At 37.8% G+C, this 137110-nt stretch overlaps 10 protein-coding genes and 1 pseudogene across 11 annotated transcripts; 9 read left to right on the top strand and 2 right to left on the bottom strand.

Annotated features, from left to right (window-relative positions):
* Window positions 1-18523: 18523 nt before the first annotated feature.
* LOC114499039 (olfactory receptor 1052-like) lies at window positions 18524-19679 on the top strand. Its single transcript, XM_028514998.2, has one exon. The coding sequence runs from the start codon at window positions 18524-18526 to the stop codon at window positions 19460-19462; it is 939 nt and encodes a 312-aa protein (XP_028370799.1). The 3' UTR covers window positions 19463-19679.
* A 12988-nt stretch (window positions 19680-32667) lies between these two features.
* Window positions 32668-33697, top strand: LOC114499038 (olfactory receptor 8U9-like). The gene has a single exon (XM_028514997.2). It carries the CDS (start codon window positions 32693-32695, stop codon window positions 33695-33697), a length of 1005 nt encoding a protein of 334 aa, XP_028370798.1. The 5' UTR covers window positions 32668-32692.
* A 12469-nt stretch (window positions 33698-46166) lies between these two features.
* Window positions 46167-47228, top strand: LOC114499036 (olfactory receptor 1052-like). Its single transcript, XM_028514996.2, has one exon. It carries the CDS (start codon window positions 46248-46250, stop codon window positions 47184-47186), a length of 939 nt encoding a protein of 312 aa, XP_028370797.1. The 5' UTR covers window positions 46167-46247; the 3' UTR covers window positions 47187-47228.
* Window positions 47229-59759: 12531 nt separating this feature from the next.
* LOC114499035 (olfactory receptor 8U9-like) lies at window positions 59760-60764 on the top strand. The gene has a single exon (XM_028514995.1). The coding sequence runs from the start codon at window positions 59760-59762 to the stop codon at window positions 60762-60764; it is 1005 nt and encodes a 334-aa protein (XP_028370796.1).
* Window positions 60765-69923: 9159 nt separating this feature from the next.
* Window positions 69924-70940, top strand: LOC114499034 (olfactory receptor 1052-like). Its single transcript, XM_028514994.2, has one exon. It carries the CDS (start codon window positions 69924-69926, stop codon window positions 70860-70862), a length of 939 nt encoding a protein of 312 aa, XP_028370795.1. The 3' UTR covers window positions 70863-70940.
* A 12119-nt stretch (window positions 70941-83059) lies between these two features.
* On the top strand, window positions 83060-84112 carry LOC114499033 (olfactory receptor 8U9-like). Its single transcript, XM_028514993.2, is given in 2 exon segments — window positions 83060-83376; window positions 83378-84112. Coding segments are annotated over 2 exon segments (969 nt in total). The 5' UTR covers window positions 83060-83142.
* A 9669-nt stretch (window positions 84113-93781) lies between these two features.
* On the top strand, window positions 93782-97487 carry LOC114499032 (olfactory receptor 1020-like). Of its 2 annotated transcripts, none has more exons than XM_036029432.1 (2): window positions 93782-93955; window positions 95495-97487. In XM_036029432.1, the coding sequence occupies exon 2, from the start codon at window positions 95514-95516 to the stop codon at window positions 96441-96443; it is 930 nt and encodes a 309-aa protein (XP_035885325.1). In that variant the 5' UTR covers window positions 93782-93955; window positions 95495-95513; the 3' UTR covers window positions 96444-97487. The 2 variants fall into 2 exon arrangements, with proteins under 2 accessions (XP_035885325.1, XP_028370793.1); XM_028514992.2 differs by lacking the exon at window positions 93782-93955 and adding an exon at window positions 95092-95233.
* A 155-nt stretch (window positions 97488-97642) lies between these two features.
* LOC118501014 lies at window positions 97643-99705 on the top strand (annotated as a pseudogene).
* Window positions 99706-110572: 10867 nt separating this feature from the next.
* Window positions 110573-112350, top strand: LOC114499030 (olfactory receptor 5W2-like). The gene has a single exon (XM_028514991.2). It carries the CDS (start codon window positions 110865-110867, stop codon window positions 111801-111803), a length of 939 nt encoding a protein of 312 aa, XP_028370792.1. The 5' UTR covers window positions 110573-110864; the 3' UTR covers window positions 111804-112350.
* Window positions 112351-121995: 9645 nt separating this feature from the next.
* Window positions 121996-123194, bottom strand: LOC114499029 (olfactory receptor 5L1-like). The gene has a single exon (XM_036027589.1). The coding sequence runs from the start codon at window positions 123155-123157 to the stop codon at window positions 122198-122200; it is 960 nt and encodes a 319-aa protein (XP_035883482.1). The 5' UTR covers window positions 123158-123194; the 3' UTR covers window positions 121996-122197.
* Window positions 123195-132479: 9285 nt separating this feature from the next.
* Window positions 132480-133805, bottom strand: LOC114499028 (olfactory receptor 5L2-like). The gene is made up of 2 exons (XM_028514988.2): window positions 133702-133805; window positions 132480-133532 (listed from the first exon to the last, which is right to left on the bottom strand). The coding sequence occupies exon 2, from the start codon at window positions 133488-133490 to the stop codon at window positions 132546-132548; it is 945 nt and encodes a 314-aa protein (XP_028370789.1). The 5' UTR covers window positions 133491-133532; window positions 133702-133805; the 3' UTR covers window positions 132480-132545.
* Window positions 133806-137110: the final 3305 nt, after the last annotated feature.

Genomic DNA, 137110 nt, shown 5'->3' with positions numbered 1-137110 from the left:
TGCAAAAGTGATGGATCTGTAAAGACCTACATATGACTTACACTCTAAGTAAAGAGCATTCATATTTGAACATTCCTCAGATTTGTCTGTCTCACATATCTCTGCTACAGTTTCCACTGGAAATATTTTATGAGCAACAGTATAGTAGAATACATTTTATTTTTTAAAGCATTATGCAAAAACATATATTTTATAAAAGACCATACTCACAGGATGGGTGAAAGTGGATGAGAGTATAAGGGTGATAAATGGTAATGAAAAAATATAATGAAAATGAACTATTAAAAATATCCTCATACAAATGAACTACATTAGCAAAATCAGCTTTTAATGGCTGTAAATTTCTATACTCTGTTGAATATCCACTAGTCTATCAAGAGAAAAAAATTCAAAACACGCATTTACTGAGTCATTATTCATATACATTGTATGCTAAGGATTGTGAGGATGTAGAAAAATATATCTATACCCATATAGATTAAACAGATAGAATGATAGATTTCAAATGCATACATACATATATTTATAATATACACAAATTGTGTACCAGGGGAATTCAATGTTATACAATTAAAGAAGAAGTTATACTACCCCACAAAATGCCACTTTGACATACTGATTACTCTGATATAGAGTTACTCAAGAAAACTACTGTCTTATCATACATTGGAGGCAACATGAGTCCCTTGGTTCACATATCCTTTGCATTTATTCTGAAGCACTGTGATAAAAAAAATGTTGTGAATCATTTTGTCTGTAGTCCCCTCCCCTGTATAAGCCAGCCTGTACAGACACATCATTTAATGAGTGGCATCTCTCCATGTAGGGTAACTAATAGACATGGTTTCATCACATCATCATCTCCTAATTTTTCATGCTATTCTCAGTCTTAAATCCACTTTATTACTGGGAGGAGGAAAACATTCTCTTTATGGCTGTCTCACCTTACTTCTGTGTCCACCCGTAAGGAAAGTCCTCTCCTAGTTTTAGTAAATTTGTCTCAGTTCCACACCAAGGTCATCCTTGTGCTGAGTTGTTGATTTACAACTTGACAAACAAATGCGTAAATGACACCACTAAGAAAGCCTCAGGTGTGAAAGTGGATTTCTTGTGAGATACCACTTTCCAAGATGCATCTAATTCCCTACTCACAAGCCCTAACAGACAACCCACAACAGCCTTACCAGGACACACACACAGTCTCTCACAAGAATTTCACCAAACACTCATTTTTCACATGGTCCAATGCAGTTTATAGCCCCAAAGTATAAGAAAACATGTAAAATTCTTAAAATTGCTGCTTAAAGTCAATTTGGCAATGGATTATAGCTAGTTGTCTTAAAGGATATAGTATATACCTCAGAAAAGTGTGTGGATATGCATGTGTGTGAGATCATGTGTAGATTATCCATTGACAAGGGTAGACCACTGGGTGAGGGAAGAAGCCAGATTCCCTTTATTTATATGCCAGCTCTGTTCCCAGATACTGAGTGTCACTTTGAATAAGTTACTTAATTTGTCTATGCCTCAGTTAACTATCTGTGAAATGGGGAGAATATAGTACCTGTCATTATTACACAATTAACTAAGGTCGAGAAGACTACCTAAGCCATTTGATGCACTTCATCAATGTTCATCATATATATAGTCTATGACCCAAATAACAATCTTAGAATTATCCTCAAGGGAAACCAATGAATATGTTCAAACACATGCACAAAATATCACCACTGAATTATTTACAACAGTGTAAAAGAGAAAACAACACAGTTTTTCTCAACTCATTATATCAGGAGTTGACAAACTTTTCCTTAAAGCAACAAGTAGTGCATTTTTTAAAGATTTGTAGGCTATAAAATTTTTCCACAACCACTGAGATTTGCTTTTGTTTCATAAAAGAAAACATCAATGATATACAAAGAAATGGCGCATCCCAGCTTCAGTAAAGCTTTATGTGCTGTAGTTTGCTGACCCATGGTCCAGGTTTGGCACATTACCTCATGATGAGTTTCTACACTGGAAAACTACACAGCAATGAAAATGAATGAACTGCTTCCATGTAAAACAATACAGAGTAATTTTACAAACATAGTGTTGAGTGAAACAAGCCAGACAAAGATGTATAAAAAATTATATGCTTTGATTACTGTATACCTCAGAAACATACAAACTGATCTAGTATGCTTGACATCAATTTGTGATGAGTGTGGGGATAATTTCTGAGATGCTAGTGATGTTCTTTTTCTTTTGGCCTGGTTCTGGGTGTACACACCAATATATATTTTCCTCAGCCACCTCTCTTTCAGTGACTTCCACTACACAACAGCAACTGGACCGAGAATTCTGGTAGGTTTCTTTGCCAAGAAGTCAATTCCCCTCTGTGGCTGCTCTCTGCAGTTTTTCATCTTCTGCACCTTTGCAGAGTCTGAGTGTCTAAAGCTGGCAGTGATGGCCCTTGATGGACACAAGGCCAGTAGCAACCACTTCCTCTTTACATTCACCATGTCCAGTGGTGTGTGCACCATGTTCATGGCTGGGGAGCACATGATGGGGATTATAGATAATTCAGTAAATACAATGTTAATATGCTGCTTATGTTCCTGTGGGTCAAATGAGATTAACCATTTCCTCTGTGATGGCGCACCTCGCCTTCTGCTATGTTGATGATATTCTCACGTGAATGAGTTGGTGATATTCACAATTTTGGGCTTCATGAGGATGAAGGATGTTTTGTGCCAATTGTTATACATCCTAGCACTGATGAAGAGCAACTGTGCTGAGGGGAGGTTCAAACCTTATTCCACCTGCACCTTGTACTTAACTGTGGTGGTAATTTCCCAGGGGACTCGATCTTCATGTATTTTAGGCCAAGTTGTTCCTACTTCATAGATCAAAACAAAATGAACTCATGGTTTCACACCCTTGTGATGCCCATGCTAAACCATCAGACTTATGACCTGCAGACCAAGAATGTGAAAGAGGACCTGGAACAACTTAGAAACAAAAAATGGCTCCTTTGAAAAATTATGTACTGGTATATAGAGGTGTGTGTGTGTGTGTGTGTGTGTGTGTATACACACATATGTATGTATATATAATCTCTGAAAGTTACATACACTATGTTGCAAAAAGTTGAACTGTTTTTGATTCATTTCATATGAACCAATAACTATTTATACTATGTTTCAGACACAGCAAAATGTGTCATTTCCTACATACCCCATGCTCTCTTTTATGTTTTGAATGTATACGTGGTACTCTCTATTTGTACAAATGCTGTGGAATTCTACTTACCAATTTTTATTGCATTGATATTTTATTTGTACATTAAGTTAATTTTTTAAAACTTACTGACAATTTCCAAAGTGTCTGTTGCACTTCTATGTGATTTTACTCCACAGCAACTCCTGCACATTTTGCACTAATGAAACTTATCATCTAGTGGAAGTGACAAATTTTGATAAATGATCATTTGAATTACTTATAATAAACTAAAATTAAGCCATAAAGAAAAAAGCCTAGGCACTATATATCCAAAGCATATTGATCAAATAGAAGGAAGAATAAATATGCTTCCTCTTATGAACACAATTACCTGCAAACAAAGAGATAAGTGGGAATTGAGAGCTTTGAATAGAGAAGCATTCTAGACAGATGGATCAGCTAGTAGAGTGGTCTTGAGTTCGAAAAACTATCTCATTCCTCTGGAATTTAAGAGCTTAGCCACCAATGTGGCTAAGGTATGAAAATCAAAGGGGACTGGCCTCCTGAGTCAATCCTTGTGCTGAAAATCACAATTCATTGGCTTCCTCCAGGGGCTGTCCTTTCCTCCAGCACTCTCTAAATGGGTCCAGACACCATCACGTGTCTTAGGACATTGTGGAATCTATGACTCTTATTCCTAGTCATTGTCATCAAGGTGGAATTTCAAGCACTATGAGATTCTGGACTGTGCTTTCTGTTTCTTTATCCAAGCTCTCACACAGCAACTGAAAGTAAGATACCAAACATGTTCACTGTTATTGAATGTTTGTACATCTAAGGCTGAAAAAATTCCCTGACAGCCCAGTATGTGCCTTCAATTCATTTTTTGTTGCTTCTATGCAAAAACATAAAGTGGTTGTGGATGTTAAAATAAGAGAATGTTAAAGACATACAGATAAATTCTTTGAAAAATAAATAAACCAAACAGCATTTACCAAGCTATTTGACAATATCACAAGCCTCTGCTCTACTTTGTTGATCATCAAAACACTGGAAGTGGCTTGTTTAGCAAACTGGGACAAGGACATGAATTTGAAGAATGACACAGGAAGCAAGGACAATCTTAACTATTTACACAAACCAGAAGTCATTCAATTTCTAGATGCCATTACAAAATGCCTTTGAGTGAAAATGATAGGGGACTAAAGAGTTGGAAAATTTTAGTTTTAAGCAAATAGTTATAAGCCTAGTAAGTAATGCATATATTAAAGCTATTGTTTCAGAAACTACTGATAGATAAGGCCCATCCTCGTTCCTGGGAGGGACAGTCAACCTCCTGGGGCACCGTCAAAGACCACCAGCCAGGGGACAAGTAGAGGCATCTGCACCATTGTGTTCCAGCGGGAACAAACAACCACCCATCCCTGTGGGTAGCTAACTGCCCTACAAGAATGCTAACTTTTCTTTCACCTAATGCTTCCTGAATTTCAAAACCCCTCACTGCACCTTCTTCCTTCCCTGTTGAAAAAATGTTGGCTTGGAAAGAAAATGTAAGACAGTTTTGTTAGGGTGCCAACCCCCCTTCTAATCAGATTCCTGGATATCTAAATAAAGCACCCATAAGAATTCAATCCCTGTTTTTGCTTATTGGGTTTTCCACATGACAGGCAACAGGAACATGATGTATTTTCCCATTTAAAAACACTTCAGATTTCTAGGGAAACCCAAGGAGAGCAATGAGACTACTTTGTTGTCCAAGGAGCTATTGTTTCTGAGATTCTGAAATACAGTGCAGTAGAAAAACAATAGGAGATGCTTCCTGTGGTAATAATGAGTCCATTTTAACCCATGGCTTTGGAAATTTTACCTCTGGATGGGTCCTGTCTTGAACAGCAACATGGCAGGAGTGCAACTGGACTAGACTAAGGCCCAAGCAGAGATGGGTGTCTACCATACAAGCACAAAGATAATAGCATTGAAGTAGCACACCAGCCCCCTATAAGACAACCAAAATGTATTTAAATTTAGATTTCATATGCTTGTAACTACTATAAGCAGAGATGAGTCTAATGTGTGAACTAAAGAGAACTAAAAAGAAGGGAGAAAGTAGAAGATTTAAGTGATTCTAATGATGTTTCTTGTTGTGGATACTGATTCCTAGGATACTTTATTAAAACAAGTTGTAAACTCACCACTTAAGCATATTCTGTATATACATGCTATGCCATGACTCACCTAAATAGCAGCTACCATGAGAAAGATTCTCAATATTAATATCAAGTACCTGTTTGAATGTGGAATGCAGATAGCTCCCACTCACTGACAGGAGTCAGAATTGACTTTCCACTTTGGAAAACTATATGGCAGTTTTCTGTTGCAGCTGCCCCTAAAATCCCACCAGTAGTTTTGTACCCAGTAGAAATGTCACTGGAAAAGACACCAGCTACCTGTCACTACCAAATCCTATAAGCATTGACAGTGATTTAATCTTTATGAGCTCTTTTTTCAGATGGCCGTCAATCTGAGAAGATGATTGGTTCATACCCTAACGAACCTTCTTCCTTTCTCTTTCCTGGCCAGAATTTTTATGAAGTGGGGTTTAGTGGATACATAAGGAGAGGTGAGGGCTTTAAAATTCAGGGAGGATTAGATGAGCAAAGCTTCAGCATTCTTACTCTGGGCAGTTAGATGTTTCCAGGGCATGGTGGTCTTCTCTCCCTGGAACACAAAAGGTCCAGATGTCCCCAGGCAGTGATCTTCTATCAGTGTCCCAGGAGGCCAGCTGTTTTCCCAGGAGCCAGGATGGGCCTTATCTGCAGTTTCTGAAAGGAAAGCTTTAACTTAAACATTACTTGCTAGACTTATAACTTTTTACCTTAAGCTAAAATTTTCCATGTCTTGAGTCCCCTATCAGAAATACGAAAGTATGTACAAGCAAAGGTTGTACGGAAATGATCAATGTAGCATTGTTTGGGATGTGACAAAAATATGTAGTAGGATTACTCATTGGAATACTGCACAGCAAAGAGAATGAATGAACTGTCCTCACATGCCATGGCTTGGGGGAATCTCAGGTACGTAATAATGAACAAAAGGATACAGATATGAGAGAATAAAAGCAGAATGATTGTAATTCTGTACCCTTTATAAAAACATACTCAACTATTTACCATTTTGGCATCAATTGTGTTAGGATCCACAAACAGTCTATGAAAGGCTAGTTTTCTGATTTTTGCTCAGGGCTTCGATGCAGGGGCATTCACCTTCCAAAAATCGACATTTTAAAATAAACATATACATATCTTTAAAAAGTTTTTCAAAAAGCAAACACTATTTTTTATCAGATTACATAAGATTGTGGGATTTCATTATTGATTTTTTAATCTCTAATAGTTTTTTCTTTAAAAGATTTTATTTATTGATTTTTAGAGAGGGAAAGGAGGAAGAAAGAGAGAGAGAGAAACATCAATGTGCGGTTGCTGGAGACTATGGCCTATAAACAAGGCATGTGCCCTGACCTTGAATAGAACCTGCTGTGCTTTCTTCTGCAGCTCGTCTCAGTCCACTGAGCTATGCCAGCCAGGGCCTTTTAATAGTTTTTTTATATACTCACATTTTCAAAATACTATTGTAAAGTCAAGAAAGCATACAACTTCCATAAACTATTTCATTAAATGATTATCTTTTGTCAGCAGATACTGATACCCCTCTCATATATCACAGGTATTTTTAGCAGCCTTCACTCACCACTTTCCTTGTTCCTGCACCAGGAAGCCTCACTGAACTGGTTTTCCTTGGAGGCATTGTCCTGTGCTGCCCTTTGTGATAAGGACCCATGCCTCAGAGCCACACAGCCATTACAAGGGAGAAGGAGATTATGAGAAGACTGTTCTCTATGCCATACTCAGTGGGGAGTGCCTGTGATATCAGGAAAACCCTGTAGATATAGAATATTTTTCTCTCTTGTTTGGTCTAAAGTCTTAAATTGTGTTGTGAATCTTTCCCTCTCAACTCATACTTAAAGAAAGCCATTCTGTTAGAGAACAACCAAGGGGCACCTGGGACGATATACTATTATTTAAAAAAAAGCCCCCAGGTCCATCATGTCCGCTGCCAGAAGAAAGACGTCTCTCAATGTCAGAGATTTGTGAAAAGGAAAGGAAATGTTTATTTAATACTATACAGACTTAAAGTAGTGGCCTAATGTCTTCACCGAAAATCCTAAAGTCCCTTAAAAGACCCACAAACAGACACAGTCCTTCCTTCCTTCCCCCTTTGCCCAGTCCAGAGTACCGTATCTCAGGAAAGGAAATAGAAGTCCATGGCTCAGGCAGTCCTCTGGTTCTTCCCAGTCAGTACTCCATCTCAACTGGGAGACCTCCCTGGGTTCCCGGCACCCTCAGCTGAGTAGCTGGGGTCTCTGCTAAAACCAGGCAGTGGTTCCCCCTTCTAAAGCTGCAGGGGTCCCCACTCTGGCAAAGGCACCTGGTCCTCTCTCCCCAGGCCACAGGAGTCCCCACTCTGCCAGAGCTGCGTGGTTTTCCCTCTCAGGGCTGCGGGACTCTCCACTCTGTAAAGGCCACGGGAGTCTTCACTCTGTTAAAGCTGTGAGGTTCTCTCCCCTCAATAACTGTGATCTTCTCTGTACTTCCACAGCCACACAGTTCCCCCCTCAGGGGTGCACATGGTTCTCTCTCCAAGGACTGCTGGGCGGGAGTGTCCACCATGCTGCCAAAGCCGCGTGGTTCTCCCCCCTGCAATGGCTGCTGCATCTCAATTTAAATCCCCATGCCAATCTTCCTCTGCAGCCCCATTTCCGACTCCTCCCACACTTGGCTTCACATGCCAGAACTCATACCCTTCCAGCTTTACTGGACTGCCATCATGAGTCTGGGCAGGTGTGGCCCCATGTCCTGAAGCCAATCTTCTCCAAGCTCCCACGCAGGCACTGTGGGCACTGTAGCTCAGGGGACCTGCCCCCAGTCACATCTTGGTCGGGAAGTTACTTCCATTCTCCTGGCTCAGAGCATGGCCACAGCTATTTAACATATCTATGTAACCAGTTAAAGGCTATAGATATGTTAAATGACCACACCAGAGGTTAGCTGCCAGGCTGTTGCTATGCAAAACAGCTCTCAATGGCACTGCTCCAGTTGTCCCTTCCCCCAGCCCACACCTGGGGAATGGGAGTGAGGACATCCAAAAATCCCCTGGACACCTTGAGTTCTGGACCCCATTTTTAATGCCCATTTGGGGTCCCTCCTCTTGGTTGCACCCTGTAACATAAGGACATTTGGACAAAAATAAGGCAGGATGGAAACAGGGTGGAGGTGGGGAATGGCAGGGCTGGTAGGGAATGGTAGGAGGGAAGGCAGAAAACTGAACTTGAACAAGAATAAAATTCAAAAGGTTTTTCTTTTTTAAAGATAAGAAATGGAATTTGAAGTAACACACACCTGAATTCAAATCTGTCCAAATATATTCCTGTCCCCAGTAAATTCAATAAAAAAGAAAGGAGAACAAAAATTCTTTCCTTCTAAGCAGAGTAACCTTAGAGCACTTAATCCTTTTAAGTCTCAGTTTCCTGATCTCTTTATCACAAACTTAATATATATTATTAGGAGAATATATATATATATATATATATATATATATATATATATATATAAAATCAGCCATGTGTGATTCTTGAGGAAAGTTTCTAAGATCATACAGAGCCAACCATGCCCCTATCAGGAGCTAAGCCCCACTGCAGAGAGAAGAGACTGTGTCCTTGCTGGCCTCATGTCAAGGAGTGAAGTCTCCAAGACCCACCTTCATCTGCAGTAGAGCCTGCTCACCCTGCAGACAGATTCCTGTGAGCATCCTAACCTCAGAGGGTGTGGGGCTCTCTGTCATCCACCTCAGAACTTGTCTTTCCTGACTCTGCCTTCACTCTTAGAGCTGAGTGGAGATTTTCTCATGGCCACCTATGCTGACCACACCATTCCCATGTGCAGGCCAAATCCCAGGACCCACTCTATTAGTCTAACCCCAGACCCCATACTGCCAATAAATGAGTTCAGATCATTAATCCCAGAGTTCCTCATTGCATGGTATTCTGTTTGTCCCTATTCCAAGGACTGTGGCTATAATGGCATAGTTAGCTGCAAAGGAACTAATATTTATCTGTTACAGTGAAGTCTTGTACTCTGGACATTTTCTGCTCAGTATTTAGAAAAAAGCATTTGATTCCCCTCACTCATAGGTCACCATCCCATTGCTCTCTATTGAAACCCCACTTTGACCAGAGCCCTACCTCCCCACTGATCTACATAGACAAGTCCCTTTTTGAAAAGATAGCTTCCCTTGCAATAAAGGGTACTGTAATCTAGATTATAACCCAATATACATTTTCACTATCAGAAGGCTTCCCTCACTACTCCATCCCCTCTCCCTCTACTCAAACTCACCTGAGGTTACAATATCTGTACAGAAGGTATCCAGCCATGGAATGTGAAAAGGAGAGCCATTTACTGAAGAAGATCCAAGATACAAGAAACATTGCACACAGGACAATGATTTCACAGCAGGCAACATGGGACCTCTCACATTTCTCCCAGTAGCCATCATCTGCCCTGTCATATTTTCCTGGATCTCATCTCAGGTCTGAAATCTCATCCCTCTCAAAGCTAATTTTACTTTAATTTTACTGCAGAGTCACACGGCACCAATTCAGGGCTGGAGGGGACCTAGTCACCTGGGTGATCAGATGTTTAGTCAAATGACCCTGCAGGCCACATGATGCACTAGGGTGCACATTGTCCAGATGAAGCTGCCATTCACCAGTTGCCCATAGTTGTGGCCTTATGAACCATCCCAACCATTTACACAGGAATGTTCAACTTAACATAAAATCTGATGCAGATATTTGCTCTACTTGCTCAGTTATTTTCAACACAATGGCCACACAGCACACATACTCACTCCATGGCTTCTACCACACCAACTAATGCAAGGAAGTGGTCACTGTCCAGTCATGGGCGTTCCAGTCCACTCTCTTTGTCTGACAGGTTACAATAATTTGACACAAACCATTCTTATATTAACAATGGCTGGACTCTTTTCCCACATACTTGATATACTTTGTTTCAACTTACAGACCTAATGTCAGTAGGGTTCATTCCCCAGATGACAACCATACTGTCATCTCACCATCTGTTTTTCCCTTCCCATCTCTGGCCCCAGAGCATAGTCTTCTTCAGTAATTTTGTGTAATCAATCAGAGTTACATATTGTAACACTGTGTTTCACTGTAAGACTAGTAAGAGAACTATCATTCCTTATTTCTGCTCAGGCATTAATACCTCCAAACTCAAGCACTACTAGGGATGACAGTTACTGTCTATGTACAATCATCCAGCCAAATAGCACTGTGTGGTAAGAATCTGCTTAGAAAATTTGTTAAATCAAAACATAAAATTCTCATGAAATCTATAAGCCCGTGGCTCCATATGAAAGGGCAGCATACTCAACTGAGCTTGAAATCTTCTGTAGGACCAGGCTCTGAGCTGTGGAGGCAATGACAACAACATTCAGTCCAAGTGCCTCCTCCCATCTCACTCTATCTGTGGCCTTCAGCAAACTACTCTTGCTCTTTGGACCTCAGGTTCCACTCTGTCAAATGAGGGGCTGAAACTGAATCATCTTAATTCTTTATTCAAGTTACTGCATTCTGGATTATATTAACATGAGACTATCAGTGCACGTACCCGCTGGGCATGACTGACCAATAGCAGACGGCTGGGAATACACTCATACCAATGGGATACCTTACAGCTGTAGGCCAACTGGACCTGAACCAGAAGTGGCAGTGGTAGCAGACAGACAGAGAGTTTGGGATGCAGGAGTCCCACCACCATCAGGCTGGTCTACTTCAGAACAGGCCTTCAGTTCTGAAATTTTGCTGTGAGACACACTTTATAAAAGTGAATATTCTACTTTGTTAGTTCAGCAATATCAAACACTCCAAAAAATGGCTACAATTAGAGGAAAAGATCCTGTTAGTTACTGGTGAGGATGTTCAACAAAGCACTCACACAAGGGTAGTGTGTTACAGCCAGGTGGATTGGCAGACTTCATATAAAATGGTATGATGATATTTACTAAATCTAAATGTTAAATACACACCCACACACATTTTCAACTCCTGGGTTTATATGCAAGATACATGGGTGTTTGTGTCTACCAAAGGGTATTACAAGAGTTTTCACACTACAATTATCGGTAATAACAAGAGAGAAAACAACTCCGCTGCCTCCCATGCTGGTTAAAGTAGATCAACAAATAACAATTTAGTTGTACAAAAGAATGCTCTACACCAATGGGATCCATCTTTGCAACAGAATGCAACAATGTGAACAAGTGTGTAACTGCCTACAGCAGCACATGCCTTAGGTGTCTGCTTGTGCTTGGTTCAAAACTATTCTACCGTGATAACAATGAAGAATATAATTAATCTTTTGGATGAAGAGACTAGTGACTTAACAAGATTTCTGGTGCCCTGACCAGTGTGACTCAGTTTGTTGGGTGTCACACATGAAATGAAAAACCGCCAGTTTGATTCCCAGTTAGGGAACATGCCTGGGTTGCAGGTTCAGTCTCCTGTGGGGTAGTGTGCAAGAGGCAATGAACTGCTGTTTCCCTCTCACAACATGTTTCCCTCCCTCTTTTTCTTTCTCCTTTCCCTTCTCTCTAAAAACAAATCGATAAAATATTTTTAAGAAAGGATGTCCTTGAGTGGATGGCTTTGGTCATTCTGGTAGTGTTGTTCTATTTGTTGTTTTGTGTTGGTTACAAGGCTATTTATTTTAAATTTATTTAGCTATATACTTATCACTTAAGTAATCTCTTGTACATTACATATCAAAAAGTTTATCCTAAAAGCAAATCTATGTATGCACCATTCAATTCTAAGAAGCTTCAGAAATTTATTGTTGTAAAAGTTTTGGTTCCAGTGCTGCCTTATCTACAGTAAATTCCAGTATATTCTTTGGAAATAGTAGATCAACTTTTAAAGAGTATTTCTGTGTAATATGTCACTTTGCTGATAATTGATTACTGCATTTTTAAGCAAATATGTCGTATTCAAAATATGAGTACTTTCTTTTTTTACTGATGTTCAACTGCAGGTGTCTCCATTTCCCCCACGACTCCCGCCAACATCACCCATCCCCTCCTCCCATGCTCGATCTTACCATCATTTGACTTTGTCCATATGTCCTTTATGTATGTTCATTGATGACCCTTCCCCTATTTTACTGCATTATTACAGTCCACTCTCCCCTCTGGTTACTGACAGTTTGTTCTTTATTTCAATATCTCTGGTTATATTTTGTTGCTTGTTTGTTTGGTTGATTAGGTTCCACTTGTGGGTGAGATCATATGGTATTTGTCTTTCAACACCTGGCTTATTTCCCTGAGCTTAATGCTTCCAGACCCATCCATACTGCTGCAAAGAGTAAGACCTCCTTCTTTCTTTCTGCTGCATAGTATTCTATTGTGTAATTGTAACACAATTTTTTGATCCACTCATTTACTGATAAGCACTTAGGTTGCTTCCAGCACTTGGCTATTGTAAATTGTGCTTCTATGAACGTTGGGGTGCATAGGTTCTTTTGAATTAGTGTTTCAAGATTCTAAGTGCATAATCGAAGCAATAAATTGCTGGGTCCAAAGGCAGTTCCATTTTTAGTTTTCTGACGAAATCCCTAGTATTTTCCAGAGTGACTACAGCAGTTTGCAATCCCAAAACAGTGCACTAGGGTTTCCTTTTCTCCACAACCTCACCAGCAGTTGCTTGTTGATTGGTTATGTTGGCCATTCTGACCGGTGTGGAGTGGTATTTGATTATGGGTTTAATTTGCACTTCTCTAAGGGCTAACATCCTTTCATGTGTCTCTGAGTGCTCTCTATGTCCTCTTTGGAGAATTCTCAATTCATGTCTTTTTCCCATTTTTTTTGTCTGAATACATGACTTCAATTTTTTTTCATCTTATATTATTTTATTGATTATGTTATTACAGTGTTCCCATTTCCCCCCTTCACACCCCTCCACCCTGCACAACCCCTTCCACCCACATTCCCCCCTTTAGTTTATGTCCATGTGTCATAAGTTCTTTATCTTCTACATTTCCCGTACTATTCTTGCCCTCCCCCTGTCTATTTTCTACCTACCCTCTATGCTACTTATTCTCTGTACCTTTTCCCCTTCTCTCCTCCTCCCACTCCCCTGTTGATAACCTTCCATGTGATCTCCATTTCTGTGGTTCTGCTCCTGTTCTAGTTGTTTTCTTAGTTTGCTTTTGCTTTTGTTTTAGGTGTGGTTGTTATTAACTGTGAGTTTGCTGTCATTTTACCACTCATATTTTTTATCTTCTTTTTCTTAGATAAGCCCCTTTAACATTTCATAAAATAAGGGCTTGGTGATAATGTACTCCTTTAACTTGACCTTATCTGAGAAGTACTTTATCTGCCCTCCCACCCTAAATGAAAGCTTTTCTGGATAGAGGAATCTTGGATGGAGGTCATTGCCTTTCATGACTTGGAATACTTCTTTCCAGCCCCTTTTTGCCTGTAAGGCCTGTTTTGAGAAATCAGCTGACAGTCTGATGGGAACTCCTTTGTAGGTGACTGTCCCCTTATCTCTTGCTGCTTCTACAATTCTCTCCTTCATTTTAATCTTGGATAACCTCATTATAATGTGCCTGGTGTGTTCCTCCTTGGGTCCAGCTTCTTTGGTACTCTCTGGGCTTCTTAGACTTCCTGAATGTCTATTTCTTTTACCAGATTATGAAAGTTCTTCTTTATTATTTGTTCAGATAACTTTTCCACCTGTTGTTCTTCCTCTTCCTCTTCTGGTACCCCTATAATTCAGATGTTGAAACATTTAAAGATGACCTGGATGTTCCTAAGCCTCTCCTCTTTTTTTTTTTTTTGAATTCTTCTTTCTTCCTTCTTTTCTTTTTGATTGTTTCTTTCTGCCTTCTGGTCCACTCCATTGATTTGAGTCCCAGTTTTCTTCCCTTCACTATTGGTTCCCTGTATGTTTTCCTTCATTTCACTTAGCATAGCCTTCATGTTTTCATCTAATTTGCCACCAAAATCAACCAATTCTGTGAGCACGCTGATCACCAGTGCTTTGAACTGTGTATCTGATAGGTTGGTTATCTCTTCATCTCTTAAAAGTATTTTCTCTGAAGTTTGATCTGTTCTTCCATTTCGGCATTTTTTTTTTTTTTTTTTTTTTTGGTCTTGTCGCATCTGTTATGTGTGAGGGGCAGAGCCTTAGATGTTCACTAGGGCGGGTTAACCCAGTCGCAGGACCCTCACTGTTTGTGGGGGAGGGTTCCCGAGAGGGAACAATGGCGCTTGCTCCAATCTCTCTCAGATTTCAGTCCCTTCAGTCATTTTCCATAAGCAAATTGGTGCTGATCACCAATCTGCATCTGGTGCTGATTTCCATGTGGGTGGGCTTGTATACATTCTAGGACCCTGTTAGTCTTTCCAATGACTCTCCTGTGAGGTTGGGAATCTCTCCCTGCCCGTCAGCCCCCTCAGGTGTTTTCAATCAGTGTTTTTGGGGCTTTATTTTCCCACACGGGGGCTCTGGGTTGTGGGGTCTGTCTTGCTCCCCAGCTTCAGCTCATTTGTCTACACACAATATGGGACTGCCTGGTCAGTAACCCGCCCTGCGCACCTCACTGGGTCTGCCCACTGCCACCCTGATCCCAAGGTATGCCTGCTGCCATCTGCACCCAGGATCTGCAAGCCAACACATTCTTTTTTCTTTTTGCTGCCCCCTGTCCTCACCCTTGCCCAACTCACCTGGTCACCCAACTCCACCCCTCCTACCGAACTGGATGAATGTGTCTAACTCCTTGGTTGTCAAACTTGCATACAGTTCAATTTTCTGTCAGTTATGGTATTTTTTGTTTGATTATTTGTTTGTTTCCTTAATTTGGTTGTGTGATGAGGCTCAGTATATCTACTACACCCCCATATTGGCCGAAAGTCTCCTGCCCTTTTTTCAATTGGGTTGTTTTTCCTGCTGGAGTGGTGTTCTGCAAGTTCTTTGTATATTTTGGAGAACAAATCATTGTCTGAGGTATCATTTGCAAATATTTTTTCCCATACAGTTGGTTCTATTTTTATTTTAATACTGTTTTCTTTAGCTGTGCAAAAGCTTTTTATTTTGATGACGTCCAATTTGTTTATTCTTTCCTTTATGCCCCTTGCTCTAGGAGACATGTCAGTAAAAAAGTTTCTGCGTGAAATATCTGAAATTTTCCTGCCTATGTTCTCCTCTAGGACTTTTATGGTATTGCCACTTCTAATATTGTTTCCAGAAACAAGGAGATTAGTGAACCTCATTTCCTTTGGTGTCATTACTAAGCATAAACTCCCAGAAATGGAATTGCTTGGTCATAAAGCAGCTTCATTTTTAATTTAGTTAAGTCCATACTGCTTTCTATGTGGCTTCACCAATCTGCCAGCTCACCAACACTGCATGAGACATCCCTCTTCCCCTTACCAAAAAATACAAATGGTTGTAATAGTACAAACAACTATATGCTAAGAAACTGGATAATCAGGAGGAAATAGATAAATTCCTACAAACACAGTCTTCCAACCCTGAATCAGGAAGAATCAGAGAATCTGAATAAACAGAATACAACTAGGGAAATTGAAGCAGTAACCAAAAGACTTCCAACAAACAAAAGTCCTGGACCAGACATTTTCACAGGTGAATTTTACCAAACACTCAAAAATACCTATTTTGAGTAACTTTTATGAACTTAGTGAAAATCTCTAAAAGACTCCAGTTTACTTATTACCTCTAGGTTTCCATTTCTGTATCATATAATGAGTTTATTAGAAACAACTCAGGATGTATGTGTCATAACATATATGATAATATATGGTGATTATTAAACAACATAAAATATCTGACTCTGGAAAAAGGCCAAAATTGACTTTATTTGAAGTCAAATTTATATGCCCTTAAAGTTCATTTCTTAGAATTTATTTTAAGGAAGGACATGGCTATGATAAATTATGAATGTATAATTATACTCAAATCAAAATTTGATGGTATAAAGATTCTCTATAAACCTACAGGATACTAGCAAAAGAAGAATGAATAAATTAATGTAAGAAAGGCTGCATTGATATTATTCGTAATAACTATTTCCATATAAGCTATATTTATTCTGATGGAATTTTTCTTTGAATATTAAAAATCCCATAATAGACACCACAATCTAGTTTTCCCTAAGTTCTATGATTATAGTCAGCTTTTTTTTGTATTTACAAAAATCTTTTTTGTAAAACTGTTTAATGTGAGAGTGTTTGTATATGTGTGTCTTTGTGTGTAACTTGAATGGTTGTTTTTGCAAATTATGAAATGGAAACAATATACATGAGTAAGATTTGGTGAGCTGGAAGTAAAGAGTGCTCAGTATAGTCGTTGTACTATTGCTAAGTAAGTACAACATTAGGCCATAAGGTAGGTGGGGACAGAAGCAACATTTTAAAAAGGCCCATGTTTCTTTCTCAATTTTCCAGCCTGTAGGGAATAACAGATGATGAAACATCTTATTATACCTGTCCCATGTTCCTGAGAGACCAGCACCGGGTCCAGGCAAAGCCATGGTGATATAAGCCAGGTCACTGAGGGGACAGTGCTGAACCCTCTGGTAGACAGAATGCTGGCAACAAAAAAATCTGTGATCTGGAACAGGTACAGGTTTTAATTGTGGTTTTCTAATTTCTATTTTAGATTTCTTTAGCTTTTTATCTTTATTTGACCTAAAGCATGTTATGAAACTAATGGAGGGTAAGAAATATTATGCAAACTTTTCCTTACTTTTATCAATCTCATTATTCTAAAAACATTCATAAATGGCAAGGAAGAATAAAATGTGAGTATTACTCATAAAGGTGGTTGGACATTCTTTGTTTTTACTCTCTTACCTGTAGTTTTACATATTTTATAAATATTTTCTCTTTGAAATGAAGATTTTTTTTTAATGTCTCTACAAGCACTGGGAACCGAATGAGTTCAGACCAGGTTTTTTACAGACCTGCAGAAGGATTACTACATCATTATATACATGTAATTCTTTGTCCACTTTATATTTCTCATATTCCCAAAGAATAGATGAGGTCACATATTATATTATATACAAAATGCCTGGTTTGTGTGAAATATAACAGCAGAACATAGAATTTAATTGGCCTTCTAAGCACCAAGTTTTTTAACCAAAAGAAAGCAGATTTCAGAGATTCTCAAGAGGAAGGGGATCAGGAACACAGTCAAGCAATTTTACAATTTCTAGGGAATTGGGATGGGACCCAGGTCAGCTGTAAATCTCTCTGTGGTTATGGTTTGTGGGCACAGGATGACATTACCTTATATCCTGCACGTGTGATCTTTTGGTGAATAAATTAAGTGGATTCTAGCAGATTAGAGTAGGGTGTCTCACAGTAATCCACACTTGCCCCTGGGTCATCTGCAATACCAAGCATGCCTACTATGGGGTCCCAACATACCTCCCCCAAGCTGTTCTGTCTGAGGGCACGTGGTAAGCCTTACACAATCCAGTGTGTGTATTCTAACCTATCATACATGGGAACCCCTCCAACTTCTTCTCTAGTGACCCACCCCCCTGCTCTGGGAGTCCTGGATCACAGATTATCTTTATCCCTTGTTGACTGAGGCTGGATAGGACCAGGGGATAGTGGGGAAGTGGGGACACAACACATTAAGAAACAAAACAGTGATCTGCCTGCTTTACAGTATTGGATAATGAGGGAAGAATCAAGAAATATATTTGTTATCTGCATCTTTCACTTCACTGCGCTTTTTTATTACAGAATATAACAACACTTACACTACATCAAGAACAGAAACAACCTTGTAATTAGATATGGGTTATCTGAACCAAATCATTCTAAGAACTGGGTCAACTCTGAGTACATCAGTTTCTTAATCTATAAGATAAAAAATACTATGAAATTAGGTATGAATATTATTTATTTTTTATCAAAGTGAGCTACCTATTCTATATAAGCTGTACTATTATCATTTTATCAATTCATATTGAAATGAAAATATTGCACAGAGTGAGTTTACTTAAAGAGAATGCACATTGATGAGCTCATTTTCTAACTGCTGACAAATAGAAAGAACCAGCAGTGTAACTGCTATGACACTCACATGATTTGCCCTTCACTTGCATTTCCTTCCTTCACAACCAGGGATTTCCAGACCTGAGTGATGGCCATTGAGAACTGCACCATGTTTATAGACTTCATACTCTTAGGACTCTCTGACAGGCGGGATGTGCAGCAGGGGCTCTTTGTGCTCTTCCTGATGGTTTATGGCATCACTGTGATTGCCAACTTGGGGATGATCCTGCTGATCAGCACAGACCCCCGACTCCACACTCCCATGTATTGTTTCCTGAGCAATCTGTCTTTCTGTGATGTCTGCTACTCCTCCTCTGTCTCCCCCAAGATGCTGGCTGATTTCTTATCTCAGCAAAAGAAGATTGCATATAACTTATGCGTGCTACAGATGTTCTTTGTTGGAGTTTTTGCAGATGTAGACTGTGTCATGCTGTCTGTCATGGCTTATGACCGTTATGTAGCCATTTGTAATCCACTTCTGTATACTGTTACCATGTCCAGGAGAGTGTGCATCCAGCTGGTGGCCACTGCGTATACTGCAGGTTTTATCGATATCACCATCATTACTTATTGCACAACTCGATTGTCATTCTGCAATTCCAATATCATCAATCATTTTTTCTGTGATGTGCCACCCTTACTAGCCCTCTCCACCTCAGACACAACCACCATTGAAATAGCAATGACCATTTCCTGTAGTTGTATTGTGGGGTCCAGTGTCATCACTGTCTTCCTCTCCTACAGCTACATCATTGCTACCATCCTTCGCATGAAGTCAGCTGCAGGCAGACGCAAAGCCTTCTCTACCTGTGCCTCCCACTTAACCACTGTGGCTATATTTTATGGGACACTCTTTTTCATGTATTTCCGACCTAGTTCCAGTTACTCCATGGACAGTGACAAAGTGGCCTCTGTTTTCTACACAGTTGTCATCCCCATGTTAAACCCACTGATCTACAGTTTGAGGAATAAAGATGTGAAAGGTGCCCTGAAAAAAGCAGTTGGCACTAAATTGTGTACTGGGTGAAAGTGTGTTCAGTGAGAAAGGTTTTATTTGCAGATGTTGACAGCTAAATTTTATGGACATTGGTACAGTTTTCTGTAGTCTCACAAGCACAATTCTGGATATTTCCTTACCCACCTTTGTGCCTAAATTGAATGTGAAGAATAGTCATTATGAATCTTTATCTCTTTGAACCAAAGTAAAGAAGTAATAGGTTTACTTTACTGTTTTGCAAAGAAGATGTTTGAATACTACTTTGCTGCATTCATGAGTATATATATCCCAGAGTGATATGGGCCCAGTACCATCTTCCTCCATGTTTAAAGTTCCAGTTTTTTAAGCAATGATTTTAATAAACTTGCTGAGCCAGAACGGAGTTTTAATAATTTGAGTTAGATTTCATTTTCTTCTTCCTCTATGCTTGTATCATCCTATCAATTTCCCATCATAACAATGAGAAGTAATAAGTAGTAAATGAATGAATAAGAATAAGTTAAAATTATTCTGCTTTAGCTCAGAGTCCCATAAATGCAAGGCTCTTGTCTGTCTTGTTCACTAGTATTTCTACTTTGTCATTTACAATGCTCATTTTCAGGATGCTATTCGAAAACATTGATTGAATGAATGAAGGTGTTTCCCCTGCAACACACATGTAAAAAGCAGCCTTTGTGAATGGAAAAGAAAATAGCTTTGTTTGTTTTATTTTAGCATGCTAATTTTACACAGAATTCACCTCTACTTCTTCTTTGCCCAAGGCTGAGTAAGTACCAGAGACACAGATCATGTCATGTAGACAACTTCTCAGGCCCTCTATTTCTGATCATTCTACTTCAGGGGTCGGCAGCATCAGCAGCTCTAGATTTATGTGGCCCATCATAGCCTTCCCATCAGACTCTGGATTTGCCCTCTTGCCCTCACTCTGGGGAACAGATACATGCTCTTGACAACTCTACAGAAACTGTATGAACGATGCTTGGGGGTCTAGGACCTTGACCTTATCTAATAGCCACTATCTCCTTAATGTAGAAAGTGTGCTTAACATATGTTACTTTATCTCCCTTTACATGTTCATAGCATTATACTAATGAACATTTTTAAAAACATCAAACTCCCAATGGATATAGTTTAAGTTGAAGAGTTATTAACAAAAAAAATATGTTCCATGGAGAAACAAAAACAACCAAGTAGTATTTATATTACTATTCCAGTTGTAATACCTTAAATTGGTTCTTTGTCAACCTGTGAAATAAACTGAATCCTTAGTCTAAACACATTTTTATTGTGCTCATTGCTTAGTGGTTTGATGTTAAGTAATGCTAAGATCTATTTTAATAACTTAAGGAGGTTGTACTTTGTATTTACATTATTACTGAAAAACAATACTTTCATAAAAACATACAGTCTCAGGTTCTCAGAATCTTCATTTAATTTTAAGGTTGCCATTTTATTAAAAAATGGAGGCTCTCTCTTCTCATGGAAGACAGAATAATAGACTCCACAAGGCTTCTCATTTAGGTCCTTTTCTCTTTAAATACACACACTCACACAAGTCCCTTTAACATATAAAGTGTGCTATATGTATGTTCTTCAAAAATCGTAAGAATGGTACAACACACTTCTCAGCTTTGGTCAAATGTTCCATTCTTAAGTCACAGACAACTATCTCCTTTCAGCGTTGTACTCATATCATTCTGGTATTATATCACCATCTCCTATATGACATTGTGAGTGTTCTTCGCTGAAAAACTGAGTATTCCATGTCTATCATCCAAAGCAGCTGCATGGTGTCAGTGACACAATATGACAAAACAGACAAATGTATACAAAAAATGAAGTACTTGATTACATTTTACCTGTAGTTAGATGTCTCTAGAAAATGAATCTCAGGGCATGAGGCTTGGCAATGCATATTTCATCATTCTCCAGAAAGTACATAAATGGGTGTGGATGCTAAAGTGATGGATCTTTAAGACCTATGTATGACGTACACTCTAAGTAAAGAGCATTCATCTCTGAACATTCCTCAGATTTGTCTGTTTCATCCATCTCTGCTCTAGTTTCCACTGGAAATATATTATGAGCAACCAGTATAGTAGAATACGTTGTATTTTTTAAAGCATTACCCAATAACATATATTTTATAAAAGATTGTACTCATAGAATGGTGAAAGTGGATGAGAATATAAGGGTGATAAATGGTAATAAAAATACAATGAAAATGAACTATTAAAAATATTCTCGTGTGCCCTGCCTGCCGTAGCTCAGTTGATTGAGTGTGGGCTGCGAACCAAAGTGTCGCAAGTTCGATTCCCAGTCAGGGCACATGCCTGGGTTGCAGACCATGACCCCCAGCAACCGCACATTGATGTTTCTCTCTCTCTTTCTCCCTCCCTTCCCTCTAAAAATAAATAAATAAAATCTTTTAAAAAATCCTCTTGCAAATGAACTACATTAGCAGAATCATCTTTTAATGACTGTTAATTTCCATACTCTATTGAATATCCACCAGCCCAATGAGAGAAAAATATCAGAACACACATTTATTGAGTCATTGTTCATATGAATTGTATGCTAACAATTGTGAGAATGTAGAAAATCATATCTATAATCATATAGATTAGATAGACAAAGAGATAGATTTCAAATACATTCATACATATATATGTAAAATTTTAAAAAATGTGTACCAGGAGATTTCAATGTTATACAATTAAAGAAGAGAAGTTATACTAACCCACAAAAAGCCACTTTGGCATATTGATTACTTTGAAATACAGTTACTTAAGAAAGCTGCTGTCTTGTCATATATTAGGGGCAATATGAGTCCCTTGGTTCACAGATCCCTTGCATTTATTCTGAAATACTGGGATAAAAAATGGGAATCATTTATCCCCTCCCCTGGATATGCTAGCCTGCACAGACACATAATTTAATGAGTGGCATCTCTCCACATAGGGCAAGTAATAGATATGGTTTCATCACATCATCATTTATTTGTTCACCCTTTTCTCAGTCTTAAATCTGCTTTATTACTGGGAGGAGGAAAACTTTCTCCCTATGGGCCTCTCACCTGACTTCTGTGTCCACCCATTAGGGGAGCCTTCTCCTAATATTAGTAAATTTACCTCCCTTCTACACCATGGTCATCCTTCTGCTGAACCTGTTTATTTACAGCTTGATAAACAGATACACAAATGACACCACTAAGAAAGCCACAGGACTGGAGGTAGATTCCTTGTGAGATACAATTTTCCAAGATTCATCTAATTCCCTAATTACCAGCTCTAACTGGCAACCCACAACAGCCTTACCAGCAAACACACAACTTCTCTCGCAGAATTTCTCCAAACACTCATTTTTCACATAGTCCAATACAGTTTATAGTCCCAGATTTAAGAAAACATTTCAAAGTTTTTAAATTGATGCTTAAAGTTAATTTGGCAATGGACTGTAGCTGGTTGTCTTAAAGCATATAGTAAATAGCTCAGAAAAGTGTGTGTGTGTGCATGTGTGTGCAATCATGTATAGATTATCCATTGACAAGGGTAGATTACTGGTTGAAGGAAGAAGCCAGATTCCCTTGATTCATATGCCAGCTCTGTGCCCAGATATTGGGAAGCACTTTGATTAAATTACTTAATTCTTCTATGCCTCAGTTAACTATCTGTGAAATGCGGAAAATATAGTACCTGCCATTGATGTTTACATGATTAACTAAGTGAAGGTCAAGAAGACTGCCTAAGCCATTTAAAGTACTTCATCAATGTTGATGATATATATAGTCTATGACCAAAATAACAACCTTATAACTATACTCAGGAGAAACCAATAAATATGTTCACTCCAACACATGTCCAAAATATTCACCACTGAAATATTTACAACAGTATGAAAGTGAAAACAACTCAGGTTTTCCTCAACACATTAAATTAGTTGACAAAGTTTCCTTAAAGCAGCATGTACTGTATTTTTTTAAGATTTGTAGGCTATAAAGTTTTTCTATAACCACTGAGATTTTTTTTTGTCTCATAAAAGAAAATATCAACAATATATAAAGGAATGGCATATCCCAGCTTCAATAAAACTTTATGTGCTATAGTTTGCTGACCCAGGTCTAGGTTTGGCACATTATTTTATGATTAGTCTGTACACTGGAAAACTACATGGCAATAAAAATGAATGAACTGCTTCCACATACAACATACTGTTACAAACATAGTGTTGAGTGAACCAAGCCAGACAAAGATGTGTAAAATATTATATGACTTGATTACTGTATACCTCAGAAACATACAAACTGATCTAGCATACTGGACATCAATTTGTGATGGGTGTGGGGATAATTTCTGAGATGCTAGTGATGTTCTTTTTCTTTTGGCCTGGTTCTGGGTGCACACACCTATATATTTTTTCCTTGGCCACCTCACTTTCAGTGACTTCTGCTATACAACAGCAACTGGACCCAGAATGCTGGTAGGTTTCTTTGTCAAGAAGTCAATTCCTCTTTGTAGCTTCTCTCTGAAATTCTTCATCTTCTGCATCTTTGCAGAATCTGAGTGTCTAAAGCTGGCAGTGATGGCCCATGATGAACACAAGGACAGTATCAATCACTTCCTCTTTACATTCACCATGTCCAGTGGAGTGTGCACCCTGCTTGTGGCTGGGGAGCACATGATGGGAATTATAGATACTTCAATAAATACAATGATAATATGCTCCTCATGTTCTTGTGGGTCAAATGAGAATAACTATTTTCTCTGAGATGGCCCACCCCACTTTCAGCTATATTGATGAAATTCTCAGGTGAATGAGTTGGTGATATTCACAGTTTTGGGCTTCATTAACTAATTACTGTATCAGAATGTTTTGTGCCAATTGTTATATATTCTAGCACTAATGAAGACCAACTGTGCTGAGGGGAGATTCAAACCTCATTCCACCTGCACCTCCTACTTAACTGTGGTGGTAGTTTCCTAGGGAACTCAGTCTTCATGTATTTCAGGCCAAGTTGTTCCTACTTCATAGATCAAAACAAAATGAGCTCATGGTTTTACACCCTGTGATGCCCATGCTATACACTGGGACTTGTACCCTAGAAGCCGAAGATGTGAAAGAGGACCTGGAACAACTTAGAAAAAAATGCCTCTATTGAAAAATTATGCCCTTGGCTGGCATAGCTCAGTGGATTGAGTGCGGGCTGGGAACCAAAGTGTCCCAGGTTCGATCCCAGCCAAGGTACATGCCTGGGTTGCAGGCCATGACCCCCAGCAACCGCACATTGATGTTTTTCTCTCTCTCTCTCTCTGTCTCTCTCTCCCTCCCTTCCCTCTCTAAAAATAAATAAATAAAATCTTTAAAAAAAATTATGTATTGGGATATGGAGATGTGTGTGTCTGTGTGTGTACACACACACAGACACAAACACAATATATGTATATATAATCTCCAAATTTTATATATACTATGTTGCAAAAAGTTGAACTGTTTTTGATTCATTTCGTATGACCTAGTAACTATTTATATTGTTTCAGTCACAGCAAAACATGTCATTTCCTACATACTCCATGCTCTCTTTTATATCTTGAATGTATACGTGGTACTCTCTATTTGAAAAATGCTATGGAATTCTAGTTACCAAATTTTTATTGCATTGATCTTTTATTTGTACATTAATTTAATTTTCTAAAACTTACTGAGAATTTCCAAAGTGTCTATGGCACTTCTATGTTATTTTATTCCACAGCAACTCCTGCACATTTTGTACTAAGGAAGCTTATCATCTAGTGAAAGTGACAAAGTTTGATAAATGATCATTTAAATTATTTATAATAAACTATAATTCAGCCATAATGAAGAAAGACTAGGCACTATACATCCAAAGTATATTGATCAAATAGAAGGAAGAATAAATGTGCTTCCTCACATGAACACAATTACCTGCAAACAAAAGATAAGAGTCAATTAACTGAGAGCTTCGAGTAGTTATAGAAGCATTCTAAGCTGATAAATCAGCTAGTAGAGAAGCCTTGCGTTAGACAAAACCATGTCATTTCTCTGGGATTTAAAACCTTAACCACCAATGTGGCTAAGGTATGAAAAGCAAAGGGGACTGGCCTCATGAGTCAATCCCTGTGCTACAATTCACAATTCATTGGCTTCCTCCAGGGGCTGTCGATTCCTCCAGCACTCTCTAAATTGGTCCATACACCATCATGTGCCTTAGGACATTGTTGCACCTTTGACTCTGTTTCCTAATCATTGTCATCAGGGTGGGGTTTCAAGCACTCTGAGATTCAGGACTGTGCTTTCTCTTTCTTTACCAGAGCACTAGCACAGCATCTGAAAGTAAGATATCAAACATGTTCACCGTTATTGAATGTTTGTACATCTAAGGCAGAAAAAATTCCCTGACAACCTAGTACATGCCTTCAATTCATTTTTTTGTTGTTTCTATGCAAGAACATAAAGCAGGTGTGGATATTAAAATAAGGGAATGTTAAAGACATACAGATAAATTATTTGAAAAATGAATATACAAAACAGCATTGATCAAGATATTTGAACACTTGACATACCTCTGCTCAACTTTGTTGATGATCAAGTCACTGAAAGTGGTTTGTTTAGCAAAGAGGGACAAGGACATGAATTTGAAGGAAAACACAAGGAGCAAGGGTAATCTTAACTATTTACCAAACCAGAAGTCATTCAATTTCTAGATGCCCTTACAAAATGCCTTTGAGTGAAAATGCTAGGGGACCAAAGAGTTGGCAAATTTTAGTTTAAGGAAAATAGTTATAAATCTAGTAAGTGACACATATGTTAAAACTATTTTTTTCAGAAACTACAGATAGATAAGGCCCATTCTGATTCCTGGGAGGGACAGCCCACCTCCTGGGGCACTGCTAAAGACCATTGCCTGGGGACAAGTGGAGGCATCCATCCCCTTGTGTTCCAGGGAGAGACAGACAACCAACCTGGGAACAGCTAACTGCCCCATAAGAATGTCAATGTTTCCTTCACCTAATTCTCCCTGAATTGCAAAGCCCCTCACTGCACTTATTTATTCCCTGTTGAAAATATTTTGGCTTGTGAAGAAAATGGGAGACAGTTTTGTTAGGGTGTGAATCTGCCTTCCTCTCAGATTCCCAGCCATCTGAATAAACCACCCATAAAGATTCACACCCTATTCCTGTCAATTCCTAGAACAGTCAATTCCTGTTCTGCTTATTGAGTTTAGTGCATGACAGGCAGCATGAACATGGTGTCTTTTCCAGGTTCAAAAATGTAGCTTCCAGCACACGTGAGAACCAATATCGGAGACTTTCAGGGGTTCAAAGATGTTATTTTATTGGCCAAGTTTAACCTGTGCAGGGGCGAACTCTCAAAGTGTCCAGCGACACAGTGCCCACAAGGAGCTGCAAACGAGAGCTGCCCCGAGCGTGTACAACTACTTTCTTATATAGGGGCGGGCAAGCAAGCATTATACAGAAGCAGATGTGGCAGTTAGCAATTCGTTTACAGAGACCGCGCACGGGAATTTCAAACCAAGCATTTTTACATAAGACGGGAAGGCAGGCTGTTTGTTCATTAACCTAGTATCTCCTGGCTCTAGCTAGCTAGTTTTCTATTTTCTCATTAAAAACTACAAAGCATTGCTTATCTAGCCTATCCAGGGGAGAACGTCTGCTCGACACAGGATGTTTGCTTAACTGCCCTGTGTCTCCCTTATCATTTCCTTTTAGCTACAATGTGGTTCTTGTCTATTAGAGGAAATTTAGTTCTTAATTTCCTTATTCCGAACAAAAAACATTTCAGATTGCCAGGGAAACCCAAGGAGGACAATCAGACTGCTCTGTTGTATAAGGAGGTATTGTTTCTGACATTCTGAAACACAGTATGGTAGAAAAACAATAGGAGATAAAGATATGGTAATAATATGTCTATTTCTGGTGATCATATGTCTATTTCAACTCATGGCCTTGGGAATTTTACCTCTGGACTGGATCCTGACTTGAACTGCAACATGGCAGGAGTGCAACTGGACTAGACTAAAGCCCAAGCAGACATCGGTGTCACCCCAACAAGCACTAAGATAACAGCATTGAGATAGCACACTATTCCCCTATAAAACAACTGAAATGTATTTAAATTCCGATTGCATATGCTTCTAGCTACTATAAACAGAGATGAGTCTAATGTGTGAACTAAAAAGAACTAAAAAGAAGGGAGAAAGTAGAAGGTTTTAGCAATTCTAATTATCTATTTCTAGTCCTGGATACCAATTACTAGGATACTTTTTAAAACAAGTTGTATACTTACCACTTAAGCATTTTCTGTATATACATGCTGTGCCATGACTCACCTAAAGAGCAGCTGCCATGAGAAAGATTCTCAATATTAATATCAAGTACCTGTTTGAATGTGGAATGCAAATAGCTCCCACTCACTGACAGAAGTCAGAATTGACTTTCAACTTTGCAAAACTATATGGCAGTTTTCTGTTGCAGCTGCCCCTAAAATCCCACCAGTAGTTTTGTACCAAATAGAAATGTAACCAAAAAAGACACTGGCTACCTGTCAATACCAAATCCTACAAGCAATAACAGTGATTGAATCTTTATGGGCATTTATTCAGATGGCCGGCAATGTGAAAAAATCGTTGGTTCATACCCTAACAAACCTTCTTCCCTTCTCTTTCCTGGCCAGAATTTTATAAAGTGGGGGTGAGTGGATAAACAAGGAGAGGTGAGGGCTTTAAAATTCAAGTAGGATTAGATGATAAAAGCTTCTGCTTTGCTGTTCTGGGCAGTTAGCTGTTTCCAGGGCATGGTGGTCTCTCCCTGCACACAAAAGGTCCAGGTATCCCCAGGTAATAATCTTCTATCAGTGCCCTGGGAGGCCAGCTGTTTTCCCAGGAGCCCAGATGGGCCTTATCTGCAGTTTCTGAAAGGAAAGCTTTAACATACACATTACTTGCTAGACTTACAACTTTTTACCTTAAGCTAAAATCTTCCAAGACTTGAGTCCCCTATCAGAAATACGAAAGTATGTAAAAGCAAAGGTTGTACAAAAATGATCAATGTAGCATTGTTTGGGCTGTGACAAAAATATTTAGTATGATTACCCATTGGAATACTGCACAGCAAAAAGAATGAATAAACTGTCCTTACCTGCAATGGCTTGGGGGAATCTCAGGTACATAGTAATGAACAAAAGGATACAGATATGAGAGAATAAAAGCAGAATGATTGTAATTCTGCACACTTTATAAAAACATACTCGACTATTTACCATTTTGGCATCAATTGTGTTAGGGCCCACAAACAGTCTATGAAAGGCTAGTTTTCTGATTTTTGCTCAGGGCTTGGATGCAGGGGCATTTTAACTTTCAAAAATTGACATTTTATAATAAACATATACATATCCTTAAAAAGTTTTTCAAAAAGCAAATACTATTTCCTATCAGATTATGGAAGATGGTGAGATTTCATTATTGATTGTTTAATCTCTAATAGTTTTTTCTTTTAAAGATTATATTAATTGATTTTTAGAGAGGGAAGGGAGGGGGAAAGAGAGAGAGAGACATCAATGTGCGTTTGCTGGGGGCCCAGGCCTGCAACCCAGGCATGTGCCCTGACTGGGAATAAAACCTGCTATGCTTTGGTCCACAGCCAGAGCTCAATCCACGGAGCTACGCCAGCCAGGGCCTTCTAATAGTTTTTTATATACTCACATTTTCAAAATACTATTATAAAGTCAAGAAAGCATACAACTTCCTTAAACTGTTTCATTAAATGATTGTCTTTTGTCACTAGAAAGTGCTACCTCGTTTATATATCAGAGGTATTTTTAGCAGCCTTCACTCACCACTTTCCTTGTTCCTGCACCAGGAAGCCTCACTGAACTGGTTTTCCTTGGAGGCATTGTCAGGTGCTGCCCTTTGTGATAAGGACCCATGCCTCAGGGCCAAACAGCCATTACAAGGGAGAAGGAAATTATGAGAAGACTGTGCTGTATGCCATACTACGTCGGGAGTGCCTGTGATATCAGGAAAACCCTATAGATATAGAATATTTTTCTATCTTGTTTGGTCTGAAGTCTTAAATTGTGTTATGAATCTTCCTCTCTCAACTCATACTTAAAGAAAGCCATTCTATTAGAACATAAAACCTCTGGGAATGAATTTAAATTATCTACTTTTTGACAATATATTGCTCTCCATACTCTGGATGTCATGGGAAGTGGGAGTTACACTACAGGGCTCCCACATTTATGAAGATGACCTTTGGATCCCTCTTGAAGGGAGTCTTGCCTGAGGCAGCTGGCATCCCTGGACACAAGGAGCACCTGAGGGGAAAATGAGTGTGGGGAGGAACCTGAAGAAGGTGACCAAGGAGGGCTCTGCCTCCTCCACATATACACCAGAGAAATAAGACAGTGGTAAGAGCTCTTCAGTCCCACAGGTACAGCACGCTCTTGTGTTTAGCTGATGGAAACCTCTTGGGTGGTTTTTCAACACACCTAGTATTTTTTTTAAGTCTGTAGTTCTTTCTCAATGACCCTGCCTATAGAAAAATAACAAATGATAAAACATATAATTAATTATATCTGCCACATATTCCTGAGAGACCAGTTCCACACCCAGGGACCAGACACGGACATGGTGATAAAGTCCAGCTCTGTCGGGAGGCAGGGCTGAACCCTGCTGCAGACAGACTGGATGGAACACGGAAGTCAGTGCACTGGGATGGAGCATGGACTCGCAGTTTGTCTGGTTTCTAATTTTTATCTTCCTTGGACTGAATTGGTACTATGAAAGCTATAGAGGGTTTAACTGGTTACACAAAATTTTAAGTATTTCTATCAATCTAATTACTTTAAAGATGTATACAGAAATGGCAGGATATACAATAAAATGCAAGTATAAATTGAGGAGATGAGAGGATATTTTATTTTTAATCTCTTACCTGTGCTTTTCATTTTTAAATTATTTTCAGTATGGACATTTTATTTATTTATTTATTTTATTATGTTATTACATTGTTCCATTCCCCCCTTTTATTCCCCTGCTACATTCACACCCCTTCACACCCTTATTCCCCCTACATCCACCTTTAGTTCATGGCCAAGGGTCATATATATAATTTCTTTGACTTCTTCATTTCCTATACTTTGTATATTTTTTTAGGAAATATTCCCTTTTTTTTAAAGATGTGTCTACAGGAGGAGATATTCAAATCAGTTCATGCCAGGTGTTTGGGGAACTACATACTGATCACTACATCGTTACACAGATTTCCTTTTTCTGTTCTCCTAGCTTCAACTCCACTGTCACTATATTCTCACAGAACAGAAGGGGTCACATATGACATACATGATATATTGATTGGGTAAATTGTAACAGTGGGACATAGAAATCAATTGACCTCCAAAGACCAATTCTTTACAGCAAAGAGAGGCAGATTTCAGAGCTACTCAAGGAAAAGAGGAATCAAAGAAAAAAATAAGAAATTTCCTTAGAAATCTAACCTTGGAACTGCCTTTTAACCCAGCATTTCCATTGCTGGGATTATATCCTAAGAATCCTACAACACCAATTCAAAAGAACTTATATATGCCAGTGTTCACAGCAGCACAATTTACAATAGCCAAGTGATGGAAACACCTTATGCTCCCATCAGTAAATGAGTGAATCAAAAAGCTGTGGTACATTTACACAATGGAACACTGAACAGCATAAAGAAAGAAGGAACTCTTTCTTACCTTTTGCAACAGCATGGATGGAATTGGAGAATGTTATGCTAGGTGAAATAGGCAAAGCAGGGAAAGACGGTATGATCTCACCTATACACAGAACCTAATCAACAAAACAAAGAAACCAGCAAAATAGAACCAGAAACTTGGAAATAAAGAAGGATCTGCCAGTGACCAGATAGGCTGGGAGAGGGAGAAGGGGAATAACAGGGGGAAGAAGGGTCCGAGTCAAGTCAAGGGACAAGTATAAAGGACCCATGGAGAAAGACAACAGTGGGGAGGAAAGAAAGTGGAAGTTGGGAGGTGGGTAAATAGGGCACAGTAATGGGGGGGCGGGGATGGAGACAACTGTACTTGAAAGCAATGCAAAAAATAATCCAATGAACAGAACTCACCAGAATTTTCACTTGCAATCCCTTCTCAATTGTATATTCTACCTTTGAACTAAGCATAAATAGAAGGCTTTAAACAAAAAAGAAAACAATAAGCAGTATTTCGATTTCGGGGGAAATGGGGACAAACTTCAACATGATTTCTCTCTGAATTCACTGGACTGTAGACAGATGAGGACCTGTATCCTGCTACTGACACATCTGTTCTGTTGGTGAATGTGTCATGTGGATTCTAGTTGATTAAAGGAAAGTGACTCACACAGAAATACATCAACACTTTCTAACCTCTGTCACCCTTGAGACCAGCATGCCTGGAGTCAGGTCCCAAACATTCTGCAGAAGCTCTGCTGAACAGCACTCACTGTCAGAGGGAGCACAGTTAGCCCAGGCCTGTTCCAGTCTAACTATCACTCATGGGGACCCTCCAGCCTCTTCTCCAGCAACCACCACCCTCCTGTTACAGTGGGTCCTGGATCACAGACTATCTCTGTCCCTATCTATTGAGAATGGAAAGGACAGGAGGAGTTAATAAACAATGGGAGAACAGGGAAATGTTATATCCAGAAACGCACAATATGTCTGCCCATCCACAACAGTGTCAATGAAGGGAAATAAAACATCATGTTGATTATTTGCACCTCTCAACTAACTATGTTTCTCCATTACAGGGTATAATACACCCTCTGCAGTACTGAAAAACAGCAACAACCTTGTCACAAGATGTGGGTTCCTGAACCAATTAATTCAGAATTATCGCCTCAGCTATGAAAATATCCATCTTAATCTCTAACAAAGGAGTAACAAAAACTATCACAAATACTACAAAGGTTCGTATGGAAATACCATGATTTCATGTAAAAACTGTGCCACAAACTTGGTAGAATGCTATGTAAATGTAAGAGATATTTTCAGTAACATTTATTGATTTACATGACATAGCATGTATTTCCAGAGAGTCAGATTTCCTCATGGAGTTCTACCATTCTTCATAGCTTTTTCTAATTACAGAAAATTATTAAAAATCAGCAATTTAACTAATAAGACAGATGATGTTAACACTGCACATCCATTTCCTTCCTCCACAACCAGGTATTTCCAGACCTCAGTGATGGCCATTGAGAACTGCACCGTGTTTACAGATTTCATACTCTTAGGACTCTCTGGCAGGTGGGATGTGCAGCAGGGGCTCTTTGTGCTCTTCCTGCTGGTTTATGGCATCACTGTGATTGCCAACCTAGGGATGATCCTGCTCATCAGCATGGACCCACGGCTCCACACGCCCATGTATTATTTCCTAAGCAATCTCTCATTCAGTGATATCTGCTACTCCTCCTCTATCTCCCCCAAGATGCTGGCTGATTTCTTATGTAAGGAAAAGAAGATTGCATATAATTTATGTGCTGTTCAGATGTTCTTTTTTGCTACCTTTGCAGTTGTAGAATGTGTCATGCTGTCTGTGATGGCATATGATCGTTATGTAGCCATTTGTAATCCACTTCTGTATACAACAATCATGTCTGGAAGAGTCTGTACCCAGCTAGTGGCCATTGTATACATCCAAAGTCTGGTGTACTCTGCAATCGTTACTTATTGCACAATTCGATTGTCATTCTGCAATTCCAATATCATCAATCACTTTTTCTGTGACTTCGCAGCCTTACTAGCCCTCTCCACCTCAGACACAACCATCACTGAGATAGTGATGTTCACTTACAGTAGCTGTGCTCTTGGGTTCAGTATTGTCACTATCCTCCTTTCCTACAGCTATGTCATAAATACCATCCTTAGAATGAAATCAGCCAAGGGCAGACACAAAGCCTTCTCTACCTGTGCTTCCCATTTAACCGCTGTGGCTATGTTTTATGGGACACTCCTGTTCATGTATTTCCGACCCAGCTCAAGTCACTCCATGGACACAGATAAAGTGACCTCTGTTTTCTACACAGTTGTCATCCCCATGTTAAACCCACTGATCTACAGTTTGAGGAACAAGGATGTGAAAGATGCCCTGAAAAAATCAGTTGGCACTAAATTATGTTCTGATGGAAGCCATGTTTTCACCCAAAGTGTTTATTTGAAGATCATGAGAACTAAAGTTCGGGTATTTTTTTAACTGTTTTTCAGTTACAATTTTTTCACCTTTTTCCCTATTGCTCCCTGCTAGCCTGCCCTCGCATCTCCACAGTCCTTGCCTCACCATTCTCCATGGCCCTGAGTCCTCTATTTGTTTTCCTTTGCTTGTTCCTTTTCTTTCTTATCCTCTTTATACTCCTCCCTTCTCCCTTCTCCCTTCTGGGCACTATCAGTTTGTTCTTTATTTCCTATTCTCTGGTTCTATTTTGTTCATTTGTTTGTTTTGTTGGTTAGATTTTGTTTATGGATAAGATTATATGGTATTTGTCTTTCACCACCTGGCTTATATCACTTAGCATAATGTTCTCCAGATCCATCCATGCTGTTGCCATGTTAGGAGCTCCTTATTTCCTTCTGCTGTGTAGGGTTCCATTGTGTAAATGTCCCATAGTATTTTGATCCATTCATTTACTGATATGCACTTAGCTTGCTTCCAACACTTGGATCATGTATATTTTGCTGCTATGAACATTGGAGTACATCAGTTGTTTTGAATTGGTGTTTCAGTTATGTTAGTGTATAATCCCTGCAATGGAATTGTTGGGTCAAAATGCAGGTCCATTTTTAGGCATTTTGACATACATATCTATTGGCTCACCAGTGCCCATTTTAGATATTTTTCATTATTGATTACTGTGTCTAAATGAAATGTAGGGGGCAGTCATTATTGTTCATAATCTTTTCCTCCAGCTAAGGGAGACTAATAATATGTTCACTTTAATGTTTTTCAAAGAGGATTTTTTGTGCCTCTTTCTCTATTCACGGGTAAGTCCCAGTGAGACATCACAAGGAGAGCACCACTTCCACTCATGTCAGGTCAACTCACTCTCCCAAGGTTCCCATTTTTCTTGAACAGTGGATATAATGAACTTGCTCATTCAGAAGGAGTTTAAGTGTTAAAATATGTTTTGTCTTATTCCTATGCACTTGTATCACCCTATATATATTTCATCATAACACTTAGAATTATATGTAGTGAGTAAGTAAATAAGAATTTTTAAAAAGAGCTGTAGTCCAAACAGAATGTTGCATAAATGCATGAAGTTTTCCTGTCCTGTTCACAAATATTTCTGCCTTGCTATTGCCCATGCCCTGTTCCAGGATGTTATTCAAAACCTTTATTGAATGAATGAACACCTGTCCTCTGCAAAAGTGATGCAAATTTTTTTTGAAATACAGAACTCCATTTACTATATTTTATTCTATTCTAATATGTTCATCTAGACAAAATTTATGGGTGCTCCTTTTTTTCAGCCTAGTCTGAATGTGTTTTAGGGACAGAGATCACATACGGAGAACGTCCTGGATCCTCTATTCCTCATCGTTCTGCCCCATATTTATTAACAAATATCCAAAGGATCAGGAGCTGTAGATTCATACGGCACCTCAGAGTATTCACATCAGCCTATGGATTTCCCTTCTTCGGTCACTGCGGAGAACAGACATGACCCTACTGATAAATGTACAGAAAAGCATGAATGGGAATTAGGCTTAGTAACACGGGAACCTCCTCAAGGTCACTGGAAAGGGAAATTCCATCTGGATGTGCTCCTTGCTCCACACTACTGAAAACAAAACTATAAAAAAAATGAATTGTCCAATTGATACAGATTAAATTGTAAAGGCATAATTATAAACAAAAATGTGTTCAATTGAAAAATAAGGAAAAATAATATTTCATTTGTAACAATTTACATTTGTTTTCTGCCTGTGAAATAAACTGGAACCATGTTTTAGACACAACTTAAATAATGGTCATCTCTGAATATGTCAACCCTATTCCAGTAACACAATTAAATTAATTGCTTGTGTTGGTCTTCTGGCAGTCAATTAACAATTACTAGCTATGAAAAACAGAACACAATTTCAATTCCAATGAGTGCTTATTTTATTTTATGTTGTTGTCAGGAAGGAAACAAGGAGACATTCTTTTCTGGGTCCAGAAGGATAGAGTACTGGGTGATAGAAGGCTTTCCATTCAGTTCCTAAACCATAGTGTTATCTATGCCTTCAGCGTATGAAAAGTGCTGAGTGCCACATGCTTCCAAGCACTGAAGCATTTATAAGAATAAACCAGTACATTAAAAGCATGCAGTTTTCAACAGGTAACTTGCCTTCAATTACTGATTGGGGAGAGTTTAAACACAAAAATATTTTATTACTCTTACCTCTTTTCTTGTATAATATGTAAAAATTTTGCTATTGTTCACAGAATATTTAACACATCAGTACTTCTCAACCTTTGTCCAAACCTTTTCCGCTCTCAACTACTTTATTAAAAACATACTAAATGTATTCATATCTATTTATGTTGTGTAAAATTAGATTTGTTGGTCATAATTTGCATGTATGTTTAGGAGGAAAACATCCCATTCTTTTTAATTTATATTTTTCTTTAAAGATACTGAAATGATATCTTTTACACACTCAGGAAAGCTGAAGTTTTGTTTCCGTTTATGTCTTATTTTCATTTTAATGGAATGATGAAATGAGAGACAGATTAAAATAAGAAGTTACAAGCTGACAGTAACCAGAGGGGGGAGAGAAGGAGATAATGGGGGAAGGGGACGAAAGGTTTACAGGAACAACTATAAGGACATCTGGACAAAAACAAGGCAGGATGGAAACAGGGGAGGGAGGTGGGGATGGTTAGGGTGGTGGGAAGGGGCTGGGGGGGGTAGGCATAAAACTGAACTTTAACAACAGTAAAATTCAAAGGGTTTTTTCCAAAAATAAGAACTAAAATTTGAAGTGAAACACATCTGAATTCAAATCTGTCCAAATATTCCTGTTCCAGTAAACTCAATAAGAAAGAAAGGAGAAAAAAATCCTTTCCTGGGTAGCTGAGTAACCTTAGAGCACTTAATCCTTTTAAGTCTCAGTTTCCTGATCTCTTTATCACAAACTTAATATATACATTATTAGGAGAAATATATATATAATAAGCCATTTGTGATTCTTGAAGAAAGTTTCTAAGATCATACAGAGCCAACTATCCCCCACCCCCCAATCAGGAGCTAAGCCCCACTGCAGAGAGAAGAGACTGTGTGCTTCCTGGACTCATGTCAGGGAGTGAAATCTCCAGGATCCACCTTCATTTGCAGTAGAGCCGGCTCACCCAGCAGTCACATTGCTGTGTGCATCCTAGCCTCAGGGGGTGTGGGGCTCTCTGCCATCCACCTCAGAGCTTGTCTTTCCTGACCCTGCCTTCATTCTTAGAGCTGAGTAGAGGTTTTTTCATGGCCACCTATGCTGGCCACACCATTCCTATGTGCAGGTCAAATCCCCGGACCCAATCTATTAGTCTAACCCCGGACCCCACACTGCCAAGAAATGAGTTCCAATCATTAATCCCAGAGTTCCTCATTTCATGGTATTCTGTTTGTCCCTATTCCAAGGTCGGTGGCTGTAATGGCATAATTAGCTACAAAGGAAATAATATTTATCTGTTACAATGAAGTCCTGTACTCTGGACATTTTCTGCTCAGTATTTAGAAAAAAGCATTTGATTCCCCTCACTCATAGGTCACCATTCCATTCTTCTCTATTGAAACCCCACTTTGGACAAAGCCCTACCTCACCACTGATCTACATAGACAAGTCCCTTTTTGGAAAGATAGCCCCCCTTGGAATAAAGGGTACTGTAATCTAGATTATAACCCAACATACATTTTCACTATCAGAAGGCTTCCCTCACTACTCCATCCCCTCTCCCTCTACTCAAACTCACCTGAGTTGTATGAGGTCCGTCCAGAAGGTATCCAGCCATGAAATATGAAAAAATACAGACATCTACTGAAGAAGATCCAAGATAGAAGAAGCATTACACACAGGACAGTGATATCTCAGTCCCCTTCACAGTAGGCATCTTGGGACCTCCCACAGTTCTCCCAGTAGCCATCACCTACCCTGTCATATTTTCCTAGAACTCTTTGCAGGTCTGAAATCTCATTACTTTCAAAGGTGATTTTAGTTTGGGGAAAAGGCAGAGTCACAGGGTACCAATTCAGGGCTGGAGGGGTCTAAGTCACCTGGGTGATCAGATGTTCACTAATCTGGGTGATTAGTCAAACAACGGTGCAGGCCACATGGTGCACTAGGGTGCATACTGTCCAGATGAAGCTGCCGATCACCAGTTGCCCATCGCTGTGGCCTTATGAAACATCCCAACAGGTTACACAGGAATGTTCAACGTAATATAAAATCTGATGCAGATATTTGCTCTAGATGCTCAGTCATTTTCAATGTAATGCCCACACAGCACACATACTCACTCAGTGGCTTCTACCACTCCAACTAGTGCAGGGAAGTGGTCATTGTCCAATCATGGGCATTCCAGTCCACTCTTTTTAGTTAACAGCTTACAATGATGTGACACAAACTGTTCTTATGTTAACAATGGCTGGACTCTTTCCTGACACACTTGATATACTTTCTTTCAACTTACTGTCCTAACTTGGAAGGATTCATTCCCCAGAAGACAACCACACTGTCATTCCACCCTCTGTAGGTTTCCCTCCCCATTTCTGGCCCCAGAGCATAGTCTTCTTCAGTAAGTTTGTATAATCAATCAGTGTTACATATTGTAACACTGTGTTTCACTGTAAGACTAGTAAGAGAACTATCATTCCTTATTTCTGCTCAGGCATTAATACCTCCAAACACAAGGACTACCAGGGATGACAGTTACTGTCTATGTACAATCATCCAACCAAATAGTACTGTGTGGTAAGAATCTGGTTAGAAAATATGTTAAATCAAAACAGATATAATTCTTATGATATCTAAGCCCGTGGCTCCATATGAAGGGGCAGAATACTCAATTGACCTTGAAATCTTCTGTAGAAACACACTCTGAGCTGTGGAGGCAGTGAAAACAACATTCAGTCCAAGTGCCTCCTCCCATCTCACTCTACCTGTGGCCTTCAACAAACGACTCTTTCTCTTTGGGCCTCTGGTTCCGCTCTGTCAAATGAGGGGCTGAAACTGAATCATCTTAATTCTTTATTCAAGGTACTGCATCCTGGATTATATTAACATAAGTCTATCAATCAGTGCACATACCCACTGGGCATGATTGATCAATGGCAGATGGCTTGGAATACACTCATACCAATGGAATACAGTACAGCTGTAGGCCAACCAGACCTGACCTGGAACTTGCAGTGAGAGCAGACAGAGTTTGGGATGCAGGAGTCTCACCACCATCAAGCTGGTCTACTTCACAAGCCTTCAGTCCTGAATTTTTGCTGTGAAACACACTTTGTAAAAGTGAGTATTCAACTTTGTTAGTTGTCAGGAATATCAAACACTCCATATAAAGGCTACATTTAAAGGAAAAGATTCTATTAGTTATTGGTGAGGATGTTCAACAAGGCACTCCCACAAGGGTAGTGTGATGCGGCCAGATGAATTGGCAGACTTCATACAAAACTGTATGACAATATTTACTAAATCTAAATTTTAAATACACACCCACACACATTTTCAACTCCTGGTTTTATATGCAAGATAAATGAGTATTAGTGTCTACCAAAGGGCATTACCAGAGTGTTCACACAAAAATATTGGAAATAACAAGAGAGAAAACAACTCCACCACCTCCCATGCTGGTTAAACTAGATCAATAAATAATGACATAGTTGTACAAAAGAATGCTCTACACCAATGGGATTCATCTTTGCAACTGAATGCACAATGTGAACAAGTGTATAACTGCCTACAGCAGCACATGATTTAGGTGTCTGCTTGTGCTCAATTCAAAACTATTCTACTGTGATAATAATAAAGAATGTAATTACTCCTTTGGATGAGAGACTACTGACCTAAGAGGATTTCTGGTGCTCTGACCAGTGTGGCTCGGTTTGTTGGGTGGCATATACAAAATGAAAACTCACCAGTTTGATTCGCAATCAGGGCACAGGACTGGGGTGCAGATTCAGTCTCCTGTGGGTAGTGCACAAGAGGCAATGAACTGCTGTTTCCCTCTCACAACATGTTTCTCTCCATTTTTTCTCCCTCCCATCCCCTCTCTCTAAAAACAAATCAATTAAATATTTTTTAAAAAAGGATATCCTCAAGTAGACAGCTTTTGTCATTCTGGTAGTGTTCTATTTGTTGTTTTGTCTTGGCTACAAGGTTATTTATTTTAAAGTTATTTAGCTATATACTTACCACTTAAGTAATCTCTTGCACATTACATATCAAAAAGGTTATCCTGAAAGCAAATCTATGTATGTACTGTTGAATTCTAAGAAACTTCTGAAATTCATTGTCCTAAAAGGTTTAGTTCCACTGCTGCCTTATCTACAATAAATTCCAGTATATTCTTGAGAAATAATAGAGCAACTTTTAAGGAGTATTTCTGTGATAATGTCACTTCACTGATAAATGATTACTGCATTTTTAAGCAAATAGGTCGTATTCAAAATATGAGTACTTTCTTTTTTATTGATGTTCAACTACAGTTGTCTCCATTTTCCCCCACTACTCCCACCAATATCACCCATCCCCTCCTCCCATCCTGGATCTTACCATCCTTTGACTTTGTTCATGTGTCCTTTATGTGTGTTCATTGATAACCTTTTCCCCTATTTTACTGCATTATTATACTCTCCCCTCCCCTCTGGTTACTGACAGTTTGTTCTTTATTTTAATGTCTCTGGTTATATTTTGTTTGCTTGTTTGGTTGATTAGGTTCCACTTGTGGATGAGATCTTACGGTATTTGTCTTTCAACACCTGGCTTATTTCCCTTAGCTTAATGCTTCCAGACCCATCCATACTGCTGCAAAGAGTAAGACCTCCTTCTTTCTGTATACTGCATAGTATTCTATTGTATAATGGTACCATAATTTTTTGATCCACTCATTTACTGATAGGCACTTAGGTTGCTTCCAGCACTTGGCTATTGTAAATTGTGCTGTTATGAATGTTGGGTGCATAGTTTCTTTTGAATTAGTGTTTCAGGATTCTAAGTGCATAATCCCAGCAAGAAATTCCTAGGTCCAAAGGCAGTGCCATTTTTAGTTTTCTGAGGAAATCCCTAGTATTTTCCAGAGTGGCTACAGTGGTCTGCATTCCCACAAACAGTGCACTAGGGTTTCCTTTTCTCCACAGTCTCACCAGCACTTGTTTGTTAATTGGTTATCTTGGCCATTCTGACCAGTGTGGAGTGGTATCTCATTATGGGTTTAATTTGCCCCACTCTAAGGGTTAACATCCATTCATGTGTCTCTGAGTGCTCTCTATGTCCTCTTTGGAGAATTCTCTATTCATGTCTTTTGCCCATTTTCTTTTTGTTAAAACATGTTTTCAATTTTTAAAATTTTTTTTATTTTATTGATTATGCTATTACTGTAGTCCCATTTTCTCCCCTTCATTCGCCTCCACCCTGCACACCCCCTTCCACCCACATTTCCCCCTTTAGTTCATCTCCATTTGTCATAAGTTCTTTATCTTCTACATTTCCCGTACTATTCTCACCCTCCCCCTGTCTATTTTCTACCTACCATCTATGCTACTTATTCTCTGTACCTTTCTGGTCTCTCCTCCTCCCACTCCCCTGTTGCTATCCCTCCATGTGATCTCCATTTCTGTGGTTCTGCTCCTGTTCTAGTAGTTTTCTTAGTTTGCTTTTGCTTTTGTTTTAGGTGTGGTTGTTATTAACTGTGAGTTTGCTGTCATTTTACTTTCATACTTTAATCTTCTTTTCTTAGATAAGTCCCTTTCACATTTCATATAATAAGGGTTTGGTGATGATGAACTGCTTTAACTTGACCTTATCAGAGAAATGTTTTATCTGCCCTTCCATTCTAAATGAAAGCTTTGCTGGATAGAGTAATCTTGGATGGAGGTCATTGCCTTTTATGACTTGAAATACTTCTTTACAACCCCTCCTTGCCTATAAGGTCTCTTTTGATAAATCAGCTAACAGTCTGATGGGAACTCCTTTGTAGGTGACTGTCCCCTTATCTCTTACTCCTTCTAGAATTCTCTCCATCATTTTAATCTTGGGTAATGTAATTATGATGTGCCTTGGTGTGTTTCTCCTTGGGTACAATTTCTTTGGGTCTCTCTGAGCTTCCTAGACTTGCTGGAAGTCTATTTCCTTTACCAGATCATGGAAGTTCTCCTTTATTATTTGTTCAAATAACTCTTCCACTTATTGCTCTCCCTCTTCCTCTTTTGGTACTCCTATAATTTGGATGTTGGAACATTTAAAGAAGACCTGGATATACCTAAGCCTCTGCTCATTTTTTTCTGAATTCTTCTTTCTTCCTTCTTTTCTTTTTGATTGTTTCTTTCTTCCTTCTGGTCCACATTCCATTGATTTGAGTCCCAGTTTTCTTCCCTTCACTATTGATTCCCTGTGTGCTTTCCTTCATTTCACTTAGCATAGCCTTCAGGTTTTCATCTAATTTGCCACCAAAACCAACCAATTCTGTGAGCATCCTGATCACCAGTGCTTTGAACTATGCATCTGATAGGCTGGCTATTTCTTTGTCTCTTAAAAGTATTTTCTCTGAAGTTTGATCTGTTCTTCCATTTGGGCTTTTTTCTTTTTATTGGTCTTATTGTGCCTGTTATGTGTGAGGGGTGGAGCCTTAGGTGTTCATCAGGGCACTTGCTCAGCTCTCTCTCAGATTTCAGTCCCTTCAATCATTTCCCATAAATAAAATGGGCCTGTTTGGTGCTGATTTCCATGTGGGTGGGCTTATGTACATTTTAGAACCCTGTGGGTCTCTCCAACAAACTCTCCTGTGAGCCTGGGAGTATATCCCTGAGCCACAACCCCCTCAGGTGTTTTCAATCAGTGGTTTGCAGCTTTATTTCTCCACACTGGGGCCCTGGGTTGTGTGGTCTGTCTTGCTCCCCAGCTTCGTCTGGTTTGTCTACACACAATGTGGGACCTCCTGGTTAGCCACTCACCCTGCACACCTCACTGGGTCTGCCCAATGCCACCCTGAGCCCAGCGTCTGCTTGCTGCTGCCTGTGCACCCGGGATCTGCAACCAAACACATGATTTTTTTTCTTTTTGCTGAGACCTGTCCCTGCCCCTGCCCAACTCAACCAGTTGCCCAACTCCACCCCTCCTACTGGACTGGATGAATATGCCTAATTCCTTGGTTGTCAAACTTGTGTACAGTTCAATTTTCTGTCAGTTCTGGTTTTTATGGGTTTTTTTTGTTTCCCTGATTTGGTTATGTGATGAGGCACAGTGTGTCTACCTACGCCTCCATATTTGCCGGAAGTCTCCTGCCCATTTTTCGATTGGGTTGTTTTTCCTTCTGGAGTGGTGTCCTATAAGTTCTTTGTACATTTTGGAGATTAAACCCTTGTCTGAGATACCATTTGCAAATACATTTTCCCATGTGCTAAGTTCCCTTTTCATTTTGCTGTTTTCTTTAGCTGTGCAAAAGCTTTTTATTTGATGAGTTCTCATTTGTTTGCTCTTTTTTTTATGTCCCTTGCTCTAGGGGAGATATAGGTGAACATATTGCTGCTTGGGATGTCTGAGATTTTCCTGTCTATGTTCTCCTCTAGGACTTTTATGGTGTTGCCACCTCTAATATTGTTTCCAGAAAAAAGAAGACTAGTGAAGCTGGTTTCCTTTGGTGTCATTACCAAGCATAAACTCCCAGAAATGGAATTGCTTGGTCATAAAACAGTTTCATTTTAATTTTTTTAGTTAAGTCCATACTACTTTCTATGTGGCTGCACCAGTCTGCAAGCTCACCAACAGTGCATGAGACATCCCTCTTCCCCATACCAAAAAATACAAATGGTTGTAAGGAAATTGTACAAACAGCTATATGCTAACAAATTGGATAATCAGGAGGAAATAGATAAATTCCTACAAACACACAATCTTCTAACACTGAATCAGGAAGAATCAGAGAATCTGAATAGACAGAATACAACTAGGGAAATTGAAGCAGTAACCAAAAGACTTCCAACAAACAAAAGTCCTGGACCAGATGTCTTCACAGGTGAATTTTACCAAATACTCACGAACACCTATTTTGAGCAACTTTTATGAATTTGGTGAAAAATGTCTAAAAGACTCTAGTTTACTTATTACCTCTAGGTTTCCATTTCTGTATCCCATAATGAGTTTATTAGAAACAACTCAGGATGTATATGTCATAACATATATGATAATATATGGTAATTATTAAACAACATTAAACATCTCACTCTGGTAAAAAGGCCAAAATTGACTTTATTTACAGTCAAATTTATATGCTCTTAAAGTTCATTCTTATAATTTGTTTTAAAGAAGAACATAGTTATGATAAATTATGAATGTATAATTTTACTGATATGCAAATATGATGGTATAAAGATTCTCTATAAACCTACAGGATACTAGCAAAAGAAGAATGAATAAATTAATGTAAAAAAGGGCTACTTTAACATTATTCAGAATAACTATTTGCATATAAGCTATATTTATTCTGATGGAATTTTTGTTTGAATGTCAAAAATCCTATAAGAGACACCAAAATCTAGTTTTCCCTAAGCATTATGATTATAGTCAGTATTTTTGTATTTACAAAAATATTTATTTTGTAAAAATATTTAATGTGAGAGTGTATATGTGTGTCTTTGCATGTAATTTCAGTGGTTGTTTTTATAAATTATGAAATGGAAACAATATACCTGTATGAGATTTGGTGAGCTAGAAGTAAAGAGTGCTCATTATGGTCATTGCACTATTGCTAAGTACAACATTAGGCCATAAGGTAGGCGGGGACAGAAGCAACATTTGAAAAAGGCCCATGTTTCTTTCTCAATTATGCAGCCTGTAGGGAATAACAGATGATGAAACATCTTATTATACCTGTCCCTTGTTCCTGAGAGACCACCACCTAGGTCCAGGCACAGCCATGGTGATATAAACCAGGTCACTGAGGGGACAGTGCTGAACGCTCTGGAAGACTGAATGCAGACAACAAAAAAATCTGTGATCTGGAACAGGTACAGGTTAAAATTGTGGTTTTCTAATTTCCATTTTAGATTTCTTTAGCTTTTTACCTTTATTTGACCTAAAGCATGTTATGAAACTAATGGAGGGTGAGAAATATTATGCAAACTTTTACTTACTTTTATCAATCTCATTATTCTAAAGACATTCATTAAAGGCAATGAAGAATAAAATGTGAGTATTACTCATAAAGGTGGTTGGACATTTTTTGTTTTTACTCTCTTACCTGTAGTTTTACATATTTTATAAGTATTTTCTCTTTGAAATGAAGTTTTTTTTTAATGTCTCTACAAGCACACATAATTGCATGAGTTCAGACCAGGATTTTTACAAACCTGCCTAAGGATTATGACATCATTATATACATATAATTCATTGTCCAATTTGTATTTCTCATTTTCTCATATTCCTACAATATAGATGAGGTCATGTATTATATTATATATGATATGCCTGGTTTGTGTGAAATATAACAGAACATAGAATTTAATTGGCCTTCCAAGCACCAAGTTTTTTAACCAAAAGAAAGCAGATTTCAGAGATTCTCAAGAGGAAGGGGATCAGGAATGCAGTCAAGCAATTTTACAATTTCTAGGGAATTGAGATGGGGTCCAGTTCAGCTTTAAATCTCTCTGTGGTTATGGGACTGTGGACACATGAGGACATTACCTTGTATCCTGCACATTTGATCTTTTGGTAAGTAGATTAAGTGGATTCTAGCAGATTAGAGTAGAGGGTCTCAAACAGTAATCTACACTTGCCCCTGGGTCATCTGCAATACCAAGCATGCCTACTATGGGGTCCCAACACACCTCCCCCAAGCTGTTCTGTCTGAGGGCACAAGGTAAGCTCTACACGTCCCAGTGTGTGCACTCTAACCTACCATCCATGGTGATCCCTCCATCTTCTTCTCTAGAGAATACACCCCTGCTCTGGGAGTCCTGGATCACAGACTATCTTTATCCCTTGTTGACTGAGGCTGGATAGGACCAGGGGATAGTGGGGAAGAGAGGACACAACACATTAAGAAACAAAACAGTGATCTGCCTGCTTTACAGTATTGGATAATGAGGGAAGAATCAAGAAATATATTTGTTATCTGCATCTCTCACTTCACTATGCTTTTTTATTATAGAATATAATAACACTTACACTACATCAAGAACAGAAACAACCTTGTAATTAGATATGGTTAATCTGAATCAAAGCATTCTAAGAACAACTTGGCCGACTCTGAGAACATCAATTTCCTAATCTATAAGATAAAAAATACTACCTAGTTAGGTATGAAAATTATTTATTTTGTATCAAAGTGTGATACCTATTCTATATAAGCTGTATTATTATCATTTTATCAATTCACATTAAATTGGAAATATGTCAGAGAGTCTGTTTGCTTAAAGAGAATGTGCATTTTTGAGGTCTTTTTCTAACTGCTGACAAAGAGAAAGAACCAGCAGTGTAACTGTTAAGACACTCAGATGATTTGCCCTTCACTTGCATTTCCTTCCTCCACAACCAGGGATTTCCAGACCTGAGTGATGGCCATTGAGAACTGCACCGTGTTTACAGACTTCATACTCTTAGGACTCTCTAGCAGGTGGGATGTGCAGCAGGGGCTCTTTGTGCTCTTCCTGCTGGTTTATGGCATCACTGTGATTGCCAACCTAGGGATGATCCTGCTGATCAGCACAGAACCCCGGCTCCACACACCCATGTATTATTTCCTGAGCAATTTGTCTTTCTGTGATGTCTGCTATTCCTCCTCTGTCTCCCCCAAGATGCTGGCTGATTTCTTATCTCAGCAAAAGAAGATTGAATATAACTTATGCATGCTACAGATGTTCTTTTATGGTGTTTTTGCAGATGTAGACTGTGTCATGCTGTCTGTCATGGCGTATGACCGTTATGTAGCCATTTGTAATCCACTTCTGTATACAGTTACCATGTCCAGGGGAGTGTGCATCCAGCTGGTGGCCACTGCCTACATTGCAGGTTTTGTGGATATCATCATCTTTATATATTGCACAACTCGATTGTCATTCTGCAAGTCCAATATCATCAATCATTTTTTCTGTGATGTGCCACCCTTACTAGCCCTCTCCACCTCAGACACAACCACCATTGAAATAGCAATGACTGTTTCCTGTATTTGCATTGTGGGGTCCAGCCTCATCACTGTCCTCCTTTCCTACAGCTACATCATCACTACAATCTTTCGCATGAAGTCGGCTGCAGGCAAACGAAAAGCCTTCTCTACCTGTGCCTCCCACTTAACTGCTGTGGCTATATTTTACGGGACACTCTTTTTCATGTATTTCCAACCTAGTTCCAGTTATCCCATGGGCACTGACAAAGTGCCTTCTCTGTTCTACTCAGTTGTCATCCCCATGTTAAACCCACTAATCTACAGTTTAAGGAACAAGGATGTGAAAGGTGCCCTGAAAAAAGCAGTTGGCACTAAATCATGTACTGGGTGAAAGTGTGTTCAGTGAAAAAGGTTTTATTTGCAGATGTTGACAGCTAAATTTTATGGACATTGGTACAGTTTTCTGTAGTCTCACAAGCACAATTCTGGATATTTCCTTACCTACCTTTCTGCCTAAATTGAATGTGAAGAATAGTCATTATGAATATTTATCTCTTTTAACTAAAGGAAAGAAGTACTAGGTTTACTTTACTCTTTTGCAAAGAAGATCTTTGTGTACTACTCTCCTCTCTTCATCAGTGTACATATCCCAGAGTGATATGGGCATAGTACCATCTTCCTCCATGTTTAAAGTTCCAGTTTGTCAAGCAATGGTATTAATAAATTTGCTGATCCAGAAGAGAGTTTTAATAGTTTAAGTTAGCTTTCTTTTTTTTCTTCCTCTGTGCTTGTATCATCGTATAAATTCCCATCATAACACTGAGAAGTAATAAGTAGTAAATGAATGAATAGGAATAAGTTAAAATTCTTCTGCTTTAGTTCAGAGTCCCATAAATGCAAGGTTCTTGTCTGTCTTATTCACCAGTATTTCTACTTTGTCATTTACAATGCTCATTTTCAGGATGCCATTCAAAAACATTGATTGAATGAATGAAGGTGTTTCCCCTGCAACACACATGTAAAAAGCAACCTTTGTGAATGGAAAAGAAAATAGCTTTTTTTTTTATTTTAGCATGCTAATTTTACACAAAATTCACCTCTACTTCTTCTTTGCCCAAGGCTGAGTAAGTACCGGGGACACAGATCGTGTCATGTAGACAACTTCTCAGATCCTCTATTTCTGATCATTCTACCCCAGGGGTCAGCAGGATCAGCAGCTCTAGATTTATATGGCACATCATAGCCTTCCCATCAGACTCTGGATTTGCCCTCTTGCCCTCACTCTGGGGAATAGATCCATGCTCTTGACACCTCTACAGAAACTGTATGAATGATGCTTGGGGGTCGAAGACCTTGACCTTCTCTGATAGTCACTATCATCTTAATGTATAAAGTGTCCTTAATGTATGTTACTTTATCTTCTTTTATGACATGCTCATAGCATTATACTGATTAAAGTTTTTAAAAACATGGAATTCCCAATTGATATAGTTTAAGTTGAAGAGTTATTAACAAAAATTTATGTTTGATGGAGAAAAAGAACAATCAAGTAGTATTTATATTACTGTTCCAGTTGTAATGCCTTAAACTGGTTCTCTGTCAATCTATGAAATAAACTGAAACCTTAGTCTAAACACAATTTAATAGTGCTCACTTCTTAGTGGTTTGAGGTTCAGTAATGTTAAGATCTATTTTAATACCTTAAGGTGATTGTACTTGGTATTTATATTATTATTGAATAACTATTAACACTGTTATAAAAACATTATACAATCTCAGGTTCTCAGAATATTCATTTAATTTTAAGTTTGCCATTTTATTAAAAAAAAAACCTGGAGGATCTCTCTTCTTCATGGGAGACAGAAAAATAGACTTCACAGGACTTCTTAATTAGGTCCTTTTCCCTTTATATACATGCTCACACCCCTCCCTTTAACATATAAAGTGTGTTTCATGTACGTTCTTCAAACGTCATAAGAATAAAACAATACACTTCTAACCACTTGTTAAATGTCCCATTCTTAAGTCACAGGAAACTCTCTCCTTTCAGCATTGTACTCATATCATTCTGTTATTATATCACCATCTCCTATAAGAAATTGTGTGTGTTCTTAGTTCAAGGACTGAGCATTCCATGTCTATTATCCAAAGCACCTGCATGGTGTCAGTGATACAAAATGACAAAACAGACAAATATATACTAAAATGAAGTATTTGATAGTATTTTATCTCTTGTTAGATGTCACTAAAACAACCAATCTCAGGGTATGAGGCTTGGCAATACATATTTCATCATTCTTCAGAAAGTACATAACTGAATGTGGATACTAAAGTGATGAATCTCTAAAAACTGGCATTTGATGTACACTCTAAGTAAAGAGAAGTCATATTTTCACATTCCTCAGATTTGTCTGTTTCATCCATCTCTGCTCATTTCCACTGGAAATATATTTTGAGCAACAGTATAGTAGAATACATTGTATTTTAAAAAACATTATCCAAAAACGTATATTTTATAAAAGACCATACTCACAGAGTGGGTGAAAGTGGATGAGAGTATAAGGGTGATAAATGGTAATGAAAAAAAACAATGAAAATGAACTATTAAATATATCTTCATGCAGATGAACTACATTAGCAGAATCAGCTTTTAATGACTTCATTTCTATACTCTGTTGAATATCCACTAATCTAACAAGAGAAAAAAACAAAACACACATTTACTGAGTTATTATTCATATAAATTATATGCTAAAGTTTGTGAGAATGTAGAAAATCATATCTATACCCATATAGATTAAATAGATAGAGTGATAGATTTCAAATACATACATACATATATATGTAAAATAAAAAAAGATTGTGTACCAGGGTAATTCAATGTTATACAATCAAAGAAGAGAAGTTATACTACACCACAAAATGTCACTTTGGCAAACTGATTACTTTGAAATACAGTTACTCAAGAAAGCTGCTGTCCCCTGGCTGGCATAGCTCCAGGGGATTGAGTACGGGCTCTGAACCAAAGTGTTGCATGTTCGAATCCCAATCAGGGTACATGCCTGGGTTGCAGGCCATGACCCCCACCAACCGCACATTGATGTTTCTCTCACTTTATCTCTCCCTTCCCTCTCTAAAAATAAATAAATAAAATCTTTTAAAAAGAGCTGATGTCTTGTCATACATTGGAGAGAATATGAGTCCCCTGATTCACACATACTTTGCATTTATTCTGAAGTACTGTGATAAAAAATGTTCTGAATCATTTTGTCTATAATCCCCTCCCCTGGAAAAGCTAGCCTGTACAGACACATCATTTAATGAGTGGCATCTCTCCACATAGGGCAACTAATGGACATGGGTTCATCACATCATCATCTCCTACTTTTTCACACTTTTCTCAGTCTAAAATCCACTTTATTACTGGGAGGAGAAAAACTTTCTCTCTATGGGCCTCTCACCTGACTTCTGTGTCCACCCATCAGGGTAGTCTTCTCCCAGTATTGGTAAATTTATCTCAGTTCTACACCATGGTCTTCCTTGTGTTGAACCTGTTAACTGATGGTTTGACAAACAAATACATAACTGACACCACTAAGAAAGCCACAGGACTGGAGGTAGATTCCTGGTGAGATACAACTTTCCAACATGCATCTAATTCCCTAACCACAAGCTCTAACTGGAAACCCCCAACAACCTTACCAGCACACACAAAAAGTCTCTCACAAGAATTTCACTAAACATTCATTTTTTCACATAGTCCAATGCAGTTTATAGCCCCAAAGTATAATAAAACATTTAAAATTCTTAAAATTGCTGCTTAAAGTTAATTTGGCAATGGATTATAGTTATCTTAAAGGATATAGTAAATACCTCAGAAAAGCGTGTGGATGTGCATGTGTGTGTGATCATGTGTAGATTATCCATTGACAAGGGTAGATCACTGGGTGAGGGAAGAAGCCAGATTCCCTTGATTCATATGCCAGCTCTGTGCCCAGACACTGAGTGGCACTTTGAATAAGTTACTTAATTTTTCTATGCCTCAGTTAACTCTCTGTGAAATGGGGAGAATATAGAACTTGTCATTGATTGTTACATGATTAACTAAGTGAAGGTCGAGAAGACTACCTAAGCCATTGGATGCACTTCATCAATGTTCATTATATATAGTCTATGACCCAAATAACAATCTTATAACTATACTAAGAGAAACAAATAAATATGTTCACTCAAACACATGTACAAAATATTCAACATTGAATTATTTAGAACAGTATAAAAGCTAAAAGTTTTTCACAACATTAAATCAGGAGTTGACAAACTTTTTCTTAAAGAGACAAGTAGTGGATTTCTTTAAGATTTGTAGGCTATAAAAATTTTCCACAGCCACTGAGATTTGCTTTTGTTTCATAAAAGACAACATCAATAATATATAAGGAAATGGTGCATCCCAGCTTCAGTAAAGCTTTATGTGCTGTAGTTTGCTGACCCATGATCTAGGTTTGGCACATTACTTCATGATGCGTTTCTACACTGGAAAACTACACAGCAATGAAAATGAATGAACTGCTTCCACATACAACAGCATAGAGAAATTTTACAAACATAGTGTTGAGTGAAATAAGCCAGACAAAGATGTGCAAAAAATTATATGACTTGATTACTGTATACCTCAGAAACATACAAACTGATCTAGCATACTGGACATCAATTTATGATGTATGTGTGGAATATTTCTGAGATGTTAGTGATGTTCTTTTTCTTTTCGCCTGGTTCTGGGTGCACACACCAATGTATTCTTTCCTAGGCCACCTCTCTTTCAGTGACTTCTACTATAAACAGCAACTGGACCCAGAATGCTGGTTTCTTTGCTAAGAAGTCAATTCCCTTCTGTGTCTGTTCTCTGCAATTCTTCATCTTCTGCACCTTTGCAGAGTCTGAGTGTCTAAAGCTGGCAGTGATGGCCCTTGATGGACACAAGGCCAGTAGCATCCAATTCCTCTTTACATTCACCATGCCCAGTGCAGGGTGCATCCTGCTCATGGCTGGGGAGGACTTGATGGGAATTATAGATACTTCGATAAGTACAATGTTAATGTGCTGCTTATGTTCCTGTGGGTCAAATGAGATTAACCATTTCTTTTGTGATGGCCCGCCTCAGCTATATTGATGAGATTCTCAGGTGAATGAGTTGGTGATATTCACAATTTTGGGCTTCATTAGGATGAAGGATGTTTTGTGCCAATTGTTATATATCCTAGCACTAATGAAGAACAACTGTGCTGAGGGGAGAGTCAAACCTTTTCCACCTGCACCTTGTACTTAACTGTGGTGGTATTTCCCAGGGAACTCGATCTTCATGTATTTTAGGCCAAGTTGTTCCTACTTCATAGATCAAGACAAATTGAGCTCATTTTTTTTACATCCTTGTGATGCCCATGCTAAACCCTGGGACTTATGACCTGCAGACCAAGAATGTGAAAGAGGACCTGGAACAACTTAGAAACAAAAAATGGCTTCATTGAAAAATTATGAGTTGGGTGATAGAGATGTGTGTGTGTGTGTGTGTGTGTGTGTGTGTGTGTACATACATATGTATGTATATATAATCTCCAAATTTTATATATACTATGTTGCAAAAAGTTGAACTGTTTTTGATTCATTTCATATGAACCTGTAACTATTTATACTATGTTTCAGCCACAGCAAAATGTGTCATTTCCAACATACTCCATGCTCTCTTTTATGTCTTGAATGTGTATGTGGTACTCTCTATTTGTACAAATGCTGTGGAATTCTACTTACCAAATTTTATTGCTTTGATCTTTTACTTGTACATCAATTTAATTTTTTAAAACTTACTGACAGTTTCCAAAGTGTCTATTGCACTTCTATGTGATATTATTCCACAGCAACTCCTGCACATTTTGCAATGATGAAGCTTATCATCTAGTGGAAGTGACAAATTTTGATGAATGATCATTTGAATTATTTATAATAAACTATAACTATTCCAAGGCACCTCCTACATATACATCCAAAGCATATTGATCAAATAGAGGGAAGAATAAATGTACTTCCTCATATGAACACAATTACCTGCAAACAAAAAAATAAGTGGTAATTAACTGAGAGCTTCAAGTAGTTAGAGAAGCATTCTAGGTAGATGGATCAGCTATTAGAGAGGCCTTGAGTTGGACAAAACTACGCTATTTCTCTGGGATTTAAAAGCTTAGCCATTGCCCTGGCTGGTGTAGCTCAGTGGATTGAGCGCTGGCTGCGAACCAAAGTGTCGCAGGTTCAATTCCCAGTCAGGGCACATGCTTGGGTTATAGGCCATGGCCCCCAGCAGCCACACACTGATGTTTCCCTCTCTCTCTCTTTCTCCTCCCTTTCCTCTCTAAAAAACATAAGCAAATAAATAAAATCTTTAAAAAATACTATTGAGGCCCCATTCAAGATGAATTCATGAGAAAAATATTTTTAAAAAATAAAATAAAAGCTTAGCCACCAGTGTGGCTAAGGTATGAAAAGCAAAGGGGACTGGCCTCCTGAGTCAATCCCTGTGCTGCAATTCACAATTCATTGGCTTCCTCCAGGGGGTGTCCTTCCTGCCAGCACTCTCTAAACTGGTCCATACACCATCATGTGCCTTAGGACATTGTTGAATCTATGACTCTGTTTCCAATCACTGTCATCAGGGTGGGGTTTCCAGCACTCTGAGATTCAGGATGGTGCTTTCTATTTCTTTATCCAAGCTCTAACACAGCACCTGAAAGAAAGATATCAAACATGTTCACTGTTATTGAATGTTTGTACTTCTAAAACAGAAAAAAATCACAGGCAGCCTAGTGTGTGCCTTCAATTCATTTTTAGTTGTTTCTCTGCAAGAACAAAAGCAGGTGTGGATGTTAAAATAAGGAAATGTTAAAGACATACAGACAAATTATTTGAAAAATAAATATACCAAACAATATTTATCAAGATACCTGTCTACTTCACATGCCTCTGCTCTGCTTTGTTGGTGATCAAGTCACTGGAAGTGGCTTGTTTAGCAAAGAGGGACAAGGACATGAATTTGAAGAATCACACAAGAAGCAAGGGCAATCTATTTACACAAACCAGAAGTCATTCAATTTCTAGATGCCCTTACAAAATGCCTTTGAGTGAAAATGTTAGGGGACTAAAGAGTTGGAAAATTTTAGTTTAAGGAAAATAGTTATAAATCTAGTAAGCAACACATACGTTAAAGCTATTGTTTCAGAAACTACATATAGATAAGGCTCATCCTGGTTCCTGGGAGGGGCAGCTAACCTCCTGGGGCACTGTCAAAGGCCACCACCCAAGGGACAAGTAGAGGCATCTGCACCATTGTGTTTCAGGGAGGGACAGACAACCACTTGCCACTGTGAGCAGCTAACTGCCCCATAAGAATGCGAAAGTTTCTTTCACCTAAGGCTCCCTGAATTTCAAAACCCCTCACTGCACTGTGTTCCTTCCCTGTTGAAAAAATGTTGGCTTGGAAAGAAAATGTAAGACAGTTTTGTTAGGGTGCAAACCCCCCTTCTTCTCAGATTCCCGGCTATCTGAATAAAGTGCCCATAAGGATTCAATCTCTGTTTCTGCTTATTGGGTTTTCCACATGACAGGCAGCATGAACATGGTGTCTTTTCCAGTTTCAAAAACATTTGAGATTGGTAGGGAAACGCAAGGAAGGCAATGAGACTGCTTTGCTGCCAAAGGAGATATTGTTTCTGAGATTCTGAAACACAGTATGGTAGAAAAACAATTGGAGTTTCTTCTTGTGGTAATAATGAGTCCATTTTAACCCATGCCTTGGAAATTTTACCTCTTTACTGAGTCCTGTCTTGAACAGCAACATGGTAGGAGTGCAACTGGACTAGACTAAAGCCCAAGCAGAGATGGGTGTCAACCCTGCAAGCACACAGATAATAGCATTGAGGTAGCACACCAGTCCCCTATAAGACAACTAAAATGTACTTAAATTTAGATTTCATATGCTTCTAGCTACTATAAACAAAAATGAGTTTAATGTGTGAACTAAAGAGAACTAAAAAGAAGGGAGAACGTAGAAGGTTTTAGGGATTCTAGTGATCTGTTTATTGTCCTGGATACTGATTGTTAGGATGCTTTTTAAAACAAGTTGTATACTTACCACTTAAGCATTTTCTGTGTGTACACGCTGTGCCATGACTCACCTAAAGAGCAGCTGCCATGAGAAAGATTCTCAATATCAATATCAAGTACCTGTTTGAATGTGGAATGCAAATAGCTCCCACTCACTGATGGAAGTCAGAATTGACTTTCAACTTTGGAAAACTATATGGCAGTTTTCTGTTGTAGCTGCTCCTAAAATCCCACCAGTAGTTTTGTACCCAATAGAAATGTAACTGTAAAAGACACTGGCTACCTGTCAATACCAAATCCTATGAGCAATGACAGTGATTGAATCTTTATGGGGCTTTATTCATATGGCTGGAGATATGAGCAGGTGATGGGTTCATACCCTAACAAACCATCTTTCCTTCTCTTTCCTGGCCAGAATTTTTATACAGTGGGGGTGAGTAGATAAACAAGGAACAGTGAGGGCTTTGAAATTCAGGTAGGATTACATGAGGTAAACTTCAGCATTCCTGTTCTGGGCAGTTAGCTATTTCAGTGACAAGCTGGAGGTTTGCTCTCCCTGGAACACAAAAGGTCCAGATGTCCCCAGGCAGTAATCTTCTATCAGTGCCCCAGGAGGCCAGCTGTTTACCCAAGAGCCAGGATGGGCCTTATCTGCAGTTTCTGAAAGGAAAGCTTTAACATACACATTACTTGCTAGACTTATAACTTTTTACCTCAAGCTAAAATCTTCCAAGTCTTGAAGAAATAAGAAAGTATGTACATGGAAAGGTTGTAAAAAAATGAATGATTTAGAATTATTTAGCACTTGACAAAAATATGTAGTATGATTATTTATTAGAATACTATACAGCAAAGAGAATGAATAAACTCCTCACATATAATGACTTGCAGGAATCTCCTGTACATAGTACTGAACAAAAGGATGAAGACATGAAAGAATAAAAACAGAATGATTGTAAATCTGTGTGCTTTATAAAAGCATACTCAACTATTTACCATTTTGGCATCGATTGTATTACGGTACACAAACACTCTTTAAACGGCTAGTTTTCTGATTTTTGTTCAGGGCTTGGATGCAGGGAAATTTTAACTTTCAAAAATCTACATTTTAAAGATATTTATATATATATCTTTAAAAAGTTTTCAAAATGCAAAAACTATTTACTGTGAGATTGTAGGCAATTGTCTGATTTCTGTTTTAGATTTCTCTAATTTTTATCTTTTTTGGACTGAAAGTATGCTATGAAACTCATTAGATATTCCAAATCTCTTAACAGGTTCTTATATACACACATTTTCAAAACATTATTGTCAAGTTAACAAAGGATACAACTTCCAAAAACTATTTCATTAAGTGATTGTCTTTGACACCAGAAAGTACTAGCTTGCTCATATATCGGAGGTATTTTTAGCAGCCTTCACTCACTACTTGCCTTGTTCCTGAACCAGGAAGCCTCACTGAACTGGTTTTCCTTGGAGGCATGGTCCTGTGCTGCCCTTTGTGATACAGACCCATGCCTCGGGGCCACACAGCCATTATCTGGGAGAAGGAGATTATGAGTTGACTGTTCTCTATGCAGTACTGTGTGGGGGGCACCTGTGATATCAGGAAAACCTTGTAAATATTTTTCTTTCTTGTTTGCTCTGAAGTCTTAAATTGTGCTGTGAATCTTCTACCCTCAACTCACACTTAAAGAACATATTCTATTAGAACATAAAACCTTTGGGAATCAATTAAATTATCTACTTTTTGATAATATATTTCTCTCCATACTCTGGATGTCATGGGGAGTGGGAGTTATACTACAGGGGTTCCCACGTTTATGAAGGTGACCTTTGAATCCTGTTTGAAGGGAGTGTTGCTTGAGGCAGCTGTCATCCTTGGAGACAGGGAAAGCCTGAGGGGAAAATGATTGTGGGGAGGAATCTGAAGGAGGTGACCAAGGAGGCTCTGCCTCCTCCACATACACACCAGAGAAATAAGACAGTGGTTAGAGCTCTTCAGTCCCACAAGTACAGCACTCTCTTGAGTTTAGCTGGTGGAAATATTCTTAGGTGGTTTTTCAACACACCTGGCATTTTTTTTAAGTCAGAAGTTCTTTCTCAATCAATCTGCCTGTAGGAAAATAACACATGATAAAACATATAATTAATTATATCTGCCACATATTCCTGAGAGACCATGTTCAACACCCAGGGACTGGACATGGACTTGGCGATATAACCCAGTTCAGTTGGGAGGCAGGGCTGAACCCTGCTGCAGACAGACTGGATGGAACATGGAAGTCAGTGCACCAGGACGGGGCAGGGACTTGCAGTTTGTCTGGTTTGTGTTTTAGATTTTTCTAATTTTTATCATCCAGGGACTGAGTGTGTGCTATGAAAGCTAAAGAGGGTATAAAAGGTTATAGAAAATTTAAGCACTTTTATCAATCTAATTGTTTTAAAGACATATACATAAATGGCAGGAAGTATAATGAAATGCAACCATGGATTGAAGACGTGGGATGATTTTTTATTTTTAATCTCTTACCTGTACTTTTTATATTTTTCATTTTTTTCAGTATGGACATTTTATTGGTTTATTTGATTTATTATGTTTTTACAGTTTTTCCACTCCCCCCATTAATCCTCTTCACATTTCACACCCCATCCCACCCACTTTCCCCCCATCCCCACCTTTAGTTCATGTCCATGGATCATATATATATAAGCTCTTTCACTTCTACATTTCCTATACTTTGTATATTTTTAAACAATATTTCCTTTTTTTTTAAAGATGTGTCTACAGGAACAGATATTCAAATTAGTTCATGCCAAGGGTTTGGAGATCTGTACACTGATCACTACATCATTACACAGATTTTCTTTTTCTGTTCTCCTAGCTTCAACTCCACTGTCACTATACTCTCACAAAACACAAGGGGTCACATATGACATACATAACATATTGATTGGATAAATTATAACAGTGGCCCATAGAACTTAATTGATCTTTAAAGACCAATTCTTTAAAGCAAAGAGAGGCAGATTTCAGAGCTACTCAAGGAAAAGAGGAATCAAAGAAAAAAATAAGAAATGTCCTCAGAAATCTAAACATGGAACTGCATTTTAACCCAGCATTTCCATTGCTGGGATTATATCCTAAGAATCCTGCAACACCAACTCAGAAGAACTTACATACGCCAATGTTCACAGCAGCACAATTTACAACAGCCAAGTGCTGGGAACAGCCTAAATGCCCATCAGTAAATAAGTGAATCAAAGAGCTATAGTACATTTACACATTGGAACACTACACAGCAGAAAGAAAGAAGGAACTCTTACCTTTTGCAACAGCATGGATGGAATTGGAGAATATTATGCTAAGTGAAATAGCAAAGCAGGGAAAGACCATAGGATCTCACCTATACACAGAACCTAATCAATAAAACAAACAAACCAGCAAAGTAGAACCAGAGACATGGAAATAAAGAAGAACCTGACATTGACCAGAGAGGATGTCAGGGCAGAAGGGGAATAACATGGTAAAGAGGGCTAAGGATCAAGTCAAGGAACATGTATAAAGGTCCCATGGACAAAGACAATACTGGGGAGGAAAGAAAGTGGAAGGTGGGACATGGGTAGAACAGGGGACAGTAATGGGAGGTTGGGGGGAAAATGGAAACAACTGTACTTGAACAACAATGAAGAAAAATTCCAATGTGTAGAACTCACCAAAATGTTAACTTGCTATCCTTTCTCAATCTTATATTTAATCACCTTTGAACTAAACATAAATAGAAGGCTTTAAACAAAAAGAAAACAATAAGCGTTATTTTGATTTTGGTGAAAGTGGGGGCAGAGTTCAACATGATTTCTCTCTGAATTTACTGAACTGTGGACAGATGAGGGATTTTATCCTGGCACTGACACATCTGTTCTGTTGGTGAACACATAGTGTCGATTCTAGTTGATTAGAGGAAAGTGACTCACACAGAAATACACAACTCTTTCTTACCTCTCTGTCACCCTTGAGACCAGCATGCTTGGAGTCAGATCCCAAATATTCTGCAGAAGCTCTGCTGAACAACAGCCACTGTCAGAGGGAGCATGGTTAGCCCAGGCCTATTCTAGTCTAACAATCACTCATTGGGACCCTCCAACCTCTTCTTCAGCAACCACCACCGTCCTGCTCCAGTGGGTCCTGGATCACAGACTATCTGTATCCCTGTCTATTGAGACTAGAAAGGACAGGAGGGATAATAGGAAGTAGGAGAACAGGGGAATGTTATATCCAGAAACTCACTATAAATCTGCCCATCCACAATTGTAAAAATGAAGGAAAATAAAACAACATTTCTACCTCTCAACTAACTATGTTTCTCAATTGCAGGACATAATACAGCCTCTGCAGTACTGAAAAACAGCAACAATCTTATCAGAAGATGTGGGTTACTGAACCAGTTAATTCAGAACTATTGCCTCAGGTATGAAAACATCAAATTTTTAATCTCTAAGACAGGAGTAACAAAAATTGCCATAAACACTACATAGGTTGGTATGGAAATAGCATGATTTAATATAAAAACTATGCAACAAACTTGGTAGAATGCTATGTAAATGTAAGAGATATTATCATTAACATTTATTGATTTAATTATATAGAATGTATTTCCAAAGAGTCAGATTTCCTCATGGAGTTCTAGCACTGTTTACTGCTTTTTCTGATTACAGAAAAATAGAAAGAATCAGGAATTTCACTAATAAGACAGATGATGTTAACATTGTACATCCATTTCCTTCCTCCACAACCAGAGATTTCCAGACCTGAGTGATGGCCATTGAGAACTGCACCGTGTTTACAGACTTCATACTCTTAGGACTCTCTAGCAAGCAGGATGTGCAGCAGGGACTCTTTGTGCTCTTCCTGCTGGTTTATGGCATCACTGTGATTGCCAACCTAGCGATGATGCTGTTGATCAGGAAGGACCCCCAGCTCCACACGCCCATGTATTATTTCCTGAGCAATCTCTCATTCAGTGATATCTGCTACTCCTCCTCTATCTCCCCCAAGATGCTGGCTGATTTCTTATCTAAGCAAAAGAAGATCAAATATAGTTTATGTGCAGTCCAGATGTTCTTTTTTGGTACCTTTGCAGATGTGGAATGTGTCATGCTGTCTGTCATGGCATATGACCGTTATGTAGCCATTTGTAATCCACTTCTGTATACATCAATCATGTCTGGAAGAGTCTGTACCCAGCTAGTGGCCATTGTGTACATCCAAAGTCTGGTGTATTCTGCAATTGTTACTTATTACACAATTCGATTGTCATTCTGCACTTCCAATATCATCAATCACTTTTTCTGTGACTTCCCACCCTTACTAGCCCTCTCCACCTCAGATACAACCATCAATGAGATAGTGATGTGCACTTACAGTAGCTGTGTTCTGGGGTTCAATATTGTCACTGTCTTCCTCTCCTACAAGTACATCATAAATACCATCCTTAGAATGAAATCAGCCAAGGGCAGGCACAAAGCCTTCTCTACCTGTGCCTCCCATTTAACTGCTGTGGCTATGTTTTATGGGACACTCCTGTTCATGTATTTCCGATCCAGCTCAAGTCACTCCATGGACACAGACAAAGTGGCCTCTGTTTTCTACACAGTTGTCATCCCCATGTTAAACCCACTGATCTACAGTTTGAGGAACAAGGATGTGAAAGATGCCCTGAAAAAAGCAGTGGGCACTAAATTATGTTCTGATGGAAGCCGTGTTTTCACCCAAAGTGTTTATTTGAAGATCCTGAGAGCTAAATTTCAGGTATTTTTGTAGTTTTTTTTCAGTTACCTTTTTCCTTACTGCTCCCCTCTACCCTGGCCCCCACATCTCCATAGTCATTGCCCTATCATTCTCCATGCTCCTGAGTCCTCTATTTGTGTTCCTTTGTTTGTTCCTTCTCCTTCTTTCTCCCTTTATAGTCCTCCCTTCTCTCTGCTGGTCACGGTCAGTTTGTTCTTTATTTCCTATTCTCTGGTTCTATTTTGCTCATTTGTTTGTTTTGTTGGATAGATTCCACTAACAGATGAGATTTTATGGTAATTGTCTTTCACCACCTGGCGTATTTCACTTAGCATAATGCTCTCCAGATCTATCCATGCTGTGGCCACATTAGGAGCCCCTTCCTTCCTTCTGCTGTGTAGTGTTCCATTGTGTAAATATACCATAGTATTTTAATCCACTCATTTACTGATAGGCACTTAGCTTGCTTCCAACACTTGGATCATGTAAATTTTGCTGCTATGAACATTGGAGTGCCTCAGTTCTTTTGAACTCGTGTTTCAGATATCTTACTGTGTTATCCTAGCAGTGGAATTGCTGGGTCAAAATACAGGTCTATTTATAGGCATTTTGACATACATTTCTATTGGCTCACCATTGCCCTTTTTAGATATTTTTCATTACTGATCATTGTGTCTAAATGAAATGTAGGAGACAGTCATTACTGGTCATCATCCTTTCCTCCAGCTAAGGGAGACTAGTAATACCTTTATTTTAATGTTTTTCAAAGATTTTTCTATGCCTCCTTCTCTATTCATGGTGAGACGCCTCAGGCAGAGCAGCCCTTCCACCCATGTTAGTTCAACTCACTGTGGAGAATAGACATGACCCTACTGATAAATGTACAGAAAAGCATGAATGGGAATTAGGCTTAGTAACACCAGAATCTCCTCAAGGTCACTGGAAAGGGAAACTCTATCTTCATGTTCTCACAGCTCCACAGTAGTTAAAATAAAATTTTAAAAAATGAATTGCCCAATTAATACAGATTAAATTGTAAAGGCATAATTATAAACAAAAGTATGTGTTCAATTGAATAATAAAGAAAAATAGTATTTCATTTGTAAAGATTTACATTTTTTTGTCTGTTTATCTGTGAAATAAACTGGAACCATATTTTACACACAACTTTAATAGTGGTCATCTCTGAATATGTCAACCCTATTCCAATATCTTAATTAAATTAATTGCTTGTGTTGGTCTCCTTGCAGTCAATTCACAAGTACCAGCTATGAAAAACAACACAATTTCAGATTCCAATGAGTGCTTATTTTATTTTATGCTTTTGTCAGGAAGGGAACAAGAATACATTCTTTTGTGGGCTCCGAAGGACAGAGTACTGGGTGATAGAAGGCTTTCCATTCAGGTCCTAATCCCTAGTGTAATCTATGTCTTCAGTGTATGAAAAGTGCTGAGTGTTATGCACTTCCAAGCATTGAAGCATTTATAAGGATAAAACACTACATTAAAAGCATGCAATTTTCAACAGGTAACTTACCTTCAATTACTGATTGGGGAGAGTTTAAAGACAAAAATATGTTATTACTGTTACCTCTTTTATAATACCAAACAATTTCAATGTTGTTCATAGAATATCTAACGCATCAGGACCTCTCAATCTTTGTCCAAACCCCTTCCACTCTCAATTACTTTATTAAAAACATACTAAATGTATTAATATCTATTTATGTTGTGTAAAATTAGATTTGTTGGTCATAATTTGCATATATGTTTAGGGGGGAAAATCCCATTTTTTTAATTTATCTTTCTTTTTTAAAAGATACTGAAATGACAGCTGTTACACAGTCAGGAAAGCTGAATTTTTGTTTCTGTTTGTGTCTTATTTTCATTTCAGGGGAACAATCCAATGGGAGACAGGTTAAGATAAGATCTGGCACAAACTGGCAGTTACCAGAGGGAGAGGGTAGGGGATAATGGGGAGAAAAGGGGAAAGGTTTTACAGGAACAACTATAAGGACTTCTGGACAAAAATAAGGCAGGATGGAAACAGGGGAAGGAAGTGGGGATGGCAGAGTTGGTGGGGAGGGGTGGGAGGCAAGGCAGAAAACTGAATTTGAACAGCAATAAAATTCAAAAGGTTTTTTTCAAAGACAAGAACTGGAATTTGAAGTGACACACATCTGAATTCAAATTTGTCCAAATCTTTTCCTTTCCCCAGTAAATTCAATAAAAAAGAAAAAAGAGAAAAAATCCTCTCCTTGTTAGCTGAGTAACCTTAGAGCACTTAATCCTTTTAAGCCTCAGTTTCCTCATTTCTTTAGCACAGACTTAATATATATATTATGATAAGAAATATATATAATTTCAGACACTTATGATTGTTGAAGAGAGTTTCTAAGATCCTACATAGCCAACCACCTGCTCATCAGCAGATAAAGCTCTGGCGCTGAAAAAAGAGACTGTGTCCTTCCTGGACTCATGTTAGGAAGTAAAGTCTCCAGGATCCACCTTCATCTGCAGTAGAGCCTGCTCACCCCACAGTCACATTCCTGTGTGCAGCCTAGCCTCAGGGGGTGTGGGGCTCTCTGCCATCCACCTCAGAGCTTGTCTTTCCTGACCTTGCCTTCATTCTTAGAGCTGAGTAGAGATTTTCTCATGCCCAGCTATGCTGGTCACACCATTCCCATGTGCAGGCCAAATCCCAGGACCCACTCTATTAGTCTAAATCCCAGACTCCACACTGCCAAGAAATGAGTTCCAATCATTAATCCCAGATTACCTCATTTCATGGTATTCTGTTTGTCCCTGTTCCAAGGACTGTACCTATAATGGCACAGTTAGCTACAAAGGAACTAATATTTATCTGTTACAATGAAGTCCTGTACTCTGGACATTTTCTGCTCAGTATTTAGAAAAAAAGCATTTGATTCTCCTCACTCATAGGACACCATTTCATTCTTCTCTATTGACACCTTACTTTAGCCAGAGCCCTACCTCACCACTGACCTGCATAGACAAGTCTCTCTTTGGGAAGATAGCTTCCCTTGCAATAAAGGGTACAGTAATCTAGATTATAACCCAACATACAGTTTCACTATCTGAAGGCTTTCCTCACTACTCCATCCCTCTACTCAAACTCACCTGAGGTTACAAGGTCTGTCCAGAAGGTATCCAGACATGGAATATGAAAAAGAGAGGCATTTACTGAAGAAGATCCAAGATACAAGAAACATTGCACACAGGGCAATGATATCTCAGTCCCCTTCAAAGTAGTCACCTTGGACCTCCCACAGTTCTCCCAGTAGCCATCATCTGCCCTGTCATATTTTTCTGGATCTCATTGAGGGGCTGAAATCTCATCTTTTTTGAAAGCTGGTTTTAATTTTGGGAAAAGGCAGAGTCACAAGGTGCCAAATCAGGGTTGGAGGGGTCTTAGTCACCTGGGTGATCAGATGTTTAGTCAAATAACTCTCTAGGCCACAGGGTGCACTAGGGGGCCCATTGTCCAGATGATGCTGCCAATCACCAGTTGCCCATAGCTGTGGCCTTATGAAACATCCTGACAGTTTACAGAGAAATGTTCAACTTAACATCAAATGTGATACAGATTCTTTGCTCTACTTGCTCAGTCATTTTCAATGCGATGGCCACACAGCACACATGCTCACTCAGTGGCTTCTACCACTCCAACTAGTGCAGGGAAGTGGTCATTGTCCAATCATGGGCATTCCAGTCCACTCTTTTTAGTCGACAGCTTACAATGATGTGACACAAACTGTTCTTATGTTAACAATGGCTGGACTCTTTCCTGACACACTTGATATACTTTCTTTCAACTTACTGTCCTAACTTGGAAGGGTTCATTCCCCAGAAGACAACCACACTGTCATTCTACCATCTGTAGGTTTCCCTTCCATCTCTGGCCCTCGAGCATAGTCCCCTTCAGTAATTTTGTATAATCAATGAGTGTCACATATTGTAACACTGTGTTTTGGTGTAAGACTAGTGAAAGAACTATCATTCCTTATTTCTGCTCAGGCATTAATACCTCCAAACACAAGTACTACCAAGGATGACAGTTAGTGTCTATGTATAATAATCCAACCAAGTAGTTCTGTGTGATAAAAACCTGGTTAGAAAATTGTTAAATCAAAACAGATATAATTTTCATGATACCTATAAGCTCGTGACTCCATATGAAGAGGCAGCATACTCAATTGAGCTTGAAATCTTCTGTAGAAACACACTCTGAACTGTGGAGGCAATGAAAACAACATTTAGTCCAAGTGCCTCCTCCCATCTCACTCTACCTGTGGCCTTCAACAAACCACTCTCTTTGAACCTCAGGTTCCATTCTGTCAAATGAGGGGCTGAAACTGAGTCATCTTAATTCTTTATTCAAGTTATTGCATCCTGGATTGTACCAACATGAGTCTATCAGTGCAGGTACCACTGGGCATAATTGAGCAATGGCAGATGGCTGGGAATACACTCATACCAATGGAATACAGTACAGCTGTAGGTCAACCAGACCTGAACTGGAATGGGCAGGGAGAACAGACAGAATTTGGGATGCAGGAGCCCCATCACTGTTAAGATGGTCCTCTCAACAGGCCTTCAATTCTGAACGTTCTCTGTGAGACACACTTTTTAAAAGTGAGTATTCAACTTTGTTAGTTGTCAGGAATATAAAACACTCCAAATAATGGTTACAGTTAAAGGGAAAGTTGGTGAGGATGTTCAACAAGGCACTCGCACAAGGGTAGTGTGATACGGCCAGATGGATTGGCAGACTTCATACAAAACTGTATGATGATATTTACTAGATCTAAATTTTAAATACATACCCACACACATTTTCAACTCCTGCTTTTATATAGAAGATAAATGGGTGTTTTTGTCTACCAAAGTGTATTACCAGAGTGTTCACACTAAAATGATCGGTAATAAGAAGAGAGAAAACAACTCCACTGTCTTCTATGCCGGTTAAAGTAGATCAATAAATAATGACATAGTTGTACAAAAGAATGCTCTATACCAATGAGATCCATCTTTGCAATTGAATGCAACGATGTGAACAAGTGTATAACTGCCTACAGCAGCACATGCTTTAGGTGCCTGCTTGTGCTCAGTTAAAAGCTATTCTACCGTGATAAGAATAAAGAATGTTATAATTACTCCTTTGGATGAAGAGACTAGTGACTTAAAAGGATTTGTGGTGCTCTGGCCAGCTTGGCTTGGTTTGTTGGGTGTCATACGCAAAATGAAGAGTCACCAGTTTGATTCCCAGTCAGGGCACAGACCTGGGTTGCAGGTTCAGTCTTCTGTGGGGTCACATACAAGAAGCAATGGACTGCTGTTTCCCTGTCACAACATGTTTCTCTCCCTCTTTTTCTTCCTCCTTTCCCCTCTCCCTAAAAACAAATCAATAAAATATTTTTTAAAAAGGATATCCTTGAGTAGAAGGCTTTTGTGATTCTGGTAGTGTTCTATTTGTTGTGTAGGTCTTACTTACAAAGGTATTTATTTTAAATTTATCTAGCTATATACTTGTCATTTAAGTAATATCATGTATCTTACATATCAAAAAGTTTATCCAGAAAGCATATCTACATTTGCACCATTAGATTCTAAGAAACTTCAGAAATTTTTTGTTGTAAAAGGTATAGTTTCAGTGCTGTCTTGTCTACAATAAAGTCCAGTATATTCTTGGAAAATAATAAAGCAACTTTTAAGGAATATTTCTATGAAATATGCCACTTTGCAGATAAATGATTACTGTATTTTTAAGCAAATATATCTTATTCAAAATATGAGTACTTTCTTTTTTTATTGATGTTCAACTGCAGTTGTCTCCATTTCCCCGACTACCCTCACCCACATCACTCATCCCCTTCTCCCATCCTTGATCATGCCATCCTTTGACTTTGTCTATGTGTCCTTTATGTATGTTCATTGATGACCCTTCCCTTATTTTATTCCATTATTACATTCCCTCCTTCCCTCTGGTTACTGAAGTTTGTTGTTTATTTCAATCTCTCTGGTCATATTTTCCTTGCTTGTTTGTTTGGTTGATTAGATTCCACTTGTAAGTGAGATCATATGGTATTTGCCTGTCATCTCCTGGCTTATTTCACTTAGCATAATGCTCTCCAGATTTATCCATGCTGTTGGGAAGAGTAGGAGCTCCTTCATTCTTTCTGCTGCATAGTATTCCATAATTTTTGATGCACTCGTTTACTCACAGGCACTTAGGTTTTTTCCAGCACTTGACTATTGTAAATTGTGCTGCTGTTAATTTTGGGGTGCATAGGTTCTTTTGAATTGGTGTTTCAGGATTCTAAGTGCAAAATCCCAGCATGGAATTGCTGAGTCAAAAGGCAATTTGATTTTTAGACTTCTGAGGAAATCCTTAGTGTTTTCAAGAGTGCATTCCCACCAACAGTACATGAGGGTTCCCTTTTCTCTACAACCTCACCAACACTTGTTGTTTGTTGATTGGTTATATTGGCCATTCGGACCAGTGTGGAGTGGTATCTCATTGTGGTTTTAATTTGCCTCTCTCTAATGGCTAGCATCCTTTCATGTGCCACTGGGCCCTCTGTATGCCCTCTTTGAAGACTTCTCTGTTCATGTCCTTTTCCCACTTTTTAATTGGGTTGTTTTTCTTCCTGGAGTGGTGTCCTGTCACTTCTTTATATATTTTGGAGATCAAACCGTTGTCTGAGGTATCATTTGCAAATACATTTTCCCATGTGCTAGGTTCCCTTTTCATTTTGCTGTTTTCTTTAGCTGTGCAGAAGCTTCTTATTTGATGAGGTCTCTTTTGTTTATTCTTCCTTTTATGTTCCTCGCTCTAGGGGAGATGTAGGTGAACATATTGCTGCTTGGAATATCTGAGATTTTCCTGCCTATGTTCTCCTCTAGGACTTTTATGGTGTTGCCACCTCTAATATTGTTTCCAGAAACAAGGAGATTAGTGAAGCTCATTTCCTTTGGCATCATTACCAAGCATAAACTCCCAGAAATGCAATTGCTTGGTCATAAAGCAGTTTCATTTTTAATATTTTTAGGTAACTCCATACTGCTTTCTACATGGCTGCACCAATCTGCAAGCTTACCAAAAGTGCACAAGACATCCCCCTTCCCCACACCAAAAAATACAAATGGTTGTAAGAAAATAGTACAAACAACTATATGCTAAGAAATTGAACAATCAGGAGGAAATAGGTAAATTCCTAAAAACATACAATCTTCCAACACTGAATCAGGAAGAACCTGAGAATCTGAATAGACAGAATACAACTAGGGAAATTGAAGCAGTAACCAAAAAACTTCAAACAACTAAAAGTCCTGGACCAGATGACTTCACAGGTGAATTTTACCAAACATTCAAAGAATACTTATTTTGAGCAACTTTTATGAATTTAGTGAAAATCTCTAAAAGACTCTAGTATACTTATTATCTCTAGGTTTCCATTTCTGTATCAAATAATGAGTTTATTAGAAACAACTCAGGATGTGTGTATCATAACACATATGATAATATATGGCAATTATTAAACAACATTAAACTCCTCACTCTGGTAAAAAGGCCAAAATTGACTTTATTTACAATCAAATTTATATGCCCTTTAAGTATATTATAATTTGTTTTAAAGAAGAACATAGCTATGATAATTTAAGTATGTGTAATTAATTATACTCATATGAAAATTTTATGATATAAAGATTGTCTATAAACTTACAGGATACTAGCAAAACAAGAATGAATAAATTAATGTAAAAAAGGGCTGCATTGACATTATTCTGAATAACTATTTGCATATAAGCTATATTTATTCTGATGGAATTTTTGTTTGAATGTCAAAAATCCTATGAGACACCAAAATCTAGTTTTCTCTAAGCAGTATGATTATAGTCAGTTTTTTGTATTTACAAAAATCTTTATTGTGTAAAAATGTTTAATGTGAGAGTGTTTGTATATGTGTGTCTTTGCATGTAACTTCAGTGGTTGTTTTTGTAAATTATGAGATGAAAACAATATACCTGTATGAGATTTGGTGAGCTGGAGGTAAGGAGCACTCATTGTACTATTCATCAGTGTATTCATTGTACTATTGCTAAGTACAACAGGCAATAAGGTAGGCAGAGACAAAAGCAACATTTTAACAAGTCCCATGTTTCCTCCTCAATTACCCAGCCTGTAGGGAATAACAGATGATGAAACATCTTATTATACCTGTCCCATGTTCCTGGGAGACCAGCACCCAGGTCCAGGCACAGCCATGGTGATATAAGCCAGGTCACTGAGAGGACAGTGCTGAAGCCTCTGGCAGACAGACAACAGGCAACAAAGAAATCTGTGATCTGGAACAGGTACAAGTCTAAATTATGGTTTTCTCATTTCTATTTTAGATTTCTTTATCTTTTTATCTTTATTTGACCTAAAGCATGTTATGAAACTAATGGAGGGTAAGAAATATTATGCAAACTTTTACTTACTTTTATCAATGTCATTATTCTAAAGACATTCATAAATGGCAATGAAGAATAAAATGTGAGTATTACTTATAAAGTTGGTTGGACATTTTTTGTTTTTAATCCATTACTTGTACTTTTACATATTTTATAAATATTTTCTGTTTGAAATGAAGTTTTTTAAAAAAATAATATCTCTACTAGCACAGATAATCAGATGAGTTCAGACCAGGTTTTTTACACCAGCATACAGATTGCTACATCATTATTCAGATGTAATTTTTTGTCCATTACAGAATGTAACAACACTTATACTGCATCAAGAACAGAAACAACCTCGTAATTAGATATGGGTTATCTGAACCAAATCATTCTAAGAACAACTTGGTCGACTCCGAGGACATCAATTTCTTAATCTATAAGATAAAAAAATACTACGTAGTTACGTATGGAAATAAAATTATTTTATTTGATCAGAGTGTGCCACCTATTCTATATAAGCTGTATTGTTATCATTTTATCAATTCACATTAAATTGGAAATATTGCAGAGAGTCAGTTTACTTAAAGAGAATGTGCATTGTTGAGCTCTGTATCCAATGGCTGACAAATAGAAAGAACCAGCAGTGTAACTGCTAAGACACTCAGATGATTTGCCCTCCATTTGCATTTCCTTCCTCGACAACCAGAGATTTCCAGACATACCTAATTCATGGCCGTTGAGAACTGCACCGTGTTTACAGACTTCATACTGATAGGACTCTCTGACAGGTGGGATGTGCAGCAGGGGCTCTTTGTGCTCTTCCTGCTGGTCTATGGCATCACCGTGATTGCAAACCTAGGGATGATCCTGCTCATCAGCAAGGACTGCCGGCTCCACACACCCATGTATTATTTCCTGAGCAATTTGTCTTTCTGTGATGTCTGCTACTCCTCCACTATCTCCCCCAAGATGCTGGCTGATTTCTTGTCTCAGCAAAAGAAGATTGCATATAATTTATGTGCTGTTCAGATATTCTTTTTTGGTGCCTTTGGAGATGTGGACTGTGTCATGCTGTCTGTCATGGCGTATGACCGTTATGTAGCCATTTGTAATCCACTTCTGTATACAGTTACCATGTCCAAGAGAGTGTGCATCCAGCTGGTGGCCACTGCCTACACCACAGGTTTAATGGATATGACCATCTTTACCTATTACTCGACTCAATTGTCATTCTGCAATTCCAATATCATCAATCACTATTTCTGTGACATCCCACCCTTACTAGCCATCGCAACCTCAGACACAACTACCACTGAAATAGTATTGGCCGTTTCCTGTAGCTGTGTTTTGGGGGCCAGTGTCATCACTATCCTCCTCTCCTACAGCTACATCATCACTACCATCCTTCGCATGAAGTCGGCTGCAGGCAGACGCAAAGCCTTCTCTACCTGTGCCTCCCACTTAACCGCTGTGGCTATATTTTATGGGACACTCTTTTTCATGTATTTCCAACCTAGTTCCAGTTACTCCACAGATACTGACAAAGTGGTCTCTATTTTCTACACAGTTGTCATCCCCATGTTAAACCCACTAATCTATAGTTTGAGGAATAAGGATGTGAAAGATGCCCTGAAAAAAGCAGTTGGCACTAAATTGTGTACTGGGTGAAAGTGTGTTCAGTGAGAAAGGTTTTATTTGCAGATGTTGACAGCTAAAGTTTATGGACATTGGCACAGTTTTCTGTAGTCTCACAAGCAGAATTTTGGATATTTCATTACCCACCTTTGTGCCTAAACTGAATGTGAAGAATAGTCACCATGAATGTTTATCTCTTTGAACTAAAGGAAAGAAATAATAGGTTTACTCCATTGTTTTGCAAAGAAGATCTTGGAGTACTACTCTGCTCTATTCATGAGTATATATATATATATATATCCTAGAGTGATATGGGCCCAGTACCATCTTCCTCCATGTTTAAAGTTCCATTTTTTAAGCAATGGTTTTAATAAACCTACTGAGCCAGAAGGGAGTTTTAATAGTTTAAGTTAGATTTCATTTTCTTCTTCCTCTGTACTTGTACCATCCTGTAAATTTCCCATCATAACAATGAGAAGTAATAAGTAGTAAATGAATGAATAAGAATAAGTTAAAATACTTCTGCCTTAGATCAGAGTCCCATAAATGCAAGGCTCTTGTCTGTCTTGTTCACCGGCATTTCTACTTTGTCATTTACAATGCTCATTTTCAGGATGCCATTCAAAAACACTGATTGAATGAATGAAGATGTTTCCCCTGCAACACACATGTAAAAAGCAGCCTTTGTGAATGGAAAAGAAAATAGCTTTGTTTTGTTTTATTTTAGCTTGCTAATTTTATACAGAATTCACCTCTACTTCTTCTTTGTCCAAGGCTGAGTAAGTAACAGGGACACATATCATGTCATGTAGACAACTTCTCAGATCCTCTATTTCTGATCACTCCACCCCAGGGGTCAGCAGGATCAGCAGCTCTAGATTCACGTGGCACATCATGGCCTTCACATCAGAATGTGGATTTTCCCTCCTGCCCTCACTCTGGGGAACAGATCCATGCTCTTGACAACTCTACAGAAACTGTATGAACGATGCTTGGGGATCTAGGAACTTGACCTTCTCTAATAGTCACTATCCCCTAAGTTTACAAAGTATACTTAATGTTACTTTATCTACCTTTACAACATGTTCATAGCATTATACTAATTAAGTTTTTTGAAAACATGAAATTCCAAATTGATATATTTAAGTTGAAGAGTTATTAACAAAAATTTATGTTTCATGGAGAAAAAGAACAACTAAGTAGTATTTACATTACTATTCCAGTTGTAATGCCTTAAATTGGTTCTCTGTCAATCTATGAAATAAATGGAAACCTTAGTCTAAACACAATTTAGTAGTGCTCATTGCTTAGTTGTTAGATGCTCAGTGATGCTAAAATCTACTTTAATAACTTAAGGTAATTGTACCTGGTATTTACATTATTATTGAATAACAATACTGTTATAAAAACACTATATAATCTCAGGTTCTCAGAATATTCATTTAATTTTAAGGTTGTCTTTTTTATAAAAAAACCTGGAGGCTCCTCTTTTTCCTCATGGAGGAAAGAATAATAGACTGCACATGGCTTCTCACTTCTGTCCTTTCCTCTTTATAAACACACTCACACACTTCCCTTTAACGTATAAAGTATGCTTAATGTATGTTCTTCAAACATCATAAGAATGAAACAACACACTTCTCACCTCTTGTTAAATGTCCCATTCTTAAGTCACGGACATCTATCTCCTTTCAGCATTGCACTCATATCTTTCTGTTATTATATCACCATCTCCTATACGACATTGTGAGTGTTCTTAGCTCAAGGACTGAGCATTCCATGTCTATTATCCAAAACACCTGCATGGTGTCAGTGACACAAAATGACAAACACAGACAAATATATGCTAAAATGAAGTATTTGATAGTATTTTATCTCTTGTTAGATGTCACTAAAACCACCAGTCTCCGAGTATGAGGCTTGGCAATACGTATTTCATCATTCTTCAGAAAGTACATAAATGGGTGTGGATGCTAAAGTAATGGATCTGTAAAGACCTACATACGACTTACACTCTAAGTAAAGAGCATTCATCTCTGAACATTCCTCAGATTTGTCTGTTTCATCTACCTCTGCTCCAGTTTCCACTGGAAATATATTATGAGCAACAGTATAGTAGAATACATTGTAGTTTTTAAAGCATTTTCCAACAACATATATTTTATAAAAGACCATACTGACAGGATGGGTGGAAGTGGATGAGAGTATAAGGGTGATAAAAGGTAATGAAAAAATACAATGAAAATAAACTGTTAAATATATCCTCATGCAAATGAACTATATTATCAGATTCAGCTTTTAATGGCTGTAAATTTCTATACTTTGTTGAATATCAACCAGTCTAACAAGAGAAAAATATTCAGAACACACATTTACAAAGTCATTATTCATATAAATTATATGCTAACAATTGTGAGAATGTAGAAAATCATATCTATACGCATATAGATTAAATAGATAGATAGATTTCAAATACATACATATATACGTAAAATACAAAAATTGTGTACCAGGGGAAATCAATGTTATACAATTAAAGAAGAGAAGTTATACTATCCCCTGAAATGCCACTTTGGCATAGTGATTACTTTGAAATACAGTTACTCAAGAAAGCTACTTTCTTGTTATACATTGGAGGCAACATGAGTCCCTGGTTCACACATCCTTTGCATTTAGTCTGAAGTACTGTGATAAAAAATATTGGGAATCATGTTGTCTGCGATCCCCTCTCCTGGATAAGCCAGCCTGCATAGACACATCATTTAATGAGTGGCATCTTTCCACATAAGACAACTAATGGAAATCATTTCATCACATCATCATCTCCTACTTTTTCACCCTTTTCTCAGTCTTAAATCTGCTTTATTACTGGGAGGAGGAAACCTTTCTTTATGGGCCTCTCACCTTACTTCTGTGTCCACCCATCAGGCGAGTCTTCTTCTAGTATTGGCAAATTTATTTCAGTTCTACACCAAAGTTATCCTGGTGCTGAACCTGCTGATTTACAGTTTGACAAGCAAATACATAAATGACACCACTAAGAAAGTTAAGGACTGAAGGTGGATTCCTAGTGAGATACCATTTTTCGAGATGTGTCTAATTCCCTAATCACCAGCTCTAACAGACAACCCCCAACAGCCTTACCAGGACACACACAAATTCTCTCACAAGAATTTTACCAAACACTCATTTTTCACATAGGCCAATGCAGTTTTTAGCCCCAAAGTATAAGAAAACATTTAAAATTCTTAAAATTGCTGCTTAAAGTTAATTTTACAATGGATTATAGCTAGTTATCTTAAAGGATATAGTAAAAACCTCAGAAAAGTGTGTGGATGTGCATGTGTGTGTGATCATGTGTAGATTATCCATTGACAAGGGTAGATTACTGGATGAGGGAAGAAGCCAGATTCCCTTGATTCATATGCCAGCTCTATACCCAGATACTGAGAAGCACTTTGATTAAGTTACTTAATTTTTCTATGCTTCAGTTAACTATCTGTGAAATGGGGAGAATATAGAAGCTGTCATTGATTGTTACATGATTAACTAAGTGAAGGTCGAGAAGACTTCCTAAGCCATTGGATGCACTTCATCAATGTTGATCATATATATAGTCTATGACCCAAATAACAATCTTAGAATTATGCTCAAGGGAAACCAATGATTATGTTCACTCCAACACATGTACAAAATACTCACCACTGAATTATTTACAACAGTATAAAAGAGAAAACAACTCAGTTTTTCCCAACACATTATATCAGGACTTGACAAACTTTTTCTTAAAGAGACAAGTAGTGCGTTTCTTTAAGATTTGTAGGCTATGAAATTTTTCCACAACCACTGAGATGTGCTTTTGTTTCATAAAAGAAAACATCAATAATATATAAAGAAATCAGGCTCTGGCTGGCGTAGCTCAGTGGGTTGAGCTCGGGCTGCAAACCAAAGTGTCGCAGGTTCAATTCCCAGGCAGGGTACATGCCTGTGTTGCAGGCCATAACCCCCAGCAACCACACATTGATGTCTCTCTCTCTCTCTCTCTTTATTTCCCTCCTGTCCCTCTCTAAAAGTAAATAAATAAAAATCTTAAAAAAATAAGAAATCATTCATCTCAGATTCAATAAAACATTATGTGCTATAGTTTGCTGACCTATGGCCCAGGTATGGCACATTAGTTCATGATGAGTTTCTACAGTGGAAAACTACACAGCAATGAAAATGAATGAACTGCTTCCATGTAAAACAACGCAGAGTAATTTTACAAACATAGTGTTGAGTGAAACAAGCCACACAAAGATGTGTAAAAAATTATATGACTTGATTACTGTATACCTCAAAAACTTACAAACGTATCTAGCATACTGGACATCAATTTGTGATGGGTGTGGGGATCATTTCTGAGATGCTAGTGATGTTCTTTTTCTTTTGGCCTGGTTCTGGGTGTACACACCAATGTATTTTTTCCTTGGCCACCTCTCTTTCAGTGACTTCCACCACACAACAGCAACTGGAATCAGAATGCTGCTAGGTTTCTTTATCAAGAAGTCAATTCCCTTCTGTGGCTGCTCTCTGCAATCTTGCTCTCCTGCACCTTTGCAGAGTCTGAGTGTCTAAAGCTGGCAGTGATGGCCCTTGATGGACAGGAAGCCAGTAGCAATCCCTTGCATTTTACATTCACCATGTCCAGTGGAATGGGCACCCTGCTCATGGCTGGGGAGCATATGATGGGAATTCTAGATACTTCAATAAATGCAATGTTAATATGCTGCTTATGTTCCCGTGGGTCAAATGAGATTAACCATTTCTTCTATGATGGCCCACCTTGCCTTCTGCTATTCTGATGAGATTCTCAGGTGAATGAGTTGGTGATATTGACAATTTTGGACTTGATTAACTGATTACTGTATCAGGATGTTTTGTGCCAATTGTTATATATCCTAGCACTAATGAAGAGCAACTGGGCTGAGAGGAGATTCAAACCTTATTTTACCTGCACCTCCTACTTAACTGTAGTGGTAATTTCCCAGGGGACTCGATCTTCATGTATTTCAGGTCAACTTGTTCCTACTTCATAGATGAAGACAAATTGAACTCATTGTTTTACACCCTTGTGATGCCCATGTTAAACCCTAGGACTTACAATCTGTAAGCTGATGATGCAAAGGAGGACCTTGAACAACTTAGAAACAAAAAATGGCTCCTTTGAAAAATTATGTAATGGGATATGGAGATGTGTGTGTGTGTGTGTGTGTGTGTGTGTGTGTGTGTAATATCCCAATGTTGCATACACTATGTTGCAAAAAGTTGAACTGTTTTTTATTCATTTTTATGAACCAACAACTATTTACACTATGTTTCGACCACAATAGAGATACGATAGAGTATACATGGTACTCTCTATTTGACAAATACTATGGAATTCTAGTTACTAAATTTTATTGCATTGATCTTTATTTGTATATTAATTTAATTTTTTAAAACTTACTGAGAGTTTCCAAAGTGTCTGTTGCACTCCTGTGTGATTTTATTCCACAGCTACTCCTGCACATTTTGTATTCAGGCAGCTTATCATCTAGTGGAAGTGACACATTTTGATAAATGATCATTTGAATTATTTATAATAAACTATAATTATACCATAAAGAAAAAAGACTAGCCACTATATATCCAAAGCATATTGATCAAATAGAGGGAAGAATAAATGTGCTTCCTCATATGAACACAGTTACCTGTGATCAAAAACATAAGTGGGAATTAACTGAGAGCTTGACTAGTCACAGAAGCATTCTAGGCAGATGGATCAGCTAGTAGAGTGGCCTTGAGTTGGAAAAACTATCTCATTTCTCTGGGATTTAAAAGCTTAACCACCAGGGTGGCTAAGGTATGAAAAGCAAAGGGGACTGGCCTCCTGAGTCAATCCCTGTGCTGCAATTCACAATTCATTGGCTTCCTCCAGGGGCTGTCCTTCCCTCCAGCCCTCTCTAAACTGGTCCATACACCATCATGTGCCTTAGGACATTGTGGAATCTATGACTCTGTTTCCTAATCATTGTCATCAGGGTGGGGTTTCAAGCACTCTGAGATTCAGGACTGTGCTTTCTATTTCTGTACCCAAGCACTAGCACGGCACCTGAAAGACAGATGTCAAACATGTTCACCGTTATTTAATGTTTGTACATCCAAGGCAGAAAAAATTCCCTGACAGCCTAGTATGTGCCTTCAATTCATTTTTTGTTGCTTCTATGCAAGAACATAAAGTGGGTATGGATGTTAAAATAAAGGAGTGTTAAAGACATACAGATCAATAATTTGAAAAATAAGTAAACCAAACAGCATTTACCAAGATATTTGAGAACTTTACATGCCTCTGCTCAACTTTATTGATGATAAAATCACTAGAAGTGGCTTGTTTAGCAAACAGGGGCAAGGACATGAATTTGAAGGATCACACAAGAAGCAAGGGCAATCTTAACTATTTACACAAACCAGAAGTCATTCACTTTCTTGATGCCCTTACAAAATGCCTTTGAGTGAAAATGATAGGGGAATTAAGAGATGGAAAATAGTTTAAGGGATATAGTTATAAGCCTAGTAAGTAATGCATATGTTAAAGCTATTGTTTCAGAAACTACAGATAGATAAGCCCCATCCTGATTCCTGGGAGGGACAGCCAGCCTCCTGGGGCACTGTCAAAGACCACCAGCCAGGGGACAAGTAGAGGCATTTGCACCATTGTGTTCCAGGGGGAACAGACAACCACCCATCCCTGTGGGTAGCTAACTGCCCCATAAGAATGCTAACTTTTCTTTCACCTAATGCTCCCTGAATTTCAAAACCCCTCACTGCACCTTGTCTCTTCCCAGTTGAAAAAATGTTGGCTTGGAAAGAAAATGTAAGACAGTTTTGTTAGGGTGCCAACCCCCCTTCTAATCAGATTCCTGGATATCTGAATAAAGCGCCCATAAGAATTCAATCCCTGTTTCTGCTTATTGGGTTTTCCACATGACAGGCAACAGGAACATGGTGTCTTTTCCAGTTTAAAAAGATTTCAGATTTCTAGGGAAACCCAAGAAGAGCAATGAGACAGCTTTGTTGTCCAAGGAGGTATTATTTCTGAGATTCTGAAACACAGTACAGTAGAAAAACAATAGGAGATGCTTCCTGTGGTAATAATGAGTCCATTTTAACCCATGGCTTTAGAAATTTTACCTCTGGATGGGTCCTGTCTTGAACAGCAACATGGCAGGAGCGCAACTGGACTAGACTAAGCCCAAGCAGAGATGGGTGTGAACCCAACAAGCACAAAGATAATAGAATTGAGGTAGCACACTATTCCCCTATAAGACAACTGAAATGTATTTAAAATCAGATTGTGTATGCTTTTAGCTACTATAAACAGATATGAGTATAATGTGTGAACTAAAGAGAACTAAAAAGAAGGGAGAAAGTAGAAGGTTTTAGCGATTCTAATAATCTGTTGATTAGGACATTTTTTAAAACAAATTGTATGCTTTCCACTTAAGCATTTTCTGTGTGTGCATGCTGTAGCATGACTCACCTAAGGAGCAGCTACCATGAGAAAGATTCTCAATATCTATATCAAGTACCTGTTTGAATGTGGAATGCAGATAGCTCCCACTCACTGACAGAAGTCAGAATTGACTTTCAACTTTGCAAAACTATATGGCAGTTTTCTGTTGCAGCTGCCCCTAAAATCCCACCAGTAGTTTTGTACCAAATAGAAATGTAACCAAAAAAAAGTCACTAGCTACCTGTCACTACCAAATCGTATAAGCAATGGCAGTGATTGAATCTTCATGGGCACCTTATTCATATGTCTGGCGACATGAGCAGATGGTTCGTTCATACCCTAACAAACCACCTTCTCTTCTCTTTCCTGTCCAGAATTTTTATAAGGTGAGGGTGAATGGATAAACAAGGAACAGTGAGGGCTTTGAAATTCAGGTAGGATTAGATGAACCTAGCTTCATCATTCCTGTTCTGGGCAGTTAGCTGTTTCCAGGAGAGGGTGGTCATCTGCACTCCCTAGAACACAAAACTGTCTGGATGTCCCCAGGCAGTAATCTTCTATCAGTGCCCCAGGAGGCCAGCTGTTTTCCCAGGAGCCAAGATGGGCCTTACCTGCAGTTTCTGAAACAAAAGCTTTAACATACACATTACTTGCTAGACTTATAACTTTTTACCTTAAGCTAAACTTTTCCAAGTTTTGAGTCCATGATCAGAAATAAGAAATTATGTATATGCATCGGTTATACAAAAGTGATCAATATAGTATTATTTGGGATTTGACAAAAATATGTAGTAGGATTACTCATTGGAATACTGCACAGCAAAAAGAATGAACTATCCTCACATGCAATGGCTTGTGGGAAACTCCTGTACGTAGTATTGAACAAAAGGATGAAGACATGAGAGAATAAAAGCAGAATGATTGCAATTCTGTATGCTTTATAAAACATACTCAACTGTTTACCATTTTGGCATAGATTGTGTTAGGGTCCAAAAGCAGGTTCTGAAAGGCTAGTTTTCTGATTTTTGCTCAGGGCTTGAATGCAGGGACATTTTAACTTTCAAAAATCCACATATTAAGTTTACATATACATATCTTTAAAAAGTTTTTCAAAAAGCAAAAACTATTTACTATGAGATTGTAGGCAATTGTCTGATTTCTGTTTTAGATTTCTCTAATTTTTATCTTTATTGGACTGAAAGTATGCTATGAAACTTCTTAGAGATTCTAAATCTCTAACACTTTCTTAAATACACACATTTTCAAAACATTATTGTAAAGTTAACAAAGCATGCAACTTCCATAAACTATTTCATTAAATGATTGTCTTTTCTCACCAGAAAGTGCTACCTCACTCATATATCAGAGGTATTTTTAGCAGCCTTCACTCACTACTTGCCTTGTTCCTGAACCAGGAAGCCTCACTGAACTGGTTTTCCTTGGAACCATTGTCCTGTGCTGCACTTTGTGATAAGGTCCCATGCCTCAGGGCCATACAGCCATTATCTGGGAGAAGGAGATTATGAGAAGACTTTCTCTATGCAGTACTGTGTGGGGGGCACCTGTGATATCAGGAAAACCTGTAAATATAGAATATTTTTCGTTCTTGTTTGCTCTGAACTCTTAAATTGTGTTGTGAATCTTCTTCCCTCAACGCGTACTTAAAGAAAGCCATTCTAATAAAACATAAAGCCTTTGGGAATGAATTTAAACTATCTACTTTTTCACAATATATTGATCTCAATATTCTGGATGTCATGGGGAGTGGAAGTTACACTACAGTGGCTCCATGTTTATGAAGTTGACCTTTGGATTATTCTTGAATAGAGTGTTGCCTGAGGCAGCTGGCATCCCTGGACACAGAAAGCACCTGAAGGGGAAATGAGTGTAGGGAGGAATCTGAAGGAGGTGACCAAGGAGGACTGTGCCTCCTGCACATATACACCAGAGAAATAAGACAGTGGCTAGAGCTCTTCAGTCCCACAGGTACAGCACTCTCTTGTGTTTAGCTGGTAGAAACATCTTGGGTGGTTGTTCAACACACCTAGCATTTTTTAAGTCTGTAGTTCTCTCTCAATGACCCTGCCTGAAGAAAAATAACACATGGTAAAACATATAGTTAATTATATCTGCCACATATTCCTGAGAGACCGTGTAAAATGACCAGGGACCAGACACGGACATGGCGATGTAATCCAGCTCATTCGGGAGGCAGGACTGAACCCTGCTGCAGACAGACTAGATGGAACATGGAAGTCAGTGCACCGGGACGGGGCAGGGACTCGCAGTTTGTCTGATTTCTGTTTTAGGTTTCTCTAATTTTTATCTTCCTTGGACTGAGTGTGTGCTATGAAAGCTAAGGAGGTATAAAAGGTTATACGAAATTTTAAGTGCTTTTATCAATCTGATTATTTAAAGACACATACATAAATGGCAGGGTATACAATAAAACACAAGCATAGATCAAGGAGGTGGGAGGATTTTCTATTTTAATCTCTTATTTGTACTTTTTATATTTTTTCATTTTTTCAGTATGGGCATTTTATTTATTTATTTATTTATTTTTATGTTATTGCAGTTGTTCCATTTACCCCCCTTTACTTCCCTCCACCCTTCACACCCCCTCCCACTCACATTCCCCTCACACGCGCCTTTAGTTCATGTCTATGGTTGTATATATAAGTTCTTTGGCTTCTCCATTTCCTATACTTTGTATATTTCGAAAAGAAATATTTCCTTTTTTTTAAAGATGTGTCTACAGGAACAGATATTCAAATGAGTTCATGCCAAGGGTTTGAACATCTGCACACTGATCACTACATCATTACACAGATTTCCTTTCTCTGTTCTCCGAGCTTCAACTCCACTGTCACTATATTCTCACAGACCAGAAGGGGTCACATATGACATGCATAATGTATTGATTGGGTAAATAACAGTGGTCATAGAACTCAACTGACCTCCTGAGACCAATTCTTTAAAGCAGAGAGAGGCAGATTTCAGAGCTACTCAAGGAAAAGAGGAATCAAAGAAAACAATAAGAAATTTCCTCAGAAAACTAAACATGGAATTGCCTTTTAACCCAGCATTTCCATTGCTGGGATTATATCCTAAGAACTCTGCAACACCAGTTCAGAAAAACTTATATACACCAATATCCACAGCAGCACAATTTACAATAGCCAAGTGCTGGAAACAGCCGAAGTGCCTATCAGTAAATGAGTGAATCAAAGAGCTGTGGTACATTTACACAATGGAACATGACACAGCAGAAAGAAAGAAGGAACTCTTACCTTTTGCAATAGCATGGATGGAATTGGAGAATATTATGCTAAGTGAAATAAGCAAAGCAGAAAAAGACTATATGATCTCACCTATACACAGAACCTAATCAACAAAACAAACAAACCAGAAAATAGGACCAGAGACATGGGAATAAAGAAGAACCTTACAGTGACCAGATAGGATGGGAGAGGGAGAAGGGACATAAGAGGGGAAATAAGGGTAAAGGTCAAGTCAAGGAACATGTATCAAGGACCCATGGACAAAGACAACAGGGAGGAGCAAAGGAAGTGGAAGGGGGGAGGTGGGTAGAGCAGGGAAGAGTAATGGGGCTGAATGGAGACAACTATACTTGAACAACAATGAAAAAAACATTCCAATGTATAGAACTCACCAGAATTTTAACTTGCAATCCTTTCTCAGCCTTATACTCTACCTTTGAAATAAGCAGAAATAAAAGGCTTTAAACAAAAAGAAAACAATAAGCAGTATTTCGATTTTGGAGGATATGGGGGCAAAGTTCAACATGATTTCTCTCTGAATTTACTGGACTGTGGACAGATGAGGGATTTTATCCCGGGACTTACACATCTGTTCTGTTGGTGAATACATCTTGTGGGTTCTAGTTGAATAGAAGAAAGTGACTCACACAGAAATACATCAACCCTTTCTTACCTCTCTGTCACCCTTGAGACCAGCATGCTTGGAGTCAGGTCCCAAACATTCTGCAGAAGCTCAATTGAACAACACTGACTGTCAGTGAGCACAATTAGCCCAGGCCTATTCCAGTCTATCACATAAGGATTCTCCAACCTCTTCTGCAACAACCACCACCCTCCTGTTACAGTGGGTCCTGAATCACAGACTATCTCTATCCCTGTCTATTGATAGTGGAAAGGACAGAAGGGGTTAATGAGGAATAGGAGAACAGGGGAATATTATATCCAGAAATTCTATATCTCTGCCCATCCACAATAGTGTCAATGAAGGGAAATAAAACAACATATACATTATTTGTACCTCTCAACTAACTATGTTTCTCAGTTACAGGATATAATACAGCCTCTGCAGTACTGAAAAACAGCAACAACCTTGTCATAAGATGTGGGTTACTGAACCAATTAATTCAGAACTATTGCCTCAGCTATGAAAACATGAACTACTTGATCTCTAAAAAAAGGAGTAGTGAAAACTATTACCAATACTACATAGGTTGGTATGGCAATAGTATGATTTAATGTAAAAACTGTGTCACAAGCTTGGTAGAATCCTATGTAAATGTAAGAGATATTATCATTAACATTTATTGATTTACATTATATAGAATGTATTTTCAAAGAGTCAGATTTCCTTGTGGAGTTCCACCATTGTTTACTGTTTTTTTCTACTTACTGAAAAATAGAAAAATCAGCAATTTAACTAGTAAGATAGATGATGTTAACACTGCACATCCATTTCCTTCCTCCACAACCAGGGATTTCCAGACATACCTAATTCATGGCCATTGAGAACTGCACCGTGTTGACAGACTTCATACTCTTAGGACTCTCTGGCAGGCGGGACGTGCAGCAGGGGCTCTTTGTGCTCTTCCTGCTGGTTTATGGCATCACTGTGATCGCCAACCTAGGGATGATCCTGCTGATCAGCATGGACCCCAGGTTCCACACACTCATGTATTATTTCTTGAGCAATCTGTCATTCAGTGATGTCTGCTACTCTTCCTCTGTATCTCCCCAAGATGCTGGCTGATTTCTTATCTCAGCAAAAGAAGATTGCATATAATTTATATGTTGTTCAGATGTTCTTTTTTGCTACCTTTGCAGTTGTAGAATGTGTAATCCTATCTGTGATGGCATTTGACCATTATGTAGCCATTTGTAATCCACTTCTGTATACAACAATCATGTCTGGAAGAGGCTGTACCCAGCTAGTGGCCATTGTGTACATCCAAAGTCTGGTGTACTCTGCATTCTTTACCTATTGCACAATTCAATTGTCATTGTGCAATTCCAATATCATCAATCACTTTTTCTGTGACTTCCCACCCTTACTAGCCCTCTCCACCTCAGACACAAGCATCAATGTGATAGTGGTTTGCACTTACAGTAGCTGTGCTCTAGGGTTCAGTATTCTCACTATCCTCCTCTCCTACAGCTACATGGGAAATACCATCCTTAGAATGAAATCAGCCAAGGGCAGACACAAAGCCTCCTCTACCTGTGCCTCCCATTTAACTGCTGTGGCTATGTTTTATGGGACACTCTTGTTCATTTATTTCCAACCCAGTTTGAGTCACTCCATGGACACAGACAAAATGGCCTCTGTTTTCTACACAATTGTCTTCCCCATGTTAAACCCACTGATCTACAGTTTGAGGAACAAGGATGTGAAAGATGCCCTGAAAAAAGCAGTTGGCACTAAATTATGTTCTGATGGAATCCATGTTTTCACCCAACTCTTTATTTGAAGATCCTGAGAGCTAAAGTTCAGGTATTTTTTTTTATTGTTTTTCAATTACATTTTTACAGCCCTTTTCCCTATTGCTCCCTTCTACCCTCCCCCCACATCTCCACAGTCAGTGACCCACCATTCTCTTTGCCCCTGAATCCTCTATTTGTGTTCCTTTGTTTGTTCCTTCCCCTTCTTTCTCCCTTTATACTCCTCCCTTCTCCCCTCTGGTCACTGTCAGTTTGTTCCTTATTTCCTATTCTCTGGTTCTACTTTTCTCATTTGTTTTCTTGGTTAGATTCCACTTATAGATGAAATTATATGGTATTTATCTTTCACTACCTGGCTTATCTCACTTAGCATAATGTTCTCTAGATCCATCCATGAGGTTGCCATGTTAGGAGCTCCTTATTTCCTTCTGCTGTGTAGGTGTTCCATTGTATAAATGTCCCATAGTATTTTGATCCACTCATTTACTGATAGGCACTTAGCTTGCTTCCAACACTTGGATCATGTAAATTTTGCTGCTATGACCATTGGAGTGCCTCATTTCTTTTGAATTGGTGTTTCAGTTATGTTAGTGTGTAATCCCAGCAGTGGAATTGCTGGGTCAAAATGCAGGTCCATTTTGAGGCATTTTGACATACATTTCTATTGGCTCACCAGTGCCCTTTTTAGATATTTTTCATTACTGATCATTGTGTCTAAATGAAATGTAGGGGCAGTCATTATTGATCATAATCTTCTCCTCCAGCTAAGGTAGACTAGTAATGTATTTAGTTTAATGTTTTCCAAAGAGTTTTTTTACGAGTCCTTCTCTGTTCATGGGTAAGTCCCAGTGAGACGTCTCAGGCAGAGCAACCCTTCCACCCATGTTAGTTTGAATCACTCTCCAAAGGTTCCATTTTTTCTTGAACAATGGATATAATGAACTTGCTCATTCGAAGGAGTTTAAGTGTTAAAATATGCTTTGTCTTATTCCTATGCACTTATAACACCCTATAAGTATTTCATCATAACACTTAGAATTATATGTAGTGAGTAAGTAAATAAGAATTTTATAAAAGGACTCTAGCCCAAACTGAAAGTTGCATAAATGCATGACCTTTTCCTGCCCTGTTCACAAATATTTCTACCTTGTTATTTGCAATGCCCTGTTCCGGGATGTTATTCACATACATTTGTTGAATGAATGAACACCTGTCCTCTGCAAAAGTGATTCAATTTTTTTTTTTGAAATACAGAGCTTCCTCTATCATATTTTATTCTTTTCTAATATGTTCACCTTAGACAAAATTCATGAGTGCTCCTTATCTTTCAGCTTAGTCTGAATAAGTTTCAGGGACAGGAATCACATACAGAGAACTTTCTGAGTTCTCTATTTCTCATGATTCTGCCCCAAATTTATTAACTAATATCTAAAGGATCAAGAGCTGTAGATTCATACTGCACCTCAGAATATTCACATCAGTCTATGGGTTTCCCTTTTTGCCCTCACTGTGGAGAACAGACATGACCCTATTGATGAATATACAGAAATACACAAATGTAAATTGAGATTAATAACACGAGGACCTCCTCAAGGTCACTGGAAAGGAAAACTCCATCTTGATGTGCATATAGCTCTACACTAGTTAAAACAACATTTTAAAAAATTAATTGCCCACTTGATAGTTTCAATTGTAAAGGCATGATTATAAACAAAAATATGTGTTAAATGGAAAAATAGTAGTATTCCTTTTGCAATGATTTATGATTGCTTTCTGTATATCTGTGAAATAAACTGGAACCATATTATACACAGCTTTAAGAGTGGTCATTTATGAGCACGTTATCACTATTCCAATAGCTTAATTAAATTAAATGTTTGTGTTGTTCTCCTGGCAGTCAATTGACAATTACCAGCTATGAAAAACAAAACACAATTTCAGATTCCAATGAATGCTTATTTTATTTTATGTTGTTGTCAGGAAGGGAACAAGGAGACATTCTTTTCTGGGTCCAGAAGGACAGGATACTAGGTGATAGTAGGCTTTCCATTCAGGTCCTAATCCCTAGTGTTATGTGTGCCTTCAGTTTATAAAAAGTGCTGAGTGTCGCATGCTTCCAAGCACTGAAGCATTTATAAGAATAAACCAGTACATTAAAAGCATGCAGTTTTCAACAGGTAACTTACCTTCAATTACTGATTGGGGAGAGTTTAAAGACAAAAAGATTTTACTATTCTTACCTCTTTTCTTTTATAATACCAAATAATTTCATTGTCGTTCATAGAATATTTAACAGATCAGGCTCTCAACCCTTGTCCAAACCACTTCCACTCTCAATTACTTTATTAAAAACATACTAAATGTATTTATATCTAATTATGTTGTGTAAAATTAGATTTGTTGGTCATAATTTGCATATATGTTTAGGAGGAAAAAAATCCCATGCTTTTTTACTTATCTTTTTCTTTAAAGATACTGAAATGATAGCTTTTACACACAGTCAGGAAAGCTGAATTTTTGTTTCTGTTTGTGTCTTATTTTCATTTTAATGGAACGATCCAATGGGAGACAGGTTAAGATAAGAACTGGAACAAACTGACAGTTACCAGAGGGAGAGGGTAGAGGATAATGGGGGAAAGGGGGAAAAGGGGAAAGATTTACAGGAACAACTATAAAGGACATCTGGACAAAAACAAGGGGGATGAAAACAGGGGAGGGAGATGGAGATGGCAGGGTTGGTGCAGAGAGGTGGGCGGGGGAGAATGCAGAAAACTGAACTTGAACAACAGTAAAATTCAAAAGTGTTTTTTTAAAAGATAAGAACTGGAATTTGAAATGACGCACATCTGAATTCAAATTTGTCCAAATGTTTATCTGTCTCCAGTAAATTCAATAAAAAATTAAAAAAGAGAGAAAAAAATTCTTTCCTTGTTAGCTGAATAACCTTAGAACATTTAATCCCTTTAACCTCAGTTTCCTGAGCTCTTTATCACAGGCTTAATATATACATTATCATGAGAAATGTATATAATTTCAGACACTTATGATTGTTGAAGAGAGTTTCTAAGATCCTACATAGCCAACCACCTGCTCATCAGGAGATAAAGCCCTGGTGCTGAAAGAAGAGACTGTGTCCTTCCTGGACTCATGTTAGGAAGTAAAGTCTCCAGGATCCACCTTCATTTGCAGTAGAGCCTGCTCACCCAGCAGTCACATTCCTGTGTGCATCCTAGCCTCAGGGGGTGTGGGGCTCTCTGTCATCCACCTAAGAGCTTGTCTTTCCTGACCCTGCCTTCACTCTTAGAGCTGAGTAGAGATTTTCTCATGGCCACCTATGCTGTCCACACCATTCCCATGTACAGGCCAAATCCCGGGACCCACTCTATTAGTCTAAATCCCAGACCCCACACTGCCAAGAAATGAGTTCAGATCATTAATCCCAGAGTACCTCACTTCGTGGTATTCTGTTTGTCCCTATTCCAAGGACTGTAGCTATAATGGCACAGTTAGCTACAAAGGAACTAATATTTGTCTGTGACAATGAAGTCCTGTACTCTGGACATTTTCTGCTCAGTATTTAGAAAAAAAGCATTTGATTCTCCTCACTCATAGGTCACCATTCTATTCTTCTCTGTTGACACCCCACTTTGGCCAAAGCTCTACCTCCCCACTGATCTGCATAGACAAGTCCCTTTTGGGGAAGATAGCTTCCCTTGCTATAAAGGGTACAGTAATCCACATTGTAACCCAACATACATTTTCACTATCAGAAGGCTCCCCTCACTATTCCATCCTCTCTCCCTCTACTCAAACTCCCTTGAGGTGTACAAGGTCTCTCCAGAAGGTATCCAGCCATGGAATATGAAAAAGTGAGGCATTTACTCAAGAAGACCCATGAAAAAGATACAAGAAACATTGCTGAAAGGACAATGATATCTCAGTCCCCTTCAAAGTAGGCACCTTGGGGCCTCTCACAGTTCTCCCAGTAGCCATCACCTGCCCTGTCGTATTTTCCTGGATCTCTTTGCGGGTCTGAAATCTCATTACTTTCAAAGCTGATTTTAGTTTTGGGAAAAGGCAGAGTCACAGGGCACCAAATCAGGGCTAGAGGAATCTTAGTCACCTGGGTGATCAGATGTTTAGTCAAGTAACCCTGCAGGCCACATGATGCACTAGGGGGCACATTGTCCAGATGAAGCTGCCAATCACCAGTTGCCTGTAGCTCTGTCCTCATGAGCCATCCCAACAGTTTACACAGAAATGTTCAGCTTAACATCAAATGTGATGCCGATTCTTTGCTCTACTCGCTCAGTCATTTTGAATGTGTTGGCCACACAGCACACATGCTCACTCAATAGATTCTACTACTCCAACTAGTGCAGGGAAGTGGTTATTGTCCACTCATTTGCATTCCAATACATTTTCTTTGGCTGACAGGTTACAATGATGTGACACAAACTGTTCTTATATTAACAATGGCTGCACTCTTTCCAGACACACTTGATATTCTTTCTTTCAACTTACAGTCCTAACTTCAGTAGGGTTGATTCCCCAGATGACAGCCACACTGTCATTCCACCATCTGTAGGTTTCTCTTCTCATCTCTGGCTCTGGAGCATAGTCCCCTTCAGTAACTTTGTGTAATCAATCAGTGTCACATGTCAAATCCTTAACTATAGTTCTTTATTTCTGCTCAGGCATTAATACTTCCAAGCACAAGCACTACCAGGGATGACAGTTAGTGTCTATGTATAATAACTCAAGCAAATAGCTCCACAGTGGTAAAATTCTGGTTATCAAAATTTGTAAATCAAAACAAATATAATTCTCATGATATCTATAAGCTCATGGTACCATATGAAGAGGCAGCATACTCATCTGAGCTTGAAATCTTCTGTAGAACCACGCTCTGAACTGCAGAGGCAATGACAACAACATTCAGTCTGAGTGCCTCCTCCCATCTCCCTCTACCTGTTGGGAACCACCCTGACTGGTATCGGAAGCTGAAACCCCCGCCTAGGCTAAGGCTAAGGGAATGCCCTTGGAACCGTAAGCCAGCAAGGAGACAAAAGCTTGTCTCCCTGGCAGGAATGCTGCTTCTGCTGCTTTATTCATAACTGAACCCCAAAAAGCTTGGTCGGTTAGCCAAAGACAGGTAAGATTCCCCACAGGGGGAATGACCTAAGACAGGCACAATCACTTTGGGAGGCCCCCAAAAGAAGGACTTTGGGGGCTGCAGCAAAAGAGGGTGACGGACCCTCGCTCCTCGGCTTTGACACAGCCTGAGTTCTCATCGTCTGGGAGAAAAACTCCTAATCTCTTGGTTGCCTTAGTTCCCGTGCTAAGCCTGAAACAATGACAGGGTGGTGCAGCTCTGTGCTGAAAAGAGCGTATTCCATGGGTGATCAGGCCTAAGAAAGAACATGTAAATTACTGTGAAACCTTCTTTGTTTGGAATGCTCTCAGTTGAATGAGAAGGGCCCAAGGAGGAAGTTAGTTTGTTCCTCAAAGTCTTACAGCTCTTTGACCCCGACTCAATAGACCAGCAGAGTTCCTTGTTTTCTATAGTTCCTTACTTCCCTCTGATAAGTACTGTACTTTACCTGAATTATTATGCAAAATGAGCCCAATAAAAGCAAGTGTGGACGGTAAATCAGGGCCCTCCCCACTAGGGGGGGTGGACATTTCGTCCCTACTTCCCCACAGAAACTAGTCTTGTCTCTGTGCATGCGTGTTTTTTTTCTCGCGTGTTTTTCGGCAAGCCATCCACAGCGTTCCGTGGTCACTGCTGGCTGGTGACCCACGCGCAGCATCTACCTGTGGCCTTCAACAAACCAGTCTTTCTCTTTGGGCCTCAGGTTCCACTCTGTCAAATGAGGAGCTGAAACTGAAAAATCTTAATTCTTTATTCAGGTTACTGAATCCTGGATTATAGTAACATGAGTCTATCAGCGCACATACCCACTGGGCGTGACTGAGACAATGGCAGATGGCTGGCAATACACTCATACCAGTGGAATCCATTACAGCTGTAGGCCAACTGGACCTGACCTGGTACTGGCAGTGAGAGCAGACAGAAAGCTGGGGATGCAGGAGTCCTACCATCAAGCTGGATCTACTTAACAGGCCTTCAGTTCTGACTTTTCACTGTGAGACACAGTTTGTAAAAGTGAATATTCAACTTTGCTAGTTGTCAGGAATATCAAATACCCCAAATAATGTCTATAGTGAAAGGAAAAGATCCTGTTATTTATTGGTGAGGATGTTCAACAAGGCACTCACACACGGGTAGTGTGATACGGCCACATGTATTGGCAGATTTGATACAAAACTGTATGACGATATTTACTAAATCTAAATTTTAAATACACACCCACACACATTTTCAACTCCCGGTTTTATATACAAGATAAATGGGTGTTTTTTTCTACCAAAGTATATTACCAGAGTGTTCACACTAAAATGATTGGTAATAACAAGAGAGAAAACAACTCAGCTGCCTCCCATGATCGTTAAAGTAGATCAATAAATAATGACATAGTTGTACAAAAGAATGCTCGACACCAGTGGGATTCATCTTTGCAACTGAATGCACAATGTGAACAAGTGTGTAACTGCCTACAGCAGCACATGCTTTAGGTGCCTGCTTGTGCTTAGTTCAAAATTAATCAACTGTGACAATAACCAAAAACATAGTTATTCCTTTGGATGAAGAGACTAGTGACTTAAGAGGATTTCTGGTGCTTTGACCAGTGTGGCTCAGTTTGTTGGGTGACGTCCACAAAGTGAAATGTTGCCATTTTGATTCCCAATCTGAGCACAGGCCTGGGTTGCAGGTTCAGTGTCCTGTGGGGTCATGTACAAGAGGCAACGAATTGCTGTTTCCTCCCCACAACATGTTTCCCTCCTTCTTTGTCTCCCTCCTGTCCCCTCTCTATAAAAACAAATCAATAAAATATTTTTAAAAAGGGTATCCTCATGTGGATGGCTTTGCTGATTCTGGTAGTGTTCTATCTATTGTTCTGTTCCTGATCATTAGGGTATTTATTTTTAAATTTATCTTGCTGTATACTTATAATTTAAGTATTATCATTTACATTACATATCAAAAAGTTTCTCCAAAAAGCAAATCAATGTATGCACCATTAGCTTATAAGAAACTTTAGAAATGTGTTATTGTAAAATGCTTATTTCCAGTCTGCCTTGTTTACAATAAACTTTAGTATTTCTTGTCAAATAATGGAACAACTTTTATGGAATATTTCTGTGAAAATGTGTCTCTGGTTTTAAATGATTACTCTATTTTTAAAGCAAAAATGTATTCAAACTATGAATGCATTGTTTTTTTTATTGTTGTTCAAGTACAATTGTCTTCATTTTCAATCCAAAACTCCCTCCTGGGCTACCCATCCATGCCTCCCACCCTTGATCTTACCCCCATTAGCTTTGTCCATGTGATCTTCATATGTGTTCATTGACAACCCTTCCCCAATTTCCCCTATATTCCTCTCCCTTCCCCTCTGATTACGGACAGTTTGTTCTTTATATCAATACCTCTGGTTATGTTTTGCTTTTTTTTTAAGTATGTTCCACTTATAGGTGAGATCATATGGCATTTGTCTTTCACTGTCTGGCTTATTTCATTTAACATAATGCTCTTCACATCCATCCATGCTGTCATGAAGAGTAGGAGCTCCTTCTTTCTTTCTGCTGTGTAGTATTCCATTGTGTAAATATACTATAATTTTTTGATCCACTCATTTACTGATAGGCACTTATGATGCTTCTGACACTTCACTTATGTAAATTGTGCTGCTATGAACATTGGGGTGTATAGGTTGTTTTGAATTCATGTTTCAGCATTCTTAGGGCATAATCCCAGCAGTGGAATTGTCAGGTCAAAAGACAGTTCCATTTTTAGTTTTCTGAGAAAATTCCATAGTGTTTTCCACAGTGGCTACACCAGTCTGCATTCCCACCAACAGTGCACTAGGGCTCCCTTTTCTCTACAGCCTCACCAGCACTTGTCTATTGATTTGTTTACGATGACCATTTTGACTCGTGTGGAGTGGTATCTCATTGTGGTTTTAATTTTCATCTCTCTAATGGCTAGCATCCTTTCATATGTCTCTGGGTCCTTTGTATGTCTTCTTTGGAGAATTATCTGTTCAGGTCCTTTGCCATTTTTTAATTAGGTTCTTTTTCTTCCTTGAGTGGAGTCTTGTGAATTCTTTATATATTTTGGAAATCATACCTTTGTCCAAGGCATCATTTCCAAATGTATCTTCTGACACACTTGTTTCTTTTATGTTGCTGATGTTTTCTTTAGCTGTGCAGAAGCTTTTTATTTTGATTAAGTTCCATTTGTTTATTCTTTCTTTTATGTCCCTTGCTCTAGGGGAGATGTAGGTGAACACATTGCTGCTAGGAATATTTGAGATTTTCCCGCCTATGTTCTCCTCTAAGACTTTCATGATGTTGGCACTTTTATATTGTTTCCAGAAACAAGGAGATTAGTGAAGCTCACTTCCCTTGGTGCCACTACCAAGCATAAACTCCCAGAAATAGAATTGCTTGGTCATAAAGCAGTTTCATTTTTAATATTTTTAGTTAACTCCATACTGCTTTCTACATGGCTGCACCAATCTGTAAGCTCACCAACAGTGCATGAGACATCCCTCTTCCCCATACCAAAAAATACAAATGATTGTAAGAACAACTATATGCTAACAAATTGGACAATCAGGAGGAAATAGATAAATTCCTAGAAACATACAACCTTTCAAAACAGAATCGAGAAGAATCAGAGAATCTGAATAGACAGACTACAACTAGGGAAATTGAACCAATAATCAAAACACTCCCAACAAACAGAAGTCCTGGACCAGATGGCTTCACAGGTGAATTTTACCAAACATTTAAAGAGCAGCTATTTTGAGCAACTTTTATAAATTTAATGAAAATGCCTAAAAGACTTTAGATTGTTTATTACCTCTAGGTTTCCATTTCTGTATCAAATAATAAGTTTATTAGAAACAACTCAGGATGTATGTGTCATAACATATATGATAATATATGGTGATTATTACACAACATAAAACTTTGGTAAAAAGGAAAAAAATTATTTACAGTCAAATTTATATGTTCTAAAGGCTGTTACTTAGAATTCAATTTAAAGAAAAACCTAGCTATGATAAATTATGTATGTGTAATTGTACTCATATCAAAATTTTATGGTCTGAAGATTCTCTATAAACCTAGAGGCCATTAACAAAAGAAGAATGAAAGAAAAATGTAGAAAAGGTTGCACTGACATTATTCATAATGCCTATTTGCATATAAGCTATATTTATTCTGATATAATTTTCATTTAACTATTAAACATCCCATAATAGACAACAAAATTTAGTTTTCCCTAAGCAATATGATTATAGTCAGTTTTTTCTATATTTACAAAAATATTTTGTGAAAATGTTTAATGTGATAGTGTTTATATATGTGTGTCTTTGCATGTAACTCAAGTGGCTGTTTTTGTAAATTATGAGATGGAAACAATATACCCATATAATATTTGGTGAGCTAGACATAAAGAGCCCTCAATACACTCATTTTACTATTGCTAAGTACAATACTAGGCAATAAGGTAGGGAGGGACAAAAGCAACTTTTTAAAAAGTTCCTTGCTTCAATCACCCAGCCTGTAGGGAATAGCAGATGATAGAACTTCTTGTTATACCTATCACTTATTCCTGAGAGACCAGCACCCAGGTCCAGACACAGCCATGGTGATATAAGCCACATGACTGAGGGGACAGTGCTGAACCCTCTGGCAGACAGAAAGCAGGCAACAAAGAAGTCCATGATCTGGAACAGGTAGTTTTTTACTGTGGTTTTCTCATTTCTATTTTTGATTCCTTTAGTTTTTCTATCTTTATTTGACAGAAAACATGTTTTAAAACTAATGGAGGATAAGAAATATTATACAAACTTTTACTTTTATCAATATCATTATTTTAAAGACACTCATAAATGGTAAGGAAAAATAAAATGTGAATATTATTTATGAAGGTGGATGGACATCTTTTGTTTTTGATCTCTTACCTGTACTTTTACATATTTTATATATATTTTTGGTTTGAAATGAAGTTTTTTTAATATCTTTACAAGCACAGATAATTAGATGAGTTCAGACCAAGATTTTTGGAGACCTGCATATGGATCACTACATCATTATGCAGATGTAACTCTTTGTCTGTTCTACATTCTGCTCCATTTTCTCAGATTCCCACAGAATAAAAGAGCTCACATACTATATTGCATATGATATGCCTGGTCTGTATAAAATATAACAGCAGAACATAGAATTTAATTGGTCTTCCAAGGAGCAACTCCTTTAACCAAAGGATTGCAGATTTCAGAGATTCTCAAGAGGAAGGGGATCAGGAAGACAGTCAAGCAATTTTACAATTTCTAGAGAATTGGGATGGGGCCCAATTCAGCTGTAAATCTCTCTGAGGTCTGTGGACACATGAGGACATTACCTTGTATCCTGCACATTTGATCTTTTGGTGAATAGATTAAGTGGATTCTAGCAGATTACAGTAGAAGGTCTCACACAGTAATCCACACTTGCCTCTGGGTCACCTGGGCTACCAGGATGCCTACTATCAGGTTCCAACACCCCCCCCCCCCTCCCGAGCAGTTCTGTCTGAGGGCACATGGTTAGCCCTACATGTTCCAGTGTGTGCACTCTAACCTATCATCCATGGGGACCCCTCCAACTTCTCTACCGAACGCCCCCTGCTCTGGGAGTCCTGGATCACAGACTGTCTTTATCCCTTGTAGACTGAGGCTGGATAGGACAAGGGGATAGTGGGGAAGTGGGGACACAATACATCAAGAGACAAGCCAGTGATCTGTCTGCTTTACAGTATTGGACAATGAGGGAAAAAAATATTTTTATTACCTGCATCTCTCACTTAACTATGCTTTTTTTTTATTACAGAATATATCAACACTTATACTACATCAAGAACAGAAACAACCTTGTAATAAAATGTGGATTTTCTGGACCAAATAATTCTAGGAACAACTTGGTTAATTCTGAGGACACCTATTTCTTTATCTATAAGATGGGAAAACACTACATAGGTTGGTATGGAAATAAAATGACTTAATTTGGATCAAAGTATACTACATATTATATAAAGTTCAATGCAAATGTAAGCTGTTTATTATCATTTTATGAATTTATGTTAAATTGGAAACTTTGCAGAGTCAGTATACTTAAAGAGGTTGTGCATTGTTGAGCTCTTTTTCTAATTACTGACAAATAGAAGGAACCAGCAGTGTAACTAATAAGACAGGCAGATGCTTTTGCCCTCCATTTGCATTTCCTTCCTTCACAACCAGGGATTTCCAGACCTGAGTGATGGCCATTGAGAACTGCACCGTGTTTACAGACTTCATACTCTTAGGACTCTCTGGCAGGCGGGATGTGCAGCAGGGGCTCTTTGTGCTCTTCCTGCTGGTTTATGGCATCACTGTGATTGCAAACCTGGGGATGATCCTGCTGATCAGCATGGACCCCCGACTCCACACACCCATGTATTATTTCCTGAGCAATTTGTCTTTCTGTGATGTCTGCTACTCCTCCACTATCTCCCCCAAGATGCTGGTTGATTTCTTATGTGAGCAAAAGAGGATCCCATATAATTTATGTGTGGTGCAGATGTTCTTTTTTGGTGCCTTTGCAGCCGTGGAATGTGTCATGCTGTCTGTCATGGCATATGACCGTTATGTAGCCATTTGTAATCCACTTCTGTATACAGTTACCATGTCCAGGAGAATGTGCATCCGGCTGGTGGCCACTGCCTACACCGCAGGTTTTATAGATATGGCAATCTTCACGTCTTGCACTTTCCCGTTATCATTCTGCAATTCCAATATCATCAATCACTTTTTCTGTGACATCCCACCCTTACTTGCCCTTTCTGCCTCAGACACAACCACCAGTGAAATAGCATTGACTGTTTCCTGTAGCTGTGTTGTGGGGTCCAGTGTCATCACTGTCCTCCTTTCCTACAGCTACATCATAACTACCATCCTTCGCATGACGTCAGCTGAAGGCAGACACAAAGCCTTCTCTACCTGTGCCTCCCACTTAACCGCTGTGGCTATATTTTATGGGACACTCCTCTTCATGTATTTCCGACCCAACTCGAGTTATTCCATGGACACGGACAAAATGGCCTCTGTTTTCTACACAGTTATTATCCCTATGTTAAACCCACTGATCTACAGTTTGAGGAATAAGGATGTGAAAGGTGCCCTGAAAAAGAAGTCGTTGTCACTAAATTAAGTTCTGAGTGAAAACATGTTCACCAAAAAATATTTATTTAGAATCATTGAGAATTAAAATTTAAGGACTTTGACACATTTTTCTGTAGTTTCACAAATAAAATTCTAAATATTTCTTTATTCACATTTGTGCCTAAATTGAATGCAGAGAATAGTCATCATGAATCTTGATCTCTTCAAACTAAAGACAGGTAACAAGTTTACTCTTAGTTTTGTGAAGAGGGTTTTTATGTACTACTCTGCTCTACTCATGGGTATATATCCCACAGAGGTATGGGCATAGTACCATCCCCCTCCATGTTTAAAGCTCTATTTGTTAAACAACGGTTTTAATGAAATTCTCTTTCCCTAACTCAAAGGTCCTTAAATGTAAGGTCCTTGTTTTTCTTGATCATTATTTCTAGTTTGTTATTTACAATGCTCATTTTCAGGATGTCATTCAAAAACATTTATGGAATGAATGAAGGTATGTCTTCTATAAGACTGGTATAAAAAAATACCCTTTGTCAGTGAAAAAGGAAAAAAATCTTCCTTTGTGTTATTTTATTCTAGCACATTCATTTTACACATATTCCACCTGTATTTCTTCTTTGCCCAAGACTGAGTATCAGGGACACAGATCATGTAATGTAGACAACTTCTCAGATCCTCTATTTCTGATCACTCTACCCCAGGGGTCAGCAGGATCAGCAGCTCTAGATTCACGTGGCACATCATAGCCTTCACATCAGATTGTGAATTTCCCCTCTTGCCCTCACTCTTGGGATCAGATACATGCTCTTGACAACTGAACAGAAACTGCATGAATGGCATTGGGGTTATAGGACTTTGACCTCCTCTACTAGCCACTAGAAAAGAGGACTTTACCTTTACATGATCATAGCATTATACTAATTATTTTTTTTAATAAAATGTCCAGTTGATACAGATTAGGTGGAAATAGAGTTACTATACCATGTGATCTCACCTATAAGTGGAAATAAATCAGCAAAATAAACAGTGAGCAAAATAGAGCCAGAGGCATGGAAATAAAGAACAAACTGACAGTGACCTAAGGGGCAGGGGGAGAATAAGGAGGGAAAGAAGGGGGAGGGGCAAGTCAAGGAACATGTGTAAAGGACCCATGGACAAAGACAATGGGATGGAGCTTTAAATGTGGAAGGTAGGCGGTTGGTAGGGCAGGGGAGAGTAATGGGGGGGGAAGTGGGGACAACTGTAATTGAACAACAATAAAAAATTTTTAACAAAAAACTTACATTCCATGGGAAAAATGCAAAGAATAAAATAGTATTTAAGGTAGTATTCCATTTGCAATGACTTAAATCAGTTCTCTGTGAACCTGTGAAATAAACTGAATTCTAGTTCTATACATAATTTTAATAGTGGTCATTGCTTAGTGGCTGGATGTTAAGTTATGCTAAAATCTATTTAATAACTTAAAGCAATTGCACATGATGTTTGCACTATTATTGATTAGCTACCAATCCAGTCCTGAAAAACCTGATACAATTTCAGGTGCTCCGAGTATTCATTCATTTTTTAGGTTGCAATTATGTAAGAAACCTGGAGACTCTCTCTTCTTCTTGGAAGATGGAGTAAGAGATTGTACTAAGTTTTTCATTAGATCATCTTCCCCAAATCTATCTATCTATCTATCTATCATCTATCTATCTATCTATCTATCTATCTATCTCTCTATCTACCTATCTATCCCTACCTCCCTTTAATGTATAAAGTATGCTTAATGTATGTACTTTAAACATCACAAGAATGAAACAACACATTATAAACATGAGATTTTCAGATAGTTATTTATTGTGCATTATTTATTGAACACAGTTTAAGACAAAAATATTTTACTATATCTTAAATATTTTCTCTTATAATCTCAAATAATTTACTTGTTATTCATAAACCATATCACATATCAGATCCTCTCCATCACTGTTCAAATATGTGCCCAACTTACTGCATTTTATTAAAAACATTAAATATATTGATATCTATAAAATTAAACCTATTCATGTTGTATACATTAGTTTCACTGACCATGATTTACACATATGTAATAAAGACATACTTTAAAAAATTTTATTAACATATAATAGGCATATAACATTATATCACTTTCAAGCGCACAAAATAAGAGTATAATGTGCTCCAATAACTGTGTGTAATGAGTCAGTGTTATAGGTCAATTCCTTCATCATAGCTCCTTATTTTTGCTCAGGCATTGGTATCCCCAAACATAAGAGCAACTAGGGATGGCAACTGGAATTGATGCATACTAATATAAGCAATTTGCTCCACTGTGGTGGAAATCTGGTTAGCAGAATTCATTAAACCAAAACTAATAATTCTCACTATAAGTATGTGGCTCAAGCTTAAGTGATAGCAAGTTTAATCTGGCTTGAAATCCTCTGTAGAAACCTGTTATGAACTGGGGAAGCAATAATGGCAATACTGAGCTTGAATCTCTACTCAGCTCACTGTAACTAGGACTTTCAATAAATCACTTTTCCTTTTTGAACATCAATCCACTCTGTCAAAAGAGGGGCTTAAAATAAACAATCTTCACTGAATATTCCTGCTACCACATTCTGTATTTATGTTGGTATGACCCTATCAATGCATAGACCTATTTTTATCTTTTGGGAGATTTTTAAAAATAGCAGATGAATGCAAATATATTCACAACAAAGTACTACATCACATCTCTTGGTGAATCCCACCTGAAGTGGAAGTGACATCGATAACAGAAATGATTGCATAGTTGTGGGAGCCCCAATACCATCAAACTGGATGCATTTACCTAACGGTGACAGCTGAAGTAAGGATTGGCATACTTCTGGGAAAAATATATGATAATATTTACCAAATCTAAATGTAATATGCATACATGCACAAAGGCATTTTCAACTCCTGGTTTTATATCCAAGATAAATGACTACATCTCCACCAAAAGACACATACAGAATGTTCACAGTTTTTGCTGGCAGTGAGACTGCAGCATTCAGGACAATTTTAATTCAAATGGTGTGTGACCACTAGATACATATACTTGTCCCCATAGGATTTGTCCTTGGATGTTATCTAGACAAAACAAATGATGAAAAACTAAGTAACTGCAGTCCCAAAAAAGAGTCTGTTATTTAAAAGTGAATTGAGACCCAATGAAGAAGTCACCTGTAAGTAAATGCAGTGCCTGAATTACAGAATGGGCACAATTTTTAAATTATGAGAAAAATAAAAACACTCCATTTGAACAATGAAAAAAGAATGTTCACAATAGCATTATTGATTATAGAAAAGAGAAAATAACTGTCTATCGACTTAAAGTAGATAAATAGTGATCTATTTGTACAAAATAAAATTTTCCATAATGAGAATGAATGCATTGCAACTCCATGCAACAGTATGGCTGGAGTGCACAAGAGTGATGTTGAATAAAACAGCATGATCTGTAAGCATCTACTTATGTATGGTTCCAAAAATATGAAAATAATACTTGAAGAAAAAAGCCATGATGTTTCCAAAAATATGAAGATAATGCTACTCTATGATAAAAGCCAAAGTAATTACTCCTTTGGGGTAAGAGATTAATTAATTTGGGAGATAACATGTAGAGGCTTTAGTAATTCTAGTAATTTTCTGATTTTGGGTCTGGGTCCTGGTTCCAGGATTTTTTTTTTTTTTTAATTTACCTACGTATCTCCCTATTTCAATGTTCTCTATGTGTCAATTACATATTAAAATTTTTTTCAGGAACAAGTTGTTCACCATCAGATTACAAAACTTCAGAGTTTCATTGTTTTAAATTTTTCTCTCTCCACCTATGCACCAAATAATGACATTTTGGTCAATGATGGACCACATATGTAATGGTGAAGATGAAAAATTCCTGTACCTAGTGACATGTAGCCATTGCAATGTCATATCCCAACATATTCCACATGTGTATGTGGTGGTCCTGGTGTAAACAAACCTACTGGGTTGCCAGTGTATAAAAGTATAGCATATATAGTTATGTACAGTACATATTTGATAATGATACTAAATTACTATGCTATGGGTTTATGTATTTGCTATACTATTTATTGTGATTTAGAGTATACTCTTTCCACCTATAAAAACAAGTGTGCTATAAAACAGTGTGCCCTGATACACTGGCAGCAGCCTCACACATCTTGTGTTAACCACATCTCTTGATTGCATCATTGTCTCTTGTGCGTGGTATAATCCCATGTACTTTTATAAATTTACTGTAGCCAAAGTGTTACAGGGTGCAGCCGAGGGGGGGGGGGACCCCAAATAGGCATTTGAAATGGGGTCCAGAACTCAAGGTGTCCAGGAGATTTTAAGGTGTCTTCACCCCTTCCCCCACAGGTGTGAGTTGGGGGAAGGGGCACACAGAGCAAGAACATGCAGGGCAGCTTTGCAGCTAATCCATGGCATGGTCATTTAGCATACCTATAGCCTTTGGCTGGTCACTTAGATATGCTAAATAGCTATGGCCATGCTCAAGGCCAGGGGGATGGAAAGGGACCTTCCCTCCAAGATGGGACCTGGGAGGCAGGTCCCCTGACTTAGAGCGCCTGCGTGGGAGCTGGGAGAAGATTGGCTCCATGACATGGGGTGACACCTGCCCAGACCCACGATGGCGACCAGAAAAGCTGGAGAAGACAGCAGATTGAGGGCAAGTGTGCCCAAGTGTAGGAGGAGTTGGAAATGGGGCTGCAGAAGAAGATTGGCGCGGGGGATTTAAACCCAGACACGGCAGCCATTGGGGGAGAAACCACGCGGCCTTGATGGAGGTGGAGGCTCCTGCAGCCCTGAGAGGGAGAGAAACCACGCGGACTTGATGGAGTGGAGACTCCTGCAGCCCTGAGAGAGGGAGAACCACGCGGCAGCCCTGAGGAGAGAACCATGCAGTTTTGGCAGAGTGGGGACTCTCCCTTCCTGCAGCCCTGAGAGAGAGGACCATGTGCCTGGCAGAGTGGGGACTCCCGTGGCCCTGAGAGAGAGAACCACATGCCTGGCAGAGCGGGGACCCCCACAGCTTTGGAAGGGGGAACTACCACCTGGTTTTAGCAGAGATCCTGGAGACTCAGCCCAGGGTGCCGGGAACCCAGGGAGGTCTCCCAGTCGAGAGGGAGTACTAACTGAGAAGAACTAGAAGACTACCTAAGCCATGGACTTCTATTTCCTTTCCTGAGATACGGTATTCTGGACTGGGCAAAGGGGGAAGGAAGGAAGGACTGTGTCTGTTTCTGGGGGTTTTAAGGGACTTCGGGATTTTGGTGAAGACATTAGGTCACTACTTTAAGTCTGCATAGCATTAAATAAACATTTCCTTTCCTTTTCACAAATCTCTGGCATTGAGAGACGTCTTTCCTAGGGCGGCAGACATAACGGACCGGGGCCTTCTTTCAATAATAGTATATCGTCCCAGGCACCCCCATGTGTGTTCTGTAACAAAAGTATACAATGTTTGTAAAGTACAGTCATGCCCCAGGCCTTCACATTCACTCGTCACACAAGCACTGACTCACCTAAAGTGACTTCTAGTCCTGCAAGCTCCATTTATAGCAACTGTTCTAACAGTGTACAATATTTTATTTTTTATACTGATTTTTACTATACCCTTTCTATGTTTAGATATGTTTAGGTATGTGAATACTTAGCCTCATGTTATAATTACCTACAGCATCAGCACAGCAACAAGCTGTACAGCTTTACAGCCTGACAGCAACAGGCTGTACCATACAGCCAAGGTGTGCAGCAGGCTCTACCATCCAGGTGCGCGTGAGTGCTCACACACCTGTGATGCTCACACAATGATAGGATCACCTGAAAATTCGTTTCTCAGAATATATCCTCATCATTAAATAACATGTGACTATAGTAATTTCTTAGATACAATAAAGTTCAGCATATTTTTTGTGAAATAGATGGTGAAACATTCATAGAAAATTCAGGAAAATTATCTATTATGTTACTAAAAATTGCTGTTTTTGCTATAAAGCAAAGATGTCTTATTCAACTCTTGAGCACTTCTAATATTGTTTCCAGGGGCAGGGAAACTTAGTAAACTTGGTTTTCTTTAGTAACAATATCAATATCATGCACTGAACTTATTCATAATGGCTTGTGACAGGGCCATACAATTATTTTCTGAATGGGAGTTTGCAAGTAGATAGACAGTTACCCACATAGTATTATATTTAGAGGCACCAGTGGTATGTCATATAAGCACAGAGTTGAGTATTTATTCGCTAGTTTGATTCTGGTATCTTAAATTCCAACTAAGTCATTTTTCCATGATTTAAGAAAGCTATCTTTAAGTAACTTCAAATACTTTGGGGATATTAATCACCCAGATTTTAATAACAGTGTAACCACTAAGTCTCAGGTTTTAACAAAAAGAGTTCAAGGTAATATAGACCAAAAGCACTGTAAGGGCAGCCACATGTAGGATGCTAAATTTAGGTCCTGCCCCAACACAATATAGTCTAAAGAGATTTGTCATCACTGGATGTAAAGAGTACCTGATAAGAAAATGGGCTTGTGGGCCCTGGCTGGCGTAGCTCAGTGGATTGTGCGCGGGCGGGCTGCAAACCAAAGTGTCACAGGTTGGATTCCCAGCCAGGGTACATGCTTGGGTTGCAGGCCATAACCCCCAGCAACCGCACATTAATGTTTCTCTCTCCCTCTCTCTAAAAGTGAATAAATAAAAAAAAATCTTAAAAAAAAAGAAAGTGGGTTCCCAATTTCTTAAAAAAAAAAAAAGAAGAAAAAAAAAAAAAAAAAGAAAATGGGCTTGTAAAGGAATCAGAGTAAAGTGACCAAGGAGAATTTTCATTTCTTTTTCAGGCACCAGAGAAGTAGATAATGGTGGTAATGCTCTTGGGTAAAACAAATACATCAGTATTTTCACTTTGATGGGTGGCAAATTGTTATAATTACTTAGTTGGAGCATGGCATTCAAATATCTCTTAAAATAGTGAATTAATATATTGGCATCTGCATCATCACACAAAAGATGACAATAAAACATAAAAAGGCTGGCATTAAAATGTATCATTAAGGAGCCGTTGCCCCCAATCAAGAATACTTTAATGATTTTACCCTAAATATGGTTCAGCTATAGGAACCATGAAAATAGGCAATGCCTCCATCTAGTTCTAGATGAAATTTTAGAAGAAAAAAAATTACCTTGACTTATGTGTACATATGCTGACAATTGCCCATCACTTCATAAATTATCTTTTACACACAAACTTAGCTTTATGGGAAAGAAATAAATTAGCTGTAATAAAGCAGAGTGGACAGCAAAAAGACATTATTTATCCATTACAATCTACAGTAGAATTCATTTAACACCTACTAAGTTGTGCATGTCAGCATCCTGCAATGAGTCACATATTACAATATGTCTCAGAACATGGTCAATGCAAAGAGTATCCCCCAAGGTCTGGACATTGCACAATGTCAGGGGCACCTTACTAATAAGTGTTTCTTATTTTCAATATGCTCCCTGGAATTATGCAATGTTGCACCCACTTGCACACCAAAGTTAATAATAATGAAGTTTTTAGCAAAGAAAAGTAAATGAAAGTATGTTTCAGTCTGGAAACCTTTTTATTGTTCCCCTCTGCCTTCTATCACTGATTTAGAAGTCTCAGCAATGTGCCTTCTAAATATTTTCCATTATTCTCATTGTACCTAAATCAAGTGTAGAGAGCAGTAATTGTTGATCTTGGTCTTCTCTCCAAGTTAAGGAAGAGTAGTAATAGATTCACTATATTGTTTTTCTCTTTAAATAACTTTCTGCTCTGTTCATGCATGTGTCCCAGAAAGACACCATGGGAAAAGTAACCCTTCCTCCAGTTTCATTCAATTAACTGTCCTTAAAGCTCCAATTAAAAAAATATATAAAATAAAGGGTTTAAGAAACTCACTCAGCTAGAAGGTAGTATAAGTGGCTCAAATTAGATTTGTTTTTATCCTTCCTATGCACTAGTATCTCCCTATAAATGTTCTACCATAATACTTAGAAATATGTCAGTAGTAATTAATCATACATAAGAATAAATAAAAATCCCCTGCCCTAACTCAAAATTTCATAAATGTAAGGTCGATTGTCCACAACTATCTTTACTTTGTTATTTACAATGTTTTGCTACAAGATGCCCATGACAAATATTTTTTTAAAATAAATAAATGTATCCCTGGCTGGCATAGCTCAGTGGATTGAGTGTTGGCTGCGAACCAAAGTGTCGCAGGTTCGATTCCCAGCCAGGGTACATGCCTGGGTTGCAGGCTATAACCCCCAGCAACCGCAGATTGATGTCTCTCTCTCTCTCTCTATCTCCCTCCCTTCCCTCTCTAAAAATAAATTAATTTAAAATAAATAAATAAATAAATGAAGTTTTCCTGAAAAATTCAATCATTATCACCATTCTTTGTCTTGGATCCTGGCTCCTGGGGTCCATGGCATTATGGATGAGACAGACAAATTCACATGGACTACCAAGTCCTGTGGAAGAAAAGGGACAGCACAGCCTCTCTCTCAAGGGGAGAGAACCTCAACCCTTGACAGGCTTTTGTTAGCTTCAATTTACACAGGAATACAAGCTGTATATGTAAAGCTCATCAATCATTGTCAGGCAGAAATGATTAAACAATAGATAACATTCAAAGAACACTGAGGGTTTATTTTGAGTCAGGGTCAGATAGTTAAAGGGCCATAAAACTTTGGAGAATAAACTCACTTCCTGCTAGGGCCCTTATCATTTAAATTGAGGGTATTAGCAAAGTAGGTTTCATAGGATTTTATGCATTCTTTCTTAGGCCTGATCCCCCTAGGGAACCTGCCCTTTCCAGCAGAGGGCTGCACCCACCTCCAGCATTATTTCAGGCTTAAGGCCTTGTTTGAGGCTTAAGTCAGGCAGCCAAGAGATTAGGAGACTTTTTGCAGACAGAATGAGGACTCAGGCTACGTCAAAGTGGAGGGGCAAGGGTCCATCACCCCATTTTCTGTAGCCCCCCAAGTCCTTCCCTGAGGACCCCTTTGAGACCATGCCTGTCTTAGGATGATCCACCCTTAAGTAATCTTACCATCATTGGCTAACCAGTTATCCACCCAGGGCCAAGCAGGGTGAAGTAAAAGGGGTAAGAGGCAGCACCCCTACAAGGAAGATAAACTTTGTCTTTTTAGTGGTTTATGATTCCAAGGTCTCTTTATTCAGCCTTAGCCATGGGGAGTTACAGCTTCTGAAACTAGGTAGGGCAGTTCCCAACAAATAAAACACTGAAAACTAGTTATAGCAATCAGACAAGAAGAAATAAAAGAAATCCAATAGAAAGGAGGAAGTAAAATTGTCATTATTTGCAGATAACATGTCATTGCATATAGAAAACCCTGAGGACTCCTCCAAAAAACTACTAGATCTAATAAATGAATTTAGCAAAGTAGCAGGATACAAAATTAATATTCATAAATCTGTGGTATTTTAATATAACAATAATAAAGTACTAGAAAGAAAAATTAAGAAAATAATCTCATTTACTATTGCAACAAAAAATTTAAGGAACCCAGGAATAAATTTAACCAAGAAGGTAAAAGATTTGTACTCAGAATATTATAAGATATTGAAGAAGGAAATTGGGAAAGATATAAATAAATGAAAGAATTAACATCATTAAAATGTCCATACCACCCAAAATAATCTACGGATTCAACACAATTCCTACTAAAATACCAATGGCAGATTTCACAGATGTAAAACAAACATTTCAAAAATTATGTATAACCAACAAAGACCCCAAATAACCTCAAGCAATCTTGAGAGAGAAGAACAAAGTTAAAGGTATCACACTACCTGATATCAAAACAACATGGTACCGGCACAAGAACAGACATGTAGATTAATGGAACAGAATAGCAAGCACAGAAATAACCCCAAGTTTTTATGGTCAGTTACTATTTAACAAAGAAGGCAAGAACACACAGTGGGGTAAAGACAGTCTCTTCAACAAATGGTGTTGAAAAAATTGGATACATGCAAAAAAAAATAAAACTAGACCACCAACTTATACCATACACAAGAATAAATTCAAAATGAAATAAAGACTTATATGTAAGTAATGAAACCATAGAAATTCTGCAAGAAAACACGAACATGGAAATCTCAGATATTTCTCATTTTGCTGATATATCTCCTAGGGCAAAGGAAACAAGGAAAAATAAACCAATGGGACTACATCAAATTTAAAATCTTTTGCACAGCAAAATAAACCATCAACAAAATGAAAAGCCAACCCACTGACTGGGAGAACATATTTTCCAATGACATATCTGATAATGGGTTAATTTCCAAAATACATAAAGAACTTATAAAACTCAACACCAGGAAGCCAAACAACCCAATTAGAAAATGGGCAAAAAACCTGAATAGACACTTCTCCAAAGAGGACACAGAATTGGCCAATAGACATATAAAAAGATGGTCAATGTCACTAATTATTAGAGATATGCTAATTAAAACTACAATGAGATATTACTTCTTGCCTGTCAGAGAGGTTATCATCAATAAATCAACAAACAACAAGTGTTGTCAAGGATGTGGAGAAAAGGGGACCCTAGTACACTGCTGGTGAGAATGCAGACTGGTGCAGCCACTGTAGAAAACAGTATGGAGTTTTCTCAAAAAATTAAAAATGGAATTGCTTTTTGACCCAACATTCCTGCTTCTAGAAATAAATCTGAAGAAATCTAATTTAAAAGAATATGTGTACCACTATGTTCATTGCAGCATTATTTCCAATAGCCAAGAACAGGAAACAACCTAACTGCTAATCAGTAGATTAGTGGATAAAACCACTGTGATACATTAATACAATTGAATAATATGCAGCAGTTAAAAAAAAGCAAGTCTTAAAATTGTGACAGTGTGGATAGACCTAGGGATTATTAAGTAACTGAAATAAGACAGCCAGACGAAGACAAATGCCATATGTTCTCATTTATATGTGGAATCTAATGAACAAAATAATTTAACAAACAAAATATATATAGAAGCATAGATTTATAGAACAGACTGACAGCTGTCAGAGGGGAGGGGGCTTGGGACTGGATGAAAAAAGGTGAAGGCACTAAGCAAAAAAAGTATATATATGTATATATGTGTGTATGTGTGTGTATGTGTGTTATGTGCTGTATAACACATATATACCTTATACATATATATATCACATAGACACAGACAACAGCATAGTGATAGCCAGAGCAGAAGGGGGAAGGGGTAGGTAAATATGGGCAAAGTAGGGATAAAAGATAACTGAAAGAGAATTTACTTTGGACAATGAGAACATGATGCAATGTGCAGATGATCTTTTGTGAAATGTACACTTGAAACCTCTCCGGTTTTATGAACTACTATCATACAATAAATTCAGTAATAAATAAATAAACTTTTGCACATTTAAAAAAGAGAAAAAACTAGGAACAGAGTAACATTCATATTAGTATTCAATTTGCAATGATTTATATTCACCAACTTATCACCAGAGACAGGGAATTTCGAGCTGAGAAAGATGTATAAACAAAACTTGTACTTTTCCACTATCCCAACCCCAAACTCCTTTGTCTTGCCAATTCTTTACACATTTATTGTTTCGTTGCTTCAATTGTGTATAAACTGCCTTCTTTGGTCACTTCTTTGAGTCTTGTATTTGGTATGGGGTTCCTGTACACACAAATTTAAATTTGTTTTTTTCTCCTTTATCAATTTAATTATTGTTCCAAAGAAAACAGAAGAGAAAAAGGGAAAAGTTCCCCACCAATACCCAGTTAAAAAATCATTGCAAGGAGGGTGGGTGACATATACTTGCAAGAAAGGAATACAGACAATGACCAATAAAAAAGCAATAGGTGAGATTACCATGTTTCTAAATGAGAAGTGAAAGAGATGTTTCAGAAATGGAAGAAACAAGGTACAGAATGGGGGGGGGAGGGATGATAAAAATTATTAAGTAGATGATCCATCTGAATTTCATCAGACATCTGGTTTTACCAGAGGACAGTGTAGATTCATGGTAGCCATGAAGCATAGTATTAAAATAAATTCTGGTAAGTTTCTGACATTGATCAATTTAGTAAAAACAGTGAAGAATCAAAGTTTAGCCTTTGCTAAAGTTGTTGAAGCATTCACAGAACCAGAATCTAATTAATCATGTCCTCATAACACAGGAGAGTGGAGGCAAAGTCTTTAGAGATTTAAGTCCCAACAGTCAGTAGGTAGAAATAAGATGCAATCTGCCTACTGTTGTACCAGAGATAAGGACAGAAAGACTTGTTCATTTCAGGTAGGTTTCTAAATGGCTTAATTGAAAGAATGTAGGGGGGAAATTTACTTTTGGAAAAATGAAGAATCAAGAATTGAGAATTTTGTTAATGAATCATTGTATATCTGTTTTCTCAGTTAAATGAACTTTTCAATCCAATGGCTAATTTCTTTGCTAGACCTGTGCAAATTTGTCTGACCTCATTTGTTATAAGCATGAGGAAATTAAACATCTTATTTATATTTTAATCAAGGTTGATAAGTAAATCATTATTTTTATTACTGTGCAAGAGATATCACTATACATGTAAATTTAAGCTTTGCTCTTGTCCTTTTCAAATAGGAATAGAGATAGCACATTAAAGAATATGCATAAATGTTAACTCATACCATAGCTTTTAACTCCAGAAAAATTAAAAATTAGGCCACTGTCTACATTCAAATTTTCATATATCAGCAGACACATGAAAACAATGCAGATGTAGAAACAACACAGAATCCTATATATCTCAGGAACATTTATTTTTTTCTGTCTATATTCATTTAAATGGAAAGACAACTTAAAATAAAGATAAATTTACACCTAATATTTTGTTTTCACTTCTTTTTATCGCAACTCTCTGGCTTGAAAAGGGATTTGTCCTTTGGCAAAGGTCAGTCCTACAAATGGGTTACAAATACTGCCACAAACCAGTGAAATGAGTGATATGGTAGTTTTGTAAAGTGTGTTTCAGGTTTCAGTAAAACTAAAAGAGCACCATAAAACATTTCACTCATTCACTTACATGCAATAGCATCGTCAGTGACAGAATAAGTTGATAGAATAAGATCTTAATTTTTTAAGTGAAAATATACAAAACTATCATAATGGACATATACTAGTGTTAAAGCTCAAAGATAGCCTCTGAAATGCTTCTGTTGCTTTTGCTGCTGTTGTTCAGGGTTTAGTCCAAAGATGTTTACATACTGAAAATTCACTTGCTGTTTTTTAAAAAATGTTAAAAAAGAAGTATGTGACTTTGAAAGGTATATATAACTTAAAAATATTTTATGGAAACAAGAATTATTCACTCTCAGATTGTAGGCAACTGCATGATTTCATTATTAATATTTAAATCTTTAGCAGTTCATTTTATATAATACATCTTCAAGATGTGGTTGTGAAACTAGTGAAGCATACAGCAAGCATTCGTAGGATATTTAGTGAAATGGCAATCCTGTATTCTGTCAAAATACTGCCTTGCTTATAGAACAGAGATACCTTTAGCAACCCCAGTCTTTTCTTTTCATATTTTGTGCAACAGGGAGCCTTAGCTAAACCTGGTTTTCCTTGGTAGCATTGTCATTTACTTATACGACAATGGTCCATGTCTCTGAATCAGACAACCTTTTTCTGGAAGAAAGAGTTTATAAGAAGCCAATTGTTCATCAGTATTATGCTTAGGGGCACCAGCGATACCAGGAAAGCCACATAGATACAGATGTTTTGTATTTATTTAATTAAAATAAATATACGTAGACAGGAAGAAATATAACAAAATGGAATCATAGATTTGGGAAGGTGGTAGAAACTGTTTCATTATTTTAAAATTCTATCCTTCACTTTTGTATACTTTATAAAATATATTCATTTTCACATGGAAAACATTTTTGATGATGCATCTAGAGGAGTTTAAGTCAAGGGTTTGGAATCCTGCACATTGATCAATAGAACATTACTTATATATTGTCTTTCTGTATTTCATGTGCCCTCAATTCCACTTTCTTTATATTCCTACAAAACCAAGGTGGTCATGTATGATACCATATATAACACAGTTGATTGGGTACAATATAGCAGTGGAACATAGAATTCTTTTTACCTTCCAAAGACCACCATCATTTCACCAATTTATACTAAACTGGATACATTTCAAGGAGAATAATTTTACCTAAAGCAGACTTAGCTATGCTTATCTCTTTTTCTAGTTACTGAAAAATCAAGAGAATCAGCTGTTTAATATTAAAATACTATTATGATATCAACCCCACACCCATTTCCTTCCTTCACAACCAGGGATTTCCAGACCTGAGTGATGGCCATTGAGAACTGCACCATGTTTACGGACTTCATACTCTTAGGACTCTCTGGCAGGCGGGATGTGCAGCAGGGGCTCTTTGTGCTCTTCCTGCTGGTTTATGGCATCACTGTGATCGCCAACCTAGGGATGATCCTGCTCATCAGCATGGACCCCCAGCTCCACACGCCCATGTATTATTTCCTGAGCAATCTGTCTTTCTGTGATATCTGCTACTCTTCCACTATCTCTCCAAAGATGCTGGCTGATTTCTTATCTGAGCAAAAAAGGATTCCATATAGTTTATGTGCCATTCAGTTATATTTTTTTGGTGCCTTTGCAGATGTTGAATGTCTCATGCTGTCTGTTATGGCATATGACCGTTACGTAGCCATTTGTAATCCACTTCTGTATACAACAGCCATGTCCAAGAGCATCTGTACCCAGCTCGTGACTATTGCCTACATTGCAGGCTTGGTGGATTCAGCAATCCATACCTGCTGCACATTTCGATTGTCATTCTGCAATTCCAATATCATCAATCACTTTTTCTGTGACGTGCCACCCTTGCTTGCCCTCTCCACCTCAGACATAACCATCAATGAGATAGTGATGTTCACTTTCATTGGCTGTGTTGTGGGGTCCAGCATCATCACTGTCCTCCTCTCCTACAGCTACATCATAACTACCATTCTTCACATGAAGTCAGCCGCAGGCAGACGCAAAGCCTTCTCTACCTGTGCCTCCCATTTAGCCACTGTGTCTATATTTTATGGGGCACTCCTGTTCATGTATTTCCGACCCAACTCAACTTATTCCATGGACACAGACAAAATAGCCTCTGTTTTCTACACAGTTGTCATCCCCATGTTAAACCCACTGATCTACAGTTTGAGGAATAAGGATGTGAAAGGTGCTCTGAAAAAGGCAATTGCCACTAAGTTACGTTCTGGGTGAAAGTATGCTCAACCAAAAACACTTATTGAAAGATTCTGAGCACTAAAGTTCAAGTACTGTGACATAAATTCTTATAGTCTCACCAGTAGAAATTTCTGGATTATTCCCCTTTCTTACCTCTGGGTTTAAATTGAGTGTAAGGAGCATTATTGATCTTAGTTGTTTTTCCTAACTAAGATAAAGTAATAATAGGTTCACTTTGCTGTTTGCAAAGAGGGACCTCTCATATCTTCCTTCTGTTCATGAGTATGTCCCAGTGAGATATTATGCAAATAGCAACCACTCCCCTCATGTGAATTTAACAGACCCTTCTTAAGATTTCTTTAAAATATGGAGTAAACAAACTTGTGCAATAAGAAGGGAGGTTGGTGGATTTAATTAGGTTTGTTTTTCTCCTTCCCATGTAGTAGTGTCACCCTATAAATATTCTTGCCCAACACCTAAAAGGATATAAGTAGTAAATACATAAATAAAAATAAATCAGGAATGTCCTGCCCCATACTGAAAGTTTCATGAAGCCACAATCCTTGCCTACCTTATTCCCCATTGTTTCAGTTCTAGGATAACATTCAAATTAATGACTGTAGGCTGAAATAAGATGCAAAAGGGACTTCTATTGTTTAATTCTACTCTGGTATCTTTAACTTAAGTGAAATCTGTCTGCACTGCTTGTCTTTTGGTGTTGGCTCTGGTAAGAATCAGGTAAAAGAATTATTTGATATAAAAGTCTTCTTGGATTCTCTATTTCTCATCATCCTGGCCCATTGTGTCAGCAGACATCCCACGGTCGGTAGTTCTAGACTTATATTACACCTCACAATCTTCAAATCAGCCTACGGATTTTCCCTCTCACCCTCGCTCTGGATAACAGACCTGGTGCTATTGATAGTTATAAAGCAGTCACATAAATGGGAATTGGGGGATAAAGGTCCTGGGCCTTTTCCAAAAGCTGCTGGAAGAGAAGACTTCATTTTCCTTTCTGTATTCATAACATTTTGCTAGTTAAAATAAACTTAAAAAGCTAAACTATCCAGTTCATACAGTTTAAATTAAAGATTTATTAACTTAAAGTTTCAACAGAATAAAAATAAATAACAAAAATAATATTTTTATTGTATTCCATTTGTAATTATTTAAATTTACTCACTGCATATCTGTGAAATAAACTGGAACTGTATTTAGTTTATTTTATTTTCATTGTTGTTCAAGTACAGTTTTCTGTCTTTTACTCCCATCCCAGCCCACCACCCCAGCCCTCCCTACCTCCTTCCTCTTTCCAACCCCACCGCTTGTTTTTGTCCATATGTCCTCTATACATGTTCTTGCAAACTCTCACCCTATTTTTTATTGTTGTTCTAAAACAATTGTCTCCACTTTCCCTCCACCACTCTCCCCTGCCCTACCCACCCCCACCTCCCAACCTCAATCCTACCTACTTTTGGTTTTGTCCATGGGTCCTTTATACATTTTCTCTGATGAACCTCCCCTTTCTTTCCCCATTTATCCCCCTCCCTTCTGGTTACCATCAGTGTGGTATTTATTTCAATGTCTCTGGTTTTATTTTGCTCACTTATTTGATTTGTTGATTAAGTTCCACTTATAGGTGAGATCATATGGTATTTGTCTTTCACCACCTGGCTTATTTCACTTCACGTAATGCCATGTATGTATGAAAGAAAGCCCCTTAGACATAATAACAATATAGAGCAGTGGGTTGCATGTTGCTTTGTATATCAATCACAAGTTGTGGCAGCAAAAAGGAAAGATTCTGTGTTGACCAAAATATAACTGCATAGTAGAGACATTGTAAGAAATGGTCTTCTTATTGGAAACCAAGTCCACAATTAATTAGGAGGCAATGGCAGAGAGTAGCATATATTCATGAAGGAAAATATGCAGAGGAGAAAGTACATAGAGATGTACAACTGGGAATTGGTCTTCATAAACAAAAACATACCAAAGATTTCCATCAGGATAACAGAGTATACGGGGAAAAAATAGCAAAAAGAACATTCTGGAGTTTGGAATAGTCACTAAATCACAAGAGAAAAAAAACTCAGTCATCACAGTACCATTCTCCAACTCCATTCTCTGCAGTGCTTTTGGACTTCTGAGGTTGTGACAGAGTAACAATAGTGATATCAATAATAACCTCCACATTATTGAAAAAATAAAAAAGAAAGTGGTCAAAATAAATAGGAGAGTCATTCTAAATCTACTTGGGCATCCTGATTATTTCTAGGCATATGTACAGTTAATGTAGTATGATGCACAGACTTTTAAGTTCTTTTAAGTGATAGATTATCACTCCTATTTCTTTTTCACTAAATTTATTGGTGTGACATTGGTTAATAAAATTAAAGCTACTATTTTTCACATTAAATGGAACCACCATCAAACCAGTTGTTGAACTCTAAACCCAAGCTTCACTCTTTACTTTTTTGACTCTCTCATATCCGACCAATGTCAAGTAATAGCAACTAACCATTATTACATAGCAAATTCTGAATAAATAGCCTCTATTCCTATTTGTATTTTTTTTTTATTTCCACAACAGGCAAAAACATTGTTGTTCAAGGAGAAACCTTGTGTAGGTAGAGGAAAAGTAGTTCTGTATTTCTCATCTTGAGACATGGCTTCACCTCTGAGGAACAAAGAAACTCCTTAGAGTTGTTGGAAACCCACTAGTAAATTAGAAGATTCTGAATTAGTTATAAAAGTGACTGATTCCTAGCTCTGTCACTTTGTGGTTGTGAGACCTTGGGCAAGCCAGTTAATCACTAAGTTTTAGTTGCATCATCTACAATAGAAGATCAATCAATCACACCTTTCTCAAAAAATTATGTGAAACTTTCTTTTCTAGCCTCTATAACCTCAGCACCTTGTGACTTCTCTGCTCTAAAGATATCATGTCACACCTGTCAGAATGGCCATCATTAATAAATCAACAAACAGGTGCAGGCAAGGATGTGGAGAAAAGGGAACCGTAGTCCCCTGTTGGTGGCAATGCAGATTGGTGCAGCCACTGTGTAAAACACTATAGAATTTCATAAAAAAATTGTAAATGGAACATACTTTTGACCCAGTAATTCCACTTCTGGGAAAATATCCTAAGAATACTGAAACGCCAATTCAAAATAATATATGCACCACTATATTCATAGCAGCATTATTTATAATAGCCAAGTGCTGAAAACAGCCGAAGTGCCTATCAGTTGATGAGTGGATAAAAATGTTGTGGTATATTTACAAAATGGAATTACTATGCAGGAGTTAAAAAAGAAGGGATTCTTACCTTTTACAACAGCATGGATGGAACTAAAGACTCTTAACACTAAGTGAAATCAGCCAGTCAGAGAAAGACAAATACGATGACCTCACTTATATGTGGAATCTAATGAACAAAATAAACTAATGAGCAAAATAAAATCAGAGGCATATAAACATGGAAAGACAGACAGCTGTAAGTGGGAAGGAGGAAGGTGGGTACTAGATGAAGGAAGGTGAAGGGATTAAGCGAAGAACACATGTACATGACCTGTGGACATGGATGATGCTGTGGAGATTGCTTGAAGGAGTGGGGCAGGGATGTGTGGAAGGGGACAAAGAGGAAAAAAATTCAGACAACTGTAATAGCATAAACAGTAAAATTAAGTAGCAAAAATAATAATAAAAAATAAAGTTGGTAACACACCAATTCTGAGTCAACCCAGACATCTATTTTATCTGGAATCCAAGCTCTGGAATACAGCTAGAAAAATCCCCATGCTTACAAATCTATAAAATTCAATCCAGACAATATAATGACATCCAGGAATGTGTCTGTTCCCTCTGTAGTGAAAAATTGTAAAAGGTGTTAAAAAGTCTCTCTTATCTACCTCTCAGAATTATCTCCACCTTTCCTGTCTTTGCTCTAATTTACAAATCTGTAAATTGTAGATAAATGATAACAATTCAAGTGATACTTGACTATAAACACATACATTTTGTACACAATTGATTTCCCTCTCCCCCTGTGAAAAAGCCAATTTGTATCTATTTGTATATTGATATGTGAATTCCTGATCTATAATTCTTTGAATTATCTTTTATACCAATAACTGCTTAATTAATGAATCAATTAAGTAAAACTTTTGATACATGTTCACTTTATACTTGCATAAAACTCACAATATTAAGATATATATGTCTATATTATTTATATTATATGCATATTGTTCTTTAACATTTCATATTATACACAGCTGTTTCCCTCATTTAATAGCTATTGCAAACCTTCATATTTCTTTTTAGGTCTCATTTTACTAGTTTCTGCTCACTGCCAGAAAATGATTTCTATTTTGTGGAGAAAAACATAGAACAAGAAATACAAATATCCTCTACTTTCTCATCTTGTCATCGTATAAGCATTTGAATTCATCAGTGATTCCCTCTCTCTCTCCTTTCCTTTTCTGGGGAAAATGTGCCCCTCCTCTCTGAAGTTAATCTCTTCAACTGTGCACCAGTGAATTCTATTTGCATCAATTAAGATGTTATTATTACTATTCATCTTTTCTCTTACTATTATTAATCATCTTTCTTTCATAAACTGTCAGTACATCTCAACATTTAAGTGAATTTCATCCTCAAAAATATTACCCTGTGCCTACTTTCATTTACTTTCCTTCATTTCATTGGAAGTTTCCTTACAGGTATCAGCACTGGTTTCCAGCTTCTCGCTTCAGTTTACTGAGTGAAATAGGATTTTTGTCTTGACAATGTCAAATTCTTTTTTTTCTCCACATCCCAAACTATATCCTAGACATTCAATCTGTGATTTTTCTATGTGTAATGAACTTTATTTCTCTATTCCATGTGATAGTTTGATGTCTCCATTTCTCTTAAAATCTCCTTCAATAATGCTGAGAATTGTTTTAAGATTATCACATGTTAAACATGCAATTTTTTTGTTCTTCAGGGTTTTTTGTTGTTGTCATTGTTGAGCATTTAAAACCTGTGTTATTCTAGCCATTTTTTTCTCAAAACATCAGTTTCCTATGCATGAAATAAGTGACTATAAGAAGATAAACACTTAAAATCCTATCAAGCTCTAATGTACTGGGATTAAGGTAAGAATCTTTACCAGGTCATTATCTTTTTCACTCACCTTACTACACTGTTGTATCAGTTCACATTTTACTGGAAAAATTGACTTTGAGACTTAAAGATTAAAACACTGACTATTGCCAAATGTTTGTAATCTACTTGGCTAGGCCTATGGTCATAGAAAAAAATTGTGCCTCTCTTAGGGAGCCTGTGGTTCACTAGCACATTACAAGTCCTCTTATATTTTGTTTAGAAGCCTTGGGATTAGTTTTCTGATATCACATCATATTTCAGGAACACAGACTCTGATATCCAAAACCCATGGAAAAATTTATTATGAGAGCAAACGTGTCCAACCTGTAGCCCACATGCTACATGCAGCTTAGGATGGCTGTGAATGCGGCCCAAGACAAAAATATAAATCTACTTAAAACCTTTTTTATGCTCATCAGTTTTCATTAGTGTTTGTGTATTTATTGTGTGACCCAAGACAACTCTTCTTCTTCCAGTGTGGCCCAGAGACATCAAAAAGTTGGACACCATTATCTACTGAGTTGATTAAACAAAAATGAAAGGATGCAATGTGTTTTTGTACATCTCAAGAATGTCTGTCTGTCTGTCTGTCTGTCTCTCTCTCTCTCTCTATATATATATATATGCTCTCAAATAGTAAATTATTATGTAGAAAATTGGATTATGATAAGCACTATCTAATTTGATTTAGCCAGTATAAAGCAATTTATGAAACAACAGAATATCACAGATTGGTAAAATAAATGGGAAAGAAGCAAAAATATATCTATTAGGTTGTTGAGATTTAGAGATCTTGGAAGTCAACATGTAGATTGAAAAACAATTATAAACAAGGTCAGTGACTCTGATATGTGTTATATGTGCCTTGTGCTGCAATGGAATTCTGGCCATCCAAGAGCCAGACCAGAGATTGTACTTAAACAACAATAATAAAAAATAAATAAATAAATAAATATACATACATACATTTACTCTGTGTTGTGTCTGTTTATGTTGTGCCAACATATTCTACAGAGAAAAGGAGGATAATTTCAACTGAACATTAAGAATTTTGACAAGTACCCAATAGTGAGAGAAAGACATTAGAAGCAACATAAGCAATTACATGGAAATTGAAAAATTTGTTACATGACTCGAGAGTTGAAAATAAAATTTAGAGAGAATGTGTTGCCTAATAAAGGAAGACAAAGAAAACCGGGGAGAAAAAAAGAAGAAAATATACATATTATATATGGAAAAAGATATGAGCAGTTTTGAGCTTCTATCTGTCCAGAAGATTAATCTCAGCAGAAAGAAACTCTTTTTTCCCCAATAATTCCCCCAAAATCCCATACTTAAATCACTAGTTCACTAGTCACCACACAGAAACCCATCACTGGGTCTTTGGTGACTGGCCATGAGCACTTCACCAAATCCCACTGGTGCAAAAACAAAGACTCACCAAGGACAGGAGAGGCTGAGTGCCTACCAAGAATCTGAGATGCAGTTAGTAAAGAGATGAAAAATACATATCAACCTCTGTAGTTTGCAAGTTATGGAGTAACTATGTGTAAAATAAAACCACTTAAAGAAGTACAAAAGAAACTATTATGTGCTTGTTTTACAGACATGTCTGAGGATCACTCAGTGTTGCTCAATTGTTCCCAGAAAACTGTGATTGTTACTCGTAAAGCAACATTGGGGAGAAAATAGAAATATGGCCATTTTAGTTTTTGTGAAGCTGAATATAATGTGACATTCTTTTGCTAATAAAACAAAGCAATAAACTTTTAGATACAAAAAATTTGCCTACATTTCAGTAGGCTATGGATACCGATAGTTATCCCTCTATACCAAATACAGTAAGAGGAGTTCTGCATCCCTCAAGCTCTAAAATCAAATATCTCTGAAAGGGGACATCATAGATTCTAGAGAGAGATAAAATTAGTAACTGGCTAAAATGTGAGTGCCTGGGTAGCTGTAAATACAGGGAAGTTTGATATTGAAGGCTCCTCTGAGAGACTGGAGCTCTAATATATTGACACACTCCAGCTCAGTGACTTCCAGCTCAGGATTTGCTCTTTAGGGGAGATATGACAATGTCTGGAGACATTTTTGCTCATCATAAATGTGAGGAAGGGTGGTTCTATTATCTAATGGGTAGAAGCCAGGGGTACTGTTAAACACCTGATAATGCACAGGAAACACCCCTACAGAATTATCTGGCCCAAAATGTCACTAATGCTATTTTTACAGTCTACAGGGGATTCTTCCCCACCTATCTGGGTTCGTTTTGCCCGCCACCTGAAGAAAGACATCTTAATATCAGAGATCAGTGAAAAGGAAAGGAATTTATTATTCATTTGAAATAACACAAGCTAAAGTTCCCCACAAATGCACACAGTCCTCCCAGCACCCTCCACGTGGCAAAAGGGAGCACCTCCAAAGCCTCGTGGTTCTGACTCTCACCCAAGCCTCATGGTCCCAACAAAACACCAAAGCCACGTAGTCCTAAATAAACACATGGTCCCAAAAAGAGAAACCCCTAATGGCTGGTGTGCCTCTGTTTAAATCCCAGCGCTAATCTTCCTCTGCAGCCCCATTTCCGGCTCCTCTCACAATTGGCCACAGCTGCCAGCATTTTGGGCAGGTGTGGCCCTGGGGTGTGAAGCCAATTATCCCCAAGCTCTTCTGGACCCTATTCCAAATGCCTATTTGGGGCTCCCCTCTTGGCTGCACCCTGTTACACTGTGGTTGGAAAGTCCTGGTCTAATTAGAAGACCAAAGGTAAAAAAAATTTCTTTCATCTTAAAATGCAAATTCCCATGGGTGATATGAGAAATATCACTCCATTAAAATTCTTTGAAAGCCAATGCAGAAAACCATGGAATATTTTTAAATTATAAGCAGAATGTAACTCTATTCTTTTAGTTCTTGTTTAAAAAACACTGAGTAGTTGTCTTTGTCAGTGATGCTGGAACATTTTTAAATGACCCTTGCTCTCAAAAATTTCTTTCTAAGAAACACTTAAAATGAGTGCATTTTATGGGCCAGGTCCTTGAAGTTTTGTTATATTTAAGTTCAATGATAACTCTTTGAGGCTGGCAGTTTATCCCCAGTTCATAGTTGTAGGGCCCAAAATTTAGTAAATTGAAGCATCTTCCTTAAAATCACTCATCAAGATCTGAACCAGCTCCCAGGTAATTAATTTAAAGTCAGCCCTTCTCCATTAAAGTAATAAGAACTTGTGTTGTATTTAAGTGTGATCTTAATAAATATATTAACAATAACAAATACCAAATGATGTACTAAAGTGATTTATAAAAATGAAGTGATAACATTGTAGAAACATAGGAAAGGTAAATTATGATTTAAACTTAAACAGATGGGTGTATGCAGCTTGAACATATACCTTCATACATATCAGGTTCTAATCCCTGGAATCTATAAGTGCCACCTTATTTGAGGAAAGGTTGTAGGGAGATGTGATTGGATTAAATATATTACAATGAGGAGATTATTCTGGGTCATCTGGGTGCTATCTGAATGACATTATAGGTATCCTTAGAATAAAGAGGCCAACATTTTTTTATATACACAGACACACATACATGCATGAGAAGATATAGAAAAATGGAGCAGTGAAAGGTTTGAAGAAGCTAAGCATGAAGACAAGAATAATATGACAAGTCAAGGATGTCTGCAGCTTCCAGAAGCTGAAAGAGATAAAGAAAGGATGATCCCCTAGGACCCCATGAAAGAGTGGTGTAGTCCTCCTGATGCCTTGACTGTGGCCCGATGATATTGATTTCAGATTTATGAACTCCCGAACTACAAAAGAATAAAGGCCTAGTGATTTAAGCCACCAAATTTGCACTCATTTTGTTCATAAACCATGGGAAACTAATACAATAAGTTCAGATTATAATCAATTCAGAAAATATAGTAAATGCTTAAAATACTTTCAGGCAGAGTAAATTAAAAAATTAACAAAGACATAGAAACTTTAAAAAAGCGTATGGTACCAGATGCATACTACTTGTTTAAACCAGAATTAAAGTAAAATAGGGAACAAAAATAAAAGTAAAAACTAACAACAGCAGATAACTTAGTAATCAGTTATACAATATATTGTGCTAAGAACTTAAGGTACAGATTTAATCTTTATGAAAATTTTATTATAAAATTAGAGTATTATTATATGTTTTGCAGAAGAGGTATTTTAAACTTTGTTTTTATTGCTGACACTATTACAGATGTACCCATTCCCCCCCCACCCCTTTGCCCACTCTCACTCAGCCCTACGCCCCACCTCCCTCTGGCTATCACCACACTGCTGTCTGTGTCTCTGTGTCAGATGTCAGACACATGTGTTCTTTGACTAACCCCTTCACCTTCTTTAATTAAGTTAACCCTTTCCCCTCTCCCCCCTTCTCTGACAGCTGCCAGTCTTGAAAGTTATACAATTATAACCTTGCAAAAGAAAGGGTAGGAAAAAAGAAAACAACCATTAATGACTAAAAAGTATTATCCCCAATACACAAAAACATGTAGGAAATCCACTCCAAATTTTTGTGAAAAAAACATAGACTATGTGACAAATGTATACTCAGGCCATGTAAAAAGGTGAAGTCAGTTTCATAAAAATAGTTGCATTCATTAAAAATGATGAAGACTTATGTCTTTGTGCATGCTTTGTTAGAAATATAATGATATCTCAAAACAAAAATTGAGCCTAAAAATACCACTCCAAAAACCCATTCACAGCAATTATAAGTTGGGGAACAGCAGCAAAGGTAGCAGATGCTTCTGAATAAGCCAATAAAAACAATTGGATATGCCTTTAAGCTAAAAGTTACAAGTCAACAAACAAGAAAAACAAACAAAAATTCATTGATGCAGACCACACTACGATGGTCACCAAAGAAGATGGTGATTGGAGGGGTAGTAATGGGTGAAGGGGGTCAAATATATGGTGACAGAAGGTGGTTTGTTTTGGGGTGACTGGCACATACATATATGATGTATCATATAGAATTGTACACTTGAAACATATATAATTTTATTAACCAATGCCATCCCAATATATTTAAATAAATGAGTAAATGGATATAGGTAAATAAATAAATAAATAAAGGCACAAAAATATTTAAAAATGACATGGCTTTAATAAGACAGAAACATGGGTGGGGGGCATACATAGATTTCCTGCATGTAAATCCTTCCCCAGTTTACTTTCCTTTAACATCCACTCCAACAAGCCTCCTTAAAGATCTCTGAAAAAATCCTAAATCTAGTTAAGAAAAGAGCTTCTCACAAAGTAATTTGGATCCCAGCACTTTCTTGAGAGCTTCCTTCACGTCTTTGTTCCTCAAGCTGTAGATCAGGGGGTTCAGCATGGGAATCACTACAGTGTAAAACACTGAAGCCACCTTGTCAGCATCCAAACTGTTGCCAGAACTGGGCCGGCAATAAGTGAAAAGGATTGTTCCCTGTAACACAACAATGGCTGTGAGGTGGGAGGCACAGGTGGAGAAGGCTTTGCGCCTTCCCTCTGCAGAGCGCATCCTCAGGATGCTGATGAGAATAAACAAGTAGGAGGTTAGGATGACCACAACGGTGAGGATCTCAATGAAGGAGGCCACAATGTACACCAACAATTCATTCACAGTGACATCAGAGCAAGCAAGAGATAAGAGAGGGGGCAGATCACAAAAAAAGTGGTTAATCACATTTGATCTGTAGGATGGGATCTCAAGAGCTAAACACAAGTGAATCAGAGAGCACACAGTCCCGCCAAGGTAGCAGCTAGAAACCAGCACCATTCGGAGTTTCTGGGACATGGTGACCATGTACAGCAGTGGGCTACAGATGGCCACAAAGCGGTCATAGGCCATCACGGCCAGCAGGAAGACATCAGTAATTACAAATGTGCCAAACAAGTAGAATTGTATCATGCATCCCAAGAAGGAGATGGTTTTATCTTTGTTTAACATGTTGAACAGCATCTTTGGCAAAATGGCCGTGGAGTAGCAAAAATCCACTAAAGAGAGGTGGCTGAGGAAAAAGTACATGGCAGTGTGAAGTTGAGAGCTGGCCTGAATCAGTGCAATCATACCCAGGTTGGCCAAAAATGTAACTCCATAGATCAGAAGGAACAGCAGGGAGAGAAAGACCCTCAGTTCAGGGGCATCTGATAATCCAAGAAGAATGAACTCCGTCACAGCAGTGCAGTTCTCCTCCCCAGGTTCCACCATATGTCTGGATTAGAAAGCCAAATGACAAGTTTTGTGTGTCTTCTGAAATGGGAAGAAGAGAGAAAGCACACTTATATTAACAAAAAATATTACATTGATGTCAAACACAATGTATTTGAAATACAATTGTCAAATAATTCTAAATTCTCAGTGTGGCAGCAGATCCTCCTGACCAAATTTAAAGTGTCAGCAGAAATGTGTTAGATGAAAATAAACTGAGCTGATGAATTAACTTAGACACTCTGATGGAGTTTTAAATAGATCCACTGATAACTTTGAAGCCACAAGAGATCAACTCCTGTTCCCTGAAAAATGTAACAAATTCCTTTCAAGACAACAGATAGTGTGATCCTATATACATTAATATTTTAGGTCTATCACTAACATAAAGTTTCAGCAGGTGAAGTCCTGTGCAGTTCTCTTGTTAAGAGTGTGACAAATCTCTGAGAACAGTGGCTCTGAGTTCTCTATAAATTTGGAATTATTCAGAATGAAAAAAAAGATTTAAAATACATTCTGAAATCCATCATCATGTTTACTTGTCAAATTAAGAAACTCAATTAATTATAATGATAGTGATCAATATCAGTAGTGACTCAGAAAGGTATAACTCTGGTATAAATTTTTCTGAAAAGCTATTAGGCAACATATATTCAAAGTCTTAACCCTGACAACAATAAAAGCTACCTGATATATTTGTCAGAGATTTTATATTTGTAAGCTGTTATAAGAGATGCTTAATTACATTTAGAAATTATAGAAAAGTATATTCAAAGCTACCTTACAGCATTATTTATAATATTCACAATGGGAAAAATTAATTGTCATAAATACACCAGTGTTAAACTATAGTATATCTTATCTAAAACAGAAAGTTTTCATATTATTTCAATAACTTCAAAGTTCATATTCAATAATGTAGAGATGGTTACTTAAAAAAATACCTAATACAGTTGCTATATATATGTACATTTAAATAAAATATATGTTGACGTATGAATAAATATGGTAAAAATATCATATGTTATCACTTTGATTTGGCTACAACCCCAGAAGATCAGTCCATCCCCACACTGAGAAACAGGCAAGTGAAAACTTTCCCAAGTTCCCTCTAGTAGATCCCTCTTGCCCTCCTTCCTACAAGGATGCACCCGTGGTGCTATAGACATATTACATAATAAAAATTGAGTGAAGAGATTCTGGACTGAAAACAGAACTTGGTATTTTCTCCATAACATGAACTAGTTTTAAAGTGAAAACAAACCTCCATGCTAAAGTCATGGTTTTCTCATTACTTCACTCCCCCTCCAAAAATACAAATTATTTGTCCACTTCAAAGTTAAAATATAAAAATGAACTTGGAAACACTTCTTCCTAATGATCCAGGCTGATAATAAGAAACTAGTTCATGGTAAACCCAAAACAGATCTAAAAGGATTCGCTTCATTCACTGAGCAGCGACAGTCTGCACATGCTGACTCTCCATGACCAACTCAGGGACTCATGAATTCAACCCTCAGGATTGGAGTGAAAACTAGAGTGCTCCTTTATGGGTATAAAATCCAGATTGCATGACAGGAATTGATATGGAGAACACATCAATGCTTGGTGTTCAAGAGGAAACTGTTCTAATTTCACCACCGTCTCTCAATAGAAAAAGACAAAAACATTTAAAACAGTAAGTGCACAGGAATATGGTCTGTTAAATCATTCTCTGATTACAAGCCAGATGAGTTAGCTATATCTCTAAAATAATTGTTTTCTGGGAAATACACCCATTTTAATTTTCAAGTAACCAGAGCCTACTTTTAGCTAACTAACCTGAGTGACAGGCATTTCCTCCTGGGTACTGAAGACACTAGGCTGCACAGTTAGAGATTTATACTGTAATTTTAACCCCCAGGGAAAGGGTCCCTTAAGTTCCTAATCAAGTGTTAATCTTTAATGCTGTAGAAACAAGTTAAATTTCAACTAACACTGCATGAGGCATAGGGCACATAATTAATCTCTATGGAATAGCATCAAGAATTTTTTAAATGCCCTAATGTTTGAAACAATTGTTTAAAATCATCATGTCTTCATCCAGATTTCATGATGCTAAATGAAATTCCATCCTAGTGTCATATATGTGGGCCATAGATCACATTGCCATGATAAAATAACATGAATATTTTTTTTATTTTTTAAAGTAGTTTCATTGATTATGCTATTAGTTTTTTCCATTTTTTCCCCTTTATCCCCTCTCCACCCTGCTCCCCCAACCCTCCAGCATTACCCCCCTTAGTTCATGTCCATGCATTGTACATATAAGCTCTTTGAGTCCTCTGTTTCCTATACCATTTTTATCCCTCCCCATCTTATTCTTTTCCCCCGTTCTCATGTATTACAGATTACAGAACCCCCTAAATTCTAGCAAGTACAGTGAATAAAGCTGCACCAGAATCTCTTCAAATACTAAGAAGGAGAGAAACTACTGGTCAGAAAACTACAATTAGCTCACACTTCTTGGGCCTTTGTTATGTACTAGAACCTATTTTGAATATTATACAACACTGACTCCTGTTTAGAGGTCTGTATTGCAAAGGAGATGATAGTATCACAAGCACTGAGTTGTAACTTGGATAAAGCCAAAATCAATAGCAGGAAAAGGCCCCATGATGCTCTGTGGTTTTTCCCACCCTTGTGGCTTCAGGGGCCAGAGAACAGATGGGCCCAGTACTGAGGCAGAATTTTCCTTGTGCATGCGCAATGCCAGAAGGCATCGAATGGGGCCCCTTCAATGATCTGTTCCACATGTGCTCTTCTTCTGGCTAATGTCAATGTAGGTTACAGTGTTCAATTAGCCTGTGTATCACTGAGTACACACATAAACTCCACAAGGTGTATATGATGATTAATCAATAATTTCAAGTAAATCAATTTTTATACTCGAAAATACCATATAGTCTATGGCCATACCACCCTGAATGTGCCCGATCTTGTCTGATAAAATACCATATACCTTCCTAAACTAGATGTGTCAGAGACAGCACCCAAGGCTGAGGAACCTTCTCCATTCCCACATCATCTTTCACAGCTAAAAAAAGAAAAAAAGCTTTCACCAGATCATATGTCATGTGTTACCTCCAGGAGTAGAAACCTGTGGGTCAAAATAGGAATAACTTGAAATATTGGTGTTTTCCCTGGCTGGTGTAGCTCAGTGGATTGAACGCGGGCTGGGAACCAAAGTGTCCAGGTTCGATTCCCAGCCAGGGTACATTCCTGGGTTGCAGGCCATAACCCCCAGCAACCGCACATTGATGTTTCTCTCTATCTCTATCTCTATCTCTATCTCCCTCCCAAAAAAAATAAATAAATAAAATCTTTAAAAAAAAAACTTTAACAAAAAAAAAATATTGGTGTTTTGAAGGCTGTCTTTAATTGTTATTATTTTTCACAATTGAGGCATGTTAAAATCATTCTTCATTGGTGAAATGTTTATGCAAATATTTTGCCTATTTGACTTCCTATCCTCTAATTTAACTATTCTTTAATATTATGGGTATAAAGCTTTCATCAGATATACACTTGTACCTGTGGTTCTTAAATTTTTGTCTATGACTCATCTTGAGTCAATGTTCATATATGGTGTGAGGTGCAGATTTCAGCTCATGTTTTTGCATATGAATAGTCAATTACTCCTTACCATTTATTGAAAAGATTGTCCTTTCTGAATGAGTAGTCTTGGTAGCTTTGTCAAAAATCAATCAACCATTAATTTGTTAATTTTTTAAAAAAGTTTTATTTATTTATTTTTAGAGAAGGAAGGGAGGGAGATAGAGAGAGGGAGAGAAACATCAATGTGAGTTGCTGGGGGTTATGGCCTGCAACCCAGGCATGTACCCTGGCTGGGAGTTGAACCTGCAACACTTTGGTTCACAGCCCGCGGTCAATCCACTGAGCTACGGCCAGCCAAGGCTAATTTGTTCATTTTCTAATTATCAGTGTTATTACATTGATATAATGTGTCTGCCTTACACCAGAATAAACATCATGTTTTGTAATTTTGGTATTAACTACTTTTCCACTTTTGTTAAATTTTCTATTTTGCTCATTTGTTTGTTTTGATTATTAGGTTCCACTTATAGGTTTTCTATATTGTTTTTCACCTTTGTATTATTGGGTTATACTCTATTTTTTATTATGTGCTTTCATTTATTTGGGTTTTTGTTTGTTTGCTTGTTTTTAGTTCACCTTTTTTTCCTAGTCTTTAAATATGAAATCTAAGGTACCAGGTTTTTGTTGGTTTCTTTGTTTTTTAATTTTTACTCTTCTATTGATTGAAAGTTACTTTAATTTTCAGAGCAAAAGATAAATGAGTATGGTTTTGTCATTTTGTTCTGTAGATTCTTCTTATAGGTGAGATCATATGGTATTTGTCTTTCACTGCCTGGCTTATTTCATTTAGCATAATACTCTCTGGTTTCATCTACACTATCTCAAAAGTTAGGAGTTCCTTCTTCCTTTCCACTGGGTGATACTCCATTGTATAAATGTATCACAGTTTTTTGATCCACTCATTTACTGATGGGCACTTAGGCTGTTTCCAGCCCTTGGCTACTGTAAATGGCACTGCTATGAACATAGGGGTGCAAAAGTTGTTTTGAATTCGGGATTCGGGATTCTTAGGGTATATTCCCAGCAGTGGAATCACTGGACCAAAAGACAGTTCCATTTTTAGTTTGTTTTTTTTTTTAATTCCACACTGTTTTCCACAGTGGCTGCACCAATCTGCATTCCCACCAACAGTGGGAATCCCTTTTCTCTGCATCCTCACCAGCACTTATTGTTTGTTGATATATTAAAGATGGCCATTCTGACAGGTGTGAGGTGGTATCTCATTATGGTTTTAATATGCATCTCTCATATAGCTGGTGATGTTGAATATTTTTTTCATATGCTTATGGGTCATCTGTATGTCCTCTTTGGAGAAGTGTCTATTCATATCCTATACCCCTTTTTTTAATTGGATTGTCTTCCTGGTGTTGAGTTGTATTAGCCTTTTATATATTTTGGAGATAAAACCCTTTTCCAATATATCATTGGCAAATATGTTCTCCCATACAGTCAGTTCCTTTTTCATTTTACTGATGTTTCCTTTAGCCATGCAGAAGCTTTTCAGTTTGATGGAATCCCATTTGTTTTGTTGTTGTCATTGTTGTTGTTGTCATTGTTGTTGTTGATTGTTTCTTGTTTGTTTGTTTGTTTGTTTACTTTATTTCCCTTGCCCTAGGATATAGACTGGCAAAAATATTGTCATGTGGGATATCTGAAATTTTCCTGCCTATGTTTTCCTCTAGGAAATATAGCCTTTTGGTGTCATGCCTTCTATTTAAGTCCTTTATCCATTTAGAGTTTATAATGGTGTATGGTGTGTAAGTTGGTGGTCTAGTTTCATTTTTTGCATGTACCAGTCCAGATCTGCCAACACCCTTTATTGAAATGGTGAAGGAAATAAACAAGATCAGGGCAGACTTAAATGACATAGAGACTGAAAAAGCTATCCAAAGGATCAGTAAATCCAGGAGCTGGTTCTTTGAAAAGAAAAACAAAATTGACAAACCTTTAACCAGACTCATCAAGGAAAAAAGAGCAGGGACCCAAATAAATAAAACCATAAATGAAAAAAGAGGTTATAACCAACACCACAGAAATACAAAGGATTGTAAGAAATAACTATGAACATCTATATGCCAAGAAATTTGACAATCTGGGGAAAATGTACAAATTCCTAGAAACATATAGTCTTCTAAAACTGAATCAAGAAGAAGCAGAAAGTCTGAATAGACCAATAACAACAAGTGAAATTGAAGCAGTGATCAAATAAACTGGCACACAAAAGCCCTGGACCAGATGGCTCCACAAGTAAATTTTACCAAACATTTAAAGAAGAAATAAATCCTCCTGGCTGGTGTAGCTCAGTGGTTTGAGCGCGGGCTGCAAACCAAAGTGCCGCAGGTTCGATTCCCAGTCAGGGTGCATGCCTGGGTTGCAGGCCATGACCCCTAGCAACCTCACATTGATGTTTCTCTCTCTCTCTCTTTCTCCCACCCTTCCCTCTCTAAAAATAAAGAAATAAAATATAAAAATAAGAAATAAATCCTATCCTTCTCAAACTCTTCCAAAAAATTCAAGAAGATGAAAGATCCCCAAACTTTTTTATGAGGCCAATATCATCCTAATTTCAAAACCCAGTAAAGACACAACAAACATAGAAAACTACAAGCCAAGATCTCTGATGAACAATAACACAAAAAATCCTCAACAAAATAGTGGCAACCCACTTACAGAAATACATTAAAAAGATCATACACCATGATTAAGTGGGATTCATCCCAGGGATGCAAGGATGGTATGATATTTAAAAATCAGTAAATACCTGGCTGGCATAGCTCAGTGGATTGAGTGTGGGCTGCAAACCAAAGTGTCGCAGGTTCGATTCCCAGCAGGGTACATGCCTGGGTTGCAGGCCATGACCCCCAGCAACTGGACATTGATGTTTCTCTCTCTCTCTCTATCTCCCTCCCTTCTCTCTCTAAAAATAAATAAATACAAAATTTAAAAAATCAGTAAACATAATACACCACATAAACAAAATGAAGGACAAAAATCTCATGATCATTTCAACGGATGCTGAAAAATCATTTTAAAAAATCCAGCACTTTATGAAACAAGCACTCAGCAAAGTGAGAAAAGAGGGAGCATACCTCAACATAATAAAAACCACATATGAGAAACCCACAAACAACATTACACTCAATGGAAAAAAACTAAAAGCTTTCTCCTTAAGATCAGGAACAAGACAGAGTGTCTGCTCTCTCAGGGACTAGTTTTAAGAAATATCTTTCTTTTTAAAGCTCTAAATTTCCCTCTTTTAAAATTTTATAAGTTGTGTTTTGATTTGCACTCAATTAAAAATATTTTATAATGTCTCTTGTCCTTTTTAAAATGTTTTAATCATCACCTGAAGACATATTTTTAAAATTATTATTGATTTTTAGAGGAAAAGGGAGGGGGGTAAGAGAGAAAGAGATAGAAACATCAATGTGAGAAACATCAATTTGTTGCCTGCCCTACAGGCCCCAAACTTCAAATTCATCTAGAGTCATCTTATTTTATGGTAGGACATGGTTTGCCAGAGATCTCAATATCTAATCCATTCTAAGCTTTAGAGCATTTCTTTCCATGTGGATCTCTCTGCAGATTCTATCCCCTTCTCTAGCATTGGAATCGCATTACTTGGAACTCTATGCTTTTGTCATTGGGTTACCCAGTGGCCTCTGCTATCTGATGGGTTCCAGAAAAACTTTGAGTTTGCAGAGTATCTAACTTTTTGTGTTGTAATATCAGAAACAATCTCTTTCTAGTTAGCCGTCTCCTACACTTTAGCCAAAAGTCTGATTACATTGGTTTAAACAAGATTCAACTAAAAGTTATTAAAATATGTTTTTTAAATTGTCATTTAATGAGTAATACTACAGACTTTTTAAACCTTCTCTGAATCTGAGAAAGTAAATTTCTCTAGGATGTCATAAGAAGTCCATTTTAAATTAAATAAGTTATCAGATGTGTCTTTACCAAGAAATGAAAGGAATATATTTATTAAACCTGCTAAAATGAACATTGAGGAAGAGAGTGCATGACAAATTGCAGTTTACTGTGCCTATAAAGTAGTCTACCACCAAACATATCCTCAAATAGAGCAGCCTGATAATAGGGGTACACAATAAATACTAGTTATACCCTGTCATAATTCAAGCTATATAAGAAAGAACAGCTTTTAGTAAAAATTATTTCTAAATGTTTCCACAACCAGATCATTCTACCACTGTCCTACACCTATGATAAAAATGTGAAATGTACCTCAACATAATAAAGGGTATATATAACAAGCCTATGGTTAACATCATTCTCCGTGATGGAAACTGAAAGCATTTTCTCTGAGATCAACAACAGAACAAGGTATGACTCAAGAACAAAAGAAATAATAGTAATCTTATGATCCATGAATGTCAAAATAATTATGATGGACATGAGAGCTATGATATACACTGAAAATAATATTCAAGTTCAATTTATGATGAATTATTTTAGAAGTCAATTAAAATTCTATCAAAGTTATAGATTTCAAAAACTAATTCATTGAAGAGTCACATGAGTAACAGAAAATAGATAACACTAAAATAAATCATGTTATGCATAGCAGATGTGAGGGGTGACAAAGATGATTTGAAATCTAAAGTGACAGAATGGAATGACATGAAATGCTACATCAGTATTTATTGAAAAGTATAATGCTTCTATGGTTGAATCTAAATTTATTTCCTTCATTTTATGACTTACTAATTTTAATACACTGGTCAGAGCACTTAAACAATCTATTTTCATTTCCTCAGAATAAAATTAAGATTTACATCTCCAAATTCACAAAAAAAAATGTAATCATCTTATACCAGGATAGAGAGAAAACATAAAGACTTACATTTTAAACACAAACTGTTCATTGATTCCAATCGAGAGCAATATAACATGTTTGCTAATTTTCCACTTGTTTCAAATAAGTTAAAAATTAAGTTACTAGCAATATACAAGGGCAGGTAGCTTATTTGTATAAGCATAAAACATTTTGGTTACATTACAGATCCAAATACTTGGAAATTTTATTTTAATTTAAAGTTGTAAGTTTGAAATCATATAACCCTATTAAAGTATTTCATGAACCAGTACAATATTGTGTACAGTTTTCATTTTACTTTGAAAAAATAAATACAATCTTTCTACCAAGAGTAAGTGAATAATTTCAAATTTTTTCCTCATACAAGAGGTACAGGACACAAGAAGAAAATATAAGTAATTCAAGCAACATTAATGAGAAAAAATTTAAAAGATAAATATAATATTACAAATATTTAAATATTAGATAATTATGTCTATGAGGACATCTCTTAATAAATATTACTACTATTAGAGAAAAATAAACCCTCTCTAATTTACACAATAATCTAGATTTGCTACTTCTTCGTTTAAATTTTCATTAATATTGACAGTTCATTTAAAACACATTCCAGCCATAAAACACAATTAGCTCTCCATGCTTACAACAAATCTACTCAATTATTTTATAAAGACTTCCTAGAGAACACTGAGGAAAAGAATTGAGATATGTTCTTGGTCAAGCTGCCATACAAATTAATAATATATTTATGTTGATGTGTAGATAATTGAAAGTAAGTGCAAAGATCACTGAATCAAACAACTCACTCATGATCTACTCCTTGGCTATTCTTTATACTCCAACACTGTGGCCCACTGACTCAGCCGTCCACCAGCTTCCACTTCGAAATATTCTCTAGGAAAATATTTTGGAGTTCACCACTCCTTTGAGAGCTTCTTTCACATCTTTGTTCCTTAGACTGTAGATCAGGGGGTTCAGCATGGGAATCACTACAGTGTAGAACACTGCAGCCACCTTGTCAGTATCTGCACTGTTGCCAGCACTGGGCCGGCAATAACTGAAAAGGATTGTTCCCTGTAACACAACAATGGCTGTGAGGTGGGAGGCACAGGTGGAAAAGGCTTTGTGCCTTCCCTCTGCAGAATGCATCCTCAGGATGGTGATGAGAATAAACAAGTAGGAGGTGAGGATGATCACAATGGTGAGGATCTCATTGAAGGAGGCCACAATGTACACCAACAGTTCATTCACAGTGACATCAGAGCAAGCAAGAGATAAGAGAGGGGGCAGATCACAAAAGAAGTGGTTAATCACATTTGATCTGTAGGATGGGATCTCAAGAGCTAAACACAAGTGAATCAGAGAGCACACAGTCCCGCCAAGGTAGCAGCTAGAAACCAGCACCATTCGGAGTTTCTGGGACATGGTGACCATGTACAGCAGTGGGCTACAGATGGCCACAAAGCGGTCATAGGCCATCACAGCTAGCAGGAAGACTTCAGTGATTCCATAGGCACAAAATAAATAAAACTGGACCATGCATCCCAGGAAGGAGATGGCTTTGTCTTCATTTATAATATTAACTAGCATCTTTGGCACAATTTTCGTGGAGTAACAGAAATCCACAAAGGACAGGTGGCTAAGGAAAAAGTACATAGGAGTATGAAGTCGAGGGCTGACCTGAATCAGTGCAATCATGCCCAGGTTGCCCAAAACAGTGACTCCATAGATCATGAGGAACAGCAAGGAGAAAAACACTCTCAGCTCAGGGACATCTGATAATCCAAGAAGAATGAACTCCATCACAATGGTGCAGTTTCCCTCCCCAGGTTCCACCATATGTCTGGTTTAGAAAGCCAAATGACAAGTTTTGTGTGCCTTCTGAAATGGGAATAAGAGAGAAAACACACATTTATATTAACTTTAAAAAATCTCACTGATGTCAAACACAAATTGTCAAATAATTCTAAATTCTCAGTGTGTCAGCCAATCTCCCTGACCAAATATAAAGTATTAGCAGAAATATGTATAATTCTCAACTGTTACCTACCACAATGCATTGAGTTGATGAATTAAATTACATGTTTTGATGGAGTTTCAAAGAGATCCAATGATTTTTTTTAAAGCCACATGAGATCAACTCCTGTTCCCTGAAAAATGTAACAAATTTTGTTCAAGACAGACAACAATTGTGATCTTATAATCATTAATTTTTTAGGTCAGTCTGTCACTAGCATAGAGTTTCAGCAGGTGAGTTTTAGTGTAGTTCTCTTGATTGGGAGTGTGACAAATCTCTGAGAACAGTGGCTCTGAGTTCTCTATAAATTTAGAATTATTCAGGATAAAAAATAAAAATATTTAAAATATATACTGAACCATCATCATTTTTAGTTGTCAGATTAACAAACTCAATTATAGTAATAGTGATCAATAATAGTAATGACTCAGAAAGATATAACTCTCGTATCAATTTTTCTGCAAAGCTATTAGGCAACATATATTCAAAGTCAACCCTGACAATAGTAAAAGCTACCTGATATATTTATGAGAGATTTTATTTTTGTAAGCTGTTATAAGAGATTCTTCATTACATTTACAAATTATGAAAAAATATATTCAAAGCCACATTGCATCATTATTTTAATATTCACAATGGGAAAAAAATAATTGTCATAGGTAGATTTAATAGCAATTATTAAACTATGGTACATCTTATCTAAAACAGAATGTTATCATGTTATTTCAAATAATATTATGGAAATGTTTCCTTAAAAAACATACCTAGTACAGTTGCTGTATATATGTAGATTTAAATAAAATGTATTATGTTGACATATGACTATACATGGTAAAAATATCATATGTTATCACTTTGATTCGGCTACAACCTTAGAAGATCAGTCTGTTCCCCACACTGAGAAAGAGGTAAGTGAAAACTTTCCCAAGTTCCCTCTAGTAGTAGGTGGGAGGAAGTGGTTACACTGAATATCCTGTAAGCTCAATGTACAATAACATTCAGACCTTTCCTTGAAGAACAGTCATATGGAAGGTGACACATTTTATTCTCTGCCCTCCTTCCTAGAGGGATGCACCCATGGTGTTATACACATATTATATAATGAAAAATGAGTGGAGATTCTGGACTGAAAGCAGAACTCGGTATTTTCTCCATAACATGAACTAATTTTAAAGTGAAAACAAACCTCCATGCTAAAGTCATGGTTTTCTCATTACTTCACCACCCCAAAAATACAAATTTTTTACCTACGTCAAAGTTAAAACAGAAAAATCAAGTTGGAAACGCTCCTTCCTAATGTTCTAGGCTGATAATAAGAAACTAGTTTATGGTAAACCCAAAACAAATCTAAAAGGATTCACTTCATTCACTGAGCAGAAATAGTCTATACATCCTGATCCCCCATGACAAACTCAGGGGTCCATGAATTCAACCCTCAGAGTTAGGGTGACATTCAGGGAGCTACTTTATGGATATAAAATCTAGATTCCATTATAGAATTTGATGTGGGGAGACATAGAATGTAAATAAGAGAGGGGTGAGGAGGGAGAGAGAGAGGAGGGTGGCCAGAGAGAGAGAGAGAGAGAGAGAGAGGGAGAGGGAGAAGAGAGCAAGACTACCATTTATTTACTCTGCATTCCTTTTTTAAAGGTCATATTGATAATTTTTTAAATTTTTTATTGTTGTTCAGGTACAGTTGTCTGCATTCTTTCATACACATCAACACTTGATGTTCCACATGAAATTGTCTAATTTCAGTACAAAAAGACAAAAACACATTACATTGAAATAGTAAGTGCACAGGAATATGGTCTGTTAAATGATTCTCTAATTACAAGACAGACGAGTTACCTATATCTTTAAGTTCTGGGAAATACATCCATTTTAATTTTTAAGTAACCAGAGCCCAGTTTTAGCTCACAAACCTGAGTGACAGACATTTCCTCCATGCGCTGAAGATGTTAAGATGAGTATGGTACAATGTTAGGGACTTAAACTGTAAGTTGAACCTTTGGGGAAAGGGTCCCTTAAGTTCCTAATTGTTGTTAATCTTCAAGTCTACAAAACCAAGTTAAAATTAAACCAATACTACATGTGGAGTAGGGCACATAATTAATCTCTGTGGAATAACATCAGGAATATTTCATTACCTTAATTGTGAAACAATTGTTGAGAGCAAACACGTCTTCAATATGGCATTATATCCTGGTGCCATGTATGGGGACCACAGATCATGCTGCCATAATAAAATAACATGAGTATTTCTTATTAATTCCCCTTTTGTTATAATATTACAAAATTCCCTAAATTCCAGCAAGTACAGTGATGAAAGCCACAACAGAATTCCTTCAAAAATTAGGAAGGAGATAAACTTACTGGTCAGAAAACTAATAATAGTTCACACTTCTCAGGCACTTGTTGTATGTTAGAACCTATTTTAAATAATATGCCATATTAACTAATTTAATCATTATAAAAACTAATGAAGAGAACAATCTTTTTTTCAAGGTCTGTCTTACAAAGGAGATGGTGGAGGCACACACTGAGTTTTAACTTGGATAAAGTCAAAATACATGACTGAAAAAGGCCCCAAACTGCTTTGTGCTTTTTCCCACACTTATGACTATATGAGGAAGAAAACAGACTCCCAGCCAGAGCTGAGGCTGCATTTTCCTCACCCATGCCCAATGCCAGGAGCCATCAAGTGGGGCACCCACAATGATCCATTCTGAGTGTGTTCTTCTTCCAACACTCTCATGTCCATGAAGGCCACAGTTTCTACTAATCCATGTGTATCTCTGAGTGTACACATTAACTTTACAAAGTCTATATGGTCAAAAATAATCTCCAATAAATCAATTTTTATCATTTAGATTACCATATACTAGACCCAAGATACCAGAAAAGTAAATGCAAGCTACAGGAACCTCCTCACAGGACCAATCTAGAATTACAACTAAATAATAGAGAAACCATCCAGAATAACCAACTGAACACTAGCAGGAGAAAAGACTTATAACCACAGACAGACAGAAGAAAGGAAGTCACCACAACATGACTGGTAGGGAGTGCAGAGAATACAAGAGGGCTGGCTGAGCTCCTATGGGTGGCAGCTGAAGTTCTGGAGCTATATTTCAGGAGTGGGCAGTTCTGCATGAGAAGTGGGGTGCCTCAACTTCAAGCTGGGCATCCCAGACTACAATACCAAAGTCAGGAAAGAAATATAGATAACATCCAGCTGTGAAAAGCAACAGGGTTTCCAACAGGTGAGACAGTTGGAGATACAGAAAGCCTCTTAAAGGGCCAATGCACAAAATTCCAGCCACATACTGTGGGCTGTGGCAGAGGAAGGGCACAGACATGTGAGGGAAGTAGAGGGATGGTGGCTCTGGGGAGAGAACTGAAAGAACAGCCTCCAGGGTCCCTGTGCTGAGTCATTCCC

The sequence above is a fragment of the Phyllostomus discolor genome, chromosome 6 (assembly GCF_004126475.2).
Source record: "Phyllostomus discolor isolate MPI-MPIP mPhyDis1 chromosome 6, mPhyDis1.pri.v3, whole genome shotgun sequence".
NCBI classification, from domain to species: domain Eukaryota; kingdom Metazoa; phylum Chordata; class Mammalia; order Chiroptera; family Phyllostomidae; genus Phyllostomus; species Phyllostomus discolor.
The sequence above is the reverse complement of the archived record's forward strand: the minus strand, read 5'-3'. Positions and strand labels throughout refer to the sequence as shown.

What these genes read in the sequence shown, in the direction of transcription:
- LOC114499030 (XM_028514991.2), top strand. Translation starts at nt 110,865, where the DNA reads ATGGCCATTGAGAACTGCACCATGTTTACGGACTTCATACTCTTAGGA.
- LOC114499036 (XM_028514996.2), top strand. Translation starts at nt 46,248, where the DNA reads ATGGCCATTGAGAACTGCACCGTGTTTACAGACTTCATACTCTTAGGA.
- LOC114499039 (XM_028514998.2), top strand. Translation starts at nt 18,524, where the DNA reads ATGGCCATTGAGAACTGCACCATGTTTATAGACTTCATACTCTTAGGA.
- LOC114499029 (XM_036027589.1), bottom strand. Translation starts at nt 123,157, where the DNA reads ATGGTGGAACCTGGGGAGGAGAACTGCACTGCTGTGACGGAGTTCATT.
- LOC114499034 (XM_028514994.2), top strand. Translation starts at nt 69,924, where the DNA reads ATGGCCGTTGAGAACTGCACCGTGTTTACAGACTTCATACTGATAGGA.
- LOC114499028 (XM_028514988.2), bottom strand. Translation starts at nt 133,490, where the DNA reads ATGGTGGAACCTGGGGAGGGAAACTGCACCATTGTGATGGAGTTCATT.
- LOC114499035 (XM_028514995.1), top strand. Translation starts at nt 59,760, where the DNA reads ATGGCCATTGAGAACTGCACCGTGTTTACAGACTTCATACTCTTAGGA.
- LOC114499038 (XM_028514997.2), top strand. Translation starts at nt 32,693, where the DNA reads ATGGCCATTGAGAACTGCACCGTGTTTACAGATTTCATACTCTTAGGA.
- LOC114499032 (XM_036029432.1), top strand. Translation starts at nt 95,514, where the DNA reads ATGGCCATTGAGAACTGCACCGTGTTTACAGACTTCATACTCTTAGGA.